Genomic DNA, 144,179 nt, shown 5'->3' on the forward strand with positions numbered 1-144,179 from the left:
CTTTCTAAGGACATTTGCTGTTTGGGTTGACAGACAGAGAGATATCTTCTCAACCATGAGAGCCGACGGCCGCAGCCAGCCACCAGAACCAGGTTCATATTCATATTCACATTCTAAGAATATGGCCTTGCCTTTTTGAGTGACTGACAGACATTGCTGAGCTACTATCAATGACTAATTATAATGATGCATTCTCAATGGGCATGGGGGAATGAAATGGCTATAGTAGCCCTGGGCTACACGACATATACTCCTATTCCATTCCCTCCTTTTCCCTCTCTTAGTTAGACCAGACACATTATTTACCCTTATGTGAGTTTGGGAGAAAGGAAGGAGTGCTTAATGTAGAATGGAGTGATTAGAACTGACTTCTTTGACATTTCCTCTCCCTCTCGTGTGTGTTTTTAATGACAGTACAAAATCTCTCCCAAGATAAATTCATCATAAGATAATCTTTCATCTACTGTAGGCTACATCTCAGAGGGATAAAATATCAAATTGGATCTCACTGAAAACACACATCTTCAGTTGACTGCTCCATGTCCAACTTTGCAAAGTATGTAATCTAATCATTAATAATTATGTTTATCACCATGGTAATAAAACATTTTCAAGGCAGCAGTGGAGGCTACAGTTCTTTATCCATTCTTGAGCCATTTGTGTGGGTGAAAATATGGAGGTTTGAAAATAACAGCCAAAGACCAAAGGTGCAGGTCTAACTTTATTACTGTACATCTCACTGTTGCTATGGCACCACACCTGAAAGAAAGTCCAGCTCTGCCATCCATCCATCCATCCATCCATCCATCCATCCATCCATCCATCCATCCATCCATCCATCCATCCATCCATCCATCCATCCATCCATCCACCCACCCAAACCCCTCCGCTCAATCCCCACTCCACTTCATCATCAAGTATGCTCAGGGAGGGGAGGTCAGGGAGGTCAAGGGTCAGAGAGTGAGAGAGAGAGAGAGAGAGAGAGGAAGGCTTTTGTCACCCAAATGGCACCCTATTCCCTATTTATTTTACTACTTTTGACCATGGCCTGTACTGGCCAAATGTAGTGCATTATATAGCGAATAGGGTGGCATTTGGGACACAGACGAACTCTGCTACTTAGCTCAGGCCATTAATCCAGAGCCATTTACCTCATTCCCTCATTCTCCCAGTGTTTTAATGGTGGAGCCAAGAGTACATGGGCTGAGGTGAACTCCTGTCCTCCTCTACTCACCTGGGGCAGCCATTAAATCAGGAGCTCCAGCCAGAGCTCTCCACCACCACAGCCAGGTCGGGTCAATGCTGTAATATTGCACTCTAAAGAAGTAGCACATATACTGTACCTGTACAGTATACTGTCTACATCACAGGCGGCCGGTGGCACCTTAACTGGGGAGGATGGGCTCATAGTAATGGCTGGAACGGAATAAATATAATGGTATCAAACACATCAAACACATGGTTTCCATGTGGTTGATACCATTCCACTCACTCCATTCCAGCCATTAGTATGAGCCGTCCTCCCCTCAGCAGTCTCCTGTGGTCTACACATCTACTATAAAGGTGCGTATGAGATCTAGAAGTGAGGGAGTGTATTGTCTGTGCTGTGGAAAAGTGTGTAGAGACTGGGATTGATTTGCAGTGTGTACATTACTTTTGTGATTTTTCCCCAGTTTCCCTGACAGCAGGCACGTGCACAGATAGGGGTCTAACTGTGCCGAGCACATGCCCCTTTGCCGTCCTTTTGTATAGCCTACAGTTTTTGTCATTGTTGCTCTGAACCCACTGCCCGCAAGTCGTCGTGATGTCATCAAGTTCGCCACCCTCCACCCCATCCGTTGGTTGCGCCTGTTGGTCTGCCCTGTACAGAGCTCACGCGCACCTGGGTCGTGCCTGTTTCCCAGTCTGCCCTGTACGGAGATTGCACACACCTGTATCCAAACATGCGTGGCTTGAGATGCGGTGTGTGTAGCTACACTCTTTAAAAAAAAGTGCTATCTAGAACCTTAAAGGGCTCTTTGGCTGTCCCCATAGGATAATCCTTTGAAGAACCCTTTTGGTTCCAGGAAGAACCATTTTGGGTTCCATGTAGAACCCTTTTGGTTCCAGGAAGAACCCTTTTGGGTTCCATGTAGAACCCTTTTAGTTCCAGGTAGAACCCAAAAGGGTTCTCCTATGGGGACAGTGGAAGAACCCTTTCGGATACCTTTTTTCTAGGAGTGTAGCTACCTAGTTTAAATATCAACAGAACTGCGACAACATTTGATTAACACTTGATAAAACTTGATTTACACTTGATACGCGCAGCAGAGAGAGGCAGAAAGAGGAGCATCTGTGGTGAAGATTGCACTGCAGTGGATAGTAGCCATTTTACGGGCTCCTATTTAGTGTGTTTTTCTACTCTGATCTTAGCTTTTTTTACATAATGTCTCCGCCATCATTTCCTATGACCGAAAACAGCTTCTTGACATCAGAACAGTGATCACTAACCTCGATTTGGATTAACATTTCTACTTCAACGAGTCGGCAGCTCTGGACTTTATGTTACTCTGAACTAGGTCCTAATCCCCGGGACTTAAAAGAGGAAGCGGCAGTGAAAAAGAGGCAGGCGAGGTGATATCCTGACGAGCTTATGCCGGCGAGCAAGTAGACCGCCAATGCCCTCTGTTCTATTGGCGAATGTGCAGTCACTGGAGAACAAACTGGATGAGCTCCGTTCGAGACTATCCTATCAATAGGACCTGAAAAACTGTAATATTCTATGTTTCCCAGAGTCGTGGCTGAACAAGGACATGCATAATATGCATCTCGCTGGTTTTTCTATGCATTGTCAAGACCGGATGGCAGACTCAGGTAAGACAAAGGGAGGAGGGGTGTGTCTCTTTGTTAATAACAGCTGGTGCGCAATCTCTAATGTTAAGGAAGTCTCTAGTTTTTGCTCGCCTGAGATAGAATACCTCATGATAAGCTGCAGACCATACTATTTACCGAGAGAGTTTTCAACTATAGTTTTCGTAACTGTCTATTTACCACCACAAACCAATGCTGGCACTAAGACCACCACTCAGCGAACTGTATAAGGCCGTAAGCAAACAAGAAAATGCACCCATGCATTAATCTAATTAACATGATGATACAAAAATCCCCATCAAAATTGTTCAGTTTAAGCTAGGGATATCTGGGCTGCGTCTCACTCCACCGCATCCACCTATGCCGGCCTTCCATATCTGCGGTGGAAAGTGGCAGAGCTACAGCGCTGTTTGTCAGACCAGGAGACATCCCAAAAATCTGAGATATCTGACACCCCAACACACACATATATATACACACACACACACACACACACTACATATGCCCACACACACATAACACATGCACACATGCATACTGACGCAACACACACACTCACACACACACACACACACACACTTGCACACTCACCACATAAGCTGCTGCTGTCTATTATCTATCCTGTTGCCTAGTCACTTTACCCCTACTATATGTACATACAGTGCCTTCAAAAGTATTCATACCTAGGGCTGTGGCGGTCATTCAATTTTGTCAGCTGGTGATTGTCAAACAAATAACTACCGGTCTCAATTTGATTTTGATTTGATTTGTTAGGCCCTGATATGGCTATGCCATATGGCTGTGAGCTACATTAGTTAATTTAGCAGACAAGATTTGCTTAGAATTCCATGGCATTATTTTATAGTATGAAGAATACAATTGAACACAGCTCCTATATGCTTAATGTAGAGTTATTTATGTAACTTTAGTTGTGAAACAAATGTTGGGCTATATGTTTGGATTTTTAATACGTTCTAAGGCTGCATGGTGTGACTAATGATGATTTGAAAAAAGTCACATGAAAGGCATGAGCTCTGCTTAGTTTTTTTGCACAGGCTGTGCACACTTCATCAGTCTCTCATTCACAATTTGATAAGCACTTGATAATGCCTCACATTTCCTGGCTGCATCCCCTTTGTGTGGCCATAATGCCTCCTAAAAAAATCCATGGTTTTTGTGGCCAGAAGCCATTGTGCCCTTGGGCTGAATATAATAATTAGGCTGCGTGTCAAAGTACCTCTCACTCACATGGCTCTCAGTCACGTCATCGGGTCTTTCTCACTGGCTACAAGTGAAGTCCGACACATCGGGGACGCAACTGCACACTTCATTATCCAATTCCGAGGAACATATTGAAGATATTGGAAGAACTGTCCACATTTACTTTTTGTCAGCCAACAAGATGAGTAGGCTTAACAACCAGCAAAAGTACTAGCCTATGTCAATCCCCCATAGTACAAAAGTTGACCTATTCTGTGCGAGAAATAAATATTCCAAACATAGTCTGGGACAGTTGTGGGATGCGATAGACCCCAAATGTATGCAACCACTAGCATCAAAAAACCTGTTTTAAGCAACGAGCCTGACACAACAGATGAGAATGTTTAGCTTAAAATGTTGATAAGCTATTAGGCTATTTCTTCACATTATAAGCGCAGAAATGTGCACACGTCAGTAGGCTATAAGCGCGTATATGGAAAACACCATTCTCAAAAGTGACCACAAATGCGATTTTGCATGTAATGCTTTTATTATAAAGGTGCATTTTTATGGTGAAAATTATCTTCCCCAAACTTGAAACTCATGCGTTGTGTATGTATGCCAGTTAGGCTCTACACCCATATAGCTAGGCTATATGAGGTGTGCGACTATTATTTGAAAAAGTCAACAACAAAAAAAACATGCGCTGTTTGCCTTAAGCTGGGCATCAAGTAAGTGATAATATATAATTTACAAGTGATAAGCTAATATTGTCACCCATCACACCATTCTTCATTTCATCTTGTCTTTACATATACTAAATAATATATGTGTGAAATTTGTTTTGATTTAGAATGGACCATTATCATGCACTTGTCTCGAAACAGGGGCAGCGGAAAAAAATACATGTCATCTATGCATTTAAATAGCGAATGGAGAACACTTTTCTGTGGTTCATTTTCATGCCAGCCAGGTAGGCTATACTCCTGTTGTAAAGAGAAGCAATGTACTTAATATTAGGAACATTACTAAATAAATATAGTAGGCCTAGCCTATAGAAAGCTGATGGGATCCTCCTCTTTTTAATAGAGGCCATCACTCTGTTTTCTCACGCAATTGCATAGCATATAGAAATGTTGCCACCATCAGCTCATGGGCTCTCATGAAGTGTTTGATTAGATTTTTGATCACATTTGCATTGATGTCAGAGTGATTAGAGGGACAATAGAGTGCCAGGTACCAGGCAGTTAGCACGTTTGGTAGGCTACTAATGACCATCAGGAGCATCAGAGCTTGGAGACGCCTAATTACCGTGACTAAATGGTCACGTGGAATTTGACTGCCGTCATGACTCTTGACCGCCAGTGTGGCGGTAATACGGTCACCATAACAGCCCTATTCATACCCCTGACTTATTCCACATGTTGTTGTGTTACAGCCTGAATTCAGCCTGAATTGTCTACACACAATACCCAAAGAGCCAATACTTTGTAGAAGCATCTTTGGCAGCAATTACAGCTTTGAGTCTTTCTGGGTAAGTCTCTAAGAGCTTTCCACACCTGGATTGTGCAACATTTGCCCATTATTCTTTTCAAAATTCTTCAAGCTCAGTCAAATTGGTTGTTGATCATTGCTAGATAACCATTTTCAGGACTTGCCATAGATTTTCAAGTAGATTTAAGTCAAAACTCTAACTCAGCCACTCAGGAACTTTCACTGTCTTCTTGGTAACTCCAGTGTAGATGTGGCATTCTGTTTTAGGTTATTGTCCTGTTGAAAGGTGAATTCATCTCCCAGTGTCTGGATGAAAGCATACTGAACCAGATTTTCCTCTAGGATTTTGCCTGTGTTTATCTCCATTACATATTTTTTTTTACCTAAAAAACTCCCCAGTCCTTAATGATTACAAGCATACCCATAACATGATGCAGCCTCCACTATGCTTGAAAATATGGAAAGTGGTACTCAGTAATGTGTTGTATTGGATTTGCCCCAAACATAACACTTTGAATTCAGGACAAAAAGTTAATTGCTTTGCCACATTTTTTTTGCAGTATTATTGTAGTCTCTTGTTGCAAACAGGATGCATGTTTTGGAATATTTGTATTCTGTACAGGCTTCCTTCTTTTCCCTCAGTCAATTAGGTTAGTATTGTGGAATAACTACAATGTTGTTGATCCATCCTCAGTTTTCTCCTGTCACAGCCATTAAGCTCTGTAACTGTTTAAAAGTCACCATTGGCCTCATGGTGAAATCCCTGAGCAGTTTCCTTCCTCTCCGGCAACTGAGTTAGGAAGGACGCCTGTAGGATAGCCCATAGAAATGCATTGAATAACACATTCATAAATGGCAAAACAGACAGTCAAAACATAAATCATAAGGAAAAAGGTTTTGAAGTGTCTTTCCTGTATCAAGGAGATACTGTATAAGAAAGCTGAGGAAATATGTAATTTTTATTGACACATATTTAACCCCTTTTTTTGGGGCACACAACTATCTCCATACTTCCGTTCATTTTTTAAAACCAGTACTGTTTACCTTCAGTCGAGTCCCGTGACAATTGTGGGGATCGTAGAGCAAAACAGAGAAGATCATCGTGTTTGTGAGAATCACCCCTTTCCATAGAGTGGTATTTGTTTGTTGGCCAAACCGTTTGGACACTACAGACGTTTTCGTGAGAAGACAGATTTTAAGGAAACTCATTGTCTCACAAACACTGCTGTAGCTCGGCCACCTTCCTTCGCAGATGCTGAAGCCCAACATAGGTGGATGTGGTGGATTGAGATGCAGCCCATGCAAAAAAACTGTTATGCCTTACTTAAACTGACAGATTTTGATGGGGATTTTTTTATTATGTTACTTAGATCGACGCACGGGTGTGTCAATAGACTCTTAAGGATTTTAAACACTATTATTTTCTCCTGGACTTATTTAGGCTTGCTATAACAAAGGGGTTGAATACTTATTGACTCAATACATTATTTTTCAGCTTTTCATTTTTTATTAATTTATAAACATTTAGAAAAACAAAGTTCCACTTTGACATTATGGGGCATTGTGTGTAGGCCCATGACAAAAAACTCAATTTAATACATTTTAAATTCAGGCTGTAACCCAACAAAATGTGGAAAAAGTCAAAGGGGTGTGAATACTTTCTGAAGGCACTGTAGCTACCTCAATTACCTTGTACCCCTGCACATCGACGGTACTGGCACTCCCTGTATATTACCATGTTCTTTTTAATCATTATTGTTTTTTGTTATTCACTGTAAATGTATTCCCTGTGTCACAATTTCTATTTAAAAAAAGTATATTTATCTTTAACTGCATTGTTGGAAAAGGACCCGTAAGTAAGCATTTCACTGTTAGTCTACCTACACCTGCTGTTTACGAAGCATGTGACAAATAAAATGTGATTTGATTTGAGGAGCGGCTGAATCAACGACCCTCCAACTCAACTCCATCCTTTCTTCAGTCGGGAGTTGCACGTGTGTCAGGGCAGCAGCAACACAGGCAGTAGACTCTACAGGTGTAGGATCTTAATTTGAGCCAGTTTGCTACAGCAGGAAAATAACCCTGCAGCAACAGGAAATGTGAATTATTACGTGGATTATAATTAATATACAGTTTTTGTAGGGGCTGATCATTTTTTCGGAAGGGAAAATCAAGTCTGACATTTCAAAGTGGAAATTACAAATTTCAGAATCCTTTTTAAACCTCAAAAGTAAAATGAAGCAACTTCTCCTGTTTTCAGTGAAGGAATGACAGTGGCTCACATCCAGACAGATATATACAACCTGTGCCTGTGTCAGAGTGAGTGATGGTACAATGCTTGTCTTGTATCAATCTCACCTGGGGGCACAGCATCCACTAGTAATCACTGCCAGTGCATATGCCTTCAGTAGGAAGCAGTGCCAGTTTGTCTCACAAACTGAAAAGGTCAATCTCTACTCATGTGATATATTGTGTTGTGCATAAGTTTAGTCTTATTGTGAGATCTCTGAATTTCCCCCCAGTGCACATTTAGCTCAGAAAGTGTTATGTTTAACACTTTCACAATGTACATATGCATCCCACTGTACAATGTTAAAGTAACACTTCTGTTATGCATTTCCCTGTTGGATTGAATGGGACATTTATCATGCAATAAGTATTTATGGAGACATATACAGCAATCCTGAAACTTTAATAGTAATACATTTTCTTACAAAAAATAACATTGTGTATTTTAATTACAACATCGCTAAACACTTACACATTTGACCTCTTATTAAAAAATCATAATAACGGCCTTTGGAAGACCTTATCTCAACATTATGTCATTAACTCCTAATTTGGGGATTTAAATAAAACAATTTTCTGGAAATTCTATCGTAGTTGGTTAATGTACGTAGGTATGTTATATAAATAAAAATATGTATAGTGCATACATATACCAAGACATGAGAAACCCTACACAACCTTCTAGATAGTCTTACTACAAAGTATTATTTTATCAAGGTCACATAATGTAAGAAACGTCATTGAATACAAACAGCCCCAACTCTCTTTCTAGCTTATCGCTATATGATGCCCTGTAACTTAAAATCATATATCATATATCACAAAAAATATGTCAAAAAGGTTGATGGAATCAATGTTGACCTTCTGCATCAGCTCAAGAGCGGGGGATGTATACACAAGAAAATTGCTATTGACTTCAGCAACAAAAAGCTATTCATAAATCATTATATAATGTGTCTGATATAACAACTCACTTGCGGCAAGTAGCCTAGCTGTTAGGAGTGTTGGGCCAGTAACTGAAAGGTCACTGGTTCAATTCCCGAGCTGACTTGGTGAAAAATCTGTTGATGTGCCCTTGAGCAAGGCACTTAACCCTAATTGCTCCAGGGTCGCTGTCAATAATGTCTGATTTCTGGCTCTGCCCCACTCTCAGGTGGAGAGGGATATGCGGGGGCGGCAGGTAGCTTAGTGGTTAAGAGCGTAGTGCCAGTAACCGAAAGGTCGCTGGTTCTAATCCCCGAGCCGACTTGGTGAAAAATCTGTCGATGTGCCCTTGAGCAAGGCACTTAACCCTAATTGCTCCTGTAAGTCGCTCTGGATAAGAGCGTCTGCTAAAATGACTAAAATGTAAAATGTATATGCAAAAAACACATTTCCACTTTGCACTTGTACATGTGTGATATAGCACAAATGTAAGCACCCACCTAATTATTATAATGGGGAACTTGGATCAAATTGATTTATCATTCTCTCTCTCAGATACACTTGCAGCTGTTGGGGCAAGCCAGCCAACATTCCAGAACAACGGTCTCCTAGAGAAAAGACAAAAGACAATCAAGAAGGGAGCGGCTCTTTCCTGTATCAGCTCTTTTCAGCTGAACAGAACGCTTTGGGGCTGAGATTGAACATGTTTTTATCAATCCATCACATTTACCAACCTTGTCGGTTCTTTTCAGTTCCTTTCTAGACAGAAAGCAGTCAATAATTAAGCTCAATAATAAAGCTCATAGCACTGTCACTGTGACAACCTTAAGAAATGATCACCCCTGACATCCATGTACAGTGAGGGAAAAAAGTATTTGATACCCTGCTGATTTTGTACGTTTGCCCACTGACAAAGAAATGATCAGTCTATAATTTTAATGGTAGGTTTATTTGAACAGTGAGAGACAGAATAACAACAAAAAAATCCAGAAAAACGCATGTCAAAAATGTTATAAATTGATTTGCATTTTCATGACTGAAATAAGTATTTGACCCCTCTGCAAAACATGACTTAGTACTTGGTGGCAAAACCCTTGTTGGCAATCACAGAGGTCAGACGTTTCGTGTAGTTGGCCACCAGGTTTGCACACATCTCAGGAGGGATTTTGCCCCATTCCTCTTTGCATATCTTCTCCAAGTCATTAAGGTTTGGAGGCTGACGTTTGGCAACTCGAACATTCAGCTCCCTCCACAGATTTTCTATGGGATTAAGGTCTGGAGACTGGCTAGGCCACTCCAGGACCTTAATGTGCTTCTTCTTGAGCCACTCCTTTGTTGCCTTGGCCGTGTGTTTTGGGTTACTGTCATGCTGGAATACCCATCCACGACCCATTTTCAATGCCCTGGCTGAGGGAAGGAGGTTCTCACCCAAGATTTGACGGTACATGGCCCCATCCATCATCCCTTTGATGTGGTGAAGTTGTCCTGTCCCCTTAGCAGAAAAACACCCCCAAAGCATAATGTTTCCACCTCCATGTTTGACGGTGGGATGGTGTTCTTGGTGTCATAGGCAGCATTCCTCCTCCTCCAAACACAGCGAGTTGAGTTGATGCCAAAGAGCTCCATTTTGGTCTCATCTGACCACAACACCCAGTTCTCCCCTACGGCGTAGTGTGTTACCAATTGTTTTCTTGGTGACTATGGACCCAGCTGCCTTGAGATCATTGACAAGATCCTCCCGTGTAGTTCTGGGCTGATTCCTCACCATTCTCATGATCATTGCAACTCCATGAGGTGAGATCTTGCATGGAGCCCCAGGCCGAGGGAGATTGACAGTTCTTTTGTGTTTCTTCCATTTGCGAATAATCACACCAACTGTTGTCACCTTCTCACCAAGCTGCTTGGCGATGGTCTTGTAGCCCATTACAGCCTTGTTTAGGTCTACAATCTTGTCTCTGACATCCTTGGAGAGCTCTTTGGTCTTGGCCATGGTGGAGAGTTTGGAATCTGATTGATTGCTTCTGTGGACAGGTGTCTTTTATACAGGTAACAAGATGAGATTAGGAGCACTCCCTTTAAGAGTGTGCTCCTAATCTCAGCTCGTTACCTGTATAAAAGACACCTGGGAGCCAGAAATCTTTCTGATTGAGAGGGGGTCAAATACTTATTTCCCTCATTAAAATGCAAATCAATATATAACATTTTTGACATGCGTTTTTCTGGATTTTGTTGTTGTTATTCTGTCTCTCACTGTTCAAATAAACCTACCATTAAAATTATAGACTGATCATTTCTTTGTCAGTGGGCAAACGTACAAAATCAGAGGATCAAATACTTTTTTCCCTCACTGTACATGTACAACAGAATCTGTGTGTTGGTACAACGTTTGGAGAGAGTTGGGGACCGTGATGACAACAGGGGCCTCGCTAGTGTCTTGTTAATATTCTCAATTAAAGGACGAGGATTAATCACCATAGTAACAACTGGCCCTGGACCCCATGGCAGCAAAAAGCTAATTCACTGAACAGTTCTGCATTTAAAAAGCCCAGCTTGACAGAAACAGGTAGAACAACACTCAGCCTTTCTAGCACACCACTTATTTAGCTTATACAGCACATGAAGACTTCAAAGAGGGTAGCTAAATAACAATTTGGCTATGACAACCTAAAGCTGTATGTTATTTCTGCTCATGTAAAGTGTGCTTATATCTTTCAGGTCTACTTTACTATCTTTGTGAGAGGTTTGTTATAAAAAAGTGGAATGTCAATGATAGATGTACTGTATAGTGTAATAAATAATGTTTCAGATGCAGATTTAGCAGAGTAAATTAGATGGTGAAGTGATTTTCTTAATTGGACCATAAACTGGTGTGGCATTGCTATAGAAACTGAGAAGCAATAACAGTTGTAGGATGTTGCAGGTATGTTTAATTAAAGCCAGTATCCGTTGGTCCATTTTCTGTCGATAATACAAAGGAAAGATAATACTTTGAGCGTTCTTTTGGCAGAACAGATAACGAACTGTAAGAAGCTGAGCCCATGGCTAATGCAGAAGTAATCCCAGCGTCCCTTAAACGTTTTAAGATTCACGTCTCTGTTCATCCAAATAATTAAGCAGCACTCCTCTTAATTGCCTCTCTTCTATCTGGGGGACATTTAAGATGGTCCAGTTCACCCTCTCCGTATCTTAAGCCCTTTCAGCCCCACAATGCAACACAACAACAACATCCAGGAGTGTGATGTCTATTGAAAGTTAGGCGACTAAAGTTGAAAATACCCTTCAGAACTTGTGCATACTGCGTATACTGTTCCTATCCTGAAACTTTCCAAGTTTTTTTTATTGAAAGTGAATGTTGCTGAACCTTCAACTAAAGAACCCCCACACCACAGCCAGCGTTCATATCCCAGAGCCCTTTGGTCATACAGTATGTGATATTTATCCTTTGTCTTTTATCACGTTCCCCCATGGGGAGGCTCTCTAATTTTTGGCTTGGTGGACGGGAAGGCAAGATGGATCAGAAGGTGAATGCGTAGACCACTCCCACCACCACAATGTTGCCGATAGTAGCGATGATGGCAATCCAGAGCCAGATGGCATCACTGGACGAGGACTGGTCGTCCTGTTGGGCCTGGGCTGAGGTGGCCGCAGAGGTGGCGTGGACGCTGGCTGAGGAATTGAAGAGCGAGTGGTCGGCACTGTAGTTGTCATTGGGCGAGGAGTCCATGAAGGCCCCCGTCATGACTGGGATCTGCAGGACAGGGAAGGATGGAGGATGGGAGGGAGGGTGAGAGAGAGAAAGAGAAGATATGAAATGACAAAACCAAAAGGTGTTCTTTTATTTCATATGCAGTGTAGAGCTCTTTGCGAGTAGGTACAGAAGATTTGATCGAACATTACAGTAACATCTTCTTTCCTGTGAGTGGGAGATGTTATTGGGTCCTGCATTAGCAAGTTAAAACAGTAGAGTAAATTAAATGAAATAGTGAACGTATCACTGCATCTTGTTGCAAACGGGAACAAGGTTTCTCACTCCTGGCATGGATAACCCCCATGCACACACAGGTGCGTTCCCACACTGGGAACTAAGGTTTAATTAACATGGAATAAATATTTAACGAGTGGGAAGTGAGAGTGATTTATTGCTTGGGACAAGAAGAGCAGAGCAGAAGAAGAGCGAGAGAGCGCATCCTCTCATATGTAATGTATGTACTGTAGGAAGCTAAGGAGTGCCTGAAAACGAGAGAACACTCGCTTGCTGCGAACGCTAGCTCTCAAATTAGAAAACAGATTCCTCTCCTCCGAGGGCTGTCAAAAAACAATGCTAAAAATACATGAGGGATGTGGAGCACTCACACTATATACACCAAAACACTCTTACTCTCTCTGCTCGCTCGCTCTCTCACACACACACACACACACACACACACACACACACACACACACACACACACACACACACTAATAGTGAGATAAAAACACACACAGAGCACACATGCTCATTTGAGGTCGTTCCTCTCACTGAGAGAAATGTATTTTTTTAAAGCATTCCGCTGCTGCTCTCCAGCCATTGGCCCCCGGTGGTGAATAATGACATTACATCCAATTGAGCATGATGGGAGCAGATATCCATGTATATGCTATGTGTATGCTATGTATGGACACTCCACATGTAGCTAAAGTTTTTTTTGTAGTAGTAGGTTTGGCTGAATAGAGCCTGAAGAGGAGTGACAAAAATCTACATTTAGACACATCTAGCATAAACACCACTATATGGCTCATTTCACCATAAAATCATCCACATCATAGCCTTGCATAACATGCAACAATTGTTAAGGTTTGAAGTAACCTTGGAAAAACACTAGTAATCTGGTATCACTTGCTCCCTGGTCTTGTCTGAACCCACTATTACCCAGTGCACGGGCACAAGGTCAGCACAGCGAGCTGTAAGCATTAAAACCCTTTCCTGCAGTCAAATGACCAAATCGCCCTCTAGTGGCCTCATGGGTGGATTGTTATTAATATTTTTCATAATTAATAAACATTCTTTCTAAAAACCTGCAGAAAAGCTGGTGTTTATATGTCAAATGGTTTTGTTATATTTCAGTCTTCTGTGATGTTTATAAAGTGTAATATTGGGATGCAAACTCAAAATGGAATAAATGTCAACTTTTTATCTGACATGGTACAGGTGTCTTCTTTTTTTAAAGCCCATAACCATGTGTGTGAGGTATATACTTTGGTTTCAAAGTAGATTTGGTTAAGACTACCAAGAAACACTCTGTGTGACCCTGATTTAGCCCACTGCAGTAAAAGGTTAATGGAATGGAAAGAGAGAAACCCTGGTTTGGGGCATCCCCAGGCCGCTGTGCACTTAAGCAGGCAATGAGGGCCATCTCCCATACATTAATGTCAGGAAACCGATGCCAGTAGACTTGCATGGGTGAGTGACTGCGTAATAGAGCTAGTCACCGTTCTGATTCCTCACCGTTCTCATGATCATTGCAACTCCATGGGCAGGCTCAGAGGAACCAAATGCTGGGCTGAACTTTCCTGACCTTGCTTAGACCTTGCGGATCTGCTGGCTAAACGGCAATAGGCGGATCTATTTTAACATTGCGAGCAGTTTATTGGTGCTATATTGGATTAGATGGAACATGCCAAGTTTGAACACTCTAAAGAATGCTGGGTTGTTTGGATGACCCATCTGCGGGGTTGCAAAATGTGGGTTACTTAGGTGGGTTGTTTTCTTAAAAAATAGCAAGGTTGGGTTGTTGATACTGGGTTATTGATGCTGGGTTATTGAGATATGAGCCAGCGGGTCAGATCAGAAGACTGGAGTCATGGCTCAGTAGGGGTGTGGCTTTCAGATAGGTATTTTTGTCCACCCATGAAAGTGAATGTAATTCCGGTTCATGTGTTCTGTTTTATTGTTATCACATGTTGAGGTTTATCAACATTGACACTTTTGTAGCTTTAATGAGGCTTACTGTAGGTCCCGTGTGGCTCAGTTGCTAGAGTATGACGCTTGCAATGCCAGGGTTGTTGGTTCGATTCCCATTGGGGACCAGCAGGAAAAAAATATGAAAATGTATGCACTCACTACTGTAAGTCTCTCTGGATATGAGCATCTGCTAAATTATTAAAATGTGAAATGTTTACAGAAGTGTTCCTCAAGAGCCTATGCATAAATCAATGTTGAGATACAGTGGGGAAAAAAAGTATTTAGTCAGCCACCAATTGTGCATGTTCTCCCACTTAAAAAGATGAGAGAGGCCTGTAAGTACACGTCAACTATGACAGACAAATTTAGGAAAATAAATCCATAAAATCACATTGTAGGACTTTTAATGAATTTATTTGCAAATTATGGTGGAAAATAAGTATTTGGTCACCTACAAACAAGCAAGATTTCTGGCTCTCACAGACATCTTCTTTAAGAGGCTCCTCTGTCCTCCACTCGTTACCTGTATTGATGGCACCTGTTTGAACTTGTTATCAGTATAAAAGACACCTGTCCACAACCTCAAACAGTCACACTCCAAACTCCACTATGGCCAAGACCAAAGAGCTGTCAAAGGACACCAGAAACAAAATTGTAGACCTGCACCAGGCTGGGAAGACTGAATCTGCAATAGGTAAGCAGCTTGGTTTGAAGAAATCAACTGTGGGAGCAATTATTAGGAAATGGAAGACATACAAGACCACTGATAATCTCCCTCGATCTGGGGCTCCACGCAAGATCTCACCCCGTGGGGTCAAAATGATCACAAGAACGGTGAGCAAAAATCCCAGAACCACACGGGGGTCCTAGTGAATGACCTGCAGAGAGCTGGGACCAAAGTAACAAAGCCTACCATCAGTAACACACTACGCCGCCAGGGACTCAAATCCTGCAGTGCAAGACGTGTCCCCCTGCTTAAGCCAGTACATGTCCAGGCCCGTCTGAAGTTTGCTAGAGTGCATTTGGATGATCCAGAAGAGGATTGGGAGAATGTCATATGGTCAGATGAAACCAAAATAGAACTTTCTGGTAAAAACTCAACTCGTCGTGTTTGGAGGACAAAGAATGCTGAGTTGCATCCAAAGAACACCATACCTACTGTGAAGCATGGGGGTAGAAACATCATGCTTTGGGGCTGTTTTTCTGCAAAGGGACCAGGACGACTGATCCGTGTAAAGGAAAGAATGAATGGGGCCATGTATCGTGAGATTTTGAGTGAAAACCTCCTTCCATCAGCAAGGGCATTGATGATGAAATGTGGCTGGGTCTTTCAGCATGACAATGATCCCAAACACACCGCCCGGGCAACGAAGGAGTGGCTTCGTAAGAAGCATTTCAAGGTCCTGGAGTGGCCTAGCCAGTCTCCAGATCTCAACCCCATAGAAAAACTTTGGAGGGAGTTGAAAGTCTGTGTTGCCCAGCGACAGCCCCAAAACATCACTGCTCTAGAGGAGATCTGCATGGAGGAATAGGCCAAAATACCAGCAACAGTGTGTGAAAACCTTGTGAAGACTTACAGAAAACGTTTGACCTGTGTCATTGCCAACAAAGGGTATATAACAAAGTATTGAGAAACTTTTGTTATTGACCAAATACTTATTTTCCACCATAATTTGCAAATAAATTCATAAAAAATCCTACAATGTGATTTTCTGGATTTTTTTTCTCATTTTGTCTGTCATAGTTGATGTGTACCTATGATGAAAATTACAGGCCTGTCTCATCTTTTTAAGTGGGAGAACTTGCACAATTGGTGGCTGACTAAATACTTTTTCCCCCACTGTAGTTACAAAATGTAAATAACACAGGGTGAAAAGGGTCCATATCAGGGGATATCTTTACATGACACGTTTTTGATATTCTAGAGAATACAGACCATTTCCAATGCTTATTTTGAGATTTGTGGATATGCACCATATCCGGATAAATTCTGATTCCAGATGTGTCTTTTAGACATATATGATATTGGGATTACTCCGAATATCACACACAGACATTTCCCATGGCCGGATATGGACTCATTCAATATCCTGAGATATGTGACATCCTATTTTCTCTCTTCATGTTGACAAATACTGACTGTATACATCACATATAATGCTTCTCTTGGCTGAGGTCCATATTAGGATCTTGATATGCATTTCTGACTTCTCAGCACATGCTCAATCATTTTACAAATATGAAATCCATATTTTTCTTTCATGAACAAATCATTTTTGGATTCCCTCCGGATATCATACATGGTATGGCTGGATATTGACTCATTAGATATCCTGAGAGAGGCCTATATAGACATATATTTTTCTCTATATGATGACAAATACTGACAGTAGACCTACATAGTATATTTTCTCAGCACATACAATGCATATGCTCTTGACTGAGGTCCATATAAGGATCTTGATATGCATTTTGATAAGCTATATAAGGACAATTTCTGATGCTTATTTGAGTTTTGAGGACATGCTCAATAATTTGACAATTTTTTTATCCATATCATATTATCCATATCATTCTCTCAGCCTGGAGATGCTAAACCTGTTTATGTTAATTAACAGTCAATTACCGTGAGACCGGCAGTCTTTTGCATGACAATAACTGGTGGACAAAATTTCATGACGACACAAACATACTCACGGGGGGCCAAAAATAACTATCTGAACGCCATGCCCCTAATAGGCCACGCCTGCTGGGTCAACCCAGCATATAATTGAATAAAAACCCAACTGATGGGTAAATTAACCCATGTTTGGATAATTCACGCAACCCAACTGGCTGGGTCAAAATAACTGTCCAATATTTACCCAGTGCATTGCCCAGTGTTTTGATATATATTTGGTCCTATGTAATATCTGCAATACAACATAGAGTACAAACTCTAGCTAGGTAGAGAAGAGCTATTGATAGCCATACCACCACGTACACCCGCTTTCACACCCTGATAAATGCGTCCAATCTGTTCGTGGCATCATGCAATGATAAGGGCCCAATTACAGTAAGCGTTGCATAAGACTGTTAAATGGCTAACAACTACTGCTCCCCCTCACACCAATGCTGCTGAGAAAATTATCATTGATTTGATGTATTATTACCACTACGCTGCTGTTCATTGATTACGGATTGCCATTATCATATACTTACCTATTTATCCTGCTACTGGTCACTATTGCTTCTGTTTACATGGATATATTACCACTAGTAAACAGTGAGGGACAAAAGTATTTGGTTTGAGTGCCCTGATTGACTATTTTCCTGTGCTGTAACACATTGTTGTTGAGTTAAAGTTAATATTCTCATAAAAACACTGGATACTGTAGAATAAGTCATCCATAACAATGGCCACATACAGTACATGTCTAAGTCATACTGCCAAGTGGAAGTATAGCGTCACATTGCGTAATGCTGGGGTTTTTACGATGTTTATGTAATTTTTAGGCCTCCGACAAGAAACCTATAACTTTTCACAGTGTCAAAGTCCTTTGTTTCACAAATTCTGAGTGTTGAAAAAATATTGTTTTTATTCATGAATAACATATTCAAATGTGCTTTCTCTCAGTCTTTCAATGAGCTTCCTCAGCCTTGTTACAGTAATTAAAATCGCAGCTATGCACAGTTTGAGAACTGATTACATTTTTTGTTCTTAATCATGAGATAGCTTTAGAAAATTAAATATAAATTATTTTCTGTCTACAACTGCAATCCATTAATCATTTATATAAGCATTCATTTTAATTATGTATGAGCCAGATTAAATGTGCAGCATGTGTTTTAAAGTATTGTTTACACCCCAAAACATGTGCTTTTCTCCCACACATACTTGGCATTCCTTGCAATGTAGCACACTATTCCCATGTTTCTATATGTGGATGTTAGTCATGCATTTTTCATATGAGTATTTTCAATTAAGATACACTCACTGGAATCACTTCTCACCGGCCCTGATAAACAGGGTAAAAAATACTGTGAACACTACTTAGAATTTCCTATACACCTAACCATTTGGTGAGAGAGTGTTTGATCATTTCCAAATCTGACATACTCTACTTGCATACATAATAAACATACTTAGGTGTATATTGAGGGCATTTATTTACTAAGCGTTTGCACATGTTAAAATGACCAGAAACTCATTCCTTCTCTTGACCCTTGTTTGTACTCCTGTCTGAAAACCACTGCTGCAAAATAAACTTCACACCAGTGAAAATCTATTATATACCAGGCCCTTAGTGTGTACCAAGGACCTGCTCAGATCTTGCACTTCCACCCCAGAATGCATGCAAACTATGTGTCCATATCAGCAAACTGAATGCCAGGGAGCTCCGTAACCATTTTCTGCTCTGATGTCATTGTGGCTGTAAAAGTGCTCCCCATGCACTTAATGAGCTATGTGCCTGTTGCCGGGGGGATGCGCTAAGCAACAAATAAGGGCTTTTCCTGACAACCACAGGCAGCTGACAGAGGTGCAGCCTCATCTCTGAAGCGGAGCGTTTGCTCCTCTCTGATTGGACCGTGTAGGGCATTAGATCATATTGCCATGCCCCTTCCACACGTCTCTTTGACTGTCAGTCACATACCCCATCTATCTCTGTTATGGCATGCTATTTTAACAGGACCTAGGGTCTACCTAAAAGGCTTTGCATAATGGGGGGGAAAGGCAGATCAGGCAGAAAAATCAAATTTGAACACCAAAAAGATGTGTGTTGTGAAAATGATGCACAAAACCAGCCAAGCTAGTCATTTTATAAAGTGCTGGCGTCAGCCTGCCCGCCAACTCGCGGGCGGTTGGGGGGGCTGAGGTTGAACCCCTTAACTGAATCTCCACTCAAGTAAGACTTTGTTTTTGAGGGGGCAGCTGTGCTTTGAGCTTATTCGAAATACGAAGAACAGCTGAAAACACCATTGGCGCATTTCCATACAAGATTTACTCCAGTGTTTTACCCAAAAGGCTCAGACTTTTCTGTTTCCATCTACGCAGGCCAGCACCCGTGTCTCACCAGCGGACCTGCTCTCACTTGGGGTCAAAGCCAGAACACTGGTACTTTTCAGCTGTCATTTACACAACAATGGCTAACTGTGAACCATCTCATAAACACCATCCTCACTGTCAGCCCTAGCTGTGGAAATATAATTTCCCTAGTATAACACAAAGGTGTATACACTAATGTACCACTGGAGTAACAGTCGAAAAGCAGCACGAGACTTAAAGTCTGTCATCCACAGTACGCTGCATGTTAGAAGGCAAAATAGGACCAAGAAATGCCTTTGCCACTGTCAAAGAGAAGAGTATGACAAATAGCTTTTCCTTAAGCCACTACTCTGTAGCTCTGTGACTCACGGTGGTATTCTGTCCACCTTGGGTATACATTATTTTCATCTTTGTGATCTGTAATCGTTAAGGTGGTCAGTATTATGACAGATTGGGACATATTGTAAACCATTCACATTATCACCCACTCATGAAGTTGGCAAGTCCTATAACATTGAGACATTGTAGACACTAGAGACTTCTCTGATGTCAACCAAATCCTTCCCCTCTCTGAAATGTGAAGGTTATGCTTGTGCACATGAAATTACTTAATTTTTCTACTGCTACTTTTGTGATCAGGCTATCATGCCTGAAACCATAATTCCATGACAAGTAGCAGCAATGATCTTCATGTTAACGGTAGTTGGACTGCAGAGCCACAACACGGCCATAGTCCAATGACAAACATTAGGGGGGGATTACCTAGTCAGTTGCACAACTGAATGCATTCAACCGAAATGTGTCTTTAGCATTTAACCCAACCCTTAAACAACATCACGTCATCGGCGCCCGGGGAGCAGTTGTTGTTGGAGGTTAACTGCCTTGCTCAAGGGTAGAACGGCAGATTTTTCCACCTTGCAGGCCCTGTCTGTGTGTGTGTGTGTGTGTGTGTGTGGTGCTCGCGTATATCTACATGTGTAGCCATTAGCGACGATGCTAATGATAACCATCTTCTGATAGAGATGGAAAGGCTTTCCTAAAACCCTTCTCAATTAAATGTTAACTACAAAGTAGCCTATGCCTACCTGGCAGAATGATATAATGATTATTTGCATCAATCCAGTGACCATTTGTTTTGCACTCTGCAATCACATGAGCGCTACAGAAACATCACTAATGGCGGGCGTACACTACACAACTTACAAAATCCTAACATCGCTGAGCCTCTAACATTAAAAGTCGTTTTTAGTCTTGCCAACGTAGGGGTGTGTACACTAAGCGCACAGACGGGGCTCACACACTACAAGATTCTTCACTTGGTTGTGAGGATTCTCGATACCACCCTGTCTCGAAAACACTGATGTTATCATAGCTATAATGAGCTGTGGCTCAAAGCAGCCTCATAAACATTTTCAGTCAGACATTCACGCTTTCCATTAAGAGTTGAAATATCTAGCCAATACATTTTGAATTGAATAACATTGCTTGTGAACTTCAGAGCTGTAAACACATACTAGTAGTAGTCATTGCTCATGCTCGAGTCTACACATTCTGTGTGATGTGATACAACGTCATCATCCCACTGGCTTCTTCTCTGCCGAGCTCTCATTGGCTATTGCTGATCACAGTTCTCAAAACCTGTCGTTGCACATCTCACACTACAAGTGCATTGCAGATTTTGTGGCAAAAAATTAAACGTTTTAAAATATTGGGACGTCTGGGATGGCTCAAAGATGGTATCGGTAACCCTCAGATTGCATCTCTGACCCGATCACATTAAACAAACGTCTGTGATGGCCGCGTGCCCCCGAGTAGGCAATGACATGGGGATTTTGTCTCCCATCTAAAAACATGTCTGGGACCGCTAAATCGGGGCCAAAAAATAATGTTGTTAAGAGTCCATGTTACCGCAGAAACAGACGTCCCGTCTTCAGTCAGCTGTTCGGTCCACACAAATTACAGTTATGACGGTTATTTTATTTTGATGACGGTCTTCAGCCAAAACCGTCGGTTACACGGTTATACGGTAATTGTGCCAGACCTAGTAACAGCAGCAATTATCACTATCATCACAGGTGGGGGGGGTTTGTGCATAATTTCCAATCCCCCATATTTATTTTTTATAAATACACTACCGGTCAAAAATTTTAGAACACCTACTCATTCAAGGGTTTTTCTCTATTTTTACTATTTTCTGAATTGTAAAATAATAGTGAAGACATCAAAACTATGAAATAACACATATGGAATCATGTAGTAACCAAAAAAGTGTTAAACAAATTAAAATATATTTTATATTTGAGATTCTTCAAATAGCCAACCTTTGCCTTGATGACAGCTTTGCACACTCTTGGCATTCTCTCAACCAGCTCACCTGGAATGCTTTTCCAACAGTCTTGAAGAAGTTACCACATATGCTGAGCACTTGTTGGCTGCTTTTCCTTCATTCTGAGGTCCGACTCATTCCAAAACATTTCAATTTGGTTGAGGTCGGGGGATTGTGGAGGTCAGGTCATCTGAAGAAGCACTCCATCACTCTCCTTCTTTTTTAAAATCTTTCCTTTTATTTTATTTATCTGGCAAATATATATACAGTGGGGAGAACAAGTATTTGATACACTGCCGATTTTGCAGGTTTTCCTACTTACAAAGCATGTAGAGGTCTGTAATTTTTTATCATAGGTACACTTCAACTGTGAGAGACGGAATCTAAAACAAAAATCCAGAAAATCACATTGTATGATTTGTAAGTTATTAATTTGCATTTTATTGCATGACATAAATATTTGATACATCAGAAAAGCAGAACTTAATATTTGGTACAGAAACCTTTGTTTGCAATTACAGAGATCATACGTTTCCTGTAGGTCGACCAGGTTTGCACACACTGCAGCAGGGATTTTGGCCCACTCCTCCATACAGACCTTCTCCAGATCCTTCAGGTTGCGGGGCTGTCGCTGGGCAATACGGACTTTCAGCTCCCTCCAAAGATTTTCAATTGGGTTCAGGTCTGGAGACTGGCTAGGCCACTCCAGGACCTTGAGATGCTTCTTACGGAGCCACTCCTTAGTTGCCCTGGCTGTGTGTTTCGGGTCGTTGTCATGCTGGAAGACCCAGCCACGACCCATCTTCAATGCTCTTACTGAGGGAAGGATGTTGTTCGCCAAGATCTCGCGACACATGGCCCCATCCATCTTTCCCTCAATACGGTGAAGTTGTCCTGTCCCCTTTGCAGAAAAGCATCCCCAAAGAATGATGTTTCCACCTCCATGCTTCACGGTTGGGATGGTGTTCTTGGGGTTGTACTCATCCTTCTTCTTCCTCCAAACACGGCGAGTGGAGTTTAGACCAAAAAGCTATATTTCTGTCTCATCAGACCACATGACCTTCTCCCATTCCTCCTCTGGATCATCCAGATGGTCATTGGCAAACTTCAGACGGGCCTGGACATGCGCTGGCTTGAGCAAGGGGACCTTGCGTGCGCTGCAGGATTTTAATCCATGACGGCGTAGTGTGTTACTAATGGTTTTCTTTGAGACTGTGGTCACAGCTCTCTTCAGGTCATTGACCAGGTCCTGCTGTGTAGTTCTGGGCTGATCCCTCACCTTCCTCATGATCATTGATGCCCCACGAGGTGAGATCTTCCATGGAGCCCCAGACCGAGGGTGATTAACCGTCATCTTGAACTTCTTCCATTTTCTAATAATTGCGCCAACAGTTGTTGCCTTCTCACCAAGCTGCTTGCCTATTGTCCTGTAGCCCATCCCAGCCTTGTGTAGGTCTTATCCCTGATGTCCTTACACAGCTCTCTGGTCTTGGCCATTGTGGAGAGGTTGGAGTCTGTTGGATTGAGTGTGTGGACAGGTGTCTTTTATACAGGTAACGAGTTCAAACAGGTGCAGTTAATACAGGTAATGAGTGGAGAACAGGAGGGCTTCTTAAAGAAAAACGAACAGGTCTGTGAGAGCCGGAATTCTTACTGGTTGGTAGGTGATCAAATACTTATGTCATGCAATAAAATGCAAATTAATTACTTAAAAATCATACAATGTGATTTTCTGGATTTTTGTTTTAGATTACGTCTCTCACAGTTGAAGTGTACCTATGATAAAAATTACAGACCGCTACATGCTTTGTAAGTAGGAAAACCTGCAAAGTCGTCAGTGTATCAAATACTTGTTCTCCCCACTGTATATATATATACAGCTACGGAAGAAATTAAGAGACCTCTGCAAAATGATCAGTTTCTCTGGTTTTACTATTTATAGGTATGTGTTTGGGTAAAAATAACATTTTTGTTTTATTCTATAATCTACTGACAACATTTCTCCCAAATTCCAAATAAAAATATTGTCATTTAGAGCATTTATTTGCAGAAAATGCCAACTGGTCAAAATAACCAAAAAGATGCAGTGTTGTCAGACCTCGAATAATGCAAAGAAAATAAGTTCATGTTCATTTTTAAACAACACAATAGTAATGTTTTAAGTTCAGATATCAATATTTGGTGGAATAACCCTGATTTTCAATCACAGCTTTCATGCGTCTTGGCATGCTCGCCACCAGTCTTTCACATTGATGTTGGGTGACTTTATGCCACTCCTGGCGCAAAAATTCAAGCAGCTCGGCTTTGTTTGATGGCTTGTGACCATCCGTCTTCCTCTTGATCACATTCCAGAAGTTTTCAATGGGGTTCAGGTCTGGAGATTGGGCTGGACATGACAGGGTCTTGATCTGGTAGTCCTCCATCCACACCTTGATTGACCTGGCTGTGTGGCATGGCGCATTGTCCTGCTGGAAAAACCAATCCTCAGAGTTGGGGAACAATGTCAGAGCAAAAGGAAGCAAGTTTTCTTCCAGGACAACCTTGTATGTGGCTTGATTCATGCGTCCTTCACAAAGACAAATCTGCCCGATTCCAGCCTTGCTGAAGCACCCCCAGATCATCACCGATCCTCCACCAAATTTCACAGTGGGTGCGAGACACTGTGGCTTGTAGGCCTCTCCAGGTCTCCGTCTAACCATTAGACGACCAGGTGTTGGGCAAAGCTGAAAATTGGACTCATCAGAGAAGATGACCTTACTCCAGTCCTCTACGGTCCAATCCTTATGGTCTTTTGCAAACCTCAGCCTGGCTCTTCTTTGCTTCTCATTGATGAAGGGCTTTTTTCTAGCTTTGCACGACTTCAGCCCTGCCCCTAGGAGCCTGTTTCGAACCGTCCTCGCCATGCACTTCACTCCAGCTGCCGTTTGCCATTCTTTTTGTAGGTCACTTGATGTCATCCTATGGTTGTTGGGTGATATTCAAATGAGTTGGTGGTCATCCCGGTCAGTAGAGAGTCGTTTTCGCCCTCTGCCGGTCTGTAGCTTTGTTGTCCCCAATGTCTGCTGCTTGACCTTGTTCTTATGAACCGCCATCTTTGAAATTTTAAGGATGGAAGCAACCTGACGCTCACAGTATCCCTCTGCCAGTAAAGCCAGAATTGAACCCTTCTTTTTCTCACTCAAAACTTTTGGCATGGTCAATAGTTATTTTTTGATTAATATTACTTTTGAGGTACTATTAGCACTGTTTTTGCCATCCAGCTGGTCCTATTGCAAGAGGATAGTGATGACCACAGCAGTGGTTTTTATACTTTTCCTCGTTAAATAAGATTTGGTTCATGTGATCACCTAATCAGTACCTAATTCAGTAGAATGAGGTGTGCCTGTGTTGGAATTCAACAGACACTGAAATGGAATGGCTGTCATACATGTAGAGATGCTGATTTAAGAAAAATGTGCAGTGGTCTCTTAATTTTTTCCACAGCTGTATATACACACATACACATACACATATACACACACATACACACACATACACACACATATATATACATACATACATACATACATACATACATACATACATACATACATACACACACACATTATATTTCCCTTCATTACTTTCCAACCCCACCACCCCTTCCCCAATTGGAGTAAACTAGTGAACAACAACGCTCAGGCCTCTACTTCCAGCCCATACATACTATATGCATTTTATGGACACAGTCAAATTCTGTTTTTACTCCTGAACTTCCTCCGATCATTTTCATGATGTCCATCTGGTTTGCTTCTATATGCCATATTTTTCTAACTGTGCTCTTTCACAAAAGCTCTCAACCTATAACCTATATACTTATTATGGACACAGTATGCTTTACATTAGTTGTCTTGTTGTAATTAGTTGTTGTTATTAGTCCCATCTTTCAGCTCCATTCAACACCTCCCATCTATCTCTTAACACCATCCATATTGGATTTCTATTTGCCATATATTTTTCAACTGTACTGTGATGTTTTACAAAAGTTCTGAACCTTTCTATTCTCATTGTTTCTACAGATCGTCAATTAAAAATAAACATTTTTGCTAAAAGTATTATTATATTATTGATTGATTGACTATGACTTTTCAGATCACCCAGTAGTGCTATCTGCAGGGTCAGCTCCAGGTAAATATTGCAATCCTTTAGCCATTCCTGTCCAAAAACAAGCTACAAATGGACAGTACCAAAACAAAGGATCTAATGATTCTGTCTCTTCGCAGCAAAATCTGCAGAGCTGGGAAGATTGTATCCCCCATATAAATAACATTCTATTGGTAGCAAGAATTTTATATAATAATTAAAATTAAAAAATTCTAAGTTTTGAATCCAGCATCATTTTGCGTATAAATTCATAAACACTATGCCATGGAATCGGTACATCAAAAATCTCTTCCCAACTATTTTGCAATCTATATGGGACGGCTGTCAATCCTTTGGTCCTTAAATGAAACTGGTCTACTTTTTTATTTATCACAATTTTCTTTAACCAATTATATTCTTTAATGCAAGGCCGACAGACTAGTTCCTTACTTTTTCCCCCTTCCACTTTCCTTTTCCATTTTTGCGGTAAGGCTGCAATTATTTGGTTATAATTTTGGGTAGAGCAGACATTTCCATATGTTTTTGTTAGCTGCATGTGCGACATAACTCCACCAGTCCTACCGATAACATCATTTACGAAGATTATACCTCTTTTAAATATTTTGTCAAAAAAAAGAAGTTTTTTTATCAATAAGTATATTTGAGTTTAACCACAATATTTGTTGCATTATTTGTTCTGTCGTTTCTGGAGGATTAAATTGAAATTGCAACCAACTTTCTATGGCTTGTTTTAGAAATAGTGATATTTGGGAGATTATTTCCTTTTCAAAAAATTTAAAGTGAGAGGTTGTAATCTGAATAAAGGTGAAAAGGCCATTATTGAACATTGGGTGAGATAATCTTACTAATTTGCAAGAGAACCAGTTCGGATTTAAGTATAACTTTTGTATGACTGAAGCTTTTATTGATAGGTCTAATGCTTTAATATTTAATCATTTCTCGGATACGGATACTGGTTGGCTGAGGTTGTGTTTCTCTAGCGGGAGGTACAGTGAGGGAAAAAAGTATTTGATCCCCTGCTGATTTTGTACGTTTGCCCACTGACAAAGACATGATCAGTCTATAATTTTAATGGTAGGTTTATTTGAACAGTGAGGGACAGAATAACAACAAAAAAATTCAGAAAAACGCATGTCAAAAATGTTATAAATTGATTTGCATTTTAATGAGGGAAATAAGTATTTGACCCCTCTGCAAAACATGACTTAGTACTTGGTGGCAAAATCCTTGTTGGCAATCACAGAGGTCAGACGTTTCTTGTTGTTGGCCACCAGGTTTGCACACATCCCAGGAGGGATTTTGTCCCACTCCTCTTTGCAGATCTTCTACAAGTCATTAAGGTTTCGAGCCTGACGTTTGGCAACTCGAACCTTCAGCTCCCTCCACAGATTTTCTATGGGATTAAGGTCTGGAGACTAGCTAGGCCACTCCAGGACCTTAATGTGCTTCTTCTTGAGCCACTCCTTTGTTGCCTTGGCCATGTGTTTTGGGTCATTGTCATGCTGGAATACCCATCCACGACCCATTTTCAATGCCCTGGCTGAGGGAAGGAGGTTCTCACCCAAGATTTGACGGTACATGGCCCCGTCCATCGTCCCTTTGATGCGGTGAAGTTGTCCTGTCCCCTTAGCAGAAAAACACCCCCAAAGCATAATGTTTCCACCTCCATGTTTGACGGTGGGGATGGTGTTCTTGGGGTCATAGGCAGCATTCCTCCTCCTCCAAACACGGTGAGTTGAGTTGATGCCAAAGAGCTCGATTTTGGTCTCATCTGACCACAACACTTTCACCCAGTTCTCCTCTGAATCATTCAGATGTTCATTGGCAAACTTCAGATGGGCCTGTATATGTGCTTTCTTGAGCAGGGGGACCTTGCGGGTGCTGCAGGATTTCAGTCCTTCACGGCGTAGTGTGTTACCAATTGTTTTCTTGGTGACTATGGTCGCAGTTGCCTTGAGATCATTGACAAGATCCTCCCGCGTAGTTCTGGGCTGATTCCTCACCATTCTCATGATCATTGCAACTCCACGAGGTGAGATCTTGCATGGAGCCCCAGGCCGAGGGACATTGACAGTTATTTTGTGTTTCTTCCATTTGCGAATAATCACACCAACTGTTGTCACCTTCTCACCAAGCTACTTGGCGATGGTCTTGTAGCCCATTCCAGCCTTGTGTAGGTCTACAAACTTGTCCCTGACATCCTTGGAGAGCTCTTTGGTCTTGGCCATGGTGGAGAGTTTGGAATCTGATTGATTGATTGCTTCTGTGGACAGGTGTCTTTTATACAGGTAACAAGCTGAGATTAGGAGTACTCCCTTTAAGAGTGTGCTCCTAATCTCAGCTCGTTACCTGTATAAAAGACACCTGGGAGCCAGAAAACTTTCTGATTGAGAGGGGGTCAAATACTTATTTCCCTCATTAAAATGCAAATCAATTTATAACATTTTTGACATGCGTATTTCTGTATTTTTTTGTTGTTATTCTGTCTCTCACTGTTCAAATAAACCTACCATTAAAATTATAGACTGATCATTTATTTGTCAGTGGACAAACGTACAAAATCAGCAGGGGATCAAATACTTTTTTCCCTCACTGTAAGCTTGGCTTCTTATATGGTGTTGAGTAAAGCTTAAACCATGTATTTAGATTGTAGGTAGGTATTGTAGTTAGGTATTGTAGGTAGTTTATCTAGGTAGTTATTGTAGGTTATTGTAGGCAATTATTGTAGGTAAGTATTGTATTCGGCTGAGCCCGGTGAAGCACGAGGCTAGCTAACCCACTACCTGGACCAATAAAGCTAGCTAGCTAGCGGGTAGCTACTGGTAACTATTAGCAACGGTGGATAGTTGTTTCCAATGTTATTTCACGCTTACGAGTACCTGTAATTATGCCAGCTAGCTACCTACCATTCAGCTGTTTTTCTAACCTCATTATCTGAAGCGTTAACGTTAGGTAGTTAGTAGCTACTGTACTCGAAATGTAGCTAGCTTGTTGCTACCTGGATAGCTAACTAAACAATAGCTGGAACAACCTAGCTGTAATATTTGGAGACGCTTTCTCTCCGTTGGGACAGACGTGAACTGGCTGAATCGATTCAGTGGCTAGCTTTGCACATAACTGGCTAACAGTAGCTACTAAGGGTAAGTTATAACCTACATTTATTTTTGTTTTGTTTTTACATACTGGTAACCAGAGTCATTCAAGGGAATTCGGGACATGGGTGACTAGTTAACGTTAGCTTGGCTCTCTCTGTATGTTTTGTGCCGTGGGAAGAGGGGTTGGTTCGTTGGCAGAGAGCAATGGCTAGCTAGTATGCTAACTATTCTAGCTAAATAACTGGCTGAATAAGTTGACGACGTACTCACTCAAACTGTCAAAACTAACGCAAAACTTTACATAACGTTAGACACGGACACGAATGATCTGTTTGGCGTGTTAACACACTGGTGGTTTGTTGTAACCGAGTATTGGTGCTAAACCGTGTTATTGGAGGCTGGCATGCTAGTTGGCTATGGCGTCATAGGATTCAGGGCCCTGGATGGTTTTCACGGAAGAAAACTGTACCAAGTTAGCTAGCTGAATAAACTAAGTTAGAGTCTATTCCTAGAAAACATTGAACCGCTGTAGTTTACAACAATTATAATTTTAGAGTGGAAGTTGGGAGAGTTATATTTGAGTGTTTCAGTGAAACGTAAGTGAGGGAGGCCCCACTCTCTCACTTTCCCAGATGTTTAGTTCATTTCATTCCGATCTCCTTTGCATTATTGTAGCCTTTTTCTGTATGTGTTTATCTATCCCTGTTCTATCCTCTCTGCACAGGCCATACAAACGCTTCACACCGCGTGGCTGCTGCCACTCTAATCTGGTGGTCCCTGCGCGCACAACCCACGTGTAGTTCCAGGTCTTCGGCAGCCTCTGGAACTTCCGTTCATCTCAGCCTATGCTACCCTCCAGTCACTCGACTTCTTGGCGCTGACAGAAAAATGGATTACCACAGAAAACACTGCTACTCCTACTGCTCTTTCCTCGTCTGACCATGTGTTCTCGCATACCCCGAGAGCATATGGTCAGCGCGGCAGTGGTACAGGAATCCTCATCTCTCCCAAGTGGACATTCTCTCTTTTTCCCCTGACCCATCTGTCTATCTCCTCATTTGAATTCCATGCTGTCACAGTCACTAGCCCATTCAAGTTTAACATCCTTGTCATTTATCGCCCTCCAGGTTCCCTTGGAGAGTTCATCAATGAGCTTGACGCCTTGATAAGTTCCTTTCCTGAGGATGGCTCACCCCTCACAGTTCTGGGTGACTTTAACCTCCCTACATCTGCCTTTGACTCATTTCTCTCTGCCTCCTTCTTTCCACTCCTTTCCTCTTTTGACCCCACCCTCTCACCGTCCCCCCCCTACCCACAAGGCAGGCAATACGCTTGACCTCATCTTTACTAGATGCTGTTCTTCTACTAATCTCACTGCAACTCCCCTCCAAGTCTCCGACCACTACTTTGTATCCTTTTCTCTCTCGCTCTCCTCCAACACTACTAACTCTGCCCCTACTCAGATGGTAATGTGCCGTCGCAACCTTCGCTCTCTCTCTCCCGCTACTCTCTCCTCTTCCATCCTATCATCTCTTCCCTCTGCTAAATCCTTCTCTCTCCGAACTCCTGATTCTGCCTCCTCAACCCTCTCCTCCCTTTCTGCATCTTTTGACTCTCTATGTCCCCTATCCTCCCGGCCGGCTCGGTCCTCCGCTCCTGCTCCGTGGCTTGACGACTCATTGCGAGCTCACAGAAGAGGGCTCCGGGCAGCCGAGCGGAAATGGAGGAAAACTAGACTCCCTGCGGACCTGTCATCTTTTCACTCCCTCCTCTCTACATTCTCTTCCTCTGTTTCCGCTGCTAAAGCCACTTTCTACCACTCTAAATTTCAAGCCTCTGCCTCTAACCCTAGGAAGCTCTTTGCCACCTTCTCCTCCCTGCTGAATCCTCCTCCTCCTCCCCCTCCCTCCTCCCTCTCTGTGGATGACTTCGTCAACCATTTTGAAAAGAAGGTTGACAACATCCGATCCTCATAAGGGAAACTTAAATCCGTTCTACCTAATTTCTACCAGCATGTTAAATGTGCAACCAGAGGAAAAAAAACTCTAGACCACCTTTACTCCACACACAGAGATGCATACAAAGCTCTCCCTCGCCCTCCATTTGGCAAATCTGACCATACCTCTATCCTCCTGATTCCTGCTTATAAGCAAAAACTAAAGCAGGAAGCACCAGTGACTCGGTTAAAGTGGTCAGATGACGCAGATGCTAAGCTAAAGGACTGTTTTGCTAGCACAGACTGGAACATGTTCCGGGATTCTTCAGACAGCATTGAGGAGTACACCACATCAGTCACTGGCTTCATCAATAAGTGCATCGATGATGTCGTCCCCACAGTGACCGTACGTACATACCCCAACCAGAAGCCATGGATTACAGGAAACATCCGCACTGAGCTAAAGGGTAGAGCTGCCGCTTTCAAGGAAAGGGACTCTAACCCGGACGCTTATAAGAAATCCCGCTATGACCTCCGACGAACCATCAAACAGGCAAAGAGTCAATACAGGACTAAGATTGAATCGTACTACACTGGCTCTGACGCTCGTCGGATGTGGCAGGGCTTGAAAACTATTACAGACTACAAAGGGAAGCACAGCCGCGAGCTGCCCAGTGACACAAGCCTACCAGACGAGCTAAACCACTTCTATGCTCACTTCGAGGCAAGCAACACTGAAGCATGCATGAGAGCACCAGCTGTTCCGGATGACTATGTGATCACGCTCTCCGTAGCCGATGTGAGTAAGACTTTTAAGCAGGTCAACATTCACAAGGCCGCAAGGCCAGACGGATTACCAGGACGTGTACTCCGAGCATGTGCTGACCAACTGGCAAGTGTCTTCACTGACATTTTCAACATGTCCCTGACTGAGTCTGTAATACCAACATGTTTCAAGCAAACCACCATAGTCCCTGTGCCCAAGGACTCTAAGATAACCTGCCTAAATGACTACCGACCCGTAGCACTGACGTCTGAAGCCATGAAGTGCTTTGAAAGGCTGGTCATGGCTCACATCAACAGCATTATCCCAGAAACCCTAGACCCACTCCAATTTGCATACTGCCCCAACAGATCCACAGATGATGCAATCTCTATTGCACTCCACACTGCCCTTTCCCACCTGGACAAGAGGAACACCTACGTGAGAATGCTATTCATTGACTACAGCTCAGCATTCAACACCATAGTGCCCTCTAAGCTCATCGCTAAGCTAAGGATCCTGGGACTAAACACCTCCCTCTGCAACTGGATTCTGGACTTCCTGACGGGCCGCCCCCAGGTGGTAAGGGTAGGTAACAACACATCTGCCACACTGATCCTCAACACAGGGGCCCTCAGGGGTGCGTGCTCAGTTCCCTCCTGTACTCTCTGTTCACCCATGACTGCATGGCCAGGCACGACTCCAACACCATCATTAAGTTTGCCGACGACACAACAGTGGTAGGCCTGATCACCGACAACAATGAGACAGCCTATAGGGAGGAGGTCAGAGACCTGGCCGTGTGGTGCCAGGACAACAACCTCTCCCTCAACGTGACCAAGACAAAGGAGATGCTTGTGGACTACAGGAAAAAAAAGAGGACTGAGCACGCCCCCATTCTCATCGACGGGGCTGTAGTGGAACAGGTTGAGAGCTTCAAGTTCCTTGGTGTCCACATCACCAACGAACTATCATGGTCCAAACACACCAAGACAGTCGTGAAGAGGGCACGACAAAGCCTATTCCCCCTCAGGAGACTGAAAAGATTTGGCATGGGTCCTCAGATCCTCAAAAAATTATACAGCTGCACCATCGAGAGCATCCTGACTGGTTACATCACCGTCTGGTATGGCAACTGCTTGGCCTCCGACCGCAAGGCACTACAGAGGGTAGTGCGTACGGCCCAGTACATCACTGGGGCCAAGCTTCCTGCCATCCAGGACCTCTATACCAGGCGGTGTCAGAGGAAGGCCCTCAAAATTGTCAAAGACTCCAGCCACCCTAGTCATAGACTGTTCTCTCTTCTACCGCACGGCAAGCGGTACCGGAGTGCCAAGTCTAGGTCCAAAAGACTTCTCAACAGCTTCTACCCCCAAGCCATAAGACTCCTGAACAGCTAATCATGGCTACCCGGACTATTTGCACTGCCCCCCCACCCCATCCTTTTTACGCTGCTGCTACTCTGTTAATTATTTATGCATAGTCACAACTCTACCCACATGTACATATTACCTCAACTACCTCAACTAGCCGGTGCCCCCGCACATTGACTCTGCAACGGTACCCCCCTGTATATATAGCCTCCCTACTGTCACTTTATTTTACTTCTGCTCTTTTTTCTCTCAACACTTTTTTTGTTGTTGTTTTATTTTTACTGTTGGTTAAGGGCTGTAAGTAAGCATTTCACTGTAATGTCTGCACCTGTTGTATTCGGCGCATGTGACCAATAAAATTTGATTTGATTTGATTTGATTTATTAAGTCAAATGACACCGCTGGTCCTGCTCACACTGCCCTACCCTAAGCTTTGACTTCTTTCTCCCCTCTCTCTCCAGATGAAATCTTGTGACTTGTGACGGCCGGCCGCCCAACAACCTGCCCGCTTGACCCTATCCCCTCCTCTCTTCTCCAGACCATTTCCGGAGACCTTCTCCCTTACCTCACCTCGCTCATCAACTCATCCTTGACTGCTGGCCATTCTGTCTTCAAGAGAGCGAGAGTTGCACCCCTCCTCAAAAAATCTACACTCGATCCCTCCGATGTCAACAACTACAGACCAGTATCCCTTCTTTCTTTTCTCTCCAAAACTCTTGAGCGTGCCGTTTCACTTTGGATTGCGTCCTACCTGACAGGTCACTCCTACCAGGTGGCGTGGCGAGAATCTGTCTCCGCACCACGTGCTCTCACCACTGGTGTCCCCCAGGGCTCAGTTCTAGGCCCTCTCCTATTCTCTCTATACACCAAGTCACTTGGCTCTGTCATATCCTCACATGGTCTCTCCTATCATTGCTACGCAGACGACACACAATTAATTTTCTCCTTTCTCCTTCTGATAACCAGGTGGCGAATCGCATCTCTGCATGTCTGGCAGACATATCAGTGTGGATGTCGGATCACCACCTCAAGCTGAACCTCGGCAAGATGGAGCTGCTCTTCCTCCCGGGGAAGGACTGCCTGCTCCATGATCTCGCCATCACGGTTGACAACTCCATTGTGTCCTCCTCCCAGATTGCAAAGAACCTTGGCGTGACCCTGGACAACACCCTGTCGTTCTCCGCTAACATCAAAGCGGGGACCCAATCCTGCAGGTTCATGCTCTACAACATTTGCAGAGTACGACCCTACCTTACACAGAAAGTGGCACAGGTCCTAATCCAGGCACTTGTCATCTCCCGTCTGGATTACTGCAACTCGCTGTTGGCTGGGCTCCCTGCCTGTGCCATTAAACCCCTACAACTTATCCAGAACGCTGCAGCCCGTCTGGTGTTCAACCTTCCCAAGTTCTCTCATGTCACCCCGCTCCTCCGCACACTCCACTGGCTTCCAGTTGAGACTCGCATCTACTACAAGACCATGGTGCTTGCCTATGGAGCTGTGAGGGGAATGGCACCTCCTTACCTTCAGGCTCTGATCAGACCCTACATCCAAACGAGGGCACTACGTTCATCCACCTCTGGCCTGCTAGCTCCCCTACCTCTACGGAAGCACAGTTCCCGCTCATCCCAGTCACAGCTATTCGCTGCTCTGGCACCCCAATGGTGGAACAAGCTCCCCCACGACGCCAGGACAGCGGAGTCACTGACCACCTTCCGGAGACACTTGAAACCCTACCTCTTTAAGGAATACCTGGAATAGTATAAAGTAACCCTTCTTCCCCCACCACCCATAAAAATAAAAATAAAAAAGTGGTTGTCCCACTGGCTATCATAAGTTGAATGCACCAATTTGTAAGTCGCTCTGGATAAGAGCGTCTGCTAAATGATGTAAATGTAAATTTCTGTCATCCGAATACATATTCATTATATAAATAGGCCCGTTTAATTTTGTCTGGCTTGCCGTTCCAAATACAATTGAATATTATTTTCTCATATAATTTAAAAAACTGTTCGCTAGGCATAGGCAAGACCATAAGCAAATAGGTAAACTGGGATAATACTAAAGAGTTAATCAGGGTGATTTTTCCACAAATTGACAGGTATTTACCTTTCCATGGTAGCAAGATCTTATCTATTTTTGCTAACTTTCTATTAAAATGTATTGGAGTGAGATCATTTATTTCATTTGGGATATGTATTCCGAGGATATCCACATCACCATCAGACCATTTTATTGGTAAACTACATGGTAATGTAAATTTTTTATTTTTTAGTGATCCAATACGTAATATAGTACATGTATCATAATTTGGTTGTAATCCAGAGAGGTTAGAAAATGTATCTAGATCCTCTATGAGGCTGTGGAGGGATTCACTCTCCTTCTTAGTAAAATAGCCTTTCCACAGCCTGGAGGTGTGTTGGGTCATTGTACTGTTGAAAAACAAATGATAGTTCCACTTTTTGAAGAATCTCAAATATAAAATATATTTTGATTTGTTTAACACTTTTTGGGTTATTACATGATTCCATATAATAATAATAAATAATAATATGCCATTTAGCAGACATATGTGTTATTTCATAGTTTTGATGTCTTCACTATTATTCTACAATGTATAAAAGAGTAAAAATAAAGAAAAACCCTGGAATGAGTAGGTATTCTAAAACTTTTGACCGGTAGTGTATAGTATTTTAAATATACAATACATGGCCAAAAGTATGCTCGTTGAACATCTCATTCCAAAATCATGGCCAATAATATGGAGTTGGTCCCCCCTTTGCTGGGAAGGCTTTCCTCTGGATGTTGGAACATTTCTGCGCGAACTTGCTTCCATTGATACACAAGAGCATTAGTGAGGTTGGGCACTGATGTTGGGCAATTAGGCCTAGCTCGCAGTTGGCGTTCCAATTCATCCCAAAGGTGTTTGATGGGGTTGAGGTTAGGGCTCTGTGCAGGCAAGTCAAGTTCTTCCACACTGATCTCGACAAACCATTTCTGTATGGACCTTGATTTGTGCACAGGGGCATTGTCATGCTGAAAAAGGAAAGGGCCTTCCCCAAACTGTTGCCACAAAGTTGTAAGCACAGAATCATCTAGAATGTATGCCATAGCATTAATTCCATTCTCTGGAACTAAGGGGCCTAGCCCGAACCATGAAAAACAGCCCCAGACCATTATTCCTCCTCCACCAAACTTTACAGTTGGCACTATGCATTGGGGTAGGTAGCATTCTCCTGGCATCCGCCAAACCCAGATTAGTCTGTCAGACTGCCAGATGGTTAAGTGTGACTCATTACTCTAGAGAACGTGTTTCGTTTCCACTGCTCCAGAGTCCAAAGGCGGCGAGCTTTACATTACTCCAGTCGACGCTTGGCATTGCGCATGGTGATCTTAGGCTTGTGTGCGGCTGCTCGGCCATGGAAATCCATTTCATGAAGCTCCCGACGAACAGTTCTTGTAGTAAGTGTTGCAACCTAGGACAGGCGATTTTTACGCGTTACACGCTTCAGTACTCGGCAGTCCCGTTCTGTGAGCTTGTGTGGCCTACCACTTCGCAGCTGAGTCGTTGTTGCTCCTAGACGTTTCCACTTCACAATAACAGCACTTACAGTTGACCGGGGCACATCTAGCGGGGCAGAAATTTGACAAACTGACTTGTTGGAAAGGTGGCATCCTATGACTGTGCCACGTTGAAAGTCAATGTAGCTCTTCAGTATGGGCCATTCTACTGCCAATGTTTGTCTATGGAGATTGCATGGCAGTGTGCAGATTTTATACACCTGTCAGCAACGGGTGTGGCTGAAATTGCTGAATCCACAAATTTGAAGTGTCTTACTTTTGGCCACATACTTTTGGCCATATTTATATATATACAAAGTGCATTTGGAAAGTATTCAGACCCCTTCCCTTTATCCACATTTTGTTAAGTTACAGCCTTATTTTAAAATGGATTAAATAAAAAAATTCCTCGTCAATCTACAGACAATACCCCATAATGACAAAGCGAAAACTGGTTTTTAGAACAGAAATACCTTATTTACATAAGTATTCAGACCCTTTGCTATAAAACTCGAAATTGAGCTCAGGTGCAACCTGTTTCCATTGATCATCCTTGAGATGCTTCTACAACTTGATTGGAGTCCATCTGTGGTAAATTTAATTGATTGGACATGATTTGGAAAGGCACCCACCTATCTATATAAGGTCCCACAGTTGACAGTGCATGTCAGAGCAAAAACCAAGCCATGAGCTCGAAGGAATTGTCCGTAGAGCTCAGAGACGGGATTGTGTCGAGGCACAAATCTGGGGAAAGGTACCAAAACATTTCTGCAGCATTGAGGATCCAGAAGAACACAGTGGCCTCCATCATTCTTAAATGGAAGAGGTTTGGAACCACCAAGACTTCCTATAGCTGGCCACCTGGCCAAACTGAGCAATTGGGGGAGAAGGGCCTTGGTCAGGGAGGTGACCAAGAACCCGATGGTCACTCTGACAGAGCTCCAGAGTTCCTCTGTGGAGATGGGAGACCCTTCCAGAATAACAACCATCTCTGCAGAACTCCACCAATCAGGCCTTTGTGGTAGAGTGGCCAGACGGAAGCCACTCCTCAGTAAAAGGCACATGACATCCCACTTGGAGTTTGCCAAAAGGCACCTAAAGGACTCTCAGACCATGAAAAAACAAGATTCTCTGATCTGATGAAACCAAGATTGAACTCTTTGGCCTGAATGCCAAGCGTCACGTCTGGAGGAAACTTGGCACCAGCCCTACGGTGAAGCATAATGGTTGCAGCATCATGGTGTGGGGATGTTTTTCAGCGGCAGGGACTGGGAGACTAGTCAGGATCAAGGAAAATATTAATGGAGCAAAGTACAGAGAGATCCTTGATGAAAAGATTAACGGAACAAAGTACAGGACCTCAGACTGGGGCGAAGGTTCACCTTTTAACTGGACAACGACCATAAGCACACAGGCAACACAACACAGGAGTGGCTTCAGGACAAATCTCTGAATTTCCTTGAGTGGCCCAGCCAGAGCCCAGACTTGAACCCGATCGAACATCTCTGGAGAGATCTGAAAATAGCTGTGCAGCGACGCTCCCCATCCAATCTGACAGAGCTTGAGAGGATCTGCAGAGAAGAATGGGAGAAACTCACCAAATATAGGTGTGCCAAGCTTGTAGAGTCATAGCCAAGAAGACTCGAGGTTGTAATTGCTGCCAAAGGTGGTTCAACAAAGTGCTGAGTAAAGGGTCTGAATACTTATGTAAATGTAATATTTCAGTTTTTTTTTTGTTTTATAAATGTGCAGAATTGTCTACAAACCTGTTTTTGCTTTGTCATTATGGGGTATTGTGTGTAGATTGATGAAGAAAAAAAACAATTTAATCAATTTTAGAATAAGGCTGTAACGTAACAAAGTGTGAAAGAAGTCAAGGGGTCTGAATACTTTCCGAATGCACTGTATATATTTATATCTATCGATCTCGCTACTGCTTCTTTAATTTTTGAATTAATTAATTTGTTAAAAACTGTTCAAATATTGTATTTTTCTCTCTTTGAGTCAACTACTAACCACATTGCAGTGCTAGCTAGCTGTAGTTTATGCTTTCAGTACTGGATTCATTCACTGATCCTTCGATTGGGTGGACAAGACATTAGTTCATACTGCAAGAGCTCTGATAAGTGGGAGGACGTCCTCTGGAAGTCATCAAAATTACTGTGTAAGTCTATGGAAGGGGTGAGAACCAGGAGCCTCCTTGGTTTTGTAATGAAATCAATGTACCCAGAGGAGGTCGAGAAATAGCTGTCCTCCTGCTACACCATGGTGCTACCAAAGAAGGTGGTGTTGAGGCTACTGTAGACCTTCATTGCAAAAGTGTGTGTTTTAATCAGATATTTGGTGACGTGAATATATTTGGCATAGTTTTATATAAAACTTTTTTTAATGTTTCACTATTTAAATTTTTATTAAATTCACTGTGTAGGATGGTCCTCCCCTTCCTCCTCTGAGGAGCCTTCATTGTGCCAGAGAGAGCTGCATCCAACATTTTCACAAGACCTAGTCCCCCAAACGCCTAAAGGCGCGATGAAAAACGTATAAGGAAGTGTATTGATGGCACTACTACTCCTATAAATACCTGGAGGGCAGAACAGTGTAACAGATGGAAGCAATACAATTTATGAGAACGGTATGAATTGTAATGAAATCCAACCTAGAGCAATAAGTTGAGCGAGTTGTGCCAGCCGAGGCATGTAGGCCCAGACCGGCTCAGCTAGGGAGACTAGAAAGTGAAAGAGTAGAGTTTTGGTACAACATTGGGTATTTAGTGGAGGCATATGTCTACAAAGTTAAGCTTTGGCTAATAACTGTGTCCAAAATAAATCCATATAAATATTTATGTCTTTGGGTAGAAATAAAATAGCCTACTGTCATTTATTGTGATATTTCAGCTGAAGTGAAGGACATAAGCTCACACTGTATTCACAGTATGTGGCATTCAAAATTATTTCCATAATAAATGGCTGTAACTGACAGTATTTACATAGTTTCTGCATATTAGAGTGAGTTGTGTTGAAGGCAGAAAATGTTTTGTGTCAGCGTTACAATAAAAATGACTAAATGAAGTAAACAAAGGTGGGTCTAATTTATTTGATCAACACAGCGGTGCTATGTGAGAAGTAGAGCTATAGACCATGCTCGCAGAAAAAAAGGGTTCATTTAGGGCTGTCTCTTTGGTTCTTCGGTTCTACCTGAGGGATCTCCTTCAGGGAAATCCAAAGAAGCCTTTATAGTTCTAGGAGTTTAGGAAGGACAATACGTTCGCTCAGTTTGCCTCAGCCACAGGAAGTGACTTATCTACTCAATGACAGATTGAGTACAAGAAGGAGATAAGCCACACCACAAGTCTAGACTATGGCCTAGCTATGGTCAAACTGAGTGGAAATAAAACAGGCTTTCAGATAACAAATACTGATTGAGCCACAATCATGTTTTCTAACCATTTTAAGTCTATACGATCTCTAACTTCGAATTGAATAAAACATAATTTGGTAATCCGATACAAATGACTGATTAAGACACAATCTGATCAAGCCACAAAAATATGTAAATCTACATAATCAATCTTGTACGTGGAACGCTAGGCCTATGTTGTACAGGCTGCTATCATTACTTACAAACCATCTGAGGACTGACCGGCAGGGTGGAAGGGTAACCTCTAGGACAGTGGTCACCAACCTTTTCTGAGTCAAGATCACTTTGAGTCCAAGCCGGGATCTACCGCTTTTTAAAAACACGACTTAAAAAACATAAGCCTATGCAACATTAACTTATTTAAAACAGTTCTGTAGCAATGAGGTTTGTGCAGTAGGCAATAGGCCTAATACATGATCACTGCATTTTGGCTATGCTTGAATTGCCCTGCAATTTAGAAATTATATATTATATAAAAATTGGTAAATTATCACACTGGTAATAGATCATTTGTTGTGTTACTTGTGAGGCACAGCTGAGTGAGCATAATAATTTGCTTTTTTTAGTTTACTGGACTGATGGGGAGGGAGGGAGGTTGCAGCGGTGAGGCTGCCTCTCTTCCCGCTGATTGCAAAACTCAAGTCACACTGCATTATTTCTGCCTCATGCACCAATTCATGTTGTTACTCCTATGACCAGAGAAAGTTAAATATTCCTTGATATTACAAAAGACACAATCCGCTAATAATAACAACACAAGCTTATCAAAACACTTTTCTATGCTCATTCATTTCAGCTGCAGTGCTGGTTGTAGTGTGAGTGGAAGTAGGGAGAACGCACATTTTATGGCATATAAAACTGTTAAACAAAGTGTTGACATTGCTGAATAACAACTTAAACATGCAGCAGCTCTTTGCTGTATTCATTGAGTCTCTCTCTAGTCATGGTTTAAAAAGTTTTGAAATCTCACAGTATCAACTTTGTTGTGCGCTCGAGGCTTATTTTTACAGCCTACGGCTCGAAGAAACTGTGCAGAAATGGTGATCTGAGCTATCTGATTGGCCAGCGTTAGACCTATAGGTGCACTAGATTTGCTCTCCGGGCCTGCCGGATATATGCAGAGTTCAACCTTCAGACACATGAAATGGTTCAAAATGGGAACACTTTGCCTTCCCGGCGCTAGAGCTGCTAAATCAAGTGCACCTACCGCCAACAGCGCTAAACCAAAAAACTATTTGGAACAGAAATGTCTCGTGATTGACTACGAATGCCTTCGCGATCGACCGGTTGGTGACCACTGCTCTAGGAGAAACCCTCTGTTTCAATAATAGGCCTGCACCAAAGGGTTTGCTTTCAGAACTTCAGTAAAAACAACAATACCAGAACAAAGCATTGGCTTCCCACTTCACACTGCAATCATCACCAGTACATTGGGCTGTGAGTGGACTCTGACGTATGAGAGGCTATGCTGTGCAAACAGTAAACAAGCGTCTGTTCCCACCTCGTTTGTTCAGATAGGTAACCCTGTTTAGTTAGGAATACCTAACTAACTTTTCTCTCTACAGCTTCAGGCTAAGTGTCTCTGAATAGCTCCAAGGTCGGGTTCAAGGATCTTCTTCACTCTGTAAATCTATGGTGGAGGGAGAAAGGGGGTTTGCTCACTAATTCTAAAGTGCTGGTTTTATTGAATCGTCAAGGTTATTGTTGAAATTGAGGATATTTCACAATAAAGAATATAGTTACAGGTGAGGGAAAAAAGTATTTGATCCCCTGCTGATTTTGTACGTTTCCCCACTGACAAAGACATGATCAGTCTATACTTTTAATGGTAGGTTTATTTGAACAGTGAGAGACAGAATAACAACAACAAAATCCAGAAAAACGCATGTCAAAAATGTTATAAATTGATTTGTATTTTAATGAGGGAAATAAGTATTTGACCCCTCTGCAAAACATGACTTAGTACTTGGTGGCAAAACCCTTGTTGACAATCACAGAGGTCAGACTTTTCTTGTAGTTGGCCACCAGGTTTGCACACATCTCAGGAGGTATTTTGTCCCACTCCTCTTTGCAGATCTTCTCCAAGTCATTAAGGTTTCGAGGCTGACGTTTGGCAACTCGAACCTTCAGCTCCCTCCACAGATGTTCTATGGGATTAAGGTCTGGAGACTGGCTAGGCCACTCCAGGACCTTAATGTGCTACTTCTTGTGCCACTCCTTTGTTGCCTTGGCCGTGTGTTTTGGGTCATTGTCATGCTGGAATACCCATCCACGACCCATTTTCAATGCCCTGACTGAGGGAAGGAGGTTCTCACTCAAGATTTAACGGTACATGGCCCCATCCATCGTCCCTTTGATGCAGTGAAGTTGTCCTGTCCCCTTAGCAGAAAAACACCCCCAAAGCATAATGTTTCCACCTCTATGTTTGACGGCCAAAGAGCTCGATTTTGGTCTCATCTGACCACAACACTTTCACCCAGTTCTCCTCTGAATCATTCAGATGTTCATTGGCAAACTTCAGACGGCCCTGTATATGTGCTTTCTTGAGCAGGGGGACCTTGCGGGCGCTGCAGGATTTCAGTCCTTCATGGTGTAGTGTGTTACCAATTGTTTTCTTGGTGACTATGGTCCCAGCTGCCTTGAGATCATTGACAAGATCCTCCCGTGTAGTTCTGGGCTGATTCCTCACCGTTCTCATGATCATTGCAACTCCACGAGGTGAGATCTTGCAGGGAGCCCCAGGCCGAGGGAGATTGACAGTTATTTTGTGTTTCTTCCATTTGCGAATAATCGCACCAACTGTTGTCACCTTCTCACTAAGCTGCTTGGCGATAGTCTTGTAGCCCATTCTAGCCTTGTGTAGGTCTACAATCTTGTCCCTGACATCCTTGGAGAGCTCTTTGGTCTTGGCCATGGTGGAGAGTTTGGAATCTGATTGATTGATTGCTTCTGTGGACAGGTGTCTTTTATACAGGTGACATGCTGAGATTAGGAGCACTCCCTTTAAGAGTGTGCTCCTAATCTCAGCTCGTTACCTGTATAAAAGACACCTGGGAGTGAGAAATCTTTCTGATTGAGAGGGGGTCAAATACTTATTTCCCTCTTTAAAATGCAAAATCAATTTATAACATTTTTGACATGCGTTTTTCTGGATTTTTTTGTTGTTATTCTGTCTCTCACTGTTCAAATAAACCAAACATTAAAATTATAGACTGATCATTTCTTTGTCAGTGGGCAAACGTACAAAATCAGCAGGGGATCAAATACTTTTTTCCCTCACTGTAGCTCAGTTGCCAGGTTTTGAGCTTTAGGTTTCTCTCATGCAATACCCACTTCACTTTAGCAATTCAGTGTTTATTGATCAGTATCAAAGTACACTATACCATATACAGTATTTATTGTGCACCCATGTTACACACAGGGAAAAGCAGGCACAGCTGGAGGTCAGTGGAGGCAGAGCTGAAGGAAGCAAAAACATCCTCGAAAGAAGTGTAGAAAACCTCACAACACTAAGCCTGCTGTGGATGACCTATGCTCCATTACACAGTAAAATGTTATCCTAAAAGTATCAATGAAGAGTTGAAGGTGCAGTAAAAAATAAAAATAAACATTAATAGGTGTGAAGTAGAATATTCATATGAATGCATTATTCATCCATGGGAATGAGCATCCAGATAAATAGGAGGGTCGATTCACACCATGCAAGGACGATAAAGATTTTGCAGTTTGTCAGGAAATGGGCTAAACCTCAGGCTGCTCGATACTCCCACGTTTTACGACCTGCAGCGGTTGCCCATTGTTACAGCCCAATGACTCGCAAAGACAGAGACAATCCCCCAGGATCCATTGCGGCGGGGACTCAGTCAGCACTCAGCACCCACTTTGATGTGTTCTATGTTATGTTCTGTGTTCTCGCCTCTAAGGGTGGAACCATCAAGCACCAGTAAACACTGAAGAAGCAATGCTGTAAAGAGGCTGGCCTCTCCTCTACCCCTGCAGTGAACACCATCTATTTATGGAAACCTGTAAAATAGGGTTACCTCAATCCTACTCTGGAACTTGATATGTCAGTAGAGTGTTTGATTTGATTTATAAGGATCCCCATTAGCCGACGCCAATGGTGACAGCTAGTCTTACTGGGGTCCGACATATGACGAAAACTACATTACAGACTAAATACTTTACAATTTACATACATTTAAAAACATTAACATGTAGTGTGTGTGCATCTATTAGTTACACATACATGTCAATACATACACACAATAAGTAGGTCACATGGGGAGAGGTGTTGTGCCGTGAGGTGTTGCTTTATTTGTTTTTTTTAAACCAGGTTTGCTGTTCACTTGCGCTATATAAGATGGAAGGGAGTTCCATGCACTCATGGCTCTGTATAATACTGTATGTTTCCTTGAATCTGTTCTGGACCTGGGGACTGTGAAAAGACCCATAGTGGCATGTCTGGTTGGGTAAGTGTGTGTGGAGTGATGCAGTCAGTCTTTCCTCAACTCTTAGACAAGAGAGACTGGCATGCATAGTATTAATATTAGCCATTACAATGAAGAGCAAGATGTGTCGCTCTGTTCTGAACCAGCTGCAGCTTAACTAGGTCTCTCTTTGCAGCACTTGACCATATGACTGGCCAATAATCAAGATAAGATCAAACTGGAGCATGCAAAACTTGCTTTGTGGAGTGTGGTGTCAAAAAATCAGAGCATCTCTTCATTATGGACAGACCATGACAGTTTACAATCTAAGGTAACACCAAGTCATGTAGTCTCCTCAACTTGTTCAACAGCCACACCATTCATTACCAGATTCAGCTGAGTTCTAGAACTTAGGGAATCATTTGTACCAAATACAATGCTCTTAGTTTTAGAGATGTTCAGGACCAGTTTATTACTGGCCACCCATTCCAAAACAGACTGCAACTCTTTGTTAAGGGTTTCAATGACTTCATTAACTGTAATTGCTGATGTATATATGGTTGAATCATCAGCATACATGGACACACATGCTTTGTTTAATGCCAGTGGCAGGTCATTGGTAAAAATAGAAAAGAGTAGAGGGCATAGAGCGCTGTCCTGCGGTACACCACACTTTACATGTTTGACATTAGAGAAGCTTCCATTAAAGAAAACCCTCGGAGTTCTATTACATAGATAGCTCTGAATCTACGATATGGCAGAGGTTGAAAAGCCATAACACATAAGTTCTCAACAACAGGTTATGGTCAATAATATCAAAGGCTGCACTGAAATGTAACACTACAGCTCCCACATTCTTATTATTATCAATTTCTTTCAACCAATCATCAGTAATTTGTGTCATTGCAGTACATGTTGAATGCCCCCTGCTGAAATTATGTTGTTAATTTGTTTACAGAGAAGTAGCATTGTATTTGGTCAAACACCATTTTTCCAACAGTCAGCAAGCTGATAGGTCTGCTGTTAGAATCAGTAAAGGCCGCTTTACCACTTTGGCTTCCCTCCAGGCCTGAGGACAAAGACTTTCCTCTAGGCTCAGATTAAAGGTATGACAGATAGGAGTGGCTATAGAGTCAGCTACCGTCCTCAGTAGCTTTCCATCTAAGTTATCAATGCCAGGAGGTTTGTCATTATTGATCGATAACAATACATTTTCCACCTTTCCCTCACTAACTTTACATGATTCTAACTTGCAATGCTTTTCTTTCATTATTTGTTTTTTTATACATGAGTACAATGGCTCACTGTTCGTTGTTGGCATTTCTTGCCTAAGTTTGCCCACTTTGACAATGAAGTAATCATTCAAATAATTGCCAACATCAAATGGTTTTGTGATCAATAAGCCATCGGATTCGATGAAAGATGGAGTTGAATGTCTTTCTGCCGATAATTCCATTTAAAGTACTCCAACGTTGTTTTTTAAATATAATTGATGTTGGCTTCATAATCCAGTTTCTTCTTCTTTTTTCTCAATTTGCAGTAAGTCAGCCAGTCAGAAGTGCAGCCAGACCTATTAGTCACTCCTTTTGCCCCATCTCTTTCAGCCATACAGTTTTTCAATTCCTCATCAATCCATGGAGCCTTAACAGTTCTAACAGTCAGTTTCCTAACAGGTGCATGTTTATCAATAATTGGAAGAAGCAATTTAATAAATTCATCAAGTGCAGCATCTGGATGCTCCTTATTAATCACATCAGACCAACAAATATTTTTTACATGTGGATGATCTTGTTCTTGTAGTATTTGTAAACACCCTAGTAGGTTGATTAATAACCTGAACCAGATTACAGGCACTGGTTACAGTGAGAAGCTTCCTCTTGAGTGGACAGTTTGATGACCTTTCTGTTTACATCACATACACTATCAAGCATTTCACACATATTATATAGATACTGACTGTTAGCACTTGGTAGCATATAGCAACACCCCCCAAAAAATAAAGCAACCACAACACTTCAATAACACTTGACAAAATATCTTCTCTAAGCATTAAAGAGATATGGCTCTGAATATATGCAGCAACACCTCCCCCATAAGCATTCCTGTCTCTTCTATAGATATTATATCCTTGTATTGCTACTGTTGTATCATCAAATGAATTATCTAAGTGAGTCTCAGAAATTGCTAATAAATGGCTGTTATCTAATGTTAGCAAGTTATTGATTTCATGAACCTTATTTCTAAGGCTACATATAATAATATGGGCTATTTTCAGCCCTTTCCTGGGTAGCTTATCAGAGATAACATAATAAGGAAAAGAGCAAACAAAGCAAAATAAAACATATATATATACAGTACCAGTCAAACATTTGGACACACCTACTCATTCCAGGGTTGAGAGAATGCCAATAGTGTGCAAAGTTGTCATCAAGGCAAAGGGTGGCTACTTTGAAGAATCTCAAATATAAAATATATTTTGATTAGTTTAACACTTTTTTGGTTATTACATGATTCCATATATGTGTTATTTCATAGTTTTGATATCTTCACTATTATTCTACAATGTAGAAAAGTCCAAACATTTGACTGGTACTGTACATTCAGCAGTCCATTAATCAGTTGGTGTGTGTAAGTGTGTGTGTGTTCTGCGGGGTTGAAGCTATGAACCCATAGGCTTGGCTCTCTCATCCCTTCCAGGCTTTTGGGAGGGAGGGTGGACAATGAGCCTGTCATATCGGATGTAAGCGATGTCCCCACGCGCTCTGGCAGCTTTCATGGCTGGGATAAGTTATTTCCTCTTCTGGCGCACAGCTTCATGATAGTCCTTGAGGAAGATATACGTTCCTCTCAAGTTCTTGGCTCTTTCCAGAACAGCTACCTTGTCCTTGAACCCATGGGCGCAACTTTTAGAAGTGGGGGGACATAATTATTATTATTTATTTTTTAATCCTGTCGGATAAACACACCCGACCGCTCGGAGGCGTCCACATGGTCCTAAAGCACACCATTGCCTCATTTTGTATCACATTCAAATGATGAAACTGTGGGGGAGTTCTACAGCTGCACCATCGAGAGCATCCTGAATGGTTGCATCAATGCCTGGTATGGCAACTGCTCGGCCTCTGACCACAAGGCACTACAGAGGGTAGTGCGTACGGCCCAGTACATCACTGGGGCCAAGCTTCCTGCCATCCAGGACCTCTATATGTCAGAGGAAGGCCCTACAAATTGTCAAAGACTCCAGCCACACTAGTCATAGACTGTTCTCTCTGCTACCGCACGGCAAGCAGTACCGGAGCGCCAAGTCTAGGTCCAAAAGGCTTCTTAACAGCTTCTACCCCCAAGCCATAAGACTCCTGAACAGCTAATCATGGCTACCCGGACTATTTGCTTTGTCCCCACCACCCCACCCCACCCCACCCCTTCTTTTACGCTGCTGCTACTCTCTGTTTATTTTCTATGCATAGTCACTTTAACTCTACCCACATATACATATTACCTCAATTACCTTGACTAGCCGGTGCCCCCGCACATTGACTCTGCAACGGTACCCCCCTGTATATAGCCTCCCTACTGTTATTTTATTTGAGTTATTTGCACTTAAAAAAACAAAAACTTTAAAAAATGCATTGTTGGTTAAGGGGTTGTAAGTAAGCATTTCACTGTGATATCTACACCTGTTGTATTCGGCGCATGTGGCAAATCAAATTTGATTTAATTGTCCATTTGGAAGACCCATTTGCGACCAAGCTTTAACTTCCTGACTGATGTCTTGAGATGTTGCTTTAATATATCCACATAATTGTCCTTCCTCATGATGCCATCTATTTTGTGAAGTGCACCAGTCCCTCCTGCAGCAAAGCACCCCCACAGCATGATGCTGCCACCCCTGTGCTTCACGGTTGGGATGGTGTTCTTCGGCTTGCAAGCAACCTCCTTTTTCCGCCAAACATAACAATGGTCATTATGGCCAAACAGTTATATTTTTGTTTCATCAGATCAGAGGACATTTCTCAGAAAAGTACAATCTTTGTCCCCATGTGCAGTTGCAAACCGTAGACTAGCTTTTTTATGGCGGTTTTGGAGCAGTGGCTTCTTCCTTGCTGAGCGGCCTTTCAGGTTATGTCGATATACGACTCGTTTTACTGTGGATATTGATACTTTTAAACCTGTTTCCTACAGCATCTTCACAAGGTCCTTTGCTGTTGTTCTGGGATTGATTTGCACTTTTCGCACCAAAGTACGTTCATCTCTAGGAGACAGAACGCGTCTCCTTCCTGAGCGGTATGACGGCTGCGTGGTCCCATGGTGTTTATACTTGCGTACTATTGTTTGTACAGATGAACGTGGTACCTTCAGGTATTTGGAAATTGCTCCCAAGGATGAACCAGACATGTGGAGATCTACAATTATTTTCTGAGGTCTTGGCTGATTTCTTTTGATTTTCCCATGATGTCAAGCAAAGAGGCACTGAGTTTGAAGGTAGGCCTTGAAATACATCCACAGGTACACCTCCAATTGACTCAAATGATGTCAATTAGCTTATCAGAAGCTTCTAAAGCCATGACATCATTTTCTGGAATTTTCCAAGCTGTTTAAAGGCACAGTCAACTTAGTGTATGTAAACTTCTGACCCACTGGAATTGTGATACAGTTAATTATAAGTGAAATAATCTGTCTGTAAACAATTGTTGGAAAAATTACTTGTGTCATGCACAAAGTAGATGTCCTAACCAACTTGCCGAAACTATAGTTTGTTAAAAATAAATGTGTGGAGTGGTTGAAAAACAAGTTTTAATGACTCCAACCTAAGTGTATGTAAACTTCCGACTTCAACTGTATATTCATACAAGGCTAATGATGATAGTGAGAGTGGGAGAGAGGTGGTCATATCATTTCGCTGAGGGTAAATATTGAGGTGATCGTCAGCCCTTCCTCTCTCCATTCTGCAAGCTGACGCAGATATGAATCAGATATGAATTTGCTGAGACTCAGTAATGGGAGCAGAGACTCCATAAGGTACTATGTGATGGACTTGAACAGGCACAGTCTCCATGCAGGCAGTACTGTAATGAGAAATTCCCATAGCCAGCATGAACAGGGCAAGCAGCCTGGGAGATGAGATGTCGGTGGCAGAATATAGCAAAGCTAGGGGATGATAAGGAAAATCTTATATATAATATATAATATGCCATTTAGCAGACGCTTTTATCCAAAGCGACTTACAGTCATGTGTGCATACATTTTTTTTTTGTGTATGGGTGGTCCCGGGGATCGAACCCACTACCTTAGCGTTACAAGCGCCGTGCTCTACCAGCTGAGCTACAGAGGACCACAACACACTTATATAGAATCTTATATCATGCTTACAGTGCCTTGCATAAGTATTCATCCCCCTTGGCATTCTTCCTATTTTGTTGCATTACAACCTGTAATTTAAATTGATTTAATTTGGTAATGGATATTCACAAAATATTCCAAATTGGTGAAGTGAAATGAAAAAAATAACTTGTTTAAAAAAAATCAAAAAAATTAATAACGGAAAAGTGGTGCTATGAAGCCCCTAAATAAGATCTGGTGCAACCAATTACCTTCAGAAGTCACATAATTAGTTAAATAAAGTCCACCTGTGTGCAATCTAAGTGTCACATGATCTGTCACATGATCTCAGTATATATACACACCTGTTCTGAAAGGCCCCAGAGTCTGCAACACCACTAAGCAAGGGGCACCACCAAGCAAGCAGCACCATGAAGACCAAGGAGCTCTCCAAACAGGTCAGGGACAAAGTTGTGGAGAAGTACAGATCAGGGTTGGGTTATAAAAAAATATCTGAAACTTTGAACATCCCACGGAGCACCATTAAATCCATTATAAAAAAATGGAAAGAACATGGTACCACAACAAACCTGCCAAGAGAGGGCTGCCCACCAAAACTCACAGACTAGGCAAGGAGGGCATTAATCAGAGAGGCAACAAAGAGACCAAAGATAACCCTGAAGGAGCTGCAAAGCTCCACAGCGGAGATTGGAGTATCTGTCCATATTACCACTTTAAGCCGTACACTCCACAGAGCTGGGCTTTATGGAAGAGTGGCCAGAAAAAAGCCATTGCTTAAAGAAAAAAATAAGCAAACACGTTTGGTGTTTGCCAAAAGGCATGTGGGAGACTCCCCAAACATATGGAAGAAGGTACTCTGGTCAGATGAGACTAAAATTTAGCTTTTTGGCCATCAAGGAAAACGCTATGTCTGGCGCAAACCCAACACCTCTCATCACCCCAAGAACACCATCCCTACAGTGAAGCATGGTGGTGGCAGCATCATGCTGTGGGGATGTTTTTCATTGGCAGGGACTGGGAAACTGGTCAGAATTGAAGGAATGATGGATGGCGCTAAATACAGGGAAATTCTTGAGGGAAACCTATTTCACTCTTCCAGAGATTTGAGACTGGGACGGAGGTTCACCTTTCAGCAGGACAATGATCCTAAGCATACTGCAAAAACAACACTCGAGTGGTTTAAGGGGAAACATTTAAATGTCTTGGAATGGCCTAGTCAAAGCCCAGACCTCAATCCAATTGAGAACCTGTGGTATGACTTAAAGATTGCAGTACACCAGCGGAACCCATCCAACTTGAAGGAGCTGGAGCAGTTTTGCCTTGAAGAATGGGCAAAAATCCTAGTGGCTAGATGTGCCAAGCTTATAGAGACACGCTCAAGTTTTCTGTTTTTTTGTCTTATTTCTTGTTTGTTTCACAATAAAAGGCAACAAAATAGGAAAAATGCCAAGAGGGGTGAATACTTTCGCAAGCCTCTGTACTGCAGTAGGCCTGATACAAGGGATGACAAATCTCAGCCAAATGTATTTGTCAAGGCATGACATCTCAGCCATGATTGGCTACCATATCCAATGAGTCTGTGAACTGTATTTTTTTAAATATCTGCTTTTACTTAGCAATTACAGTGCCTTCAGAAAGTATTCACACATTTTATTGTGTGACATAGTGGGATTAAAATATATTTAAATTGTCTTTTTTTCTCTCCAATCATCTACACAAAATACTCTTTAATGTCAAAGAAGAAGAATTCTAAATAATAAATAAAAATAAATATTGACTATAAAACACTTGAATCACCCTTGGCAGCGATTAAAGCTGTGAGTCTTTCTGGGTAAGTTTCTAAGAGCTTTCCACACCTGGATTGTGCAACATTTGCCCATTATTGTATTCAACATTCTTCAAGCTCTGCAAAATTGGTTGTTGATCATGGCTAAACAACAATTTTCAGGTCTTGCCATAGATTTTCAAGCAGATTAAATCAAAAACGGTAACTCGGCCAATCAGGAACATTCACTGTCTGCTTGGTAAGCAACTCCATGGTAGATTTGGCCTTGTGTTTTAGGTTATTTTCCTGCTGAAAGGTGAATTCATCTCCTAGTGTCTGGTGGAAAGCAAACTGAACCATGTTTTTCTCTAGGCTTTTTACTGTCTTTAGTATTGTGGAGTAACTAAAATGTTGTTGATCCATCCTCAGTTTTCACCTATCACAGCCATTAAACACAGGCATTGGCCTCATGGTGAAATCCCTGAGCGGTTTCCTTCCTCTCCGGCAACTGATTTAGGAAGGACGCCTGCATCTTTGTAGTGACTGGGTGTATTGATGCACCATCCAAAGTGTAATTAATAACTTCACCATGCTCAAAGGGATATTGAATGTCTGCTTTTTTGAAAATCCATCTACCAATAGGTGCCCTTCTTTGCGAGCCACTGGAAAACCTCCCTGGTCTTTGTGTGAAATTCACTGCTCAGCTGAGGGACCTTACAATTATCTGTATGTGTGGCATACAGAGATGATGTAGTCATTCAAAAATCATGTTAAACACTATTATTGCAACTTGCAATTTATTATGTGACTTGTTAAGCACATTTTTTACTCCTGACCTTATTTAGGCTTGCCATAACAAAGCGGTTGAATACTTATTGACTCAAGATATTTCAGCTTTTCATTTTTTATTCATTTGTACAACTTTTGAAAAACATAATTCTACTTGACATTATTGGGTATTGTGTGTGTATGCAAGTGACAGAAAAAACTCAATTTAATCCATTTTAAATTCAGGCTGTAACACAACAACATTTGGAAAAAGTCAAGGGGTGTGAATACTTTCTGAAGACACTGTACATCACCCATATTCTAATAGTTGTTCTTATTAAACATTCACTTCTGTGAGCTGTCAATGCAAAGGACTCAGTGTAATGTGTTTGAACCCATATCTGAATGAACCTGTCTGAAGATATCTTGGACTTCTTGCCGAATAGACCTGTGGTTCTGAACCCTATCCACTGGCACCTATTGCCCGTTATTCATTCTCCTGGATCAGCCCTTAGCATGGTCCTTTAGTCGTCAAATACCATCAGCTACCACAGCCCAAAATGTCTCAGAGGTATGCAGAGTCCAGGTATTGGTCACCACCCACATCAAAGTTATCTCCCTGAACAAAGATGAGCAGACAAGCCTCAAGACACGGCATGCCACTTCCTCCTCACTGTTCACGATGACCAGTGGGCAGAAGATCGGTTGCATGCTATCAGGGAGAGGTCCGAGGTCCTCCGCCGCAGCACAGCTCTCATCTCTGACCTGAGGCCAAGCAGGAGCTCAAACAGATGGAGCACAGGATGGAGCAGCTCATGGCTACACTAGCCAATCCACAGCCAGCTGAACGTCCAGTGCCACGGGCTCGTACCAGCACACCACGGAGGGCCAGTGAGAAGATGCAGGAAAGGGAAGGCTGAGTATCTACGACGAGGAGAAGATGACCACCATTTGTCACAAAAACAGATGGTCATCCAGTGGAGGCTGACCAGTCCTCACATCCCCTTTCTCAGGCATCTTCTCGTTCACTGCCAGCTGCTGTGGCTCATAGTCAAGGTGGTGCTGCAGATTTACGCTCTGCTGCTCCACAATACTCTCATCAGCCTAAAGCTGCTCATCAGCGCCTCCGTCAGCATGAGCCCTCGATGACACCCTCACCATCAGCATCAGTTGCCATCAGCCCCGGTCCCTGCTGTGGAGTCGCTCACAGTGGTGCTACAACATTCTCCAGGGCCAGAGAAACTACCAGAGCTCCAGCCTTCTCTGACCATGGAGCTCAAGATAGTATTGGGGCCTCCTACACCCGTTCCCGCCACGGAGCCTCAGCCTTCTTCAGGGACAGAGAGGCTATTAGAGCTCACCCTGGAGGAGCAGCCCCAACACTGTGCTCCAACCTACTTCAGCCGTGGAGTCACAACTGGTTTCCATTGTGGTTCCAGAGCCTTCCCCCAGGGCCAGAGGAGCTGCGAGAGCTCACCCTGGGGCAGCTCCCTACCACTCTTCTCCAGCCGACACCCACTGTGGAGTCCTTCACAGTGACCACAGAGCCTTCTCCAGGGCCAGATAAGCTGACGGAGCTCAATCTAGGGGAGCACCCTCCTAGCCGACCCAGAGCTTTCTGTCCCGATAGGCCTAACATCCCCTAGCTCACAGTCTGTAGCCCAGTCAGGCCACAAGTCACTAGCTCGATCAGGCCCCAAGTTACTTGCTCTGGGCACTCAGTCAGTTTCCAGGGGTACAGCTCTCTCCTGCTGTCTTTGGGTCTTTTTCTCCCTCTCTTTCAGGTGTGCAGCTGTCTTCAGTCCTGATATCTCCGCCCATCTCTGCTGTGGAGATCCAGCCCACCTCAGCTCTAGTCTCGGAGCCCTCGCCTGTCGTCACTGTGGGGCGGCCCAGCTGAGACCTTCTGCTGCGGGGCGGCCTCCTGATCCAGGGCCTTCGTCTGGTCACCCTGCTGTGGCCTGGTCTCCTGAACCGAGACCCTCAACTGGTCCCTGCTTCGTGGGTCCAGCCACCAAAGTATCCAGTCCTGAGACCGTTGTCAAACTCCGTTGCTGCGGCCCTGAGGTCTCCAGTCCCAGTGTCCTCAGCTGACACCGTGCCGGGGGTAAAGATGACTCCTGCTCCTCCTCTGGGGGCCTTACCTGCCCTCAATGCCGAGGTCCTCCAGTTGCCTGTTTGTGGGCAGAGGTGGTGGCCACCACCACCAAATCCACCACTGCATCCTGATGGCTCCCCTCTTCCAGAACTGCTGCACAGCCTGCACTGGTCTCCGATCGTCACTCACCCCGGTTTGGTGACACACACCTTCCTGACGGGGTGGCCAGCTGCACCAAAGAACAAATCCTGTTTGACCAGATGCCTATGCCCTATGTATCTGACGGGGTGGCCAGACAATCACGAGCATTGGACTTTTCCTTGTCTGGCTCCTTCACAGCTCTGCCTCCCTGTCCTGGCAGATGAAAACAGACTAGAGGCCTTAAGTCATCCCCTTTAAGTTAGAGCCTTTTGTTTAGAGTTCACATTTACCCAGTATATGTGGGGGTGGCTGTCAAAAAGGCCAGCTCTTATTTAGCAGTTACATCCTCCATATTCTAGTAGTTGTTGTATTTGCCCAACACCCCTTATTTTCTCACCCTAGTGGTACCTCCAAGTCACCCCACTTGTATCAGCCAATCACAGTCCGCCATTCCCCGTGCACCTCACTGAACCCCGCTCCTGGACTCGTTGAATTGTACCACAAGTGTATCTGTATTTTGACTTGTGTTAGTGCGTGCATCCAAGTAACCACTTCTTATACACTCTCACTTCTGTGAGCTGTCAATACAAAGGACTCAGGTTGAACCCTTATCTAAATAAACCTGTTTGAAGATAATAATAATAAGCCATTTAGCAGACGCTTTTATCCAAAGCAACTTACAGTCACGCGTGCATACATTTTTGTGTATGGGTGGTCCCGGGGATCGAACCCACTACCTTGGCGTTACAAGCGCCGTGCTCTACCAGTTGAGCTACAGAGGACCACAAGGTATCTTGGACATGTTCTTGCCGGACAGACCTGTGGTGGCTGAACGCTCTCCACCTATTGCTCATTATTAATACATTTTTGACGGAGCTTGAAGAATTTTGAAAAGAATAATGGGCAAATGTTGCACAATCCAGGTGTGGAAAGCTCTTAGTGACTTAACCAGAAAGACTCACAGCTGTAATCGCTGCCAAAAGTGCATCTACAAAGTATTGACTCAGAGGTGTGAATACTTATGTAAATTGGATATTTCTGTATTTCATTTTCAATACATTTGCTAACATTTCTAAAACATGTGTTCACTTTGTCATTATGGGATATTGTGTGTAGATGGGTGAGAAAAAAATCGATTTAATCAATTTTGAATTTAGGCTGTAACACAACAAAATCAGTTAAGGAGTATGAATACTTTCTGAAGGCACTGTAGATCAAAACACTTGGGTGAACTGTTGGAATCATAGAAATAGAATGATTTATATTAAAAAGCAAAGTGGAAAGCAGCATTGTTTTTTGTTTGGAACAATGTTGATTGCATTTGACCTAACAGAACAACATGCAAACCAAACATAGTGAATCTAAAAGCGAGGTGGAAAAACTGAATGACGGGGGGCAGAGCTTGGTCTGTGTGGGAAGTAGCCCCAAGAGGCGAAAAAAAAAACTGTAAATGTAGCCAGATGGTAAAAGAACATAGCTGTATTCATGTATTTTTATTTTAATTTTATTTATTTCACCTTTATTTAACCAGGTAAGCCAGTTGAGAACAGGTTCTCATTTACAACTGCGACCTGGCCAAGATAAAGCATAGTAGTGCAATAAAACAACAACACAGAGTTACATATGGGGTAAAAAACATAAAGTCAGAAATACAACAGAAAATATATATACAGTGTGTGCAAATGTAGCAAGTTATGGAGGTAAGGCAATAAATAGGCTATAGTGCAGAATAATTACAATAGTATTAACACTGGAATGCTAGATGTGCAAGAGATTATGTGCAAATAGAGATACTGGGGTGCAAATGAGCAAAATAAATAACAATATAGGGATGAGGTAGTTGGGTGGGCTAATTTCAGATGGGCTGTGTACAGGTGCAGTGATCGGTAAGGTGCTCTGACAACTGATGCTTAAAGTTATTGAGGGAGATAAGAGTCTCCAGCTTCAGAGATTTTTGCAATTCGTTCCAGTCATTGGCAGCAGAGAACTGGAAGGAATGGCGGCCAAAGGAGGTGTTGGCTTTGGGAATGACCAGTGAGATATACCTGCTGGAGCGCAGACTACGGGTGGGTGCTGCTATGGTGACCAATGAGCTAAGATAAGGCGGGGATTTGCCTAGCAGTGATTTATAGATGGCCTGGAGCCAGTGGGTTTGACGACGAACATGTAGTGAGGACCAGCCAACAAGAGCGTACAGGTCACAGTGGTGGGTAGTGTATGGGGCTTTGGAGACAAAACGGATGGCACTGTGATAGACTACATCCAATTTGCTGAGTAGAGTGTTGGAGGCTATTTTGTAAATGACATCGCCGAAGTCAAGGATCGGTAGGATAGTCAGTTTTACGAGGGCATGTTTGGCAGCATGAGTGAAGGAGGCTTTGTTGCGAAATAGGAAGCCAATTCTAGATTTAACTTTGGATTGAGATTCTTTATGTGAGTCTGGAAGTTGAGTTTACAGTCTAACCAGACACCTAGGTATTTGTAGTTGTCCACATACTCTAGGTCAGACCCGTCGAGAGTGGTGATTCTAGTCGGGTGGGCGGGTGCCAGCAGCGTTCGATTGAAAAGCATGCATTTAGTTTTACTAGTGTTTAAGAGCAGTTGGAGGCTACTGAAGGATTGTTGTATGGCATTGAAGCTCGTTTGGAGGTTTGTTAACACAGTGTCCAATGAAGGGCCAGATGTATACAAAATGGTGTCGTCTGCGTAGAGGTGGATCTGAGAGTCACCAGCAGCAAGAGCGACATCATTGATATACACGGAGAAAAGTGTCGGCCCAAGAATTGAACCCTGTGGCACCCCATAGAGACTGCCATAGGTCCAGACAACAGGCCCTCCGATTTGACACACTGAACTCTATCTGAGAAGTAGTTGGTGAACCAGGCGAGGCAGTCATTTGAGAAACCAAGGCTATTTAGTCTGCCAATAAGAATGCGGTGGTTGACAGAGTCGAAAGCCTTGGCCAGGTCGATGAAGACGGCTGCACAGTACTGTCTATTATCAATCGCGGTTATAATATCGTTTAGGACCTTGAGCGTGGCTGAAGTGCACCCGTGACCAGCTCGGAAACTGGATTGCATAGCGGAGAAGGTACGGTGGTATTCGAAATGGTCAATTATCTGTTTGTTAACTTGGCTTTCGAATACTTTCAAAGGCAGGGGCAGGATGGATATAGGTCTGTAGCAATTTGGATCTAGAGTGTCACCCCCTTTGAAGAGGGGGATGACTGCGGCAGCTTTCAATCTCTGGGGATCTCAGACGTTATGAAAGAGAGGTTGAACAGACTAGTAATAGGGGTAGCGACAATTTCGGCGGCTAGTTTTAGAAAGAAAGGGTCCAGATTGTCTAGCCCAGCTGATTTGTAGGGGTCCAGATTTTGCAGCGCTTTCAAAACATCAGCTGTCTGAATTTGTGTGAAGGAGAAGCGGGGGGGCATGGGCAAGTTGCAGCAGAGGGTGCAGAGTTGGTGGCCGGGTTAGTGGTAGCCAGATGGAAAGCATGGCCAGCTGTAGCAAAATGCTTGTTGAAATTCTCGATTATTGTAGATTTATCGGGTGGTGATAGTGTTTCCTAGCCTCAGTGCAGTGGGCAGCTGGGAGGAAGTGCTCTTATTCTCCATGGACTTTACAGTGTCCCAAAACTTTTTGGAGTTAGTGCTACAGGATGCAAATTTCTGTTTGAAAAAGTTAGCCTTTGCTTTCCTGACTGCTTGTGTATATTGGTTCCTAACTTCCCTGAAAAGTTGCATATCGCGGGGGCTATTTGATGCTAATGCTGTACGCCACAGGATGTTTTTGTGCTGGTCAAGGGCTCTTAAGTCTGAGGAGAACCAGGGGCTATATCGGTTCTTAGTTCTGTATTTTTTGAATGGGGCATGTTTATTTAAGATTGAGAGGAAATTACTTTTAAGGAACAACCAGGCATCCTCTACTGACGGAATGAGATCTATATCCATCCAGGATACCTGGGCCAGGTCAATTAGGAAGGCCTCCTCGCTAAAGTGTTTTAGGGAGCGTTTGACAGTGATGAGGGGTGGTCGTTTGACTGCGGACCCGTTACGGACGCAGGCAATAAGGCAGTGATCGCTGAGATCCTGGTTGAAGACAGCTGAGGTGTATTTAGAGGGTATGTTAGTCAGGATGATATCTATGAGGGTACCCATGTTTACGGATTTAGGGTTGTACCTGGTAGGTTCGTTGATAATTTGCGTGAGGTTGAGGGCATCTAGCTTGGATTGTAGGATGGCTGGGGTATTAAGCATATCCCAATTTAGGTCACCAAGCAGTACAAACTCTGAGGATAAATGGGGGGCAATCAATTCACATATGGTGTCCAGGGCACAGCTGGGGGCTGAGGGGGTCTGTAGCAAGCGGCAACAGTGAGAGACTTATTTCTGGAAAGGTGGATTTTTAGAAGTAGAAGCTCAAACTGTTTGGGCACAGACCTGGATAGTATGATAGAGCTCTGCAGGCTATCTCTACAGTAGATTGCAACTCCACCCCCTTTGGCAGTTCTATCTAGACGGAAAATGTTATAGTTGGGGATAGAAATTTCAGAATTTTTGGTGGCCTTCCTGAGCCAGGATTCAGACACTGCTAGAACATCAGGGTTGGCAGAGTGTGCTAACGCAGTGAATAACTCAAACTTAGGAAGTAGACTTCTGATATTTATGTGCAAGAAACCAAGACTTTTGCGATTACAGAAGTCATCAAATGATAGCGCCTGGGGAGTAGGAGTGATACTGAGGACTGCAGGGCCTGGGTTAGCCTCTACATCACCAGAGGAACAGAGGAGGACTAGAATAAGGATACGGCTAAAGGCTTTAAGAACTGGTCTTCTAGTGCGTTGGTTACATAGAATAAAGGGGGCAGATTTCCGGGTGTTATAGAAAAGATTCAGGGCATTATGTACAGACAAGGATATGGAAGGATATGAGTAAAGTGGAGGTAACCCTAAGCGTTGGGTAACAATGAAAGAGATAGCATCGCTAGAGTCATCAATTGAGTCGGTCTCCGCGTGTATAGGGGGAGGTGCAAAGGAGCTATCTAATGCAGGTTTAGCTAGGCTGGGGGTCTACAGTGATATAGTACAATTAGAAATAACCGAAACAACAATAAACTAACCATGTTTGGGCTGAGGCTAAACATAAACAGGATGTAGTACCGTAAAAAGGAACAGTCCAGCAGATATCAGCTGTATAGCTGAGTTATCATAAGGTCCGGTGGTGAAGCACTAGTAAGAGGCCACGGCTAAGCGGGGCCAGGGCTAGCAGATGGATGGAATCTTCGTGGTTAACGTCGTAACCACATCAGACGATTTCGTCCCGCAGACCAGTCGTGTAGGATCGGGCGGGCTCCGTGTCAACACTAGGTGGTCCCGTCCGGTTGACAGAGAGGTAGATAGCCGGGAGATGGGCGATGGGCCTAGCTCAGGATGATTTGATTAGCCAGACCACAGCGTCCGTTTTGTTGTAGCTGGCTGGTGGTAGCTAGCTGGTAGCGATGAAATCCGGAGTTAAAGGTCCAGTGATTCAGTGATTCCGGCTGTCATGAGCACTCTCTCTCCCTGGTAGCAACATTAATTGCATTCAATTATCTTCCACTCTGCTCACCTCCCTCTCTCTACTCAGCCTAACTAGCTCCACCTGCCCTGCTCTGCTCTTGTTACCTGGCCAGCTGCACTGCATTTCCCACTCACCATCCTCACCTTGCCTCACTCTGTTCTAATTACTCTGCCAGCTGAACTGCATTTCCCCACTACCTCTCCCAGTATATCAAGCCCTGGTTTTCAGCCAAGCCCTGTCAGATCGTCTTCAAACCCGGACCAGTAACCTGCCTGTCTGCGCTCTGACTCCTGTTTGTGATACCGATCCTTTCTTGACTGCCTCCTTGTTCTACTGCCCCGTCTATCCCAACCTGCCTTCTGGACCTCGACTACTCTCCGATCTTCAGCCCCTCCGGTAACTCGTTTCTGCCTTCTGTCTCTACCACGATATTTGCCCAGCCCTGATCTGTACTTCTGCCTGCCATTCATATTGCTGTTGTGTGTGTGTGTTTCCCCAGGTCTCCGACCACCAGATGAGCGTGCCCAGACGTTTCACCACCCTCAGCCCGATACGCCGCTCCATCACTGGGGAACACACACACTAAGCACTTGGACTGGACACCCCCGGACATTTGGTGACCCCCGAGCACAGGTACCCACAGGAGGACCCTGAAAGACCCCTGACACCCCCTGGGACTCCTCTTCCCGCCTGTAACCTTGAATAAAGAACTCTGAATTTGAACTTGCGCTCTTGGGTCCTCTTCTGTGCGTGACAGAACGATCTGACCATCATGGACCCAGCGCACTCCTGACCACGATGGAGGAAGAGCCAGAGAGGACTGCCCTACAGCGACTGGAACGCTCTGAGGGAGACATAAATCGGATGGCTGGCGACATCGCTTCCCTTCTCCAGCTATTCAACCAGCAGCAACAACAGTTCCAACTGCAGCAACAACAGCTAGCCCAAGCCCTGCAACTACTCTCAAGCCCGGCTACTCCACCTGCACCCCCCTGGTCCTTTTGTTCCTGTACCACCGATACTCCTTCATCCCTCCGCTGGAGGTCCCAATGCTGCAGGCCCGGCAGTGCTGCCACCAGATCCCCACGCTCCTGAACCAAGGATTGGGAACCCGGAACGTTTTGATGGCAACCAGAAGCAAGTAAGACCATTCTTGAGCAGCTGCCGAATCCAGTTTGCACTACAGCCCAGGACTTTCTCAACAGAGGGAGCCAAGGTGGGGTATGTCATCACACATCTCACCGGTCGAGCTCGGTTGTGGGGAACGGCGAATTCGACCGGCAAACCCCAGCCTGTGCCTCCTTCAGTGCCTTTGAGGAGGAGATGTTAAAGGTCTTTGACCTAGGCTCGCCAACAGCCGAAGCGTCACAAGCTCTGCTCACCATCCGTCAGGGCAATCGGACAGTGGCAGACTTCTCCATTGACTTTCGTACCCTGGCCAGTCAAAGCTCGTTTAACCCAGAGGCACTGGTGCAAGCCTTCCTCCATAGCCTGGCGGACTATATCAAGGACGAGCTTGTTTCCCATGACCCGCCCCTCAACGCTTGATGCCGCCATTGACCTTGCCGTTCGCATTGACCGCCGTATACAGACCCGGAGGAGGGAGAAGGGCCGTCTCAGTCAACCTGCCATCCGTACTCGGGGTCGATACCGCTTCTGTCCAGCCCCTGCCTGTCAAGTCCCATAGCCAACTCAATCAGCCTGAGCCCATGGAGATTGGCCGTGCCTCTCTGACTCCCGAGGAGCGTCGGCGCCGTCTAAGCTCCAACCTTTGCCTCTACTGTGGTGGCGAGAATCACCGTGTCGCTACTTGTCCGGCAAAAGCCGCAGCTCACCAGGTGTAGGGGAGATCCGGGTGAGCTCAACAAGCCTTCAGTCTCCCTCCATCCGAAAGACCCTGCTTCATCTCCGCCTTCAGCTTTCTGACAAGACTCATACATTGGCCGCCCTTGTGGATTCCGGAGCCGAAGCAAACATCATGGACCCTGAGCTTGCACAGCAACTGGGCGTGAACCATCATCAACTGACACAACCCATTCCTGCACGAGCCCTGGATGGGCATCATCTTGGCACTGTCACTCATATCTCCGCCCCTGTGACAATCCTGCTGTCAGGAAACCACCAGGAGTCCATCCAGTTTCACCTCCTACACTCACCTGGCCAACCACTCATTCTTGGTTACCCGTGGCTCCGTCAGCACAACCCCCACATCGACTGGGAGACAGGAACAGTCCGTGAGTGGGGAAGGAGTTGTCACCAGACCTGTTTAAGGGGGCCACCCTGCCCGTTCACCGGGAAGGATCTAGCGCTACCTCCGACATATCCAATGTTCCGGCCTGTTACCACAGCCTGAAAGAGGTGTTCAACAAATCCAAGGCGACATCTCTACCCCCCACACAGACCCTATGACTGCGCGATTGATCTCCTGCCTGGCACAGCTCCTCCCAAGGGTCGTCTGTATTCACTGTCAGCCCCGGAAAGAAAGGCCATGGAGGACTACATTAATGACTCTCTTGCCTCCGGGATAATTAGACCGTCGTCTTCCCCCCGCAGGAGCGGGATTCTTCTTTGTCGGCAAGAAGGACGGTTCTCTTCGTCCATGCATAGATTACCGGGGTCTGAACGACATCACGGTTAAGAATCGCTACCCACTGCCCTTACTTTCGTCTGCCTTCGAACTGCTGCAGGGAGCCACTGTATTCACTAAGCTGGACCTTCGCAATGCCTACCATCTGGTGCGGATGAGGGAGGGAGACGAATGGAAGACAGCGTTCAACACACCAACCGGCCACTATGAATATCTCGTCATGCCCTTCGGCCTCACCAATGCCCCAGCAGTTTTTCAAGCCCTAGTGAATGATATCCTCAGGGACATGCTAAATACGTTCGTATTTGTGTACCTTGACGATATTTTAATATTCTCAAAGACTCTGTCAGAACACACGCACCACGTCCGGTTGGTCCTGCGCCGCCTGCTGGAGAACTCTCTTTTCGTGAAGGCAGAGAAGTGCGAGTTCCATGCCAAGACCGTTTCATTCCTGGGGTATGTGGTGACCGAGGGCAGCATTCAGATGGATCTCACGAAGGTGTCGGCTGTCACTTCCTGGCCAGTTCCTGAGTCTCGGAAGAAGTTGCAACAGTTCCTGGGCTTTGCCAACTTTTATAGGAGATTCATCAGAAACTATAGCACAGTGGCTGCACCCCTCACGGCGCTAACCAGCACTAAACAACCGTACCAATGGACATCAGCTGCTGATAAGGCCTTCAATATCCTCAAGACATGTTTCACTTCTGCTCCCATCCTCCAGATGCCAGATGCAGCAAGGCAGTTTGTGGTGGAGGTAGATGCTTCGGACGTGGGAGTGGGTGCAGTGCTTTCTCAAAGAGCAGCTGAGGATGGCAAGATGCACCCCTGTGCCTTCTACTCCCGTCGGCTAACCCCTGCCGAATGCAACTACGACATTGGGAACCGCGAGCTGTTGGCTGTCAAGCTCGCCCTTGAAGAATGGCGGCACTGGTTAGAGGGGTCAAAGGAACCATTCGTAGTGTGGACAGACCACAAGAACCTGGAGTATATCCAAACAGCCAGGAGGCTGAACTCCCGTCAACAGCGGTGGTCTCTGTTCTTTACGCGCTTCAATTTCACGCTCTCCTACCGCCCGGGATCTCGCAACATCAAACCTGATGCTCTTTCCCGGATGTTTCAGAAGGACGAGACCACCGCCATGACAGCTCCCATTCTTCCCAGCCACTTGGTCGTAGCGGCCCTCACCTGGGAGATCGAGAAGCAGGTCATGGAGGCTCTTCGGGACCAGCCAGGTCCAAGCACCAGCGCCCCCAACCGTCTGTTTGTTCCAGCAAATCTCAGGTCACCTGTGATTCAGTGGGGCGCCGAATCCCGTCTGGCCTGTCATCCCGGCATCACTCGCACCCTTCATCTGGTCCGCCAGCGGTTCTGGTGGCGGGGGATGAGACGGGATGTCCGAGAATTCATCCGAGCTTGTCCCACTTGTAACCGAAACAAGACTCCCAACCAGCCTCCTGCTGGGTTGCTGCAACCCCTACTCATACCCAAGAGGCCCTGGTCCCACGTTTCACTGGACTTTGTTACGGGCCTTCCGCCCTCTGACGGACACACAGTCATCCTTACCATTGTTGACCGCTTTAGTAAGATGACCCACTTCGTGCCCCTTCCCAAACTACCCTCTGCTAAAGAGACCTCCCAGGTGGTCCTGGAACATGTGTTTCGTATCCATGGCCTACCCCAGGATATAGTGTCAGACCGGGGCCCGCAATTCTCAGCAACCTTTGGAAGGAGTTCTGTCATCTCCTTGAGGCCACCGCCAGCCTATCGTCTGGATTCCACCCGCAGTCAAACGGCCAGACTGAACGCATGAACCAGGAGCTGGAGAAGGCACTGAGGTGTGTGGCTTCCCAAAATCCCCGGGCCTGGGCTCAACACCTGCTCTGGGTGGAATATGCCCATAATTCACTCACCAGTTCCTCCACCGGGCTCTCCCCCTTTCAGTGTGTCTACGGGTATCAACCTCCACTGTTTGCCAGCCAGGAGGCGGATGCCACCTGTCCGTCTGCTCTTGCGTATGCCCGCCGCTGCCGCCGCACTTGGGCCCAGGCTCGCACTGTGCTCCTGAAGTCTGGAACCAGCTACGCCGGTCGGTGCCAACCGACGGAGGACCCCAGCACCTACTTACCGGGTTGGTCAGAAGGTCTGGCTGTCTGCCCGGGATCTGCCGCTGCGGGGTTGTATCACGAAAGCTGGCCCCTCGCTTCATTGGTCCTTTTCCTGTGCAGAAAGTCATCAGTCCAACGGCGGTCCGACTTCAGTTGCCCGCTTCCATGCGGGTCCACCCCACCTTCCACGTCTCCAAGGTCAAGCCGGTCCATGAAAGTCCCTGGTCCCTGCAGCTCCGGCGCCACCTCCTCCGCGCCTCGTAGATGGCGGTCCTGTCTTCACCGTCCGGCGGCTGCTCCGCTCTAGGCGAAGGGGTAGGGGTCTCCAGTACCTCGTTGATTGGGAGGGATATGGTCCAGAGGAGAGGACCTGGATCCCGGCCAGGAGGATAGTGGACCGGACCCTTATCACTGACTTCCACCGACTACATCCTGATCAGCCTGCAATCCGTAGGGGGCCGTCCAAGAGGGGGTTCCTAGCCGTCCGGCCCGCCCTGCTCCTGTCTCAGTGCCTGTCCTGTCTCCCCGACCGTGACCCTCCAGCTCCTTCTGAGGATGAGGAGATTCACTCGGACCGCTCGGAGGAGTTCCTGACCCGCCGCCTGCTCCCCTCCACCCTCCCGGCATGATGTTGTTCTTGGGACTTCTGGGGCCGTCCCTTGGAGGGGGGTCCTGTCATGAGCACTCTCTCTCCCTGGTAGCAACATTAATTGCATTCAATTATCTTCCACTCTGCTCACCTCCCTCTCTCTACTCAGCCTAACTAGCTCCACCTGCCCTGCTCTGCTCTTGTTACCTGGCCAGCTGCACTGCATTTCCCACTCACCATCCTCACCTTGCCTCACTCTGTTCTAATTACTCTGCCAGCTGAACTGCATTTCCCCACTACCTCTCCCAGTATATCAAGCCCTGGTTTTCAGCCAAGCCCTGTCAGATCGTCTTCAAACCCGGACCAGTAACCTGCCTGTCTGCGCTCTGACTCCTGTTTGTGATACCGATCCTTTCTTGACTGCCTCCTTGTTCTACTGCCCCGTCTATCCCAACCTGCCTTCTGGACCTCGACTACTCTCCGATCTTCAGCCCCTCCGGTAACTCGTTTCTGCCTTCTGTCTCTCACCACGATATTTGCCCAGCCCTGATCTGTACTTCTGCCTGCCATTCATATTGCTGTTGTGTGTGTGTGTTTCCCCAGGTCTCCGACCACCAGATGAGCGTGCCCAGACGTTTCACCACCCTCAGCCCGATACGCCGCTCCATCACTGGGGAACACACACACTAAGCACTTGGACTGGACACCCCGGACATTTGGTGACCCCGGAGCACAGGTACCCACAGGAGGACCCTGAAAGACCCCTGACACCCCTGGGACTCCCTCTTCCCGCCTGTAACCTTGAATAAAGAACTCTGAATTTGAACTTGCGCTCTTGGGTCCTCTTCTGTGCGTGACACCGGCGGAAAAACTGATATGTTCTGGGTCGATAACGCGCTGTGCAGACTGGCCGAATATCCGGTGATCAATGTCCAGTGATTAAAATTAATCCCGCAGAAAAAAATCCAATGTCCTGGGTGAAACACCGCTAGCTGTGGCTAATAGCAAATAGCAAGTAGCTAGTTAGCTGGCTAGCTAGTTTCAACTGGAGATTCTAGATTCTAGATAAAGGTAAGTCAAGTTAAGTCAATAATAGAATCCGTTCCACATTGAGTGAGGCGGGTTGCAGGAAAGTATATCTTGTAGAAGGATGAAAAGTCTGATAGGGAAATATGTACGAAAAATAGGGTATTTACAGGCTATTTACAGACAGACGATAAAAACACAACTGCACTACATGGCACTGTCCCTTCAAGAGAACAGTAAATAATGTGTGCAAAGTGTTATGGGATTGCGCCAGCACCATGTGTAAGAGTTAGAGTGAGAGCAAGCAATTACATTGGAGAGCTGTTGTAATCCATCGTGGGTCCAAAGGTACTTTAGATGGGTAAATAATAGGGTTGTGCGGTATCCAGATTTGCATACCGCCATACCGTGCCTGTGCCATCCCAGGAGATACGGTATTACCGGTAGTGTACACAAGGGGCGCAATAATTTTTTTCAAATGTAAAACAATACCTCAAAAAGTCACTTACCAGAATACTAAACAAATGATAACAAGTACTAAGGAATCCCCATAGCGGATGCTAGGTAAATGATAATGAGCGCATGCGGAAATTTACTACTAAAACAGACAACCTAGCTCATAAAAGTTATGCAAGTATCTCAAAACACAGTTCGCAGCACGGACAAAACAAATATTAGACAGCAGCGATCTTAATCCAGTAGGGGATTGTCTCTGCTGCTGTTATCAAGAAGCTTGATCTTGCAAGCTAACGTTAGCCACTTAGCTAACATTAGCAAGTTAGCAAACTTTACATTATGGTGATTTCACCTTGTGGTGATTTCCCTCCTACATTTTCCTATTTAAAATGTAAACTTCAACAGAATAAATAACCCAAAATTAGTTTCTGCCCTGTGCTGGGTTTACGTTTTCCAGGCTACATAAACTATTTTAAAAAATGGATTTACACATGGCTGGTGGTGTTATAAAATATTGCATGCGATATGAACCTCTTGCGATATGGATATTGCATATGTAAATATTGTGATTTCGATGTGAATTCAATTAATTGTGCAGCCCTAGTTGACTAAAGCCGGGGGATAGGGAGAATGTCTCTACCCAGTTTGTCAGCACAGATGAGCACAAGGGGATGCCCAAAGGGATGAATAGTGCTGCCTGGATTGATGAGTCTGAAGAGCTCTGGATAGATGGAGTCATAGGGTTCTGGATTGATGGAGTCTTTATGGCCCTGTGTTTAAGATCTGTCACTGGGACCATGGCTTCGGCTGACTCTACAGGACCGGCATGGTCTAGAGCACTTACACCCCAAATGGAACCACGCTTAAAACATTAGCCCTGCATCACGTCTTGTTGGGTAGTCGTCATCAAAACTGATCTCCCTGAAATGCATAATGCAATAACAATTACCATTAATTATTTGCTTGAAGCTTTACTGAATAGTTTTTCCTATATATTGTGTACAATGTTATATCTGTTCAAGTGTCCCATGCTTAGTCTATTCTCTCTACTTACTTATATGGTGTAGTATACCAAAGAGAGTAAGTATTAGAGTAAGTAACATCCCTTTTTCAGGACCCTGTCTCATAAAAATCCAAATAACTTCACAGATCTTCATTGTAAAGGGTTTAAACACTGTTTCCCATGCTTGTTCAATGAACCATAAACAACGAATGAACATGTACCTGTGGAACGGTCGTTAAGACACTAACAGCTTACAGACAGTAGGCAATTAAGGTCACAGTTATGAAAACTTAGGACACTAAAGAGGCCTTTCTACTGACTCTGAAAAACACCAAAAGAAAGATGCCCAGGGTCCCTGCTCATCTGCGTGAACGTGCCTTAGGCATGCTGCAAGGAGGCATGAGGACTGCAGATGTGGCCAGGGCAATAAATTGCAATGTCCGTACTGTGAGACACCTAAGACAGCGCTACAGGGAGACAGGACGGACAGCTGATCGTCCTCGCAGTGGCAGACCATGTGTAACAACACCTGCACAGGATTGGTACATCCGAACATCACACCTGCGGGACAGGTACAGGACGGCAACAACAAATGCCCGAGTTACACCAGGAACGCACAATCCCTCCATCAGTGCTCAGACTGTCCGCAATTGGCTGAGAGAGGCTGGACTGAGGGCTTGTAGGCCTGTTGTAAGGCGGGTCCTCACCAGACATCACTGGCAACAACGTCGCCTATGGGCACAAACCCACCGTCGCTGGACCAGACAGGACTGGCAAAAAGTGCTCTTCACTGACGAGTCACAGTTTTTGTCTCACCAGGGGTGATGGTCGGATTTGCATTTATCGTCGAAGGAATGAGCGTCCTGTACTCTGGAGGGGTATCAATTTGGAGGTGGAGGGTCCGTCATGGTCTGGGGCCGTGTGTCACAGCATCATTGGACTGAGCTTGTTGTCATTGCAGGCAATCTCAATGCTGTGTGTTACAGGGAAGACATCCTCCTCCCTCATGTGGTACCCTTCCTGCAGGCTCATCCTGACATGAACCTCCAGCATGACAATACCACCAGCCATACTGCTCGTTCTGTGTGTGATTTCCTGCAAGACAGGAATGTCAGTGTTCTGCCATGGCCAGCGAAGAGCCCGGATCTCAATCCCATTGAGCACGTCGGAGGGTGAGGGCTAGGGCCATTCCCCCCAGAAATGTCAGGGAACTTGCAGGTGCCTTGGTGGAAAAGTGGGGTAACATCTCACAGCAAGAACTGGCAAATCTGGTGCAGTCCATGAGGAGGAGATGCACTGCAGTACTTAATGCAGCTGGTGGCCACACCAGATACTGACTGTTACTTTTGATTCCCCCCTTGTTCAGGGACATATCATTCAATTTCTGTTAGTCACATGTCTGTGGAACTTATTCAGTTGATGTCTCAGTTGTTGATCAGTTGTTGAATCTTGTTATGTTCATACAAATATTTACACGTTAGGTTTGCTGAAAATAAACGCAGTTGACAGTGATAGGACCTTTCTTTTTTTGCTGAGTTTAGTATTTCTGTGGCCTACACAACCCCCTCCCCAGCCACCATCAGCCACTATCTACTGTTGGCCAAATCCACAGCTAACCATGCAGCCTGCATTAGAAAAGTTCAGTGTCTCTGGAACTTCTATTCTCTGTAGGAAAGAGACTTATGATGACATCAGTCATCTTTTGAAGACAAAGTGAGGGTAGAAGGTTCATCGGTTTTCAGGCAGTGCTGGTACACTGAGATGGATGCACAAAAAAGTATCCATGTTTTCTCATTGCAAAGTCAATCTTCAAGACTCCAAGGACAGCTGCTTGCATTTGTTATGGCACGCCATTACGGTGCCACTCAGAGCTCTGGAATTAGTTTAACCTCCATTAAAGGGGAGGTTCACACATTTTTACATGTAGACTTATTTTCAGTCTTTCTGTGGTTGTAGTTGATCACCAAAATATATTTTTTTGTTTCATTACAGATAAAATTAGTACACACATTTTGCTGAGTCATGACTTTCCATTAACTACAATGCATTATGAAAATGTTTTTAAAGCACAGGAAGTTGGTGGCACCTCAATTGGGGAGGACGGGCTCGTGCTAATGGTTGGAGCAGAATATGTGGAATAGTATCAAATACATCAAACATATAATTTGATGCCATTCCATTCGCTCAGTTCTAGCCATTATTATGAGCCGTCCTCCCCTCAGCAGCCTCCACAGGTCTAAAGCATGTTAGAAAACACTCCAAAATACTCCAAACCAGCTCATATTACATCACAATCCAATTCTGAATGATGTCTCTGCAATCCATTTGTTATTTTTTATTCCACTGTCCCATAAATCCACAACTGCATTTTGTTGTTGTTGTTGTTGTTGTTGTTGTTGTAGTAGTAATCCATTCAAACATGGATTTACGGCAGTGGTTTTTTACATTTTATTCACATGAATTGTGAAAATGAGAATAATTTTCCAGAGTCAGAGTACTACTGTATGAGGCTTTAACTAACTCACATGTTATGCATACAGTAGTACAATGCCTGTGCTTTCCATTGAACAGTGTCAACACCAGTTTAATTAAGTCAATCCAATCCATGAACTGAATGGGCCTTAACCTGTTAAACTCTGAGTTGTTGTTTTGGAAATCAAACTCAAATCTTACTGCTGGCAATGTCATAAGAATCTCCCTGATTGCTAAAGTCATTTTAAGATGTCGGGCTTGAAAATCAGTTCAGCCATTTTGGCACAGTGACTCACTACCCAAACTACAGTCGTGGTCAAAAGTTTTGAGAATGACACAAATATTAATTTTCACAAAGTCTGCTTCCTCAGTTTTTATGATGGCAATTTGCATATACTCCAGAATGTTATGAAGAGTGATCAGATGAATTGCAATTAATTGCAAAGTCCCTCTTTGCCATGAAAACAAACTTAATCCCCCAAAAAGATTTCCACTGCATTTCAGCCCTGCCACAAAAGGACCAGCTGACATCATGTCAGTGATTCTCTCGTTAACACAGGTGAGAGTGTTGACAAGGACAAGGCTGGAGATCACTCTGTCATGCTGATTGAGTTAGAATAACAGACTGGAAGCTTTAAAAGGATGGTGGTGCTTGAAATCATCTTCCTCTGTTAACCATGGTTACCTGCAAGGAAACACGTTCCGTCATCATTGCTTTGCACAAAAAGGGCTTCACAGGCAAGGATATTGCTGCTAGTAAGATTGTACCTAAATCAACCATTTATCGGATCATCAAGAACTTCAAGGAGAGAGTTTCAATTGTTGTGAAGAAGGCTTCAGGGCGCCCAAGAAAGTTCAACAAGCACCAGGACAGTCTCCTAAAGTTGATTCAGCTGTGGAATCGGGGCACCACCAGTGCAGAGCTTGCTCAGGAATGGCAGCAGGCAGGTGTGAGTGCATCTGCACGCACAGTGAGGCGAAGACTTTTGGAGGATGGCCTGGTGTCAAGAAGGGCAGCGAGGAAGCCACATCTCTCCAGGAAAAACATCAGGGACAGACTGATATTCTGCAAAAGGTACAGGGATTGGACTGCTGAGGACTGGGGTAGTCATTTTCTCTGATGAATCCCCTTTCCAATTGCTTGGGGTATCCGGAAAAAAGCTTGTCCGGAGAAGACAAGGTGAGCGCTACCATCAGTCCTGTGTCATGCCAACAGTAAAGCATCCTAAGACCATTCATGTGTGGGGTTGCTTCTCAGCCAAGGGAGTGGGCTCACACAATTTTGCCTAAGAACACAGCCATGAATAAAGAATGGTACCAACGCATCCTCCGAGAGCAACTTCTCCTAACCATCCAAGAACAGTTTGGTGATGAACAATGCCTTTTCCAGCATGATGGAGCACCTTGCCATAAGGCAAAAGTGATAACTAAGTGGCTCGGGGAACAGAACATTGTAATTTTGGGTCCATGGCCAGGAAACTCCCCAGACCTTAATACCATTGAGAACTTGTGGTCAATCCTCAAGAGGCGGGTGGACAAACAAAAACCCACAAATTCTGACAAACTCCAAGCATTGATTATGCAAGAATGGGCTGCCATCAGTCAGGATGTGGCCCAGAAGTTAATTGACAGCATGCCAAGGCAGATGGCAGAGGTCTTGAAAAAGAAGGGTCAACACTGCAAATATTGACTCTTTGAATAAACTTAATGTAATTGTCAATAAAATCCTTTGACACTTATGGAATGCTTGTAATTATACTTCAGTATACCATAGTAACATCTGACAAAAATATTTAAAAACACTGAAGCAGCAAACTTTGTGAAGACCAATACATGTGTCATTCTCAAAACTTTTGACCACGGCTGTAGACACAACTGGTTTCAAGTGGCCAAGATATCATGTGATCTCCTACTGCTATCTAGTAGATAAAAAAATGCACAAGCACTGCGCTTTTAAAACGGCTGTGTTCCTACGGGAATTTGTGCATGTTTAGAGCGCCACCATTAGGTAAAAGATCTGACGTTCTTTTTTATCCTTTTGTAACAGTAATTGGTGACATATTTTATATCAAATCTAGACATTCAAATCTCTTATTCAATTGGGGGAATTAAAATGAAATACACCTAGCTACAGTGGCTTGCGAAAGTATTCACCCCCCTTGGCATTTTTCCTATTTTGTTGCCTTACAACCTGGAATTAAAATGGATTTTTGGGGGGGTTTATCATTTGATTTACACAACATGCCTACCACTTTGAAGATGCAAAAACGTTTTTATTGTGAAACAAACAAGAAATAAGACCAAAAAAAAGAAAACTTAAGCGTGCATAACTATTCACCCCCCCAAAGTCAATACTTTGTAGAGCCACCTTTTGCAGCAATTACAGCTGCAAGTCTCTTGGGGTATGTCTCTAAAAGCTTGGCACATCTAGCCACTGGGATTTTTGCCCATTCTTCAAGGCAAAACTGCTCCAGCTCCTTCAAGTTGGATGGGTTCCGCTGGTGTACTGCAATCTTTAAGTCATACCACAGGTTCTGAATTGGATTGAGGTCTGGGCTTTCCCTCAAGATTTTCCCTGTATTTAGCGCCATCCATCATTCCTTCAATTCTGACCAGTTTCCCAGTCCCTGCCGATGAAAAACATCCCCACAGCATGATGCTGCCACCACCATGCTTCACTGTGGGGATGGTGTTCTCGGGGTGATGAGAGGTGTTGGGTTTGCGCCAGACATAGCGTTTTCCTTGATGGCCAAAAAGCTCAATTTTAGTCTCATCTGACCAGAGTACCTTCTTCCATATGTTTGGGGAGTCTCCCACATGCCTTTTGGCGAACACCACACGTGTTTGCTTATTTTTTTATTTAAGCAATGGCTTTTTTCTGGCCACTCTTCCGTAAAGCCCAGCTCTGTGGAGTGTACGGCTTAAACTGGTCCTATGGACAGATACTCCAATCTCCGCTGTGGAGCTTTGCAGCTCCTTCAGGGTTATCTTTGGTCTCTCTGTTGCCTCTCTGATTAATGCCCTCCTCGCCTGGTCCGTGAGTGGGCGGCCCTCTCTTGGCAGGTGTGTTGTGGTGCCATATTCTTTCCATTTTTTAATCATGGATTTAATGGTGCTCCGTGGGATGTTCAAAGTTTTGGATATTTTTTTTATAACCCAACCCTGATCTTTACTTCACCACAACTTTGTCCCTGACCTGTTTGGAGAGCTCCTTGGTCTTCATGGTGCCGCTTGCTTGGTGGTGCCCCTTGCTTAGTAGTGTTGCAGACTCTGGGGCCTTTCAGAACAGGTGTATATATACTGAGATAATGTGACACTTAGATTGCACACAGGTGGACTTTATTTAACTAATTATGTGACTTCTGAAGGTAATTGGTTGCACCAGATCATATTTAGGGGCTTCATAGCAAAGGGGGTGAATACATATGCACACACCACTTTTCCGTTATTTATTTTTTTGAATTTCTTGAAACAAGTAATTTTTTTCATTTCACTTCACCAATTTGGACTATTTTGTGTATGTCCATTACATGGACATCCAAATAAAAATCAATTTAAATTACAGGTTGTAATACAACAAATTAGGAAAAACGCCAACGGGGATGAATACTTTTGCAAGGCACTGTATATCTAATTGACTAATGAGTCATAATGATACTTTGAGACAATGACAATTATACAATTATAGCTTAACAGATGTTTGGGCCTATCAGAGTAATCCAAAATACTACTTTATTTTTCATGTAATCAGTGATGGACTACATTTTTCTGGTAATACACCCAACCCTCCCCACATGTCAGTAGCAATATACAGGTAACTGCCAAAATAAAGGAAACACCAACATAAAGTGTCTTAATAGGGCATTGGGCCACCACGAGCCAGAACAGCTTCAATGCACCATAGATTATACAAGTGTCTGGAACTCTATTGGAGGGATCTGACACCATTCTTCTATGAGAAATTCTGTAATTTGGTGTTTTGTTAATGGTGGTGAAAAACGCTGACAGGCGCCCTTCAAGAATCTCCCATAAGTGTTCAATTAGGTTGAGATCTAGTGACTGAGAAGGCAATGGCATATGGTTTACATCGTTTTCATGATCATCAAACCATTCAGTGACCACTCATGCCCTGTGGATGGGGGCATTGTCATCCTATGGGGGCATAGTCATCCCACTTAGCACATTTGGTTCCTTGGAAGATGTGGGAATATATGTTTTTGGTTTGACATTGGTTGTGTGAATGAAGCCATACATTTCCTGACTGGTAAAACTGAATGTTTCTTTTAAACGTTCTGAGAACTGAAGTGAACATTTTGCCTGTTCTGGGAACATTTAATTTTAGGTTTCAGGGAGGTTCTGAGAATGTTTTACTCTGGTTCCTTGAAAGTTTTCCTGGGAGGTTTTATTAACACTGAGAACAGAAATGATAGGTTATTTGGAGGTATTTGAATAATTTCTTTAAAATGTTCTCTGAATGTTTCAATAACACTTTTCATAACACTGCTAGCTTATTTTGGGTTGGCTTTTTTAAACTCCAAACACAGATAGGACGCATGGAAATTAATTTCCTTAGGCATTAATCATGCCAAAAAAAAAATCTGTGATATTCAAACCTATAATCTTCTGTTCTTTATCCATGTAATCAGTCCACTGCGCCACCAGGATGGAGCTAGCATGCCATGTTTTTTTTACGCATACAAAGCTGTTAGTGGGCGCAGCCAACACACCTGAACACACTTAACAAGATAGAGGATAGTTTTGTTGACACTGAATATATATTTTAAAATTACATTCTTAAAATGTTCTCTGAACATTACTAAAGTTATGCTTTTAAATGGAGTTTTCTTAACATTCTCGGAACAATTTGAGAACATGACTTTAAATAGAACCATGTAGGAAATGTTATGTGAAGTACTGAAATTCCCACAGAAAAAAGTTGTTTCTTAACATTCTTTGAACTAGTCCCATTGTCAAACCAGTATGAGAACATTTCTAGACCTTTGCCAAAATTGAAATGTAACCATGTTTGAACTTTTAGAAAATGTTCTGTTAATGAAATACCAAGAAAATTATTTTTTGTCAAGTTCCTTAAATGTGCTGAGAATGTTCCAAAGCCAAGCAACTATCAAACACCATTCCCAGAAAGTTTTGGGAAGGTTGTATGTAAAATTATCATAGGACAACCACGCTCTCACCAAGCTCTAAGAAACATAAGGTTCTCAGAACATTATGCGCTAGCTGGGATGGTAGCCAGAATAATGGCATGGCCAGCATTTTTATACATGATCCTAAGCACGATGGGATGTTAGTTGCTTAATTAACTCAGGAACAACACCTGTGTGGAAGCACTTGCTTTCAATATACTTAGTATCCCTCATTGACTCAAGTGTTTCCATTTACCTGTAGTTGACAACATGCAAATGCAGGTAGGCAGCCTACCCTTGTAATGGTCAATTTAACATGCGGTAAACTGAAACCAAAGATTTTCAACATGTATTCTAATAGGGGGGTATCTGTCAGAAGAACTAGTCTAATCTCCAAAAACCTGTGTATTTTAGAGATACTGTATAGCTTGCTCAAAAAGAGTGACATATCTATCTTACCTTATCTTAACATAGCTCTACAGATAAATACAAGTGCCTATAATTTGCGGAAAATAAATGCGTCAATGTCTAGTGTCTAACACTAAAAACAACAATGCCACGGCCTCAAATTTTAGAAAATAAAGTTAAGACAGGCTTTCACTTTTTAACCACTTGTTTTCAAAATAAACCACTTTAACACAAACACAGCGCGTATTCTTACCTGTGCAGCCATAAATGAGAGATCCATACTGTTGCTCTAGTCAAGACAACCAACCTACGCACCCCCCAAAAAAAGGGTAGTTTATTTTATTCCCAAAAAGAGCATTGGTCTACTTGTGCCCAGCGGTCTTCAGGTTCTGTCTAATTTAATGTGAAATACATGTCGAGCAATTACATACAAATGGCAATTTTGTGACGAGAGATTGAGTTGACTAGTCTTCAAGTCCACATCTGCGCGAGCAATGAGCGGGATTATGGGATGTGAGCGTGGCAGACGAGAGAAGAAGCGGGCACAGTTAATGATGCTCTGTGCACATTATAGATGGAGTCGGGTGAACAACGACTACACCCCCACCCATCTCTCTCTCGCTCTCGCTCTCGCTATCTCTCTCTCGCCCTCTCTCTCGCTCTCTCTCTCTCTCTCTCTCTCTCTCGCTCTCGCTCTCGCTCTCTCTCTCGCTCTCGCTCTCTCTCTCGCTCTCGCTCTCTCTCTCGCTCTCTCTCTCTCTCTCTCTCTCGCCCTCTCTCTCGCTCTCTCTCTCTCTCTCTCGCTCTCTCTCTCTCGCTCTCTCTCTCTCTCTCTCTCTCTCTCTCTCGCTCTCGCTCTCTCTCTCGCTCTCTCTCTCTCGCTATTAGATTCCTACTTTTACACAGTTTCACCCAGCTAGAATCGATTAGCCTACTTCTTGCTTCAAAAATAATGTTCAACTGTCAATCATGTCTGCATAGCCTAATTCTCAAACTCATGCGGCCCATGTGGGTATCCTGGCCGACGTTTTACAGTGACAGACTAGGCTACCAAAGATAAGGACAGGTGTCAAGGAGTATGACTACAATTTAATTTTTCAACATTCCCATGCAGTTCATATTACATCGATTCAGAGAAGACCTAGCCTATACTCTCTGCCTACATGTTTGAGTCAAATGTAGACAATACAATCTTGGACAGTAGTTACTGTCACATTGATATTCATAACAGCCTCCCCTGTATCTCCAAACAGTGGAGGCTCCTCACAGGAAGAAGGGGATGACCATCCTCCTCAGTTAATTTAATAAAAATAGTGAAACATTAAAAAAGTTATCCTTTTTAGATAAAACTATACAAAATATATTCACATCACCAAATAATGTATTAAAACACACTGTTTTCCAATGGTCTACAGTAGCCTCAGCAGCACTCTGTAGGGTAGCACCATGGTGTAGCCGGAGGACAGCTAGCTTCTGTCCTCCTCTGGGTACACTGACTTCAATACAAAACCTAGGAGGCTCATGGTTCTCACCCCCTTCCGGAGGATGTCCTCCAACCTATCAGAGCACTTGCAGCATGAACTGACATGTTGTTCACCCAATCAAATAATCAGATAATTAATCTAGTACTTAAAGCATAAGCTACAGCTAGCTAGCACTGCAGTGCATAAAATGTGGTGAGTAGTTGACTCAAAGCGAGAGAAAGACAATAGTTAAACAGTTTGGAACAAATTTATTTATTCCAAAATTAAGGAGAAGCAAGAGAGAGAGAGAGAGAGAGCGCTATATTTGGTTGTATTTTTTTTTACAACTTTCACTTTCACTGAGCTAGATAATTCAGCTACCTAGTTTATCCTACTCAAACACCCAGCTCAAACAGAGACGGATGCTATGTTAGCTAGCTGGCTATAACTATCCAACACTGGAACTCTTCCAAGTAAAGGTACGTTTTTGGTTTTATGAATTTATTGCCACTGGGGCCCGCCGGTGTAGCTGCTAAACTGCTTTCTGACTGTACACTGTACTGCATGATTTAGCGGGTTACTAACGCGTTAGTTCTAGTATGTTGACTATGATGTGACAACGATGTAGGCTGTGTGTAGTGGTTAGCGGTCATGATATGAAGGTTTGGCTTGGAAAGGTTTTTGCGCCTGGTCACAGAAAGCTGATGTGTTTTGCACTGAAATCCACAAGCGAAGGGAAAGGGTGAGAGGACGAAACCGGCATAAACATACGTGAATTTGTCCAATAGAAACTCTCATTTGCAACTGTTGGACTACTGATTACACCTAGATCAGATATTTGCAGGAAAGAGTGTGCAAGGCGGTACTGAATGTGTCACTGTCTGTCACCTTGATTACTCAAAATTCTATCGACCTGTGCACCTACGTTGTAAACGTTCATTCATAGGCTAGGTTGTAGCAACCTCATGATTTGAGTGTCGTGTAGATGCCTAAACCTATCGATGTTACATTGAGCTGGGTGAATGGAATATGAATGACAGTCATCCAATATGCTGTATTAGAAATAAGGCCAACTTAAATGGCACCGAGCGCCACTGTCTCCAAATACTCATTGATTAGGCTCCTTAGTTTTGGAGAATAACTCTCAATGGAATTCAAGTGTCATCCATCAGAATACTAGAATACTACCTGGTAACCTGGGAGTAAAATAAACAATGGAACTACCTTGGATTGGGACTGGGAGGCATACTCAGTGTGCACATGATTTCCTCTTTCATACATTACTGAGCTGATCTCCACTGACTTTGATACGGCACATTTCACAGTACTTCTTTGGGGTCAATAAATTACAGGTTTGAGCTGGTCAGACAATAATCAGAAAAGAAGAGTAATACCTTCTGTAACCATGACCCCAAAGGGGTACTACTCAGGTAGTTCACCCTTTGACCCAAGTTCTGTTGTTGAATATGTAGGGAAAGAGAAATATAAAACCCCAGATATAGCTAGTTAGAGCTGTAAGTTTCATAAAAATTGACATACAAATGGCTGACGGAATACAAAATGTTTTGAAACCTCAAGCATTCTTTGGCCTATTACTTTCCGTGGAGAGGAGGGAGGGATACCTTTTGAAGGCAGTAAATTAAAGGGAGGAAGATAAAGGATGTTAAAGGAGGGAGATGAAAGTGAGGGAATGGACCTGCTGGGGATATTTATGGCCTTGATTCTATCTTACAATGTGTTTTTGATAATTTTAGTTGAGTTTTGCCATGGAGGTGATGAGGCAGACATACCGGATCAGCAGTTTGGTTCCTCTTCAGTCTCTTTTGCTTCTCTTTTTGCTGAGCACACATCCAATCCCTCAGTGAGTGAGTGATATTTAGCTTCCGTTCAGTTCTCACAGGAGAACTCAGATCCAGCTGTTGAATGTCTACATTTTTAGACTTTTTACTCATACGTTCTGGTCCGGTTTGTTGGTTTGGATGTACAGTTTGGTTTGAAAATTCAGTCAGGCCACCCGTTATACAACTCCGTATTTGACACTCATCCATGTCTGAGGACGTCGGGAGATGACGTGGAAACCGGCCAGGGGCAACAGTGAGCTCTGTTACCTTCAAGAAGGTAAGCATCTGCCTTTGATTCCAAAGGTTGTAAGTTCGAATCCAGTGATAGAATGTTTTTTTTTGTATATTTTTGTTTTAAGCCTATGCCAAACCGTAACCCTTACCTTAACCATTCAGAGTTAATGCCTAACCTTAAGAATTTGTAGTTAATGCCTGAACTTAGCCCTAACCTTAAAAATGTGGAGTTAATGCCTAAACTTAACCTTAAACACTTCGAAATTTGACGTTTGGAACAACTTTGAAATGTGATGTTTGAGAAACATGGATGAACATCTAATTCTGATGTGAGACTGTGAGGGCTGGTTGCGAAAATTACCATACCAGGAGTTTCAGGCGAAACATGCACCACAGACATCATGTTGTAGGGAGGATAAACACTTTTAGTAAACCACTCTTGTGCTGGCGGTACTGTACTCAAGATGTTCATATCTGACTTACAGAAGAGAGGTCAAAGCTGGGGTTATTATAGATAAGATAGAAGTTATTACTGTCAGCATCTCATAGAATACTGAAAACAATGGGGGGTAATCTGCCCTAACTCAACAACAACAAAAAGATAACGCCAAAACAATGTAAGCGAGACTAGACTACTTAACAAACTGCATCACCCCATGTTGTTTCAGCCTGCGCATTGTAATGAGCTGGGATGCCACCTGATAAACATTTATGAATGCCTGCTGCCTGTGGCTGACTGATTCTGTTGTTGCTGTTACAGAGCAGCGATAAGAGGTCCAGTGCACAGCCATTGTTTTTATATATGTGTGTCTCTCTCAGTTTGCGGTCACACTCTCTGAGCACTCCTAAACATCCTTGATCTTCTGGGACTTTTGTTTTACCTTAATTTGACTGATGCAGCTCTGTGGGTAGGAACCCTATGAATAGCATTACGGGTATCGAAATTGAAGACTAATCAATCAAAATGCAATATGAAGCAGCCAGACAGGAATTTTGGACCAAAACCATGAGGGAGATGAGGTTTTATGGGAACACACAACCACCATGGCTTAGTATTTGTCAAAGCAGATGGAGGGATTGGAAAATATATGGTCCTCTTGCCACACGCATAGAAACCTAGATACACGTACCTAGACACAGACAGACACACGTATTGGTGTACAAAAACATACATCACTGCTTTTGGCCCTTGTGTATCTGCCTGCTCTCTCTTTGTTTGCTTCATGGCAATTGATGCATACCCAAAGAGGTAGATCATTCATTGTTAATGCTCAGCTGAATATATTGAAATTCATCATGTATGTGTTTGTCCATGAGCAACCTAGCGGGATTTAGTTCTACACAACATTCATAACATTTTGTATTCAAGAGACCTCTTTCAAGTGCACAAATAGTAATTTTATTTGTCAGAAAACATAGCTAACCATCTCCTTATAGCTAGCAGCTGTTGGTTCACTGTTGGCAATTTTCCACACTAATAAGCCTGCAGAGGAATTGCACTAGATTAACTATGCTTAAGATACACATAGCATCATATGCCTCTTATCTGGCTGTGCTCTTGAAAATGCTAGCTCAAGTATTGGTCCTGACAAGAATGTAGGCCTACATCAGTGTTTGGAAATCATGCACAGAAAGCCTGTAGCTCTTCTCTTTTGATTATGTAACGTAGACACTGGGAGTCGAGAAGCAGGTACAGGTGGTAAGTTTAATATAACAAAGAACATTGAACGATACAACATAGGAGTAGTGTCTTGACATGAAACACAGAAACAATATTGCCTGGGGAAAGAACGTAAGGGAGTGCCAGATAAAAGGGAAGTAATGAGTGAGGTAATGGAGTCCAGGTGTGCCTCATGATGAAGCGCAGGTGCACGTAATGATTGATGCCAGGTGCGCATAATGTTGGTTACCAGGACCGGTGGTTAGTAAACCGGCGACGTCGAACGCCGGTGGGGAGGAGTGGGACAGATTTTTAAAATGCCAATTTGAAAAATAATTATTTCTACATTGTTGTAGCTTGTGATGCTCTCAAGTTGTTTATTACCACACAGTTAAATCATACTTTAGTTCCACTAGAATCCAGTGCTCCAGAATCAGGCAGCTATGACAACAGCAAATGAAGATGGTAGGTTATGTGATAGGTTCCCCACAGCACCTGCACACCACATCTGGGCCGGCTAAATTTCTTCTCTATTACAACCCAAATCGCAGTCGACTGCTGCTACATTATGCTTCTCAGAGCCTGCAGCACAGCTGTTACTGCCTAGTTAGATGGGATAAGGTACAGTGGCACCAGTCACTGATGCATTTGTGGTTCACTCTAAAGCTATGCCTGGGCAGGCAGTTGCTGGCTCACTGGATCCATGCTCCACACAGTGCCCATGGTGAGTGGGTGGTAGTGGGGTTGGGTAAAGGGGATAGGATGGGGGGTTGGCATGGAGTACCCTGCTGTTAGCAGCTGGAGAGGACAAGTGGGCGTCGGGACACCAGGATGACCCCCTGCCATCTAATCTTCAGCTCTCATTTACCAAAACCCCCATCAGCTAATGGCAGGCATCAGAGTGCATCATTTATGCCCTTAGGAAGCTGGGCCTGCTGTTCCAAGCTGGAACTGTCACGGTCGTCGTAATAAACGGACCAAGGCGCAGCGTGATATGGGTACATACTTTAATAGGTACTTTTCAAATACAACAAAAACAACAAAACGATACGTGAAGTCCTCGGTCATGAACACAAACCTACACGGAACAAGATCCCACAAATGACAAGTGCACAAAAGGCTGCCTAAGTATGGTTCCCAATCAGAGACAACAAGCAACAGCTGATTCTCGTTGCCTCTGATTGAGAACCACCCCGGCCAACATAGAAACACATAACCTAGAACAGAACATAGAAAACGAAACATAGACACTACACAAAGAAACTAACACCCTGGCTCAACATACAAGAGTCCCCAGAGCCAGGGCGTGACAGTACCCCCAAAGGCGCGGACTGCGACCGCGCCAGCATAAACCCAACAGGGGAGGGCATTCCACCTCGGAGGCGGATCCGGCTCCGGGCGTGACCACCACCCTCTAACAACCCCCCCGTAGCGCCCCTGGTCTGGTCGCGCTGGCTGGAGCTGGACTGGACATCGGTGGAGCGGATTGCTTAGGCTCCGGTGTGGAGCAGCTGACCGGTACCTGACCAGGCACCGGTGAAACAGGCACGGGCTGTGCCGGACTGACGACGCGCACCACAGGCTTGGTGCGGGGAGCAGGGACGGGCCGGACCGGGCTGGCGACGCGCACCACAGGCTTGGTGCGGGGAGCAGGAACAGGCCGGACCGGGCTGGCGACGCGCACCATTGGCTTGGTGCGGGGAGCAGGAACAGGCCGGGCCGGGCTGGCGTGCGCACCATAGGCTTGGTGCGGGGAGCAGGAACAGGCCGGGCTGGGCTGGCGACGCGCACCATTGGCTTGGTGCGAGGGGCAGGAACAGGCCGGCCCGGGCTGGCGACGCGCACCATAGGCTTGGTGCGAGGGGCAGGAACAGGCCGGGCCGGGCTGGCGACGCGCACCACAGGCTTGGTGCGAGGGAAGGAACAGGCCGGGCCGGGCTGGCGACGTGCATCACAGGCTTGGTGCGAGGGGCAGGAACAGGCCGGACCGGGCTGGCGACGCGCACCACAAGCTTGGTGCGGGGAGCAGGAACAGGCCGGACCGGGCTGTGGAGACGGACTGGAGGTCTGGAGCGAAGAGCTGACACAACCCGTCCTGGCTGAATGCCTATTTTTACACACTCTGTGTGAGGCATCAGCACAGGACGTACAGGGCTTTGTACTCGTACTGGCACTACAGCACGTGACACTGGCGCAGGATATCCGGGACCGAGGAGGGGTACTGGAGGCCACGAGCGTTGAGCCGGCACACTCCGTCCTGGCTACATGCCCACCTTAGCACGACACGTGCGAGGTGCTCGGACAGGACGTACCGGACTGTGCCGGACCACTCGCGGCACAGTACGCAGCTCCGCATACCCCGGAACCTGCCCAGTCTCACACTGCCTAGCCTGAGTATGGGGAGTTGGCTCTGCTCTACCTCTAGGCTCCGCCAACCTCCCTTCCAGCCCCCCAAACCCGGTGGCCTCCTCTCCTAATCCACAAACTCGCCCAGTAGCTGCCTCCAGCAGCCCCGTCATCCATGCCGTGTGCCCCCCCCAAAAAAATGTCTTGGGGTTGCCTCTTGCGTGTCCGATGTCGGCCCGGTTGGCGCCGCTGCTCCTCTCTATGGCGCGCCTCCACCGTCTCCTCCCACGGACGGCGATCCATTCCGGCCTGGATTTCCTCCCAAGTCCAGGACCCCTGCCCGTCCAAGATCTCCTCCCAAGTCCAGGCTGTCTGCTCCTGGACACGCTGCTTGGTCCTGTTTTGGTGGGATCTTCTGTCACGGTCGTCGTAATAAACGGACCAAGGCGCAGCGTGATATGAGTACATACTTTAATAGGTACTTTTCAAATACAACAAAAACAACAAAACGATACGTGAAGTCCTCGGTCATGAACACAAACACGGAACAAGATCCCACAAATGACAAGTGCACAAAAGGCTGCCTAAGTATGGTTCCCAATCAGAGACAACAAGCAACAGCTGATTCTCGTTGCCTCTGATTGAGAACCACCCCGGCCAACATAGAAACACATTTTCAGCAACTCAACTCCCTTTGGGACTTTATTTGAATTCTTCTTCTTCTTCTTCTTCTTCTTCTTCTTCTTCTTCTTCTTCTTCTTCTTCTTCTTCTTCTTCTTCTTCTTCTTCTTCTTCTTCTTCTTCTTCTTCTTCTTCTTCTTCACACTGCTTTCGTTTCCACGCCAGTGAAAGGACAATTGGAAAAAGGAAGCACCACATTAGTAAACCAGAACATTATTTGATAATTTTAGCCTGTTGCACGCACTTTGACTTAATTTACATTTTGTGGCATTAGAAATTATTTGCAGCAGGGCTAATTAATTGGATTAGTGGGAAATACTTTTTAGATTGTGTGCCACAGACAAAACACGGCCTCCAACGAACACATGCAGAGAATCTAGGCACTTAAAAATTAGGCAACCATCTGCTTTACTTAGCCAGAGCCGGATTTAAAGTAACGTTTTTAGTGGAACCACTCAAATGGGAATACCAAAAGCCTATTGTACATGTTCACCAAGCAGCACCACCCCTAAAAGAGAGGCATAAAATAAATTACAGTACAACAGGGTCATATTTCATATACCTTTTGAAAGCTGCTGAACTGCAGAGTTTTATTTATCACTGGGCATTAATGGCTCCCCAAGGGCGAGTCCTCCACGCCAGGATACCTGGATACTGGATAGTGTTTGCTACAGTATAATATGTAAGTTGTGTGAATTGTAGTAATATTTCCTAGTGGTAAGGCAGGGCAGAGGACAGCATTTAGCCTGTAAATAAGACTGCTTTAGAGTCCAGGGGACACATGAACCATTTATCAACAGGCACAGGGATCACATTGACAACTAAAGCGTAACCTTTTATCTGTTTGGATGGCATCCAATTACACCTCATCGCCACTGTCTTGTCATCCAGCCCCATCTGAGTGCTAATGATGTTCAGATGAACGGGAGGAGAGAGAGACCAACAATGGGCTTGTGTCAGGATCTTTAATCACATCTGCATGCAAATGTATTCCAGTTGAGCTTCTAATTTATTCATTTAAACGCAACTTCATCAATTTATCCCTCATCTTTTCCTATCAACATAATTCTCAGACTAGATTGGAGAAACACACAGGAATGTCCACTTTACCAAGATGACAAGTTTGTCCTGAGGTTCTTCCCCAGGAGAGGAAAACAAGGAAACAACAAGGGGATCTCTTTTTTTAGCAATGTGAGGATAAGTAGCAGCCTGGTTGAGTATAGGGCTGTGTAATTGCTTCATATTTAATATGATGAACATGAGGCAGGGTGGGTGAGAGCCTGCCACAGACGAGGGGTGCGGATGCATGCCACGTGCTGCTTGCTACTCCTGCTTTTATCTTCATTGGGGTGTTTCCGGTATGCACTTTTCGTGTTTGCTGCACTGGTGCATAAAACGTGTCACCAAATGAGTGTGGCCAAGCACTCTCTGCAAACTTACATGAACTAGGCCTAATACAGCACCTCGGAAACAATCCCGGTCACATTTGTGGTCGCCAGTGGGGAAAACCGATGCATGTAAGAGCGATCCTACATATTGTCCACTGGCCAAATGGTACTCTCAATGTCATTTGAAGTAGCGAAAGTGTTATAACCTTAAAATAAGCAAAAATAAACGTTGAACTATTTTTGTCACAATGTTATGTTCCTGTCTCATACAGTATTTTGTGTATTCGGTATGTTGTTGGCGGGATTTATGCTTAAAAGTGAAATATTGATTTTGTGTTGTTCTTATCATTCGGATGCTGGATGGAGCCAGTGATTCGATCAGTGTGTGTGGTGCAGTTTTTTGGGGAGCCTAATTTGGTTGGACAGATAAATGGTAAGTGGTCTCTAAAAGGCTGTCAGTGTTAATTAATGGATGGCTCTCTGAAAAGGTCACCAACCACCCCCTTGCCCCTCCCCACTGCCACCAGCCCCTCCAGCAACACATGAGGACAGAGGCTCCCTTCCAAATGACACCTTATTCACTATATAGTGTACTACTTTTGACCAGGGCCCATAGGGCTATGGTCAAAAGAAGTGTAATGAATAGGGAATAGGGTGCCATTTGATACGCACACAGAGACACAGTGAGAGAGAAAACATGGGGGCCAATGCCACCCACTGCAGTTAACCTACTCCGCTATCACGCCATGCACTGACATTTCAAATAATGTCCTGTCTGTAGATCAGATGGACACTCTGCCCTTACAGTACCAGTGTTCATGAGAAGAGGAACTTTGTTCAAATGCTGGTTATTCTTACTGCACAGTACAATGTAGGGTATACAGTATCTATTGCATTCTATCGGATTTGATGAAGTGTAACTTAAAATAGGTAACCTTGTTTGTCCAGTGTGTGTTAGCTGCCATAGGTTCATCTAGCAATGTGGTGATTTCTGAGGACTCTATAACCTGTCAACGATGATCAGGTTGTTTTTCTGGTCACATTCTAATCAGAGTGAATTATTCCTCTACCAACTTTTATTTTCTGATGTGCTTTTACTACCTTATTTTTCTCTCCAGATCCCAGCTGATCGTGCAGTAAACCAAAGCCACAGCCAGAGTCAGAAAATCAGGGAGGTAAGAGACCTGGTATTAAGGTCATGCAATGAGTGCAATTAAATACAATACATTATCCATGTGTACAAGGAGACACAATACATTAGGGTTTTATCCTGGGAAGGTGACACATTTTAGGACCCAGCTAATGGAATAAATTGTCTGCTCTAATTTTGTGAGGAGAGTCAACAGACTCATTAAAGTGAGTAACTCAGAGGCCTCATTTCATGGTACTAAAGTCTTGCACCAGCAGGCAGAGTCATGCAGATGAGCCATTACACAGAGTCATGCACAGTCACAAACTCTCTACAGAATTGGTCAGGCGGACACAATCAATATGGATGGCATGGTTATTGTCTGAACAATATTAGACCTTGAATCATTCGATCCATAACAGCTCATGATTTTTCATTATTTTATTTCACTTAATCCTGCATGTTGGAGATTGGAGCCTAATATTTTCACTGTACCCGAAATCACACCTGCAACCCTGTACATGTGACTATTAAACACTTTTTATTTTATCTTCTTTTGTTTTAACCCTGTAGTTTTAAGGCAGATCTTCGTATTACCATAGCAAAGTATCCGTTAAGCAAGGCACTCCTGTAAGTCGCTAAGGATAAGATTGTCTACTAAATTACTAAAATGTAAATGGTAGTCTTTGTTACTGGACTGGCTAGTTACCATGACGACATGGCTCTATCTAAATCTCCTGACATTTACACAGAGTGTACAAAACATTAAGAACACCTTCCTATTATTGAGTTGCACCCCCCCTTTTGCCCTCAGAACAGCCTCAATTCGTCGGGGCATGGACTCTACAAGGTGTCAAGCATTCCACATGGATGCTGGCCCATGTTGACTCCAATGTTTCCTACAGTTGTGTCAAGTTGGCTGGATGTCCTTTGGGTGGTGGACAATTCTTTATACACACGGGAAACTGTTGAGCGTGAAAAAACCCAGCAGCGTTGCAGTTCTTGACACAAACCGGTGCGCCTGGCATCTACAACCATACCACGTTCAAAGGCACTTAATTACTTTGTTTTGCCCATTCACCCTCTGAATGGCACACATACACAATCCGTGTCTCAATTGTCTCAAGGCTTAAAAATCCTTCTTTAACCTGTCTCCTCCCCTTCATCTACATTGATTGAAGTGGATTTAACAAGTGACATCAATAAGGGATCATAGCTTTCACCTGGATTCACCTGGTCAGGCTATCATGGAAAGTGTTCTTAATGTTTGTACACTCAGGGTATTTCCTGGTAACATCCTGATTTTCTGTGTGCTGTGACTTCTGGGTAAGGCTCTGTTTCTAAGATAAGTGCCCATGTTGACCCACTTTCTCCCAAGACACAGACTGTACAATCAAACCACTCGAGACATACGGGCTTGTTAGTTTGGGAATGCACTTCCTTGCAGGGAGAGTCTCAGAGATGGAAGTACCTTAGCACGCAATGGGAGGTATGGAAAACATGGGATCCCTTTCAGTCGGTCACTATGTATAACATACTATGGGGAGTCAAGGACCAATCATGTTCACCTGAAGAAAACTGAAATCGCGCAATGGGCCACTGGATGCCGAGCCCGCCCTTGGAAGCCCCGCCTTCTTGGCTATTATACCAGGGCTCACATTCATTTCCTAAATTCTTCGCTCTCCAGCTCGCCTGAAGGAAGAACGTGTCACGCAATTTACAAACTTTTCAAGCTCACGACTTAGGTGTCTGTTAGTGGGGAGAGAGTACTCGTCCCTCTAGATGTTGCGAGTTTTGGGTCTTGGTATCGGTTTTTGTGTTTGCTAAAAGCTTTTTGCTCTGTTTGTGTAGCTAATGCATCCTTGCTTGAGTAAGATGGCCAGTGGTAAGAATAAGTTAAAAAAGGCTAACCAGCACTGAAAATTAAAAATACTCACGAGTGCTGCCTTGTTTGCCTGGAGTGGAATCACATTCAGGAGGCTTCAGCTTGGATCAAGTCGTGTCACCATTGTCTCCAGCTGGGTTCAACTTCATTTGGGTGTCGGGCTGACTTTGAGAGAAAGACTGGGGCCGCTGGCGAAGGGTCTTCCGGTGAAGCAACCTCGGGAATGGGGTTGTCTGAGGCAGGGAGAGAGCAGCGGAGGTGGTCGGAGTTGATAGGGATGTCATCCCAGTCGAGGGAGGCTCATTCCAAATTCTCTGGAAGTGTTCTGAGTCCAGATTCCGGCGATTATATACTATCCCTGGTTGTTTCTAGAAGGTTTTCAAAGTGTGAATCGACATTTGGATTCGGCAGGGGAGAGTGAACCATTGGTGGTTAGTGCGCCTTTGATGGAGCTGTGTCTTAGGGCGGCAGATCACCTGGGAGTGGATTGGTCATCTTCTCCCCCACAGCGGAGTTCCTCCAGGTTTGGGGAAGATATTTACCTCCTGTCCCTGCAGCGGTGAAGTGTCGCTTACCCCTGTTTAAAGATTTTGCAGATGAGCTAAAGGCGACATGGGATTCCCCTCATTCAGCCAGGCTGGTGCTACCAGGTTATGGTGAGTTCATGAATGTAGAGGGTATGGAGGAGGCGGGGCTCATTTGCACACCACCGATGGATGGAAAGCTGGTGAATTACTTAGCTCCACAGGCTAACAAGGCGGATAATCCTAGCACGGCGCTTCCGAATAACCAGTGCCGGTTCTCGGCAGATCAGCTGGACAAAGTGTACCAGGCTGAGGGTGTGGCGGCCCGGACATTGAATGTGGTCACAATGCTGCAGATGTATCATATTGATTTGCTGCAGGAGCTGAATAAGACCGTTGAGGCAGGGAAGCCGGTTTCAGAGCTTCTCGAAGAAATCTGTGCTACGGCTGATTTTGTGCTGCGTCTGTTCCGCTGTAGTATCCTGGCTGTGGGGAAAGATATGGGGACGACGGTGGTGGCTTAGTGCCACCTCTGGCTGACGTTGTACCGGATTCCTGCGAGGGACAGGCAGATGTATTTGGATGAGCCAGTTTCGCCAACAAGGTTGTTTGGCTCGGCTATGGAGTCCTTAAAGGTCCGTTTCGAGGAGAAACAAAAACAGGATGCAACTCTACGGGTCTTTTTCCCACAAAAATCATTTGCGGCGGTGTCTCTGCAGTTCTCCATGGGTGAAAGAAAGGGTCCAGGACAGAGGCGGGTTGCCCTGGGCCAGAGTGCGTCTTCGAGGTCGGTTTCTGACCATCTTGGTGCTTCTGGGCAGTGGCTGACGTCTTGGCACAGTCGTCGTGCTGGGTTGAAGGAGAGCAGGGTGAAAGCAGATTATCCATGGTGCAGGGGAAGAAGCAGACCTCGCAATCCTAGCTGGAGGCCGGAGGAGGGGTGTGTTCTTGGGGCCCTCCTCCCCAAGCATTTACTGTGGCAACAGTGCTCACAAGTGGCTCGTTCAATTGGGGCAAGTTACTGGTTGCCGAAGTCCCCGAACCCGGTGTGGGCCGGGTATCAGAACGGTGCTACCAAGAAAGCACATTGTTTCTACCCAAGGTTCTTCTGTGTTCAGGTATATCGAGAGTGCGATATTGTCCAGGTGTGGGCATAATAAACACTACATACAGACACACGGTTGTCAAGAGTGGTGGATATGAAAACAGGCATAACAAACAAACAAAATTATCCCAGTCCTCAGAGTGGTGCTTTGCCCCTTCACGAGATATTGTAGGGAGGTTGGTAGCGTGCTCCGTCCAGTGGCGGACATGCGCAGTTTCCCCGTGGATGATGAGGACAGTGACGACGGGGTATGGTTTGCTGTACGTCCTCCTTTTCGTGGCATTATTACTTCAATGGTCTCCAATAGCACCTCTTGAGAGGACATTTCTTCTCCTTCAAAAGCAGGCCATTAGGGTGGCACAGTGTCAGAAGTACAGAGCGGTTGGTACAACTGGCACTTCTTAGTTCCCAAGAGCGATGGAGCGTTGCGTCCCATCCTGGACTTTAAACAAGCACCTCAATGTTTCCAAATTCAAAATGCTCACACTTCGCTGGATATTGCAGTCGGTGCATCCCAGCGATTGGTTCACGTCCATAGATCTGAAGGATGCGTATTTTCATGTGGCTATACATCCTCCCCACAGAAAGTTTCAGAGGTTTCATTTCAAGGTGTGACCTATACATTTCTGGGTCTGTCTTTTGGGCTCTCCCTATCGCACAACATATTTTCTATGGTGGTGGAGGCAGCTTTGGCACCGATGCGGTGCCAGGGGTTCAGAGTATTGGCCTGTCTGGACAATTGGCTGGTTGTAGCGGAGTCGAGGGAACAGGTGAAACTGATTGCTACACGTCTGGATGCATCTCGCCACTGCCATCGGTTGCTCAAGGTATCCCCATCATGACTATGGGCGTTGACTGCTAGGAGGGACCCGCGATTGCTGTTGCAGGAGATTCTCATGTGCCGGATAGTGTCCCATAGGGTGATCACGACAGACGCATCCTTACTCAGCCTGGTCTCATAGACTAGACGTAACATAGTAAATGTAAATTAGGGATGCTCAAATTAGTATGATATGTTATGTTGGTATGGTTACAAACATAAGCTAGCTAACGTTAGCCACCCAGCTAGAATTCGTAACATATCATATGTTTGGCAAATTCGTAACATATAGTACATTTTGCAGATTCGTAACATACAAACGAATTGTAATTAGTAATATATCATACGAAATGGGTGATGGTCAACCACAAATTAATACATACCATACGATAGGTAACATATCATAATAAATGGGGTCCCCGGATTTACGTACAGAATAATACGAAATCGACTGAGACCAGGTTACCTTACTGGGATGGGGAGCGCTGTGTGTGGGCTACTAGGAAAGATAGATTTTGTTCTGCAATCGCTGAGGCGTTTCCTTCCGATGTTGGAGGGACAGTATTTGTTGTGCGCCACCTCATGGGTCTCCCGGTCATGGCCGGCTGTGACACAGCCTGGGATCAAACCTGGGTCTGTAGTGATGCCTCAAGCACAGCGCCTTAGACCGCTGCTCCACTCGGGAGGCCCGGTGATTATTACTATACAGTCGGTGTGTGCGCCATTTACGAGAGGGTTGTATACATATACTGTAAGTGGCGAGAGTTTGAGGGTTGGTGTCAGGTTAAAGGTGTTTCTCCTTTTTAGAGCTCTTTGGTGGACATTTTGATGTTTTTGCAAGAGCTTTTTGAGCAGGGCCTTTCTTCTTGCACATAGAAGGTTTATATGGCAGCCATCTCGGCGCGTCATGCAAGGATTGACAGCTCTACCCCGGGGTCTCATCCTCTGGTGCTGCGGTTCCTGAAAGGCGTGCGTTTGCTCAGACCAGTGTCTAAGCCTATGGCACCGAACTGGGACCTGGCTTTGGTCCTGGATGCTCTGTGTGAACCTCCGTTTGAACCATTGGAGTCTGTGGACCTGAATGTCCTTTCCTACAAGACTGCCCTGCTCATGGCTTTGGCGTTGGCCAAGAGCGTTGGAGGATCTCCACGCGCTATCAGTACACCCTTCCTGTTTGGTGACTCCAAACTGATGTTAAGTCCTAATGCAGCTTTTGCTCCCAAGGTTATGCCTATCTCATACAGGTCCCTGGCTTTCGAGCTGTTTGCTTTCTCACCTCCTCCATTTGCTTCCAGTGAACAACAGAGGTTGCATGGCCAGTGTCCGGTCGGTGCTTTATGCCTGTATATGGATAAGACCAAGGATATCCGTGTTTGTGACCTGCTTTTTACCAGTTTCGCTAATCCAGCTTGGGGTAGGACGCTTTATACGCAGCATCTTTCTCATTGGATTGTGGAGGCTATCTCCCTGGCATATGACAACAAAGGACAAGGGTTGCTTAGTGGTGTGCGTGCTCACTTCACTAGGGGTGTGGTGGCTGCTTGGGCATTGTTCAGGGGCATGACATCTGATATCTGTGCTGCAGCGAGTTGGGGTTCCCCACATACCTTTGTGAGGTTTTATTGCTTGGATGTAACAGCTCCCAGTGTGGCTACTAGTGTTCTAATGGCTGGGCCCAGGAGTGGGTGTTAGGCAGCGTGCAGGTTGCACATTTATCCGGGTTACCACAGTTCCCTGTTGGTTTGAGCCTTGGGCTGCCATGGCAGCACGCGAGCACACAGTTTCCAGGTTACTGCAGGTTTCCTGTGGGTTTGTGCCTCGGGCTGCCATGGTTAATCGACTCTGGTCGATGCTGTTCAGCGCGCATGTGCACGTTACCAAGTCACGACTGGTGTTCTGTTGTTTTGGGACATGCGGTTCCTTGTACGAGTTCTGACATTTCAGGCTCGCAAGGTAAGTATAATTATTGGAACCGTGGGGTCTATGTACTTGGGCTGCAGTGGCAGCATGTCAGTGCGCATAGCCAAGTTGCAGCAGGTTCTGGTTCCCTATATGGGGCTCTGACAGTTCAGGCTTCTTGGTTAAGTATTAGGGAAAAGGGGGGCTTCTGTAACCCCTTTTTGGAGCCGGTGGAACCTCTGGGTGCTTGGGCTGCCACGGGCCTCCTAGTTTGGTACCCTCTGAGCCGGCTTGGGGCTTGAGTGTGTATCCCCATAGTATGTTATACCGAATGACAAACTGAAAGAGGGAACGAGGTATAACATAACTTAACATAACATAACTTGCCCCACATGGGGGCAAGTATGAAAAATGTATGCACTCACTAACTGTAAGTCGCTCTGGATAAGAGCGTCTGCTAAAATTACAAAAAAAAAAATATATATATATATATATATATATTTTGGTCCCGCGTCGTCAAGGGGTTTGGGCTCGCTGAAGAGCGGTACTGAATTGAGGAAATTCATGCAAGCCCTGGTATTATAGCCAGGAAGGCGGGGCTTCAGAGGGCGGGCTCAGCATCCATCGGCCTTGTTGGGCGTGATTTCAGTTTTCTTCAGGTGAATATGATTTGTCGTTGACTCCCCATAGTATGTTATACCTCGTTCCCACCTTCAGGGAACAGTAGTTATATTCATAACTGTACGTTTTCCCCACATTGATAAATAATAATAATAATATGCCATTTAGCAGACGCTTTTATCCAAAGCGACTTACAGTCATGCGTGTATATATTTTTGTGTATGGGTGGTCCCGGGGATCGAACCCACTACCTTGGCATTACAAGCACCGTGCTCTATCAGCTGAGCTACAGAGGACCATTGATCTATAGTATCACATAATTAGTCTCAATACTGAAGTATAAAATGTGAATTTCTATTGATAGTGAACATATAGTATGCAGCATTGTACAATTGTCTGAAAGGAATATAAGTCTCTCAATTATGAAATAACGTTTTACTTTATTTTATTTGGATAGTGTGCACTGCTGTATGATCGATGAGAAATTTCATATGCCAAATGGACGGCCCCTTACTAGACATCCGCGGGTGCGCTAAAAATAGGCCGACGGCCTCAGGTCGAGCGCCAAGGCCTGTTCTTCCGGGAAGTCATGAAATAAAGATTTTTTCTGCTGTACCGGACAATTCTACGGGGTGGTGACCTACTGTATATGGTAAATGGACATTTCATCACCAAATGGACATGGCCGTTTCTCGTAAACGGAACAGACTTCAAAGATGAAACTCGGTGAGCAGAGGGGCGGCCAGATGTACTTTTAGCCTGGAAACAAGATGGCGTCGAGGCCACAGCGCTCTTTGAGTTAATGTACATTTTCTGTGATTAAAGGTTGAAAACGGTAATACAGCGCTAATTTGACCACTGCACGTCAAAGTACATAAACCTACAGTGTAAGGAAAAATAGAACCAGCCATTTATCTATCGTAGTTGTCCAATTTATCTAGAGAAATCGTACAATGTCCAATTCGTTATGCTAAAACAAAGATGAAAAATGTATATATCCAATTGAGGTTTGTTAAGGCGAATCCGTTATGGCAGGTTTCGGAGCTCTATGTGATTTCTGTGATTTTCTGTGATTTTCCGTATGAAGTTTGTCCATCTTCAATAAATTAGGTGCGTTTTCATACTGTCCGTTTTCCATATGATATATTGCCAGTGCCAATATTTTATATTGCAATTGGACAGACTCACACAGCCCTGTGTGCTTCAAGTATTCTTTTAAGACCCAAAGAACCACCCCATAAGCCCAGGACACAGAGACAGCACCCATAGAGACATGCTAAAGCCTGACAAGTGCTCACACTGCCCATCAGACCTCAGAGAAAAACTCACACACACAGCCAAGATGGAGTGACACAGTGTGTGGCTTACAGATGCAAAGAGCCTGTAATAGTTACCGGCGTTCGAACCATCAAAGAACTGCCAGACCTAGAGCTCTGAAACTTTATAAACCTGTTCTATAGTTTAAGTCGGAACTGCACAGTGAGTTATGTGGCTCTAGGAGGTTCTCCGCCCGAGAAACAGCCTCTTCCATTTGCAATATATTCAATTCATTTTTAACATCACGAAAATGATGACATTTAGAAAAGTCCCAGAATCACAAGACTAGGTGCATTAAAACCGCCTCGGCCCATAGAAATGGACCCTACACGTTTCTAGCCAATAGCTCGTTCAGGGACCCCGTAGCAACCCCTGAAAAAAGTACATTCCGAATGACCTATCGAGCCGAAACTCGGGATTCGGGATCGCTTCAGCTAGGCCTACAAATAATGTCAGAACTGGACCCGCAGCTCGAATGTAACTGCGTGTTTTAAGGTTTTTTATGGTTTAAACAGAAGGCCCTATGAATTTTGAGCCGGTTCTGACATATGTGAAAGTTGGCTTCTAAACGAGTTGGACAAAGTGAGTTTGGTGTCAGTATGTATCAGTTTGGTGTCAGTATGATATCTTATTGACTGATGGCTGACTTGATGGCTGACTGTCCAATTGCAGTATAATATATTGGCATTGTCCATATGTTAAATTACTAATGGACAGTGTCCATTACCTATATGTTTAAACAGGGAGTTATCATCACCAACTGGACAGGCTAAAATCATCACTGAATGGCAAACAAACTGGATCACTATAGTCTCTAGGCCGTACCAAGTTCAACGAGGTGCCCCACTTGACTGTAGCTCGCTCGGTCTGACCGCAGCGACTGTGCAAAAAAGTAGGCCCGGAATGAAGCCTGACTGGTAGTGATTTCAACATGCTTTCACATATTACGGCCTCTGGGTCACACAGAGACGCCGTTTTTGACTGGGGTCATTGGGGGAGGTTGGAGAGGACAATTCACACAGTTATTCTAGCTGCGCTTGGCAGTTCATGTAGTTTGACCCATACGAGTTGTTCCCTTAGGATAACATTAGATTACAGGTTATGCTCGAACTCTTCTTCTGTGCATGCAATTTGCAAAGTTCCTTTTGCCATGTGTTCAGGGTCACCGGTAGCTCTACAGATATCAATATGAATAGAGTACATGGTCCCCTTCATATCCTAAACGGGAAGTATGAACTTGCAATATATCATATGGCAAATGCCATTGTAACATATTGCAATTGGACAGCAATCAAGTCAACCATCTCATTGCTTAAAATCATCATAAACAGTCAAAGGACAGCACATTTGAATTGTATTTGTACAGTAGAGTGTCCCAATAATGGACTTTATTAGTTTAAACCCTTTAACTGCATGTCCAATTCGTGATGGTAAATGTCCATTGTAATATATTGCTAATGGACAGTGTCCATTTGCCATATGATATATTGCCAGTGCCAATATGTCCTGTATTACATATTGACACTGGCAATATATCATATGGCAAATGGACACTGTCCATTTCCAATATGTTTAAGCAGTGATTTACCATCACCAAATGGACAAGCTGAAATCAACACCAACGAGCGAGGGAGAGGAACCACTATCACTTCTAGGGCATCCCGAGTTCAACGAGCCAAACAATTGGGCATTTCAGCAATGCAACACTGTGTCCAATTCATGATGGTAAATTCCCATTGTAATATATTGCTAATGGACAGTGTCCATTACACATAATACATTGCCAGTCTTAACATGTTATGATGGACACTGTCCATTTCCAATATGTTTAAGCAGTGATTTACCATAACCAAATGCAGGCTGAACTCAACACCAACAAGTGAGGGAGAGGAACCACTATGTCTGTTTGACTCATACTGTATATTACTAATGGACTTTTTGTCCATTGGCAATAAATTACTCTGCTAATTGGACAGTCCATTACACATAATACATGCCAGTCTTAACATGTTATACTGCAATTGGACAGTGTCCATTGCCAACGTATATCAATAAGGACTTCCCATTATGAAATGGACATGCTGAAATTAACACGTAAGTGTGAGGGATAGGATACACTATGAGTAAATGCCCATTGCCAATATATTGCTAATGGACAGTGTCCATTACACATATAATATATTGCCAATCTCAACATGTTACACTGCAATTGGACACTGTCCATTGCCAATATGTTTGAATTGGGATTTACCATCACAAAATGGGCAGGCTGAAATCAACACCAACACGAAATTCTGATTTCCTATGACTTCCTATGATCAAACATGACAAATAGACCTTCTCGGTTGATTCAGGACTTAATCTGCCGAGTGGCGCAGTGGTCTAAGGCACTGCATTGCAGTGCTAGCTGTGCCACTAGAGATCCTGGTTTGAATCCAGGCTCTGTCATAGCCGGCCGCGACCGGGAGACCCATGGGGCGGCGCACAATTGGTCCAGGGTAGGGGAGGGAATGGCCGGCAGGGATGTAGCTCAGTTGGTAGAGCATGGCGTTTGCAACGCCAATGTTGTGGGTTTGATTCCCACGGGAGGCCAGTATAAAAAATTAAAAATGAAATAAAATCATGTATGCACTCACTAACTGTAAGTCGCTCTGGATAAGAGCGTCTGCTAAATGACTAAAATGTAAATGTTAACATACTGATATACACCATTTGGTCATTATTTGGACATGGTTCACTGACTTTTGGGTTTGGAACTGACTTCCTATGATCATATATGGCAAATGGACATGACATCCTGATTTAGTACTTTCTATACTTACATATGCCATTTGGACATGGTTCACTGGCTTTTGGATTCGGAACCCTACTTCCTATGATCATATATGACAAATGGACATAACATCCTGATTTAGTACTTTCAATACTTACATATGCCATTTGGACATTATATATGCCATTTGGACATGGTTCTGTGACTTTTGGGTTCGGAACCTGACTTCCTGTGATCATATATGGAAAATGGACATAACATCCTGCTTTAGTACTTTCAATACTTACATATGCCATTTTTATATATTCATATGCCATTTGGACATTATATATGCCATTTGGACATGGTTCTGTGACTTTTGGGTTCAGAACCCGACTTCCTATGATCATATGTGACAAGTGGACACTTTGCCCATTTGGAGTATAATATGTGACAGGTGGACATTTTCACCATTTGTAGTATAATATGCCTGATATGGACATAACATAGGCCTTATGGACAAACTCGCATAAAATAAGAATCTATATCATTACGGCTCTTTAGTAATGTATAATTGAGGATGGATCGAAAAAAAATCGGAAACGGTCCAAAACGCACTTTTGACGAAGTTTCTATAATTGGTCATTTCACCCTTGAGATGTGACTTTGGTGTCCATTTGCAATATACTTTCTGATGGTGGAGCGCGCTCGCCCCCCTTAGGATTTTTTAGTTATTACACTGGCATTTGCCGTATGCCATTTGCAATATGTTTTGCACCATTTGCCGTCCATTTGAGTGGTATTTGCAATTGTGTATATATTTCACCCAATGGGATTTTTGTCCATTAGGCCTATACTTTCCCTTACCTTATTTATAGGCTGACATGTATTATTATTTATTTTTATTATTATTGTTGTTGTTTTTATTTATTTTTATTAACTGACATGTATTATTACCCTTTGACATGAGCATACAGACCTTCCAAGATAAGAGTTGAGGAGCATAATCCTTCTTCACTTTCACTGGTCCTCGTAACCACCTATCCATTCTATTTTGTTGGAAAGATCTGCTATTACCTTGTGTCTCACCTTGTGTCAGCAACTGACAAATGTTTTGGAGCTTGCACGGCAAGTTTCCAGTGAGAGGGAATAGGGATGGGTGCATACAGTAACAATGATTTATTAATTACACCCTAATTTGATATGGCTTGGTTTGGTATGCTTGATCTCACAAATGTGATATGAAATGTTTGCAAACTTCAAAACCTGAAACTTAAGCTGCTCCAAAACGGATAAATTCAGTAGTGTTTTATATGCTGTTGAAAACACTGCTAGATAGATGAATGACTCAGCCTTTGTGTGTGTGTGTGTGTGTGTGTGTGTGTGTGTGTGTGTGTGTGTGTATACTGCTCTACAGTCATGAAGAGACTTATAACCCATACAGCACAGGCGGGAATGGTCAAAATGTCTGTTGTGAACACAGTCATGATAGTACACTGATTACATTCCGAAGTTTAAATGTTATTCTAAATCTCACACGAATTAGGAAGGATTAAACATTGTGTGGATAAATTAAGTCATTCAAAACAATCCCATCCAAACCCAAAAGCAAAGAGTCAACAGCAGAGGGCAGTGTGCCACACAGCACAACATGATAACCAACCTTTTTTAGTTCATCATTCTCTAAAGTATCATCTGTCTGTGGGTTTAGTTGGTTGAAAACAGACTGGTCTGTGGGGCTGTGAAATCATTCTGGCGGCTCAAAGAGAGACATCCTGACTGTTCCTTGGCACCTCCTCTCGCAATGTCTGTTCTATCAGCATCCTCAACTCCATCCCACATAGCACCCTAAACTATTAGCTACAGTAAAAACCTTTACTCTCTCACATAAACCCCTCAGGAGGGTGTGCCTGAGTGACCCAAAATGACTACACAGAATGATTTCAAGGTTTTGTGCAGTTCTCTTTTTGTGTATATTCTTACAATGGATAATTGGAATTAGAGTATTTTCTTCTCACCTACTGTATACATACGTACACAGAGAAGACTGCTTGTAAACAATACACTGGACAGGCTGAAGTAGACCTTGTTAATGGCTAGATTTATTTGAATATGCCCTACAATTATGTTTCAGACAGCAGTTGTGTCCATAAAATGCTTCACTAAGGGAAATAAAAGGTTCTACTGTATGTCTGTACTGTACATTCAGCAGCTCAAACGCTAACACGCTAACACGCTAACATGCTCAGTAACACATACTGTAGGCTGATTTATTAAGTGAATTGGAGTGTTTCAGCCTTTGAGGACCAGTGTCTGCAGCTTTTCACTGTACCTCAGGTCTACTACTCCTAATTATTTGACCAGAAAGTCACCTCATCCCCTCTTCCCAGTGTAAATCAGCTACTGTACTAATTGACTATTAATTGAGAGGTAAGTTTTAAACCTGCAGGCGTCATGCATGCAGTTAACCACCACTGATTTACCTTGGAACAAACTCAAACTCACTCTTGCTGAATGTAAAATGTCTTAACAATTACAGTAAGACTTTATTTTTCCTGACCAGAATGCGGAGGCTCTCTATACATACAGTATTATAAACCCAATACTGTATTTACCAACCAACATCCTGCCACATTTTCCTGGGTCAGAAATACAGTCACCTCATTTATTGATGAGTTTTGTCCCAGTTTTGTCAGCTTTTGTTTTGTGGGTTCAACTTCAGGGAGACGCAACAGTGACAGAGTCAAATCAGTATCAAGGCACAGTCTGAGACAGCGTAGCACAGATATCCCTCATTAAAAAACAACTTGCTGAGATCTGTCCTTTTCATTTCTGTCGTCAGTGTACTTCAAAAAAGTACAAAAAGGCAGTTTGCTTTCTGAATATAAATATAAAGTAAAAAAGACCTTTGACAGGTAAATCAATTAAGGAATACACCATAGAGACACAACTTTGATCCATCCACTACTTAGAGTAGAGATATGCTGAAACAATGCAGACATGATGCAAGCAGGCCTGGGTGTACTGCAAGCACATGTAGGTGGAGGGAAATGCAGGATCACTCCAAAGAAGCGATAGCTGAGAGATTGCGACTGATTCCATGCCGACAAGTAGTCCAAGTGAAAATCTTTCAATTAAAAAAGTTCCATTTGGAAACACAGCATTTGGGAAGATCTGCTGGGATTAAAGACAAAACTAGGCTGAAGGATGACAAGAAGGCTATTTAATCATGCTGTTCTGTAACACCAGGCCCTAAGTAAATATTAGTAAAATGAACATCACTCATGTTAAAAGAGCCTTCCTGAAATTATGCAAACAGTTTTCATAAAGTGCTTTCAAAACCCTCTTTCAGCCTTATTGCAGGGCCAGGATGTAATTTCGTCAAGGTAATTTCTCCTCGTTTTAGCAGATCCTTCTTGCAATGGACAAGAAGGCACCACTTTGATGTACAGTATCTTGCCAGTTTAGCTATTCTTAGTTGAATGTCATAACCTGAATTTCTAAAGCATTTTCTTTTTACAACAGCATGCATGTACAGTATGTTTTTTGAAGGACATTTTCTGGCATCTTTTTATTTGCCTGACAGGCTTTTATGCAGAAAAGCAATGTTAACTTCTAAACTTCTGAAATACCAAAATAGGGAGTAAAATTACTATTTATATAATTATGTAACTAGTGTAATGATTGTAGAGCAAAATACACAAGTACTGCTTCAATAAGGGTTTAGCTAAAAACATGCATATAACTTATAATGATGACCTACATTTAACTAAAGATGACGACGGGAGGGGACTAACAATATACTTGAAAATGACTTAAACCAAAACTAAACAGTGTTTTTTGTGAAACAAATGAAGCAAATTTTGACGGTGAAGAAATAACACATTTTCAGTGCAGCCCTCCGGACCTTGTTGAAGGCCGAATGCGGACCCCAGGGGAATTTTTTTTTGACACCCCTGCCTTAAGTTAAAATCTATCCTAAACGCGAGACAAGCACTTTGAAGCATCTTTTACTTTTAATGACTTTCTCTCCCTCTTGTCCCGTCTCATGTTAATAAAGAATGGTGGATATCTCGGGGCCGATTTTAATACCGACATAGTTCAGTCTTCACTCAGCAGGGTGCCTGTGATAAAGTCCTCATTACTTTCTCTCTGGTCAACATTGTATGTGTTGAAACTGAAAGACCATCACTATTACTAGAATGAATTGTATGCATTACCATGATAAAGGTCTGCAGTAAAAACCAATATTGTTTGCCAAATGCTATTAAAATTGCAAATTTAATGATATTTTCTTGTTTGGAAATGATACTTTAACTGCCTGTACAGGATTCTATCTGAGGTTGTTTACAAAGATATATGTATAGTAGTTCCTCCTCTTGATCAATTTCTTTGAATCACTGGGTTTTCAATATGAACATTATACCCAGCAGTCAAAATGTGCCACGGTAACACTTTACAAAGAAAATCTGTAATCTAACACCCTTGTCACTAAACCTGACAGATGGACTTTTGCTTCTTGAGTTTTACATTTATATCAGGATTTGTCATGGCTTTCAGCCACACTCCTGTTCTGAAGACGGGATTTATTTCAATGCATGAATAAACGTTAGGGAAGCAGAAGACAGGCTGGCGGGCTGGCAGCTGGATAGGCTATGTGCACCCTGTGTGACAGCAGATCTACAGACACATCTATTGGGGAAATCCCCTCACATCAATCATTAATTGTGGGATTCAGCAAAGCGAGGCTCTAGGGAAGCTCTGTGTGGGGACTCCTAGGTGAACTCTGACCTTGTTGTTACACAATGGGGCAAGCAGGATGATTGTTGATGGCACACAGTATGTATGAGATGGCTCTGTCCTCAATGTCAGCAAGACAAAGGAGCTGATCGTGGACTACAGGAAACGGAGGGCCGAGCACGCCCCCATTCACATCAAAGGGGTGTAGTAGAGCGGGTCGAGAGCTTCAAGTTCCTTGTGTCCACATCACTAAGGATCTATCATGATCCACACACACCAACACAGTCATGAAGAGGGCACGACAACACCTCTACCCCTCAGGAACCTGAAAAGATTTGACATGGGCCCCTCAGATCCTCAAAAAGTTATACAGCTGCAACATCGAGAGCATCTTGACTGGCTGCATCACCGCTTGGTATGGTAACTGCTTGGCATCCGACTGCAAGGCGCTACAGAGGGTAGTGCGTACGGCCCAGTACATCACTAGGGCCAAGCCCCCTGCCATCCAGGACCTCTATACCAGGTGGTGTCAGAGGAAGGCCTTAAAAATGGTCAAAGACTCCAGCCACCCAAGTGATAGACTGTTCTCTCTGCTACTGTACAGCAAGTGGTACCGATGCACCAAGTCTGGAACCAACAGGACCCTGAACAGCTTCTTCCCCGAAGCTATAAGACTGCTAAATAGTTAATTAAATAGTTAATCAAATAGCTACCCAGACTATCTGCCTTGACCCTTTTTGCGCTAACTGTTTTTGACTCATCACATACGCTGCTGCTACTGTTTATTATCTGTTTATTATTATTGTCTGTTTATTACCCTTTTTTGTTCCAGGTAGAACCCTTTTGGGTTCCATGTAGAACCCTTTCCACAGAGGTTTCTACATGGAACCTGAAAGAATTCTAACTCGAACCAAAAAGGGTTCTACCTGGAACCAAAAAGGGTTATCCTATGGGGATGGCTAAATAACCCTTTTGGATCCCTTTTTTCTAAGAGTGTACAGTCCCTGTGTGTTTGCATACTCAGGATGATAGAGGCTTGATTACCTGGGACAGCCTGCTTTAGGGAAAAAGCCTTCAAAATGACAGCAGTAGGTGAACTCTGTAGGTGAATCAAGCAAAATGATCTGGGCTGGATTACCACCCCTTCTTACCTCTGTGGGATTATGCAACTCAACTCGTCATAGCCTTTCATAATATTGCACTGTATGCAAATTGATGCTCACCATTTGACATGGTAACATCTGAGCTTGATTTGACAATAGTATGTGCTTCCTAAAAACATGGCAGTATTACCAAAGCCTATTTTCTGTCACCTATAGAGGTGGAATAATGTGATAAATGTGGATCCCAAACAGTGTTTAATCGTGTTGTCTTTATATTGTTTTTTTTTTAGATTTTGATACAAGCATACAGCTTTTGCCTTGGGCATATGACACATTTGACCCTATTTCTTGTTGAGAATAATAATTTGAGAGGCAGAGTATATACTGAAGCTGTCTCAGTGTGATATTTCTTGTTGAAGTATGGATACAGAATTGTTATATGCCTGCATTGTTTTGTAGTGTTTACAATTTGGCAAAGAATAACTCAAAATAGTTAACATTTTGACCCCTGCTCGCTGTTATTGGAATAATTCATTTTGTAAACCAGCTCTAAAGTTTGGGGTGAACCTCTGGTGAATAAGAGATGGTAATAGAATTTGTTAATAAATATACTGTAGCTGCTGTACATTAGTGATGGGGGGTCGATAGTTACATATCGGGATATTATTTCTGGCGATACCTCATGTCATATCGTTCGGACAATATCGTAATATTAGTTTTGCGCTAATTGGCTGTACCTGTACCAAAACTTTTTCATAGCTTGTTCTCCATCTTCTCTTTAAATAGGGAGCCAATTTGTTTTCAGCACTTTTATTTCCATAACTAATCAAAACTCATTTTCTCATGGCTCTCTCTTGTCCCTCTACAGAAGACATACGGTGAGCAATATGTTTAGAACATCGAAGCGCAATAAAGTCACAGTATCGAATCGCAATACATACAGATAGTGAGAATTACAATATATACAGTATCTTATCGGCACTAAGTGTGGTGATAATATCGTATAGTGAGGTCCCTGGCAATTCCCAGCCCTACTGTGCATACAGTATCTTGTTGTTGGTATGTTTGTTTGTTGAATATATTATCCAACCTAACATTTGAACACCCAGATTATAACATTTAAAAAATGCTCAGTGCATCCTTTATATAGAGCCTGTATGTTTTCATGGACAATGAGCTTGATTGAATCATTTCTCACTGGTACATTGCAGTCTTCCACCCATTATTCAGTAAGCATCTCTCGGCTTCAAAGGGAAATGATCTGAGGCTGTGTTTGCTTCTGTATCCAGGTGAAACAATAGCTTAAAGCAGGCTCCTGGGCTTCGTTGAATTTAAGCAGCTGTGCATCTTCAAACAACACTGTTTACTTGGTTCGTTGCCTAATCCAATATATATAAAACATTTGGAGTTAAGCTGTCTTTTTTTCCGAACAGGATTATTCCAGTCTGGAATTCCAATGGATTCCTAATGGAGGGAGAAATTATTTTGACACGTATATGACATAAATGGTTCAAACAACGAGGAGACGGAATAAAAATGAACTCGTTTAGGCAGATTTAGTTTTGGTCTCTTTGTCCGCCATGCTTTGTGTTCTTTTATTTTTTTCCGTCTTTCAGTTTGATTTGGAATTTGACGGAGAAGTCTGTCTCGTTGTGTGAAACGCTGTGAACTCTAAATTACATTTTTTCCCTCACTTGAAAGCAGTGTATTTATATCTGTCTGACTGTCAGTGGAGAATCAGTTATTTATTAAAAGCTCTCTGTTGAGAGTGATTGTGAGTGCCTTTCACTTTCAGGTGTAAATCATTTCCCAAACATCACTAATTATCTCTCAACTTCGAACAATGTTGGAATCTCCAGATATTCTGTAGAAAGTTGAGCCTTTTAAAAACAACACACCACTTATGAAAGTTACTAATTATAAGTCTGACTGAAGACATTTATGCTATTGCTATGAACCTTGAAGATAATCAATCAAAGGCAACACTGTGTAATTTCATAATCTTTTTTTAATAGGTTTAATTTAATTATTTTTAACAAAACGGCAAGCTTAAAAACTATCTTAGACATGGAAAAAGAATAGGAAGATAAGATGTGAGTGTTTTTCTTTTTACTTCCAGTATTACCCATCAAACTATGTATAATAGGCTTTGTGGGCCAGTTTCCCAGACCCAGATTAAGAATAATCCTGGACTAAGAAGAACTACATTTTTCATGAGCATGCTTTTTAGTCCAGGAGTCTGGCTCTGAGAATTCAAAGATAACCATACAACTGCAGGAAAATATAATTTTCTGATAAAAGCTTGAATCTGAGATTTTAGAATATCAAGTAAAAGGTAAATAAAAGTAATGCTCATGGTTACTGAGACCCATGCAATGCTATGAAACTGCATTTCATAGCACATGGTTTCGCTAGACATTTAAATGACACAAGAATATAAATAGAAACAGAAAGGCAAGGACTTACAATTCAATTACAAATCTGAAATACATTCTCAACACTGTCCATGTACTTACTACGCTACTGTCCCTCCTCCAAATCTCAGCTATGTCTGGAGTAATAGGAACAGGAACCAGTCACCTTTGGGAGTAATTCCGAAACTTTTCTAATTGCTCCTTACAGGGAAATCAAGAGTAGACAAAGTTTGAGGATATCATAAAACAACGAGTTAGGATCATCTGTAATCAGTTACCAGTGTTCTGGAGATGTTGTAGATAGCCATAAGATCCAGGTTAATTAGCCATGAAGCACTTTTGCAGATTTTGTTCTGTGTGGTTTGTCTTGCCAATAGATCCCCTTGTATGTTATCCTCTTCTGCTTTGAGATCTGGACGATGGGATTGAGATACTGAACTTGAACTCAGGCACTTTTTTGAAATTACAAGAGGTTGTAGGCTGCAGTATATACTTTTTACACACATTTGCCCATACATTCGTACATACTGTGAATAGTCATTTCTAAATTGTGCTTTTAAATTCACTATACATCTCATCTCAAGGCATTGCAGTTAATATGCAGAAGTTTACGTTTGATTACTTACTTGGCACAGTCCTGAAGGAGAGGGCCACACAAAAAGCGGTCTATTCAATCGAAGATCTAAAGCTCAGTAAATGCTATATACATTTAGATAAATTTTAGAACACCAATAATATTTTCTCCCATAGTACCATTTTAAATGCACTTTGTAATACTATATCATGTCGTATGCAATTCACATTTGTGATCATATTTGATGCTACCCCTTACTTCACCAAATACCTACCTCCAGAAAACATCATTTAATTTACTTGGATTCTTGATACTCCTGAGAAGATTTCTCTCAGCAACACTAACAAGAACTCTAAGATTTACCATTTTGATAGTGCCAAAAAGCAGGTAAACTTCCAAAAACGGTTGCCTCCTTTTCTATCACTGTACGTACAATAGAATAATGATGTAAAGTAACAGGGTCCAAAATTTATTTACCAGTAAATAGAAATCAGAACACGACAATAAATAGTATAGAATCATCATAAACTCAGGTTGACTTGCACGTTGCTACCACCTACCCATTAAACACACTCAGTTCAAAGTATTTTTCTGTAAACATAATTTTTTAACAATATGATAGTACTCATGTAAAAAGAGTTGTGGCTAAACTATCAATTTGATCATACTGTACATGCCTCTTCTCCAGTCTACAGTTTCAATGTCATCTGTCCATTCTGAGGCTATGATTATCATGCTTATCCCTTTTAACATCAAAATGTTTACCAGGCCTTTTTTTTTTACTTTCTCCTTGTCTTGGCACCTGTGAAAGCTGGATCTCGAGAGCTGACTTACCAAGTGGCTCCCGCTAGCCTCATGCATATTTACAGGTTAAAAGGTCAAAGTAGTATCAGAGACTCGGGATGATACTGACGGCCCCGGACAAAGGCCCCATAGGAACGGGCCAGTCTCCATAGACATAGTCTCAACACTGCTCGATGACGCTGCCGTAGGTTACATGTGTCGCGGTAATCACACAGTCTTAGATCCCTTTGAACATTGGGAAAGTCGATCGACAACACGGCGCCACCTCGGCACAGACCCAACTCCCAGCCAAATAACATGGCTGCAGCCGGTAGGCCTGCTGTGCTGTTCAATGCAAACGATGGGAATGTATTTTTATCACAGTCACAGCGTGGTGTAGATGTAGACAAAGATGATGACTACCAGGTTGAGAATGGTGCCGATGATCCCAAGCATGGCCAGAATGGACTCCTCTGTACCTTCCTTGTCTTGCATTCCTCTTTCTTCATCACAGATTGCAGTATTTACCATTTTCCCAGTAAAGGTCTGCAGTTTCCCTCTCAGACCAGTCTGGAAAAGAATGGAAACACAAAATCAATCAATGCATCAACAAAAAGGTCAAATAGGGGATGCTTATATTTGTCCTGTTTCAAACATGTTTAAGTGTGTAACCTGTACAAGTGTGTGGTGTGAAATGGACATATATTTTTTGCATATCACACTCCCCCTGTGACATCCTCGGAGAGGGGGGTCACAGCCAGGGATTTGTCTGTTATACGTTGGCAACTAAGACATGGTTGTAGCAAGCCATAAGGAACATGCACACATAGATCAACTGACTTTTGGAAATTATTTGGAGCAGAGAAACTAATATGTGATTAGAAAACTGTAAGAGGCTTGAAAATAAACAATAGGCTATACAAAAAAAGAAGCGCATCTCAGCGGATTGCCCAAGATGATTGAACTGACACACTAGCTGCCCCTCTGCCATGGCTCACGGGATGAAATTACTCGCCACGCTTGCATTTTTGTCTCTATATGGCTTATGGTTTATGAGGCGTATATTAGCCGGGTCTGTGATGCCTGTTGTCAGCCCACAGTAGGAGAAGCCTGGGCAGGTTGGCTTCCGGACATGACCCAGAGGACCAAAGCTAGCTCCTCTAACAGTTCAGTGGTTTTAATGTGTACACTTGTAACTGGAAAAGCATGAAAACTCATGTACAGTAAAAATAGAAAGACCTGCTATAAAACAAAATCTCTTTATGCATTGCTTAAAATCTTGAACCTAGTTTTTGATTGATCTGTATTATGGTATACTATATATACAAAAGTATGTGGACACCCCTTCAAATTAGTGGATTCGGCTATTTCAGCCACACCCGTTGCTGACAGGTGTATAAAATCGAGCACACAGCCATGCAATCTCCAGAGATAAACATTAGCAATAGAATGGCATTACTGAAGAGCTCAGTGACTTTCAACGTGGCACCGTCATAGGATGCCACCTTTCCAACAAGTCAGTTCGTCAAATTTTTGCCTGCTAGAGCTGCCCCGGTCAACTGTAAGTGCTGTTATTGTGAAGTGGAAATGTCTAGGAGCAACAACGGCTCAGCCGCGAAGTGGTAGGCCACACAAGTTCACAGAACGGGACCGCAGAGTGCTGAAGTGTGTAGGGCGTAAAAATCGTCTGTCCTCGGTTGCAACACGCACTACCGAGTTCCAAACTGCCTCTGGAAGCAACGTCAGCACAATAACTGTTTGTCGGGAGCTTCATGAAAAGGGTTTCCATGGCCGAGCAGCCGCACACAAGCCTAAGATCACCATGCGCAATGCCAAGCGTCGGCTGGAGTGGTGTACAGCTCGCTGCCATTGGACTCTGGAGCAGTGGAAATGCGTTCTCTGGAGTGATGAATCACACTTCACCATCTGGCAGTCCGACGGACGACTCTGGGTTTGGCGTATGCCAGGAGAACTCTACCTGCCCCAATGCATAGTGCCAACTGTAAAGTTTTGGTGAAGGAGGAATAATGGTCTGGGGCTGTTTTTATGGTTCGGGCTAGGCCCCTTTAGCTCCAGTGAAGGGAAATCTTAACGCTACAGCATACAATTAAATTCTAGACTATTCTGTGCTTCCAACTTTGTGGCAACAGTTTGGGGAAGGCCCTTTCCTGTTTCAGCATGACAATGCCCCTGTGAACAATAAGAGGTCCATACAGAAATTGTTTTTTGAGATCGGTGTAGAAGAACTTGACTGGCCTGCACGGAGCCCTGACCTCAACCCCATCGAACACCTTTGGGATGAATTGGAATGCCGACTGCGATCCAGGCCTAATCGCCCAACATCAGTGCCCGACCTCACTAATGCTCTTGGGGCTGAATGGAAGCAAATCCCCGCAGCAATGTTCCAACATCTAGTGCAAAGCCTTCCCAGAAGAATGGAGGATGTTATAGCAGCAAAGGGGGGGCCAACTCCACATTAATACCCATGATGTTCGACGAGCAGGTGTCCACATACTTTTGGTCATTTAGTGGATGTCCCATGGAGAGCAGCTAGCATAACCCACTGTCAGTTGCAATCCATTTGTTGGCAATATCATTGCTTCTCTGGCTCACCTCATCAATAATTAAAACAAAATCAAATGGATTGAAGGATAGGTTAATGATAGGACAAACACATTCTCCTTTCAGTTCCCTGGTAGACAATTTCCCAGTGGGGCTTTGAGCAAACGCACCACAGTCTGAATTGAATACATATGAGGGCAAACCCCCATAAGTAAGAGTTTAACATTCAGCTGGTGTCTGCTCCCCATCCATCACAATGTCTACAAAACAAAATATAGTTCATCTGCTGTGCCTGATGATGAATCCAATTTCACACGATTGTTTGCTATAATTAACATCTGCGACATCCAGATTATTAAGGCTCATTTGCAAATCTTCCATTGGTGTAATTCAAATTTGTGTAACCTTTGGAACAGGTCTGCATGAGGAGAGATTTTGTTATGTCCTTGTATTTTTTCCTTTATGTTTCCTTGCTTCACTTCTTCCTCAAAGAGTTTGGCAGAGGAAAATGTCCTGTTAGAATCATGACATTTATTACACTATTATACAGTCTAGTGAGTGTCTGTGGAGTGAGTAGGGTGAGAGGTGAGTGTGAGAGGTTTGACCAGGTATTATAAGGGAACCAACCTGAGGAAAAGGGAGCTCCTGAGCCTCTGGTTAATGGACCTTTCAACTTGACCATTCAACTTGAAGTGGGACAAGTTATACTGTATGTCAAGTATGGTAACATATTGTGGCATCTGTGATCTAATGGGGCAGATTGGGACAAGCAAGAGGTACTGTTATGATGATTCACCATTTTCGATTCAAACAATGCAGAACTATTAACCAATCATTACTTCATCAATTACTCATTTCGGAAGCATGTTTTATCCAGCAAATGTCACTTGGGTAAGCATAGGCTAATTAAATTAAGTGATGGCAAGCGTCGGCTGGAGTGGTGTTAAGCTCGCTGCCATTGGACTCTGGAGCAGTGGAAATGCGTTCTCTGGAGTGATGAATCACGCTTCACCATCTGGCAGTCCGACGGACGACTCTGGGTTTGGTGTATGCCAGGAGAACGCTACCTGCCCCAATGCATAGTGCCAACTCTAAAGTGATGGACAACAGTTAAAATCCAACTTGAAATCAAGTGTCTTCAGATATGAACATCATTTGTTATCTTAATGTTTTGTATTCAAGCATATTCCTGGAAAGAGCAAGCCAACCGATCCATTCTAGTGGGCCAAGTTATTTCTTTACCTGAGATCTCTAACAATGGGCTGTGATTGCTCGTCTTGGGGAATGCTATAAACAGGGCTTCCCTCGAACTGAATGGCACTCATTGTGCAGTATGCTGCTGGATGGGCCCTCATGCATGAAGACGCCTGCTCACTGCTGATACAAACTGCACTTGGGAGAGAGAGATATGGAATCCCTGCCAAAACTGGGAGCAGAGAAACAGCTTTACTACAGAGAGCAGCTGTTCGTCTCAAACAAATGCTCTGGAGTCCGTCCAGACAAACCTCCACTGTGCTAGCTGGCCGGTCCAAACCTCATGCTTTACAAAAGGAAAGGTGTGTGGCAAGCAGTGACATTTGGCCTATACAATGCACCCTACTCAATGGCCACATGGGTACTGTATGTCATCTTCGCTTTGTTTTACACCTGAGCTCATCAATACTTCTCCCTAGGTTATGTCTTTGTCCTGGGTATATCCTGATTGTTTGAGTACCAGGTACATAATGGCCCTGAAGTTTGGAATTGAAAGATAAGACACCAGCTCAAAGTGATTTTCAAACAAACAATTAAGGTTAGATTTTTTTTGTGGTGTACTTTGTACTTAAGTAGTCACTTTTGTAAGCTTGCAGTAAGAAAACTGCACCAAATTACAGATTCCTGGTTGCACTAAGCACAGTTAATTGCTGAAGACTTCCAAAGTAAAATACTTGTGGCTTGAGGATGCATAAAAAAAGCCATGTGCATATCATGAAATGCAGTCCATTATTATTAGTTATCATTATGCAAAAAATTATCCAGTTACAGTCCAAATACTGTATGATATTTCACAGGAAATATGTGATTTCTAAAGTACAGACTTTTGTTCAATTAAGCGTTTACTTTTAAGGTCATATACTGGTTTAAAAAGTAATGATTCACACCTGGTTCCTGGATTTTAGAGCAAAAGCCGGAAGCGTGGCCGAGATAAAAAGAGCATTGCCATGGAAAGAAGGAAATGTTCATACCTGGAACAACACATCCAGGCTCTCCAGCTACACCTAATCGGGTTTAGCATTTGCAGATCAGTGAAGAGTAAAACCTTTTGCCTCTTGAATAATTCTGAGCATATCAAACATTCCCAGATGCTAACTGGGTCTGACAGGCAGTGTTGCTTTTGGCATTGTTTTATATTTGGAATTAAAACAACAACCCCCCACTCATTCACACACACACCACCCACCACACACACACACACACACACACACAGAGGCGTCATGCCCATAGGGGGCACAGGGACACGTGCCCCCTCAGATTTGTCCTAAAAAATATATTTATTTTTCTTAAAACATTTTGTTGTTGTTGTTTCTCTGTAATACTACTATCCACCTAGCAATTTTATGAAGTTGGCTTTAGCTAGCCCAGATAGATTCCGAATCTCCCATCCTCATAATTATACTGAACAAAAATATAAACGCAACATGTAAAGTGTTGGTTCCATGTTTCATGAGCTGAAATATAAGATCCCAGAAATGTCCATACACACAAAAAGCTTATTTCTCTCAAATGTTGTGCACAAATTTGTTTACATCCCTGTTAGTGAGCATTTCTCCTTTCCATGATAATCCATCCACCTGACAGGTGTGGCATATCAAGGTGATTAAACAGCATGATCATTACACAGGTGCACCTTGTTCTTGGGACAATAAAAGGACACTCTAAAATGTGCAGTTTGTCACACAACACAATGTCACAGATGTCTCAAGTTTTGAGGGAGCGTTGAATTGGCATGCTGACTGCAGAAATGTCCCCCAGAGCTGTTGCCAGAGAATTGAATGTTCATTTCTAAGCCGGTTCCAACGTCGTTTTAGAGAATTTGGCAGTACATCCAACCGGCCTCACAACCGCAGACCATGTGCCCTTTTGTGGGGAAAAGACTCATTTTGATTGGCTGGGCCTGGCTCCCCAGTGGGTTGGCCTATGCCCGCCCAGGCCCACCCATGGCTGCGCCCCTGTCCAATCATGTGAAATCCATAGATTAGGGCCTAATTTATTTATTTAAATTGACTGATTTCCTTATATGAACTGTAACTCAGTAAAATCGTTGAAATTATTGCATGTTGCATATTTATTTTTGTTCAGTAGCTACCAAGAAGCCATTTCAGGCTAACAATCAAGTTAGATTAGCTAGCTTGTCTAACTATCTTAGCTGGCATGCCTACTGGCAAGGTTGGTAGACTTTAGAAAAGCAAGCAATAACTAATTGTACTGAATAAGACTCACATTCCTTTAGTTATTTTACCTAGATTTTAGCAGAGATGCAGAGAATCATATTTAGTTTCTTTAAAAAAAAGAAACACCAGTCAGGAGGATACAGACAGCATATCTAAGAGGTATGCTTAGATATGCAGAAAAATTGACATTTCTTAAAAAAAAAAAGCTGTTTCAGGTGTTTGAAAAATGCTAAATTCTCCAACCTCCGGCCACACATACACACACATACATACAGTACATAAACATACATACAGTACATAAACAAACATATGTACACGCATTCACGCTTGCACAACCCCGCACACACATGAAGCACATTTCATCTTTTTTTTTAGAGATTTTCTTGATTTACTGTTTACGGTTGACCACCCAGTTATTAAGACTGCTATTGCCTTTTTTATTTTACAAAGCAACACGACACATATCGATCTTGACCCAATTTTATATTATCTCTGCTAATTGAAAACTAGCAACAAAGAAAAATAAAGAGTTTGTAATACATTCTATTCTAATGTATCATGTACACTAAAGTACATCTAGCACTAAATTTCAATAATTTGAAAATTCCCATGGTGAAGTTGGGGCATGGTGAAGGAACAATATCCCAATATCCTTGAGGAAAAGTTAAATATCTGATTTTACATAGAATTTCATATTCTAAAGAAGAGGTGCAATTATCATAAACACTGTTTAACTATTTTTTTTTTTTTACAGGAGACAGAACAGGAATACTTTTTATGAATCTGAAATCTCAGCTTTGTTCTTTACCTCCAGACATGAATAAATCAACACCTTACCTGAAAAGATTCAAACCATATTATTTCCATAACTATCGTTTTCAACATTTTCCTCTAGACAGAAATTGATATTATTAAGAAAATAAAAACTAATAACTAATAATTTGCCTAGTTAAACTGCAAAATGACAATACAACCCATGATGAAAAATCTTGGCTACTGATACGTCTCTGTAACACTGTTGTATAAAATATGAAAATCTGTTGCTGTCAACAAGCAGATAGATACAAGTCCCCACAGTGGACTGTCACCTGGACCTATGGTAACCCCAGTTGACTGCATATGAATCAGGGTGAGAATTTTGCAGATAACTTACCTTGCAGAGCATCAGGAGGAACATAGCATTGGACATGCTGGAGGGGTTGTTCGTCTTTCTGTAGTGCACAGACGTCCCTGGCAACTAAGGGAAAAGTCGCCACCTCTCATCCTCTGGCAGTGGAGAGGCACGGCATCCGAGGGAGAGGGCTGTCTCGTCTTCCAGGCTGTCCAATTCGAGGGCTTCTTTCGTCGGATGTTGTATCCCGCGGCAGTTGAGCGTTTCCTCCCCAAGTTGCATCTCACTAGTGACCAAGTTCGCTCTGTGGTCAGTTTCTCCTTCTCAGCCTTGTTGAGCCGGAGCTGGAGCAGTAGTGCTCTCCTCTTCTCCTCTCCACTCCTTTTCTGATGGGAAGATGATGTCAGGTTGAAGTGGGGAGTCAGATGATGAGCAGGTGAGGAGGGAAGCGGTTTCATCTGTATAATTCCATCTCCCTTCTCTTTGCTTTGCAAACCCCAGTTGATTCCACCAAAGACTTTAGTCCTCTTTCTCACATCAGAGTACTGTACACATCAACCTGCAACTAAACTCTCCTTTTTAAAAGACTCATTCACACTGTCAAACTTTGGCTCGTGCAGCGTAGCAATTTCAAACATTTTCAGCTGATGTCCTGTCCTGGCTTTTCAATTTTAAGGTAATAAAAATAATTAAATCAAGCAACAACGTCTGATTTCAGACAGTGGATTCCACCCGGGAAATGATTAGCAACCTAACCAGGCTTTTCCTGTTCCTCTGCTCCAGTGGCTGAGTGTTTCCCTTGCTGTCTACTGAACAGTGTGTGTTTGAGCTGGACGGCTATAAGAGCGGGCGCTGTGAGCAAGGGACTCAGTCTCATATTCACGCTGATGCGGTCGTAGCGGTTGCCATGCTCTAGAGACAAGAGGCTTCCCCTGCTCCTTCTCCCGCACATACAGTATTAATGCAGCCGGGGTTGCCTGGCAACCAGCTCAGGGGAGCCACATTTACGCCTGGCGACAAAAAGCGTTCGTGACAGACAGGGGCCGAGATGAGAGGTGAGGGTTTCCTCCACACAGTCTTCCCTATTGTTTTGGAGGGGAGTGAGTGTGTGCGTACGTGTGTACGTGCATGTGTGTGTTTGTGTTTGTGTGCATAATTTACATACTCTGGGATCAGCTGTCAGTCTGACCAAGGCAGGAGTGTGTGTGTGTGTGTGGGTGTGTGTGTCACAATTACGGCTGCGTGGACAGACAGGATTATGGTCCTCTCACAGCCTCAGAGACATCACAATAGAGTACTGAGCCCTCCTGTCCATTCCCCACAACAGGCTCCGCTGTAAAAGACCAGAGCCAGTAATAGCTGTGCTGATTGAACATGAAATCCATCAGGATGTAACATTCCAAAACCAACACCAGGACAACCCCAACAACCCCTATGAAAGTCCACCATCCCCTCCCCTACACTCCCATTGCTCCACTCGTCCCACTTCGTCTCTAGTTGGAGACAGATACACGTGAGCTCATAACATAATGGGAGCACAAGACCAAGGGGACTTCTGGCTCCGTATCTTATACATTGTGACACTAAATGTGAATCAGCTAGACAGTATCCCCCTTTCCCATAAAGGAAGAGGCAGATTCACACTGTCAATGCATTTACATTTTAGTAGACGCACTTATCCAGAGAAACTTACAGTCAGTGCATACATTATTTTTATTTTTTCATACTGGACCCCTGTGGGAATCAAACCCACAACCCTGCAAACGCCATGCTCTACCAACTGAGCTACATCCCTGCCGGCCATTCCCTCCCCTACCCTGGGCCAATTGTGCGCCGCCCCATGGGTCTCCCAGTCGCGGCCGGCTACGACAGAGCCTGGATTCAAACCAGGATCTCTAGTGGCACAGCTAGCACTGCGATGCAGTGCCTTAGACCACTGCGTCACTCGGGAGTTGCATCTGGAATGCATCTGCTGTATTCATATTACAGGAATGCATCTGCTGTATTCATATTACAGTCCCTTCAGTGATGAATATACAGTGTATCTGTCCTTACAGTATAATGGAAAAGTAAACTAACGCATATTAAAAGCCTTTGGTTTTGGACTTTCGAGGTCAGTCTTGTGGTTTTGATCACCAATAAAACATGTAAAATGTATTAACAAATAACATTTATGTTATTTCAACTCTTATTGTACATGTGTGATCAAAAAGGAGTGTATGGAGGGTGAGTACCAGAGGGAATTGAAAGTCCCAGCCATCATTCATCACTATACTGTGAAAATGCTGTGCTACACATCCCCACACTGCAACACACAAACAGTACAGGTGGACACTAGACAACAGTATCAAACCCCCAAACTGTTCAGATCAAAACCCCAAAAGGATGAAGCTGCTATAGCCTACAGAAATCTGTTCTCAGTTTAGCTTTTTTTCCAACCTTGGTAGAGCTTTTCCTGTTGACTGGTATGTTTTTATGGTAGTTTTTGATTAATGTTGTCTCTACATCACTGATCAAACTCTTCTTTCTGCTCCATAAAGTTGATACAAATTAGATAACTTCATAGTCCATGTTTAGTGATCCCTGGCATGATTAGATTTATATTGCACAAACTGTATGTCCACATTTTTTACATGGACGATATTTCATTATGTTGTGGGTGATGGTAATGGAAATGTTTGGAAGGGAAACAAATTGGTTTAAGCTTGATGTTGATTTGTACATTAAATGGCCTGGAATGGACAGCAATAAAAATGGAAATGTAAAGAAAACATTCCCTCCGACTGAAATCGTTGGTGTGCATAATCCCTTCCTGCCTTCGATTAATTTACTTAGAGTATCCCTATCCGAAGGGACATTTATAATGCTTAATCAGACAGTACATCTAATTTATTTCTGTCATCTGATAACCAAATCACAGAATACAGCCTGATAAGACAATCATACCCCCTTACTAGATTTCTTTCCGCTTTTCTCAATGGCCTCACACATACTGTGCTACATAGGGTATGCTGGTCAGCTACATATTACTCCAGCAATGTAAGCAACAAAACAGTTTGTTGACCATTACATTTACAGTGCTTTCCCCCATAGTGTGAGTAGGTAGGCAATGCTTTCCCAGTGGTGTATAGTACTTAAGTAAATTACTTTAAAGTACTACTTAAGGAGTTTTTTGTGGTATTGTCACGGATTTAGCCGAGTCTGCCCCTCCTCCTTGTTCTGGCAGGCTTCGGCGTTCGTCGTAGTAGGCAGAGCACTGGTGAACCGTTTCAGGTGAGGAGGCACCCAACTCACCCAGAGCTCCCTGTTGTGCATATGTGTATAAATGTTGTATTTCCCGAGTTTTCTTCTCATTCCCAGCATAAGGCGCTAGTAGATTCAGGCGCAGCTGGGAACTTTATTGATCGTCAGTTTACCCGTAGGTTAGGGATTCCTATTGTGCCAGTTGATGTGCCCTTCCCTATACATGCCCTAGATAGTCACCCTTTAGGGTCAGGTCTGATTAGGGAGGTCACAGCGCCACTCTGGATGAAGACGCAGGAGGGGCATGAGAAAATAATGAGTCTATATCTGATTGATTCTCCTGCGTTTCCAGTGGTTTTGGGGCTTCCCTGGTTAACGTGTTTCCCTGGTTAACGTGCCACTATTTCATGGCAACAGAGGGCTCTCAAGGGATGGTCAAGTCAGTGCTTGGGGAGGTGTGTAGGTGTTTCCGTAGGGGCAACTACGGTGGAAAGTCCAAACCAGGTTCCCACCATGCACATTCCGTCTGAATATGCCGATTTGGCTCTCGCCTTCTGTAAAAAGAAGGCGACTCAATTACCACCCCAACAGGGGGATTGTGCGATAAACCTCCAGGTAGGCGCTGCGCTTCCCCGGAGTCATATGTCACCGAATCTCTGAGACAAGGATACATTCGGCCGTCCACTTCCCCTGTGTCATTGAGTTTCTTTTTTGTGAAGAAGAAGGATGGTGGCTTACGCCCGTGCATTGACTACCGTGGTCTAAATCAGATCACTGTAAAATACAGCTATCCATTACTTCTGATTGCGAGCATGACGGAGTCATTGCACAGAGCACGCTTCTTCACGAAATTGGATCTCAGGAGCGCGTACAACCTGGTGCGTATCCGGGAGGGAGTTGAGTGGAAGACGGCATTTAGTACCACCTCGGGGCACTATGAGTACCTCGTCATGCCATATGGTTTGATTAATGCTCCTTCAGTCTTCCAAACTTTTGTTGATGAGATTTTCAGGGACCTGCATGGACAGGGTGTAGTGGTGTATATTGATGACATTCTCATATACTCCGCTATACGGGCTGAGCATGTGTCCCTGGTGCGTCAGGTGCTTGGTTGACTGTTGGAGCATGACCTGTATGTGAAGGCGGAGAAATGTCTGTTCTTCCAAGAGTCCATCTCCTTCCTAGGACACCGCCTGTCCGCGTCAGGTGTGGAGATGGAGACGGACCGCATTTCGGCCATGCGTAATTGGCCGACTCCAACCACGGTGAAGGAGGTGCAGCGATTTTTGGGTTTTGCCAATTACTACCGGAGGTTTATCCGGGGCTTTGGTCAGGTAGCGGCTCCCATTACCTCCTTGCTAAAGGGAGGACCGGTGCATCTACAGGGCTTTTGGGAACCTGTTTACTTCAGCTCCGGTGCTGGCTCATCTGGATCCTTCCTTGGCATTCCAGGTTGAGGTGGACGTGTCTGAGGCTGGGATTGGAGCTGTACTGTCTCAGCGCTCGGGTACGCCACCAAAACTCCGCCCCTGTGCTTTCTTTTCTAAGAAGCTCAGTCCGGCGGAGCGCAACTATGATGTGGGGGACCGGGAGCTGTTAGCTGTGGTTAAAGCTCTGAAAGTGTGAAGGCATTGGCTTGAGGGGGCTAAACACCCTTTTCTCATTTTGACTGACCATCGTAATCTGGAGTACATCTGGGCGGCGAGGAGGCTGAACCCTCGTCAGGCAAGGTGGGCCATGTTCTTCACTCGTTTTGTGTTTACTCTCTGGTGGCACCGGTAGTGTGGGAGGTTGACTCGGACATCGAGCGGGCGTTACGTACCGAGCCCACTCCCCCCCAGTGTCCAGAGGGTCGGATGTACGTGCCGCTCGAGGTTCGTGATCGATTGATCTATTGGGCTCACACGTCACCCTCCTCTGGTCATCCTGGCATCGGTCGGACAGTGCACTGTCTTAGTGGGAAGTACTGGTGGCCCACTTTAGCCAAGGACGTGAGAGTTTAGGTTTCCTCCTGCTCGGTGTGCGCCCAGTGTAAGGCACCTAGACACCTGCCCAGAGGGAAATTACAACCCCTACCCGTTCCACAACGGCCGTGGTCCCACCTATCGGTGGATTTTGTGACGGACCTTCCCCCCTCACAAGGGAACACCACGATCCTGGTCGTTGTGGATCGGTTTTCCAAGTCCTGCCACCCTCATTCCTATGCCAGGTCTCCCTACAGCCCTACAAACTGCTGAGGCCCTGTTTACACACGTCTTCCGGCACTACGGGGTACCTGAGGATATTGTGTCGGATTGGGGTCCCCAGTTCACCTCAAGGGTCTGGAGGGCGTTCATGGAACGTCTGGGGGTCTTGATTAGCCTTACCTCAGGTTTTCACCCTGAGAGTAATGGGCAGGTGGAGAGAGTTAACCAGGATGTGGGTAGGTTTCTGCGGTCCTATTGCCAGGATCGGCAGGGGGAGTGGTCGGGTTATATCCCTTGGGCAGAGATGGCCCAAAACTCACTCCGCCACTCCTCTACTAACCTTACGCCTTTCCAGTGTGTGTTAGGTTATCAGCCGGTCCTGGCACCTTGGCATCAGAGCCAGATCGAGGCTCCTGCGGTGGATGAGTGGTTTCGGCGCTCGGAAGAGACCTGGAACGCTGCTCATGTACACCTGCAGCGGGCAATCAGGCGACAAAAAGCGAGCGCCGATCGCCACCGCAGTGAGGCCCCGGTTTATGCACCGGGGGACCGGGTCTGGCTCTCGACCCGAAACCTGCCCCTTCGCCTGCCCTGCCGGAAGCTGGGTCGGCGGTTTGTGGGGCCATTTAACGTCCTGAGGAGATTGAACAAGGTTTGTTATAGGTTACAGCTTCCTATTAATTACCGTATTAACCCCTCGTTCCATGTGTCTCTCCTCAGGCCAGTAGTAGCTGTTCCACTCCAGGAGTCTGAGGTACGGGAGGTTCCTCCACCCCCACTGGAAATCGAGGGGGCACCGGCGTTCTCGGTGCGTTCCATCTTGGATTCGAGGCGTCGGGTGGGGGGCCTGCAGTATCTCGTGGAGTGGGAGTGGTACGTTCCGTAGGAACGGTGCTGGGTCACTAGGAGGGACATCCTCGATCCCTCCATGTTGAGGGATTTCCACCAGAGTCATCCGACTCGCCCTGCTCCGCGTCCTCCTGGCCGTCCCCGAGGCTGGGGTCGGTGCACGGCTGGAGCCGCGCTTCAAGGGGGGGAGGTACTGTCAAAGATTCAGCCGAGACTGCCACTCCTCCTTGCTCAGGCAGGCTTCGGCGTTCGTCGTCACCGGAGTACTAGCTGCTACCGATCCATGTATCTATGTTCGACTTGTTTTGTCTTAATTGGTCACACCTGTTTCCCATCATGTAGTTATGTCTTCCCTATTTAACCCTCTGTCTCACACTGTGTGTTGTGCGTGTTTGTTCATGTTTTGGTTGTCGTTAGTGTGAGGGTTTGTTCCCTCCCTGCGTGGAGGCTGTTGTTCATTCGTTTACCTACGAGTAAAGTACGCCTTTTGATTAGCTCTGTGTCCTGCGCCTGACTTCGCCTATCGCATTAAACTGATACATTGACAGGTATCTGTACTTTACTTTACTATTTCTATTTCTGACAACTTTTACTACACTACATTCCTAAAGAAAATAATGTACTTTTTACTCCATACATTTTCCCTGACACCAAAAAAGTACTTGTTACATTTTGAATGCTTAGCAGGATAGGAAAATGGTCCAACTCACTCACTTATCAAGAGATCATCCCTGGTCATCCCTACTGCATCTGATGTGGCGGACTCGCTAAACACACATGCTTTGTAAATTATGTCCGAGTGTTGGAGTGTGCCCCTGGCTATCCGTAAATTAAAAAAACAAGAAAATGGTGCCATCTGATTTGAAATTATTTATACTTGTACTTTTAATACTTAAGTATATTTTAGCAATTACATTGACTTTTAATACTTAAGTATATTTAAAACCAAATACTTTAAGACTTTTACCCAAGTAGTATTTTACTGGGTGACTTTCACTTTTACTTGAGTCATTTTCTATTAAGGTATCTTTGCTTTTACTCAAGTATGACAATTGAGTACTTTTTCCACCACTGTGCTTTCCCACTGAGACTCACTCACCTGTCTGTCCCTTGTGTGAACTGTAGAACACAAAGCAGTTGCATGTGTCTGCAGAACAAAGACAATGGTACCTTGCAATAGCCTGAAAAGCTGTAAGTATGTATCTCCCTTCATTGAGCGTTACAGCGGAAGTTGAAAAGGGCATTGCAGACATCAGCTTTGAATGGGGAGAGGCTACAGTGTTACAATGACTGCACAAGTTTCATTGTGCTGAGTGAAATACATTATGGCCTTGCTGTTAAGATATGTGACAGCTACAGTGGGGGAAAAAAAGTATTTAGTCAGCCACCAATTGTGCAAGTTCTCCCACTTAAAAAGATGAGAGAGGCCTGTAATTTTCATCGTAGGTACACGTCAACTATGACAGACAAATTGAGAAAAAATCCAGAAAATCACATTGTAGAATTTTTAATGAATTTATTTGCAAATTATGGTGGAAAATAAGTATTTGGTCACCTACAAACAAGCAAGATTTCTGGCTCTCACAGACCTGTAACTTCTTCTTTAAGAAGCTCCTATGTCCTCCACTCATTACCTGTATTAATGGTACCTGTTTGAACTTGTTATCAGTATAAAAGACACCTGTCCACAACCTCAAACAGTCACACTCCAAACTCCACTATGGCCAAGACCAAAGAGCTGTCAAAGGACACAAGAAACAAAATTGTAGACCTGCACCAGGCTGGGAAGACTGAATCTGCAATAGGTAAGCAGCTTGGTTTGAAGAAATCAACTGTGGGAGCAATTATTAGGAAATGGAAGACATACAAGACCACTGATAATCTCCCTCAATCTGGGGCTCCTCGCAAGATCTCACCCCGTGGGGTCAAAATGATCACAAGAACGGTGAGCAAAAATCCCAAAACCACACGGGGGGACCTAGTGAATGACCTGCAGAGAGCTGGGACCAAAGTAACAAAGCCTACCATCAGTAACACACTACGCCGCCAGGGACTCAAATCCTGCAGTGCCAGACGTGTCCCCCTGCTTAAGTCAGTACATGTCCAGGCCCGTCTGAAGTTTGCTAGAGTGCATTTGGATGATCCAGAAGAGGATTGGGAGAATGTCATATGGTCAGATGAAACCAAAATAGAACTTTTTGGTAAAAACTCAACTCGTCGTGTTTGGAGGACAAAGAATGCTGAGTTGCATCCAAAGAACACCATACCTACTGTGAAGCATGGGGGTGGAAACATCGTGCTTTGGGGCTGTTTTTCTGCAAAGGGACCAGGACGACTGATCCGTGTAAAGGAAAGAATGAATGGGGCCATGTATCGTGAGATTTTGAGTGAAAACCTCCTTCCATCAGCAAGGGCATTGAAGATGAAACGTGGCTGGGTCTTTCAGCATGACAATGATCCCAAACACACCGCCCGGGCAACGAAGGAGTGGCTTCGTAAGAAGCATTTCAAGGTCCTGGAGTGGCCTAGCCAGTCTCCAGATTTCAACCCCATAGAAAATCTTTGGAGGGAGTTGAAAGTCCGTGTTGCCCAGCGACAGCCCCAAAACATCACTGCTCTAGAGGAGATCTGCATGGAGGAATGGGCCAAAATACCAGCAACAGTGTGTGAAAACCTTGTGAAGACTTACAGAAAACGTTTGACCTGTGTCATTGCCAACAAAGGGTATATAACAAAGTATTGAGAAACTTTTGTTATTGACCAAATACTTATTTTCCACCATAATTTGCAAATAAATTCATAAAAAATCCTACAATGTGATTTTCTGGATTTATTAATTTTGTCTGTCATAGTTGACGTGTACCTATGATGAAAATTACAGGCCTCTCTCATCTTTTTAAGTGGGAGAACTTGCACAATTGGTGGCTGACTAAATACTTTTTTCCCCCACTGTATATTGAATATCCTAGGTTTTCACCTTGAGATGCTAGAAAACAAATGACATTTTCAGAAACAGTAAACAACGTCATTAAGGGCAAAATACTTCTACAGTTGAAGTTGGAAGTTTACATACACTTAGGTTGGAGTCATTAAAACTCGTTTTTCAACCACTCCACAAATTTCTTGTTAACAAACGATAGTTTTGGCAATTCGGTTAGGACATCTGCTTTGTGCATGACACAAGTAATTTTTCAAACAACTGTTTACAGACAGATTATTTCACTGTATCACAATTCCAGTGGGTCAGAAGTTTACATACACTAAGTTGACTGTGCCTTTAAACAGCTTGGAAAATTCCAGAAAATGATGTCATGGCTTTAGAAGCTTCTGATAGGCTAATTGACATAATTTGAGTCAATTGGAGGTGTACCTGTTGATGTATTTCAAGGCCTACCTTCAAAATCAGTGCCTCTTTGCTTGACATCATGGGAAAATCAAAACAAATCAGCCAAGACCTCAGCAAAAAAAATGGTAGACCTCCACAGGTCTGGGAGCAATTTCCAAATGCCTGAAGGTACCACGTTCATCTGTACAAACAATAGTATGCAAGTATAAACACCATGGGACCACGCAGCCGTCATACCGCTCAGGAAGGAGACGCATTCTGTCTCCTAGAGATGAACGTACTTTGGTGCGAAAAGTGCAAATCAATCCCAGAACAACAGCAAAGGACCTTGTGAAGATGCTGGAGGAAACAGGTACAAAAGTATCTATATCCACAGTAAAACGAGTCCTATATCGACATAACCTGAAAGGCCGCTCAGCAAGGAAGAAGCCACTGCTCCAAAACCGCCATAAAAAAGCCAAACTACGGTTTGCAACTGCACATGGGGACAAAGATCATACTTTTTGGAGCAATATCCTCTGGTCTGATGAAACAAAAATAGAACTGTTTGGCCATAATGACCATCGTTATGTTTGGAGGAAAAAGGGGGTGCTTGCAAGCCGAAGAACACCATCCCAACCGTGAAGGGTGGCAGGTAGCTTAGTGGGTAAGAGCGTTGTGCCAGTAACCGAAAGGTCGCTGGTTCTAATCCCCGGCCGACTAGGTGAAAAATCTGTCGATGTGCCCTTAAGCAAGGCACTTAACCCTAATTGCTCCTGTAAGTCGCTCTGGATAAGAGTGTCTGCTAAATGACTAAAATGTAAAAAAATGTAAATGTGAAGCACAGGGGTGGCAGCATCATGTTGTGGGGGTGCTTTGCTGCAGGAGGGACTGGTGCACTTCACAAAATTGATGGCATCATGAGGAAGGAAAATTATGTGGATATATTGAAGCAACATCTCAAGACATCAGTCAGGAAGTTAAAGCTTGGTCGCAAATGGGTCTTCCAAATGGACGATGACCCCAAGCATACTTCCAAAATTGTGGCAAAATGGCATAAGGACAACAAGTCAAGGTATTGGAGGGGCCATCACAAAGCCATGACCTCAAACCTATAGAACATTTGTGGGCATAACTGATAAAGCATGTGCGAGCAAGGAGGCCTTCAAATCTGACTCAGTTACACCAGCTCTGTCAGGAGGGATGGGCCAAAAAGTTCACCCAACTTATTGTGGGAAGCTTGTAGAAGGCTACCCGAAACGTTTGACCCAAGTTAAACAATTTAAAGGCAGTGCTACCAAATACTAATTGAGTGTATGTAAACTTCTGACCCACTGGGAATGTGATGAAAGAAATAAAAGCTGAAATAAATCATTCTCTCTACTATTATTCTGACATTTCACATTTTTAAAATAAAGTGGTGATCCTAACTGACCTAAGACAGGGAATTTTTACTAGGATTAAATGTCAGGAATTGTGAAAAACAGAGGTTAAATGTATTTGGCTAAGGTGTATGTAAACTTCCGACTTTAACTGTAAATACATTGGTAGGAGTACTAATGAGTTGTATTTTCATTCCGTTTCTTTTAGTACTTGTGTTAAGACACAACTTCGGCCTTCTGATGCATCATTCAGAGAACATAGATGTACTGTAGATGATCATCTCAGCAACGCAGACTCATCTACTGTATATTGAAATGACAGGACCTTATTCACTACAAACTCTAACACACCGGCTGCTTTACTGACGTCAAACTCAAACCCTTTGTTCAATTCCTGCGGAATCACATATGAAAATTGAAAAATACATCAGAGATAAGAAATCTTTGTGGTTGTCTTAGTAAGAAAATCAAAATAGGGGAATATGACATACCTGAAAGTGAACGGCAAAAGCATGGTTCTAAAAGGCAGACTATCTGGGACCTCAGAACTTTCACATTGCGATTAAGGCACTTTGGCATCTAGTTCAGATGGAGTTCAAAGTTAAGTGGGCTTTAAGTGTGGTTGTCTCTAGCTCTGGAAGAAGAGACTGTCATGGCTGCCATTAATCCTCATTAGGGAAGAACATGACAGGACCATATGGGCGTCCCTAAGCTGGAGAGGAGCCTTCCTTCCAGAGACCCATCCCAGCCGGCTGCTCTCTGTCGCTTGCTCCTGTCACTAATTGAGATGCCAAGGCAAAGAAAAGGATGATTTGAAATTCCAAGGATTTTCCCCATGAAAGATGGATGGGTTATGATCACAGCAGTGGCGAACCGTGACTATAGGACCTAAGCCTTCAGAGAGACCAAAAATCTGTGTATCAAACTCAGAAATCAAGAAAATAACAGAAAACATAGCATCACTTAATGCGCCGACATTATACCTTCTGTAGTCGGACCATTCTAGTTCTAGTGAAGGAAGAGCAATGCTTTTTGATGACATTATGAATGAATCAAACAGGCCTTAGCTGGCCTCCGGGCTGCCGAGAACCACAGAGACAGAACCAGCATGGACACAACATGTGACACACAACATAAATAATGCGACCAGAAAAACAAAAAAAACACACTGTTTAACTTATAGTAGCCTAACACCACTAGCGACAACAGTGTCACATCAAAGGTGACAGGCTCGTGGTTCTGAAAGGACAGTGTCCGTAATACCTGTGCACTCCATGGCATTGAAGGAGAGCCACATAGACACAGCTGATAGACAGGCGACAGCAGTCACACACAGCATCAAATAATGTTAAAGAGTAAGCATCCCATTCACTCCAGTATTCACTCCAGTAGGCCCCAAGAAATCATAACAATACAAAAGCACAACCATTTCATTTCCAAAATGAAATTAACAAACCAGCTATGACTTCCCATTGCAAATGTATTTTATCACGTTCGTTACACTAACCGGGGGTCTAAAGTTTAAATGCAACAATGTTTCACAGTCATTATTATCAAAGAGATACAGCTAACAGCAAGCGAGCTGCAACAAAAAACAGCCACTCACCAAATGATGATCATTTGTAAACAAAGTTTGAAAGTTAATCTAACAAATTAGCAACAACATTCACCTTGAAGTTGATAACAGCGGCTGCAGCCGCCGTCGCTATTGTCAAACTACTGCAACACAAGCTAGCTAACATTGTCACATATGTACAGTGGGGAGAACAAGTATTTGATACACTGCCAATTTTGCAGGTTTTCCTACTTACAAAGCATGTAGAGGTCTGTAATTTTTATCATAGGTACACTTTAACGGTGAGAGACGGAATCTAAAACAAAAATCCAGAAAATCACATTGTATGATTTTTAAGTAATTAATTTGCATTTTTATTGCATGACATAAGTATTTGATCACCTACCAACCATTAAGAATTCCGGCTCGCACAGACCTGTTCGTTTTTCTTTAAGAAGCCCTCCTGTTCTCCACTCATTACCTGTATTAACTGCACCTGTTTGAACTCGTTACCTGTATAAAAGACACCTGCCACACACTCAATCAAACAGACTCCAACCTCTCCACAATGGCCAAGACCAGAGAGCTGTGTAAGGACATCAGGGATAAAATTGTAGACCTGCACAAGGCTGGGATGGGCTACAGGACAATAGGCAAGCAGCTTGGTGAGAAGGCAACAACTGTTGGCGCAGTTATTAGAAAATGGAAGAAGTTCAAGATGATGGTCAATCACCCTCAGTCTGGGGCTCCATGCAAGATCTCACCTCGTGGGGCATCAGTGATCATGAGGAAGGTGAGGGATCAGCCCAGAACTACACGGCAGGACCTGGTCAATGACCTGAAGAGAGCTGGGACCACAGTCTCAAAGAAAACCATTAGTAACACACTAAATCCTGCAGCGCACGCAAGGTCCCCCTGCTCAAGCCAGCGCATGTCCAGGCCCGTCTGAAGTTTGCCAATTACCATCTGGATGATCCAGAGGAGGGATGGGAGAAGGTCATGTGGTCTGATGAGACAAAAATAGAGCTTTTTGGTCTAAACTCCACTCGCCGTGTTTGGAGGAAGAAGAAGGATGAGTACAACCCCAAGAACACCATCCCAACCGTGAAGCATGGAGGTGGAAACATCATTCTTTGGGGATGCTTCTTCCTTCTGCAAAGGGGACAGGACAACTGCACCGTATTGAGGGGAGGATGGATGGGCCATGTATCGCGAGATCTTGGCCAACAACCTCCTTCCCTCAGTAAGAGCATTGAAGATGGGTCGTGGCTGGGTCTTCCAGCATGACAACGACCCGAAACACACAGCCAGGGCAACTAAGGAGTGGCTCCGTAAGAAGCATCTCAAGCTCCTGGAGTGGCCTAGCCAGTCTCCAGACCTGAACCCAATAGAAAATCTTTGGAGGGAGCTGAATGTCCGTATTGCCCAGCGACAGCCCCGAAACCTGAAGGATCTGGAGAAGGTCTGTATGGAGGAGTGGGCCAAAATCCCTGCTGCAGTGTGTGCAAACCTGGTCAAGACCTACAAGAAACATATGATCTCTGTAATTGCAAACAAAGGTTTCTGAACCAAATATTAAGTTCTGCTTTTCTGATGTATCAAATACTTATGTCATGCAATAAAATGCAAATTAATTACTTAAAAATCATACAATGTGATTTTCTGGATTTTTTAGATTCCGTCTCTCACAGTTGAAGTGTACCTATGATAAAAATTACAGACCTCTACATGCTTTGTAAGTAGAAAAACCTGCAAAATCGGCAGTGTATCAAATACTTGTTCTCCCCACTGTATATATGTGTGAATGTATGTATGTACAGTATGTGTATATGTATGTATGTTTATATATATGTGTGTATGTATGTATGTTTATATATATGTGTGTATGTATGTATGTGTATGTGTATATATATATATATATATATATATATATATATATATATACAGTACCAGTCAAAAGTTTGGACACATCTACTAATAGTGAAGACATCAAAACTATGAAATAACACATATGGAATCATGTAGTAACCAAAAGAATGTTAAACAAATGAAAATATATTTTATATTTTATATTCTTCAAAATAGCCACCCTTTGCCTTGATGACAGCTTTGCACGCTCTTGGCATTATCTCAACCAGCTTCACCTGGAATGCTTTTCCAACAGTCTTGAAAGAGTTCCCACATATGCTGAGCACTTGTTGGCTGCTTTTCCTTCACTCTGCTGTCCAACTCATCTCAAACCATCTCAATTGGGTTGAGGTCAGGTGATTGTGGAGGCCAGGTCATCTGATGCAGCACTCCAACACTCTCCTTCTTGGTCAAATAGCCCTTACACAGCCTGGATGTGTATTTGAGTCATTGTCATGTAGAATGCTGTGGTAGCCATGCTGGTTAAGTGTGCCTTGAATTTGAAATAAATCACAGACAATGTCACCAGAAAAGCACCCCCACACCATCACACCTCCTCCTCCATGCTTCACAGTGGGAACCACACATGCGGAGATAATCCGTTCACCTACTCTGCGCAACACAAAGACACGGTGGTTGGAACATAGAATCTGAAATTGGAACTCATCAGACCAAAGGACAGATTTCCATCAGTCTAATGTCCATTGCTCGTGTTTCTTGGCCCAAACAAGTCTCTTCCTCTTATTGATGTCCTTTAGTTGTGGTTTCTTTGCATCAATTCGACCATGAAGGCCTGATTCACGCGGTCTCCTCTGAACAGTTGATGTTGAGATGTGTCTGTTACTTGAACTCTGTGAAGCATTTATTTGGGCTGCAATTTCTGAGGCTGGTAACTCTAATTAATCTATCCTCTGCAGCAGAGGTAACTCTGGGTCTTCCTTTCCTGTGGCGGTCATCATGCGAGCCAGTTTCATCATAGCGCTTAATGGTTTTTGCGACTGCACTTGAAGAAACGTTCAAAGTTCTTGAAATGTTCCGCATTGACTGACCTTCATGTCTTAAAGTAATGATGGACTGTCGTTTCTCTTTGCTTATTTGAGCTGTTCTTGCCATAATATGGCTATCTTCTGTATACCACCCCTACCTTGTCACAACACAACTGATTGGCTCAAAAGCATTAAGAAGGAAATCAATTCCACAAATTAACTTTTAACAAGGCACACCTGTTAATTAAAATGCATTCCGTGTGACTACCTCATGAAGCTGGTTGAGAGAATGCCAAGAGTGTGCAAAGCTATCATCAAAGTAAAGGGTGGTTACTTTGAAGAATCTCAAATATAAAATATATTTTGATTTGTTTAACACTTTTTTGGTAACTACATGATCCATATGTGCTATTTCATAGTTTTGATGTCTTCACTATTATTCTACAATGTAAAAAAACAGTAAAAATAAAGAAAAACTTTGAATGAGTAGGTGTGTCCAAACTTTTGAGTGGAACTGTATATATATATATATATGTCACGCCCTGGCTCTGGGACTCTGTTATGTTGAGCCAGGGTGTGTTGTTTCTATGTGTTTTGTGTGCTAGGGTTATATTCTAGTTCATTTGTTTCTATGTTGGCCGGTGTGGTTCTCAATCAGAGGCAACGTGTATCAGCTGTTGCTTGTTGTTTCTGATTGGGAACCATACTTAGGCAGCCTGTTTTCCACAGTGTGTTGTGGGATCTTGTTCCGTATGGTTTGTATTGTAACCAAGGACTTCACGTTTCGTATCGTTTGTTGTTTTGTTCGTGTGGTGAATCCAAAATAAAGGATGTTCACTTATCACGCTGCGCATTGGTCCACTTCCTCCGACGATCGTAACAGAAGATCCCAGCATAACTGGACCAAGCAGCGTGTCCAGGAGCCAAGGCCAGAGAGGGCTCTAAAGGATATCAACCTCGACTGGGTAAAGCTGCGGGAGGAGGAGAGAGTCTGGACTTGGGAGCAGAGGAGCGAGAGTCTGGCGAGAGCCATGGAGGCCTGGCCCACGGGGAGGAGAGACGCCCAGAACATTTTTAGGGGGGGCTCACGCCGTGGACGACGGGGCAGCAGGAGGCCGGGATAGAGTGGTTCAGCGGGTTGGCAAAGGAGGCCGCCAGGTTACGGGAGTCACTGGTCACCAGGGGGAAGGAGAATGTAGAGGCACGGCGAGAGGTACTGGGGTGTGTTGCCAGTCCGGTACGGCCCGTTCCTGATCCCCGCGTAGGGCCAGTGGTGTGTGTCCCCAGTACGGTCCGGCTTGTTCCTGTCCCTCGCACCGAGTCTGTGGTGCGCGTCGCCAGCCCGGTCCGGCATGTTCCTGTCTCGCACCAAGCCTGTGGTGCGCGTCGCCAGCCCGGTCCGGCATGTTCCTGCCCCTCGCACCAAGCCTGTGGTGCGCGTCGTCAGCCTGGTCCGGCCTGTTCCTGCTCCCCGCACCAAGCCAGTGGTGCGCGTCGTCAGCCCGGTCCGGCCTGTTCCTGCTCCCCGCACCAAGCCAGTGGTGCGCTTCGTCAGCCCGGTCCGGCCTGTTCCTGCTCCCCGCACCAAGCCAGTGGTGCGCTCGTCAGCCCGGTTCAGCATGTTCCTGTCTCGCACCAAGCCTGTGGTGCGCGTCGCCAGCCCGGTCCGGCCTGTTCCTGCTCCCTGCACCAAGCCAGTGGTGCGCCCGTCAACCGGTTCGGCCCGTCCCTGCTCCCCGCACCAAGCCAATGGTGCGCGTCGTCAGCCGGTCCGGCCTGTTCCTGCTCCCGCACCAAGCCAGTGGTGTGCTTCGTCCAGCCCGGTTCGGCCCGTCCCTGCTCCCCGCACCAAGCCAATGGTGCGCGTCGTCAGCCCGGTCCGGCCTGTTCCTGCTCCCCGCACCAAGCCAGTGGTGCGCTTCGTCAGCCCGGTTCGGCATGTTCCTGTCTCGCACCAAGCCTGTGGTGCGCGTCGCCAGCCCGGTCCGGCCTGTTCCTGCTCCCCGCACCAAGCCAGTGGTGCGCTTCGTCAGCCCGGTTCGGCCCGTCCCTGCTCTCCGCACCAAGCCAATGGTGCGCGTCGTCAGCCCGGTCCGGCCTGTTCCTGCTCCCGCACCAAGCCAGTGGTGCGCCTTCGTCAGCCGGTTCGGCCCGTCCCTGCTCCCGCACCAAGCCAGTGGTGCGCTCGTCAGCCCGGTCCGGCCTGTTCCTGCTCTCCGCACCAAGCCAGTGGTGCGCTTCGTCAGCCCGGTTCGGCCCGTCCCTGCTTCCCGCACCAAGCCAATGGTGCGCGTCGTCAGCCCGGTCCGGCCTGTTCTTGCTCCCCGCACCAAGCCAGTGGTGCGCTTTGTCAGCCTGGTTCGGCCCGTCCCTGCTCCCCGCACCAAGACAATGGTGCGCGTCGTCAGCCCGGTCCGGCCCGTCCCTGCTCCCCGCACCAAGCCTGTGGTGCGCGTCGTCAGTCCGGCACAGTCCGTGCCTGTTCCACCGGTGCCTGGTCCGGCACCGGTCAGCTGCTCCACTCCGGAGCTAGAGCAATCCGCTCCACCAGTGTTCAGTCCAGCTCCGGCCAGCAGGGCCAGACCGGATCAGGGGCGCTTTGGGGGGTTTGTTGGAGGGTGGGGGTCAAGCCCGGAGCCGGAACCGCCTCCGAGGAGGAATGCCCACCCGGCCCTCCCCTGTTGGGTTTATGTATGGCGCGGTCGCAGTCCACGCCTTTGGGGGGTACTGTCACGCCCTGGCTCTGGGACTCTGTTATGTTGAGCCAGGGTGTGTTGTTTCTATGTGTTTTGTGTGCTAGGGTTATATTCTAGTTCATTTGTTTCTATGTTGGCCGGTGTGGTTCTCAATCAGAGGCAACGTGTATCAGCTGTTGCTTGTTGTCTCTGATTGGGAACCATACTTAGGCAGCCTGTTTTCCACAGTGTGTTGTGGGATCTTGTTCCGTATGGTTTGTATTGTAACCAAGGACTTCACGTTTCGTATCGTTTGTTGTTTTGTTCGTGTGGTGAATCCAAAATAAAGGATGTTCACTTATCACGCTGCGCATTGGTCCACTTCCTCCGACGATCGTAACAGAAGATCCCAGCATAACTGGACCAAGCAGCGTGTCCAGGAGCCAAGGCCAGAGAGGGCTCTAAAGGATATCAACCTCGACTGGGTCAAGCCGCGGGAGGAGGAGAGAGGCTGGACTTGGGAGCAGAGGAGCGAGAGTCTGGCGAGAGCCATGGAGGCCTGGCCCACGGGGAGGAGAGACGCCCAGAACATTTTTAGGGGGGGCTCACGCCGTGGACGACGGGGCAGCAGGAGGCCGGGATAGAGTGGTTCAGCGGGTTGGCAAAGGAGGCCGCCAGGTTACGGGAGTCACTGGTCACCAGGGGGAAGGAGAATGTAGAGGCACGGCGAGAGGTACTGGGGTGTGTTGCCAGTCCGGTACGGCCCGTTCCTGATCCCCGCGTAGGGCCAGTGGTGTGTGTCCCCAGTACGGTCCGGCTTGTTCCTGTCCCTCGCACCAAGGCTGTGGTGCGCATCGCCAGCCCGGTCCGGCATGTTCCTGTCTCGCACCAAGCCTGTGGTGCGCGTCGCCAGCCCGGTCCGGCATGTTACTGCCCCTCGCACCAAGCCTGTGGTGCGCGTCATCAGCCCGGTTCAGCCCGTCCCTGCTCCCCGCACAAAGCCAATGGTGCGCGTCGTCAGCCCGGTCCGGCCTGTTCCTGCTCCCCGCACCAAACCAGTGGTGCGCTTCGTCAGCCCGGTTCGGCATGTTCCTGTCTCGCACCAAGCCTGTGGTGCGCGTCGCCAGCCCGGTCCGGCCTGTTCCTGCTCCCCGCACCAAGCCAGTGGTGCGCTTCGTCAGCCCGGTTCGGCCCGTCCCTGCTCCCGCACCAAGCCAATGGTGCGCGTCGTCAGCCCGGTCCGGCCTGTTCCTGCTCCCCGCACCAAGCCAGTGGTGCGCCCAGTCAACCGGTTCGGCCCGTCACAGCTCCCCGCACCAAGCCAGTGGTGCGCATCGTCAGCCCGGTCCGGCCTGTTCCTGCTCTCCGCACCAAGCTAGTGGTGCGCTTCGTCAGCCCGGTTCGGCCCGTCCCTGCTTCCCGCACCAAGCCAATGGTGCGCGTCGTCAGCCCGGTCCGGCCTGTTCTTGCTCCCCGCACCAAGCCAGTGGTGCGCTTCGTCAGCCCGGTTCGGCCCGTCCCTGCTCCCCGCACCAAGACAATGGTGCGCGTCGTCAGCCCGGTCCGGCCCCCAGGGTGTGTTGTTTCTATGTGTTTTGTGTGCTAGGGTTATATTCTAGTTCATTTGTTTCTATGTTGGCCGGTGTGGTTCTCAATCAGAGGCAACGTGTATCAGCTGTTGCTTGTTGTCTCTGATTGGGTACCATACTTAGGCAGCCTGTTTTCCACAGTGTGTTGTGGGATCTTGTTCCGTATGGTTTGTATTGTAACCAAGGACTTCACGTTTCGTATTGTTTGTTGTTTTGTTCGTGTGGTGAATCCAAAATAAAGGATGTTCACTTATCACGCTGCGCATTGGTCCACTTCCTCCGACGATCGTGACAATATATATACAGTATATATATATATATATATATATACAGTTGAAATCGGAAGTTTACATACACCTTAGCCAAATACATTTCAACTCAGGTTTTCACAATTCCTGACATTTAATCCTAGTAAAAATTCCCTGTCAGTTAGGATCACCACTTTAATATATAAATGTGAAATGTCAGAATATTAGTAGAGAGAGTGATTTATTTCAGCTTTTATTTATTTCATCACATTCCCAGTGGGTCAGAAGTTTACATACAATAAATTAGTATTTGGTAGCATTGCCTTTAAATTGTTTAACTTGGGTCAAACGTTTCGGGTAGCCTTCCACAAGCTTCCCACAATAAATTGGGTGAATTTTGGCCCCTTCCTCCTGAAAGAGCTGGTGTAACTGAGTCAGGTTTGTAGGCCTCCTTGCTCGCACACGCTTTTTCAGTTCTGCCCACACATTTTCTATATGATTGAGGTCAGGGCTTTGTGATGGCCACTCCAATACCTTGACTTTGTTACTAATATAATAATAAGCATTTTTGCAGACGCTTTTATCCAAAGCGATTTACAGTCATGTGTGCATACATTTTTACGTATGGGTGGTCCCGGGGATCGAACCCACTACCCTGGCGTTACAAGCGCCATGCTCTACCAATTGAGCTACAGAGGACCTTAAGTTGTTGTCCTTAAGCAATTTTGCCACAACTTTGGAAATATGCTAGGGGTCATTGTCCATTTGGAAGACCCATTTGCAACCAAGCTTTAACGTCGTGACTGATGTCTTGAGATGTTGCTTCAATATATCCACATAATTTTCCTTCCTCATGATGCCATCTATTTTGTGAAGTGCACCAGTCCCTCCTGCAGCAAAGCAACCCCACAACATGATGCTGCCACCCCCGTGCTTCACGGTAGGAATGGTGTTCTTCGGCTTGCAAGCGTTCCCCTTTTTCCTCCAAATTTAACAATGGTCATTATGGCCAAACAGTTCTATTTTGTTTCATCAGACCAGAGTACATTTCTCCAAAAAGTATGTTCTTTGTCCCCATGTGCAGTTGCAAACCGTAGTCTGGCTTTTTTTATGGCGGTTTTGGAGCAGTGGCTTCTTCCTTGCTGAGCAGCCTTTCAGGTTATGTCGATATAGGATTTGTTTTACTGTGGATATAGATACTTTTTTTACCTGTTTCCTCCAGCATCTTCACAAGGTCCTTTGCTGTTGTTCTGGGATTGATTTGCACTTTTCGCACCAAAGTACGTTCATCTCTAGGAGACAGAACGCGTCTCCTCCTTGAGCGGTATGACGGCTGCGTGGTCCCATGGTGTTCACACTTGCATACTATTGTTTGTACATATGAACGTGGTACCTTCAGGCATTTGGAAATTGCTCCCAAGAATGAACCAGACTTGTGGAGGTATACAATTTGTTTTTTGAGGTCTTGGCTGATTTCTTTTGATTTTCCCATGATGTCAAGCAAAGAGGCACTGAATGTGAAGGTAGGCCTTGAAATACATCCACAGGTACACCTCCAATTGACTCAAAGGATGTCAATTAGCCTATCAGAAGCTTCTAAAGCCATGACATCATTTTCTGGAATTTTCCAAGCTGTTTAAAGGCACAGTCAACTTAGTGTATGTAAACTTGTGACCCACTGGAATTGTGATACAGTGAATTATAAGTGAAATAATCTGTCTGTAAACAATTGTTGGAATAATTACTTGTGTCACGCACAAAGTAGATGTCCTAACCGACATGTCAAAACTATAGTTTGTTAACAAGAAATTTGTGGAGTGGTTGAAAAACTAGTTTTAATGACTCCAACCTAAGTGTATGTAAACTTCCGACTTCAACTGTATATATGGGGGATTGGAAATGATGCAGACAATTACATTGATGGAAGCTACAATCTATCTGCAATATTAAAGCTGATCTACCCCCTATATAAAAAATTTAAAAAATAGAAAAACATTGTCACGCTACTACAACACATGCTAGCTAACGTTACTAGTGTTAGCGTGGGAAAACTACTGCTTCCACCACTGATTATTTTCTCTTCTGTTCTCAGTAGTGAAGTCTCTAGGCCTTAGAGAAGGCCTAGACATGTAACTTTCTTTTTTTACGCTCCCACCCATTGCAAGTCAAAATGTGATTGGTTCATTCCACTGTAACTCCAAAATGATTTGGAAAGGCACACAGCTGTCTATATATGGTCCCACAGATGACAGTGCATGTCAGAGCAAAAACCAATCCATGAGGTCGAAGGAATTGTCCGTAGAGCTCCGAGACAGGGTTGTGTCGAGGCACAGATCTGGGGAAGGGTACCAAAAACTTTCTGCAGCATTGAAGGTCCACAAGAACACAGTGGCCTCCATCATTCTCAAACGGAAGAAGTTTGGAACCCCCAAGACTCTTCCTAGAGCTAGCCGCCCGGCCAAACTGAGCAATCGAGGGAGAAGGGCCTTAGTCAGGGAGGTGACCAAGAACCCGATGGTTACTCTGACAGAGCTCCAGAGTTCCTCTGGGGAGATGGGAGAACCTTCCAGAAGGACAACCATCTCTGCAGCACTCCACCAATAAGGCCTTTATGGTAGAATGGCCAGACGGAAGCCACTCCTCAGTAAAAGCCACATGACAGCCAGCTTGGAGTTTGCCAAAAGGCACCTAAAGGGCTCTCAGACCATGAGAAACAAGATTCTCTGGTCTGATCAAACCAAGATTGAACTCTTTGGCCTGAATGCCGTGCGTCACGTCTGGAGCAAACCTGGCACCATCCCTACGGTGAAGCATGGTGGTGGCAGCATCATGCTGTGGGGATGTTTTTCAGCGGCAGGGTCTGGGAGAATAGTCAGGATCGAGGGAAAGATGAACAGAGCAAAGTACAGAGAGATCCTTGATGAAAACCTGTTCCAGAGAGCTCAGGACCTCAGACTGGGGCGAAGGTTCACCTTCCAACAGGACAACGACCCTAAGCACATAGCCAAGACAACGCAGGAGTGGCTTCGGGATAAGTCTCTGAATGTCCTTGAGTGGCCCAGCCAGAGCCTGGACTTGAACATCTCTGGAGAGATCTGAAAATAGCTGTGCAGCGACGCTCCCCATCCAACCTGACAGAGCTTGAGAGGATCTGCAGAGACGAATGGGAGAAACTCCCCAAATACAGGTGTGCTGTAATCGCTGCCAAAGTTGCTTCAACAAAGTAGTGAATAAAGGGTCTGAATACTTATGTAAATGTGATATTTCAATTATTTATTTTTAAAAACCTGTTTTTGCTTTGGCATTATGGGGTATTGTGTGTAATCCATTTTGTAAATGTAATCCATTTTAGAATAAGGCTGTAACGTAACAAAATGTAGAAAATGTAAAGGGGTCTGAATTCTTTCCAAATGCACTGTATCTGTATCTATATCTTAAAAGACAACAGTGAAGTCATCCTATTTCCAAGCGCAAAACAAAAGCTTGCAGCTGAATCAGAATTTCTAAACTTTACATGGATATATATATATGGATAGCAGCTCCTTTCAAATAATCGATGATATAAATACTAATGCACACATTTAAGTTATCAATACCATAAATAGGATTTCAAAATGCGTCAAATATACACGTTTGTGGCAGAATGCAGGCTTAATTCAATCAATTACTCAATCAGCCCAATACTCTATAGATCTAGTGTCAGGAGTACTGTACTGTGTATGACTTCTAATGTACTTCCAATGCATTTAACCTCTTCTGTGCTGAGATTTAAATTAATCTAGAGAGATATTCTGTCTGGGGTTGTGGGACTTGCTCACTGGTAACTTATGAGTAAATTGTGTGTTCGAAAGTTATGGGCAATACCTAAAGTCTGTACAGTTATGTCCGTACACATGGAGGTCTCCTTTAGGAACTATTTATTCTGTTACTAATGATACTTCAATCCTGCAATCCTTATCAGAATGTTCTAGGTATGTATCGTTAGGCATTTTGTGGGTGCTGTAAAATTAAAAAATCTTTCGACTGGAAATATTGATGAAGATGTTTCGTGACACTTTAATGTGGTCTTTGCCTGAATACACATGAAGAGAAGTAGAGACAGGTTTATTTTGACCCACTACAGTCTCCTTTTCCCTGGAGTGAATCTTTTGAGGTGTCCAAGCTCTAGTTCTCCTCCTACGTTCTGGCAAAACATCAAGACATCAAGCCCAACTCTAAGCAGAAATGGAAATACTCCCCCCTTATTAAAGAAAGTAAAACACTAAAGGGGAAATCTGTTAAGGATACTAATAATGCCCAGAAGCCACTCTGAGTGAACAGTGTTTTACATCAGCATATACTGTATCTATGCAACATCTAACATCTTAATAGACTCTGGAGTGAAGATGTTTTCCATTTTATTTGTTAATTCAGGTATACAGTAGATCTAAAACAGGATATTGTCTCTGATGATGTCTTAAAGTTGGAGGATGAGGATAAACATCAGGTAGTGTGTCTCTCTAAAGGCCAACCTGATATCCTCCCAGACTACCACTTACTTCAAAAGCCTGTCAGGCTGAGCACATGAAACAGTGTTTGCCGAGAACCCCTCGCTGGCCGACTGGAACATTCAGAACAGCATTAATTTTTATCCTGGAAACATTCAAGGGAAGAGAGGACAGTGCCCATCTGAAAGTCCACGGGTCAGCACATATACACTTAAAATGTTTTAATCTCATGGAAATGCATTCAAATGTATTCACCTCACTGCAGGTTGCTACTGTAAGCAGCATACACTGTATAATGATGGACTTCTGTGGTGTAAACAATACTTCATCTCCAACATCATCAATCAGATGAGACTTGGGATAAAAGGAATTGGGCAATGAAACTTTGATGGTCATGCACTTCAAGCGGTAGCCAACTTTCAAAGGTGTTGAGGAAGTTGTCTCCATTGCCTGTGGTATAGTTACAAGCTCAAACATATATAATGGAAATTGTTCCCTTACTGTACACAACAACCACAACAAGAACAATAACAACATCCCCACCTTCAATGGATGGCAAGGGAAGTAATGCCTCATTACATTCATGAATCTCCATCTCAGTACCATCTAAAAATGTACAGTATACATTCAAAAACCACATTAGAAAAAATGGATGTAAATAACATAGTTTGCATGATGAAAAGGGTTCTGGTCCGTTTGTTTGTTTGGATGCATGGATGGCAGCATCAACAAGTCATATTGCCTGAGAGTAAGAAGGACGAATGTAATGTTTTTTTTTTTTTTACAGTGTTACATGTCGGCATGACAGCATCTGATGAAGTGGATTTCTGATGCAGTCCCTTTCAATTATGTTGTTGGGTAACCGGATGGTATTGTTTTGTGTGATTTTCCTCAATACTTGACTCCACCTTCGCCTTGAAATTATGTTTTTTCCATGATTGTGTTGTGGATGATGCTTCATTATAGTCAACAACAGCAAAGTGTTGCCTTGACTCTGAATTTAAATTCAACAGATTAATGTAATGTAGTTCAAACAGTTTATGATTACGGAAACATACGTGCTAGCACCAACCATTAAGGGCAGTACAGTATTATGATGATTATTAAGATACAAACTACACCATCGAAGATCTTTTCGTACTTAACATGGAGATCCAGCACTGGGTAAATTGAGAAAAAGTTCATAAATAAACCTAATAAAACCAGAAAAAGTGGGTATTTGATTTTGGTCAGACTCTGGTTATAGGGTAGTTGTTTGAAGGGGGCTTGAAAAGATAATTGTAGAATTGATTCAGCTAGAGATGAAGTGGAACACATGCCTTTTCCCATATTTGGTCTATTGAGTAATAACAATGCACAGTTCACCATCTGCCTCTACACACTCTACTTAGTTACAGGCTGCTACCCTCAGGTCTGTTGATCTCTTTCCCCTGTATGTTCATTGGATTTACCTATTAACTTTTTATCATTGAACAAAGGCAGGTATTGTTTCCATATGAAAAGCATGGTGAATCAACCATTGAAATGCACACAGAGAAGGGGTACAAACATGTTGGTACATCTGTCTTGGATGCAAACGGATGCAAACCCCATCTGCCAAGTCCCTGACAAATGATCCATGTGGTGGAAGATATTAACATATTGAGCATAGGAAACATCTAGCAGTGGGATTACAGCAACAATATCCTAGATGGTTCAGGAGATCCGGGAGTATTAAAAATGAAATAAGCCTTTTCAGAGTCTGTGAATAGACTATTCTGGTCCACTCATGGCTGATGATTTAGGTGGTTCAACAATGGTACTGAACTTCACATTCTCTATTCTTCTCTCTCTCTCTCTCTCTCTCTCTCTCTCTCTCTCTCTCTCTCTCTCTCTCTCTCTCTCTCTCTCTCTCTCTCTCTCTCTCTCTCTCTCTCTCTCTCTCTCTCTCTCTCTCTCTCTCTCTCTCTCTCTCTCTCTCTCTCTCTCTCTCTCTCTCTCTCTCTCTCTCTCGCTCTCTGTTTGTATTTCTCACCCAGGGATTAGAGGCTATGGGTTTGGCAAGAGCTCAAACCTATCCTCCAGATATCCATCCCATCAATACCTCAGTAGGTTGTGTATTGACCCTAGCACAAGAGACTGGCTGTCTGTGTTTAGCCGGGGGATATTTTGAATATTTGGGTCTGCATGGGAGATGTCCTCTGCAAGGGAGAGTCATGGTAAACAGACCTCCAAACATGGTGAAGAAAAGCATTGAGACACCATTGAGCAAAGACTCTGCCTTTACAGTTCACAGCCACTGAAATACAACAACAGTTCTTTGAAAATGTTCAACAGTGGATGTTAATTAAAACCTCGTACAGTATAATTTTGTATTTTAATAGACACTAATTTGAGAAGGATTTTTGAGATCTGAGAATATTAGCATTGGCTGAAAAATGTGTTTTTTCAACGCTGCCATTAGGTGCTTTATGAAAGGCAAAAAAGGAATCACCATTTATTGGGTGCTCAATAAAAAAAGCCTGATAGAACATGTCCGTTTTGAAATGATTCACTTTTTAATCCACTGTACTTGACACAGTGCTGAGAATATATGCATGAGTGAATATGCATTATTAAAATAGCCCGTTGGAGCTGCTCTAACGCAATAAGCAGAGGGGTTCTCCATGTTAATCTACCAGGCATCCCCTAGTGCTGACTGAATTTATAGCAAAAGTTAAAAGTCTACATTTCGGGTTTTATTTCATAATCATGTACAGCGTTTGCATATTTCATAGCTGGAAATGTACGGGGCTCCTGGTTCTCTCCTTACTGTGATACTGTACCTGTTCTTGCCTTCCACAATCTGTCCCCCTAGAAAAAGGGAGAATATTTCCCCACTAATGTTTCCTTCTATGGCTTCCATATCAAGGTATCTTACACTGTAAGAGTATGTAGGCTATTATCCTCAATTTAAAATGATGATTGCAGCAATAGAATATCACCATCAATGTCATATGTTCCTAATAGGTTAATTTTGTAATGTAGGGTAGGTAGAGTGATAGGTATAGGGGATAATACAATGCTCACGTTGATGATAACAGTAATAACATGTTAATGACATGTTAATAAACTGTTATAAAACCATGAAAAATACTGAATATTAGATTAATTGTCAAGTGCATTGTTGACAATATTTAGCAAATTGTCAAAGTTGTGATAGCTTATAGCAGTTAAATAGTGGTATTTTACTATTTTTCATTGTAATCCTTACCAGTACCTACCTAAACAGTGTTGAGTTTGAGAGCACAATTTCACAGCATTAAAATTCAAAACTTTATTCTGGATAGTTAGTATTGCCTCAGCACAATGTCAATGCAGAGCTAATTGATGAGCAAATATCTTTATTCACCATCATTATATAATGAATCTCTAATATGTCCAGAAAGTTTTAAAACATCTCCTGCGGCATTAGAAATGGGGGAGTTGAAATTCTCTCCACGTCTTCTCTCTCTCCCACTCAAAGCGAGCTTTTGAGAGTCTTGAAGCTCACCGCTCTATCTACTAAAAGTGTTTTCATCAGCAGATTTAAAGAATTCATTAAGTTCCTTGGGTCACATTGACTGTCATACCCTGCTCTTATAATTTTATGGAACCCCATTAGGAGTGTTTATTTTCAACCACTTTCTCCTTGGTTAATGAAACTCTTACTGCTCTCAATGGAATAATCTAAAATGTGTACTCAGTTTCTCATCTAGTATGTTAATATCTCCTGCATGAGTTACATGCCACTACAGTATGTCAAAATGTCAAACGAGTTTAACATTGGCTGTCATAGGTGGACCAACAATAGACTACTGTTTCCCCAAATAAAGGTACAACTGTTTGTACTGTAAACCAGTGCTCCTATAGGTCTATCAGAGTAACCAAAGCAGATCAAGTGTCAGGTGGTGCAGGTACATACTTTGTTCATCAAAATCCACTGCTTCTCTTTTCATCCACATTAAAGACGCAACATGGGCACAGTAATCAAGTTGTGACCAAAAAGAGGATTAACATCACAATATGGATGCATAGAGAAAGGCATCACAGACATGACACCCTCCTCTCACTCTCCCTCTCTCTCTTTCTCCCTCCTCTCTTTCTATCTATATCTTCCCCCCTCCCTCCTTCACTCTCTCTCTCCCCTTTCTCTCTCCCCTCTCTCTCTCTCTCCTCCTCCCCCTCCATTATATCTCCCTCCTTCTTTCCCCCCTCCTTCTAATCTTATTTCTCTCCCTCTTCTCTCTCCCCCCTCTCTCTCCCACCTCCACCTCTCTCTCCACTTTCCCACCTCCACAGACAGGATATTGACGCATAAATATGCATCAAGGGTATTGGCGCATAAGTCAATACATTGCATTCAAGCCAAAACAGTTGGAGATAGAGCTGCAATGGGTAAATTGGTGAAAGACTCAGACAGACATGTCCACTCACAGACAGAGAGACAGACAGGCAGGCAGGCAGACAACCTTTAAACTCAACCCCTAAACCTAACCCTAGCTTCATGTCCACATCCCGGCTCAACCCTAACCCTAGCCCTCCACATCTTGGCTAGACATAACCCTAACCTTAATCCAATTTACAATTCATTAATTTGCCCCTACCCCCACTACATGGCAGAAAGGTAGGCCTCACTTGAAGACTGACCTAGAGTTAATGTGCTTTTGAGTGACATCGGCAGAACGGTTGAACCAAGATGTGGAGATGAAGGGAGGGTTAAGGTTAGGGGAAGTAGATTAAGGACCTCATTGCCAAAATCCCAAAGTATCCCTTTAATGTGCTTTTGAGTGACATTGGCAGAACGGTTGAGGCAAGAAACAAAATTAATGCATGGGATTGTTCAACAGACGCTCCCGATGAACGCAAGCCTACATCTGACCATGTGAAATTCACTCTTCACAGTGAAAACTTGGTCCCACAGAGAACAAGGTCTTTCTTCCATTACCTACAGCCCTCAAATAACCATGACGCCCCCATTGACTGCGTTCGAGCTAGTTAACCATCCTTGCACACAGCCAATCGTGACCTTATAGGGATGCCCTGTGTTGAGGTTCAGCTTCCTGTGGCAACAGGAAGTCTTAATTAATCCTCAACATGGTCCTTCATTCTGTCCCTGCAGTAACACAAAAACAC

At 44.0% G+C, this 144,179-nt stretch overlaps 1 protein-coding gene across 1 annotated transcript; it reads right to left on the reverse strand.

Moving 5' to 3' along the window:
• Positions 1–11,062: 11,062 nt before the first annotated feature.
• LOC121538852 (uncharacterized protein C14orf132-like) lies at positions 11,063–76,765 on the reverse strand. Its single transcript, XM_041847024.2, has 2 exons — positions 76,484–76,765; positions 11,063–12,505 (listed from the first exon to the last, which is right to left on the reverse strand). The coding sequence occupies exons 1-2, from the start codon at positions 76,508–76,510 to the stop codon at positions 12,272–12,274; spliced, it is 261 nt and encodes an 86-aa protein (XP_041702958.1). The 5' UTR covers positions 76,511–76,765; the 3' UTR covers positions 11,063–12,271.
• Positions 76,766–144,179: the final 67,414 nt, after the last annotated feature.

Source organism: Coregonus clupeaformis, chromosome 25 (genome assembly GCF_020615455.1).
Source record: "Coregonus clupeaformis isolate EN_2021a chromosome 25, ASM2061545v1, whole genome shotgun sequence".
NCBI classification, from domain to species: domain Eukaryota; kingdom Metazoa; phylum Chordata; class Actinopteri; order Salmoniformes; family Salmonidae; genus Coregonus; species Coregonus clupeaformis.

Coding starts and splice junctions, on each gene's coding strand:
- LOC121538852 (XM_041847024.2), bottom strand. CDS start 76,510: ATGGATCTCTCATTTATGGCTGCACAG. Junction 12,506..76,483: donor TCTCATTTATGGCTGCACAG/GTAAGAATACGC, acceptor CCTGTCCTGCAG/ATCCCAGTCATGACGGGGGC.